Source organism: Carettochelys insculpta, chromosome 23 (genome assembly GCF_033958435.1).
Source record: "Carettochelys insculpta isolate YL-2023 chromosome 23, ASM3395843v1, whole genome shotgun sequence".
In the NCBI taxonomy this organism is placed as follows: domain Eukaryota; kingdom Metazoa; phylum Chordata; order Testudines; family Carettochelyidae; genus Carettochelys; species Carettochelys insculpta.
The window spans coordinates 14,843,430-14,987,608 of NC_134159.1; the positions used below are offsets into that span (position 1 = coordinate 14,843,430).

The 144,179-nt window shown below is 44.6% G+C and overlaps 3 protein-coding genes and 1 long non-coding RNA gene across 5 annotated transcripts; 2 read left to right on the forward strand and 2 right to left on the reverse strand.

Annotated features, from left to right (window-relative positions):
* Positions 1 to 678: 678 nt before the first annotated feature.
* On the reverse strand, positions 679 to 14,012 carry TNFRSF4 (TNF receptor superfamily member 4). The gene is made up of 7 exons (XM_075018142.1): positions 13,865 to 14,012; positions 6,887 to 7,009; positions 5,755 to 5,871; positions 5,295 to 5,361; positions 4,106 to 4,332; positions 2,672 to 2,797; positions 679 to 749 (listed from the first exon to the last, which is right to left on the reverse strand). Exons 1-7 carry the CDS (start codon positions 14,010 to 14,012, stop codon positions 679 to 681), a joined length of 879 nt encoding a protein of 292 aa, XP_074874243.1.
* A 5,569-nt stretch (positions 14,013 to 19,581) lies between these two features.
* On the reverse strand, positions 19,582 to 68,203 carry SDF4 (stromal cell derived factor 4). Its single transcript, XM_075018141.1, has 7 exons — positions 68,097 to 68,203; positions 59,118 to 59,483; positions 45,179 to 45,315; positions 44,017 to 44,130; positions 30,565 to 30,723; positions 27,324 to 27,499; positions 19,582 to 22,909 (listed from the first exon to the last, which is right to left on the reverse strand). The coding sequence occupies exons 2-7, from the start codon at positions 59,426 to 59,428 to the stop codon at positions 22,733 to 22,735; spliced, it is 1,074 nt and encodes a 357-aa protein (XP_074874242.1). The 5' UTR covers positions 59,429 to 59,483; positions 68,097 to 68,203; the 3' UTR covers positions 19,582 to 22,732.
* On the forward strand, positions 25,048 to 61,125 carry LOC142025615 (uncharacterized). 2 transcript variants are annotated; one of them, XR_012648688.1, is made up of 3 exons: positions 25,048 to 25,139; positions 34,461 to 34,841; positions 60,893 to 61,125. It is a non-coding gene; the product is annotated as an uncharacterized LOC142025615 (long non-coding RNA). The 2 variants fall into 2 exon arrangements; XR_012648687.1 differs by lacking the exon at positions 60,893 to 61,125 and adding an exon at positions 35,649 to 36,595.
* A 2,626-nt stretch (positions 68,204 to 70,829) lies between the features above and the next one.
* B3GALT6 (beta-1,3-galactosyltransferase 6) lies at positions 70,830 to 76,833 on the forward strand. The gene has a single exon (XM_075018202.1). It carries the CDS (start codon positions 71,237 to 71,239, stop codon positions 72,275 to 72,277), a length of 1,041 nt encoding a protein of 346 aa, XP_074874303.1. The 5' UTR covers positions 70,830 to 71,236; the 3' UTR covers positions 72,278 to 76,833.
* Positions 76,834 to 144,179: the final 67,346 nt, after the last annotated feature.

Here is a 144,179-nt window from a genome sequence, read left to right on the forward strand (position 1 = left end):
CAGGTGAGGCGGGAGCTCAGCCCCGCCCCTCCTCCCCATGTAGCCAGGAGCTTGCTCAAAGCCAGGCCACATATGGATTAACAAAAGACCAGCTAATGCTACCCACCACCACCTCAACGGTAAAGCTCTGCATCTTAATTTATTTATTAATGAAGCTGTTGTTGGTAGGACTATTAGTGACTTTAAAAAAGTATCCCCGGCACTCGGACCATACGTAGAAGTCAAAAGGTCAAAATTTGGCATTCTGCATTGGAAAGGTTGCTGACCCTGGGCTGGGCTGTTTTGAAATCCTCCTGCTAATGCATTCTACTAATGCTAAGTACAGTACTTGGGGTTCAGAAAGGTCTGATCCCCAGAAATCACTTGTCACAAATTCCCAAAGGGAAAAACTAAGCATCCAAACTCAGCAAGGACCTGCTTGGTAAGCACAGTTAAGACCCATGGTTCCATAGCCCATGTTTCAAACAGTGGGAGGATCATAAGGTTTCACCCCAAAGAGAAATAGGTCTGAAGCTGAAGACCAGACAGGGAACCTTCAGAGACACCAGAGAGGAGATGGATACGCAGACAGCGAATACCAAAAGATATGTAATATTCCTTTATGTGGGGAGTGTCTGATGCATTGTTAGGCTACTCCTGTTTGGCTCAGGTGTCAGTAGAGTGTAATATACCGGGGAATCAGTTTTTGATGAGGCTGGAATGAGAGTCGATTTGCTCTTCCTGGATAGGAATTCGAAAACTCCTTGCATCTGAAAAATACAGGGTAAAATAGAAAAAAAAATCTTTCTTTCTGCACAGAGCAGAAGGGGAAAGAGAAGCAAATGGCACTTCTTGTGTCACACCTATGGCCCCAGAGAGTGAGAGATTACTACTGTCTGCTCTAGCCAATACTGGGTATACAATAGCCAATGGGTTTAGGGAACACCGGGCGCATATTTTATTGGTGCTGAGTAACAAGAGCAGGCAGCAGTGGGCTGACCCAGACCAATCCCTCTAATTGGCTTAGAGTTGAGAGCCCGCCCCCTGTCATTCAAACCAAATTCATTCATTCACAGGAGGTGAATAAAAGCCCCTGAAGCAGCTCATTAGTACTGGGATGGAAAAGGATCACCATTTCAGCCGGCATTGTCAAGGCTGCCTGACAAAGCAGCCTTCTCTTTTTAGTAATTTGTATATTGTTGATTCCCCTCCACCCCGCCCCCGGCCCCTACCTCCCAACATCAGGGGAAAAACAGAAGAGAAAGAAAAAGGAAATCACAAAATTACACAGAGGGGAAGTGCAAATTATGACATATGCAGATACAGTATATTTCAGCCAGGCTGGTCTCGAGTCACAGATTCACTCACGGGTATAGGATGAGATTTTTTTTTTCTTCTTGGCATGCTATATAAATTCACTCCTTTTGCTCAATGAGTCAATCTCAGTGGTGTGTGTATGTGTCAAATATTTTGGTATCTAGACAGTCACTCAGAAAAGAGAGAGTAATGATGTACAAAGAAAAAGAAATGAGGGGGAGGTAGAACAGCAAGCAGCAGGAAGAAGAAGTTAGGAAGAGAAGGAAAGGAGGAGGGAGGAGAAATGATATCTCTGTTCCCTTCCATGAGGGATTATTAATTAAAGCCTTCTAAAAAGTTAAGCCAAATCTATTCAGATTTGTCTGAGGCCCCTCTTCTTGGAAATGTTGCCTGCTGCTTGTCTAAAACCATGTCGACATTACTGGGAAGATCAACCAGGAGGAGTAAGGGAGGTTGATGGGAAAAACTCTCCTGTTGACCTTCTTTAGCGAGGATGGCCAGGTACGTCAACTGCAGATAAGTCGATTCTAGCTACACAATTGCTGTAGCTAGAATTGTGCAGCTGCCGTTAACTTACCTGCCTCATGTAGACCAAGCCTTAGTGATCTGGATGACCTGGTAGCCAAACTTCTACCCTTGGAGGGGGCAATTTGCATGTAAACAAGCAATCTGGCTATAGGCACTGTTCTGAAGAGCCACATTTCCAGGGCGATTCATCCCCCACACAGTTCTTGGGTCTGGCTGATTCGCACCTCCCCCAAAAGCATGCACTGGCCAGACCTATGCACTAAATAACTTAGTCAGGGCCAATATAAATGAAAATTTTTTTTCTGGATTTCTTCTTCTCCTTTGTAACCCCCAGGTAGAAACTGTTGAACGTTGGGTCCCAGCCTGAGGCTCCAATTTCCACTTGTCCTTATGTGGGCCCAAGTCCAACAAACCACACCCTAGACTTCCTCATGTCCTTCCAAAATATGGTCAGTTTCTCCCTTTGTTCATCATGCAAAGTGGGAAAACTTGCCTGTACACCAAACTTGACCGCCCAGACGGCAAAAAACTTGGCCAGATGGACTGTGGAATATTCTTGGAGGAGCCCAAAAGCACAATTCCAGGGGGGGGGGTTACGTCTACCCTGAAATGCAATAGAGGCGGAACTCCTGGTCCTGGCGTGAGTCAGACCTGGTCCATCCACACCACAGTGTCCTAGGACCTTGGATCTGAGCCCTGGGTTAGCACAACGTGTATTTAATTGGAAGGGAGATTAGGACTGAGCCTGAGGTTGAATCCTGGGCCTATACTGCACACCCAGAGAGACTGAGCTCCTCATTCTCTACTATTACTAGTGTAGAGCAACAAGCTTTAAAGAGAGACTCACCATGTTGTCCATTCAGAGGAGGCCTCTTTGTCGTCTCCTTTTTGGTTGTCTGGATAGTCAAGAGGAGGATGGACATTCCAGACACCATGAGCAACGTTAAGCAAACCAGGATGAGCGATAAGAACCCTAGAAGAAAAATGAAGGAAGAACATTACACACCTGCATGCACACATGCAACAGGGAGACTGCACTGCTAGCAACTGCGCCAACAGCAGCTGAAGGCCACAAACCTTCGGCAAGGCAGGAGCGGGGCCTGGCTCTGTGTCCCTGAAGAGGCAGGAGCAATAGCAGAAGGGGCGGAGCCCAGAACCGTCATCTCTCTGCATCACCCAGACCACAGCGTGGGGTTCCACCCCGCCCCCCCCCCCCCCACACGCTCCCTCACAGTCACATGCAGCAGGGGCAGAGCAGGTGAGGCACTTCAAAGGGGCTCGAAGCTCTCTGTGCCGCCATTGCCAAAATAACAGTGGCGGTCAGAGCCCCAGGTCCCTTTGAAATGCCGCCGCCCACCTTCCCATCCCACATTGGCAGGCCCTGACTAAATTATCACCCTCCTGAGACACATAAACAGGCACTCAGATGTTAGCTCAAATAAGATGCTGATGAGCATGAACGATGGTAGTCAGAAGTATGATAACAATTGCAGCCGCCTCAGAACCACGAAGCAAACATGTCACCTTCTAATTGAGGCAACACTTATGTCACAGGGCTCACTGAGTCCACCCTTGCCACCGTTTCTAAAAGCTAACCCTTGACTGCAAGCGGGTCGGTGGCTACAATGGCAAAAGCTCAAATCACTTCATCGAAAACCACGAGAGCTGCCAAATTCTGATCTGGAATACGCATGGGGCAAAGGAAGAACAGGAACCCAAACAAACCAGGGAAGAGGAAACCAGTTCCTTCCTCCTTTTTAAGGACACACAACAGGTTCTGGGATGTCTGGGTAGTATAATCGCCTTGTGAATGCCTTGCTTTATTTTTGTAAAGCTATCATTCCTTTTTTGGCAGTATATACAGAAGGGGAGGAATACTCACGGAGAGCCAGTGGGAAGACAGGTGCGTAGAAGAGAGGTAGGCCACCTCTCCTGTACATTTAGAAGAAGCCATCCAAAATTGTGGGGAAAGGTGCAGAGGTGCTTGTGGGAGAAGGGAATAAGGGAGAAGTTTAGGGATGCAGAACTAGCAGAGCAAAAGAGAATGGCAGGAAACATGTTACGAGATGTTGGCCACAACAGAGATATGCAGAGAGTTTGAAACCTGTAAGGAAGAGGATGTGGCGTCTGAGATGACTGGTTATAAAGGGGGCTGATGCCGTTGGAAAAAGAAGAGTTTGGCAGTGACATTTTAGACAGACTTAAAGGGACCAAAAGAGCTATTCAGAAGAGCAGGCAAAAGAAGGTAGCCACCAGAAGACAAGACTCAACCTTCCCTTACCCCAGTTAGTCCCTGTGTGGCTGTCCTTTCTCATGCCCGTGGTGGAGAGCTTGTCTGTGGATGTGAACGGGAGTGGTGCTGCAGTAGATCCATTGCCTCTGGTGCTGATGACAGAGACATATAAACTGGATGGTCGGAGTGTGGTAGCCTGTTTGTTCTGGTCATCACAGATGGCATCTTCTGTTTTGGTGCCAGCTCTTAGAGTCTTTTTCCCACTGGCATTGCAGCTGCCAGTGTAAATAAATAAATGGAATTATTTAAATAGTTTCAATGGCAAATATAAAAAAGTGACCTATATGGGAGGAATTATGGGACATGTACACTTGATTTTTCTGGAGGAGGGGGTGGGGGGGAGTGGGAAGGAAAGGATATCACACTTTGTGTTGTGTAGAGAAGGCCTGATTTTATGGTTTTGTTTGGTTTTGGTTTTGGTTTTTTGGGTGGAGGGAGATTAACTAATAAAGTATATTTTAATGCTTGCTTCAGCAATGGAAATTCAGATGACTCTTACAAGGGGGAAAAGGACCCAGACTCTTCTACTCTACAGCAATATTCAGGATCCACTCCAAAGTGTGGGTTTGGTATATTCCCACCCGCTGAGAGTACCATGGGATAAGAACAAGAAGGGTCATAGAATTGCTCCAGGGGAAGAAATCATCATTCCAAGCAGTACGTGATGGGGTAACATGAAAAGACTCTGTCCTTGTAAAACTAAACTGCCTTTTTATGAAAAAAATTATGCACAGTGATGCTGTGACATGTGCTAGTCATGGGTACGCAGGTCAACTTCCTGAAGTCTCCTCCAAACTTGTCCCTCCTCCCAAGCTGACCTAACCCTTCAGGTATCATGTAGTGTGCAACAGTCATGAATGGCTTCCCTGTTTGAGGCACCAGAGCCCTTTCCAGTTACGTGAAATTTCCACTGGGTCATCTTTCTACTGAAATCATCCTGGTGGTATAGAGAAAATGCAGGATGCCAAGGCATACCATGAGCTGGCACCTTGCCACTTGTAGGCACCCTAAGAGTCACTATGAAGACATTCTTACTGCATTCATTACTGGCTTATCTTTGGGAATTCCATACATGGACTTTAAGGAAGGAGACAGAAGGGGTTGTTATAAGCTGCATTTAGGTACTGTACAGGAAACAAAAGTGTACACTCAGTTTGTATGAGTGACAGACACATACTTGCGCCAGGGCCGACATCTCTCGTTGTTTCCACTGGAAAAATGCCCCTCAGGACAAGGGAAGCACTCTGAAAAACAGACATTTTAAACCTGTGGGTGGGGTAAGAGCGAAACATGAGAGTTACAGTGATACCTCACGTTTATAAAACAGCTTCCATTCCAGAGTGGAAAACAAAACCAGAATCCATACAACAGCACCATTGAAACTGCAGCTAACGTTTGGGCCTTTACAAAGGGTAGGTAGCGTATCAAAAAAAGTACAACTCCCTTTTCATTCTGTTTCTTAGTCCTTGCATGTCCTTCACTGTGGTTATGGAGGATAAAGAGGAGAGGTCAGAGGGCAGCAATGTGCATACCACTGTTAGCAACTGTTGTCTTGGAGACAGATGTGATTTACAAAACAGCCAGCAGAGGCTTTCATCCAGGGAACACTGTCATAATCTTGAAATCTATTTATTCACCTTTTCCAGATGGATGTTCCTCTGACGATCTGCTGTCATATGGCGTATAACCCTTCGTGCACACGCAAACTGTATCTGATGTCTTATCACACTTCTTCACCTCTATGCTTCCCTTACCTAGGAGCAGCAGCATGGGGGAGGTGGTAAGAAAGAGAGAAAATCCATTAAAAGCACCAATGAAACTGGCAAATGAGAAACATGGAGGTCAGTTCTACTTGCCTGAACCCATGTTTGCCTGGGATGAGCTCCCTTGTGCCACTCAACAAGGTAATTTAGGAGAAGAATGAATGAGCTCAGGTTAGGCCTGGTCTACATTAGACATTAAAGTCGATTGTAGATACACAATTCTAGCACCAGCAGTTGCATAGCTTGAATCGCCTTATCTGCAATCGACTTACGTGCCCCTCTCACAGAGGGAGGTTGACAGGAGAAACTCTCCATTGACCTCCCTTACTTCTTGCGATACTGAGGAGCACAGTGGTCAACTGTCAACGTCAGATAGTTTGATTTTGTGCATCCCTTATAGGTGTGTGAAATCAAACCCTGGAAGATCGACCCTGACTGGGTCTGTCTTCTGAGTAGTGAGGACATACCCTTAGTATCTTAATCCAGTCCTCCTTTGACTTGAAATACGAAAAAAATATACAAAATTAAACAAAAACCTATTTCCTCCAGCAAAATGTTGTCAAAACGAAAAGAAATTTAACCAGTTCGTATACTGAGTCAAAAATTTGTTTCCCTCCCCCGCTCAGAAAGCTTATCTGTCAGTCCTTTGCAGAGGAGGAAAAAAATATCCCCAAAGTTACTTGAGTAAAAGTGGAGAGACTTTCACTTCTGGATATTTGAGTACAATCAAGATGGGACACGTGTGTGCACATGCACATGTGTGTACTTTTGCTCACGTAGTTTTCCACAGGGACATGGGTGACTTGTACTTAAGTACACCTTCCCTCAACAGTTGTATTTTTACTCAAATAACCTTTGGGGTACTTTTCCTACCTCTTTCCCATTGGCGAGTAGAAGAGAAGAGCAGGGAGTGGGGGTAAGAGGGTGTGAGCAGAAATCCTAAGGGATTTACAGGGGTATTCTGGAGAACCCTTGCAGAGAAATGGCCATTGCATAGCTGACTTACTTGAATCACAGACAGTGCAGATTTGGCATCTAAAGTAGTTATACTTTGAGTTATAGTATCCTTCTTGGCAGGGGACACACTGTGTGTCTGATTCCGGCGAGCAGCGAGTTTTCATTTCCTCACCTACAACAAAGGTCACAGATGGAACAGGAGTGGTTGTCTATCAGAGGGAACGTTGACAGTCTGAGCTCTCAGATAAACTAAATCAAATACCTTCCATACATTTAAGCCCACAGATGGGCAGGGATCCTGCTTAGGATGACAGGACTTTTGCCTGCAAGAGGCCTGTAGAATCTGACCATGTGTCGGTGTTGGTGCGTTTATAACCATTGCCCTCTTCTAGACAGCTATTAGCAGTGTGAAAATGTAGCCACTGCCCAATGTCCATCCCCAGCAGCATTTTTCTAAAATAGAATCTTTTGAATCATTTGAACATCAGGGTTTGCAGCTGAGGCTGCTTACAAAGGTTAATTTGCCACTGCAGGCTTGAGACAAAGGGGAGAAATCTTTACAACACTGTGCCCCCTGCCCCTGGGTAAATTCTGTAGACAGGTGCCCCAAGGGGTGGGGTGTTGCAGCTTGGGCCTGATGATAAAGTCATCTGAACAGCTTAGTAGGTATCAAGGAGCAAACAGATGCACTGGATGGTAAAGCATGCAGATAGGATAAACAGATGATGAAATGTAGCAATTAAATAGTTAATAATAATGTACGTGTCTGTTGCATCTTTCTGCAGGAGGATATCAAAGCACATTAGTCATTAGTTATTTCATCTACCCGTGCTCTTATGTTGGCACTCATCAAGGCAGCAGAGCTTGTGATCCCCATTTCATAAACAGGAAAATAGAGAGCTACAGAGAAAGCAAAAGACAAAGTCACATGGTGAGTGAGTGACACAGCCAGGAATAGAACCCAGGAAAACTGGCCTCTGTTTAACAGGCTGGCAGAAGGCAGATGAAGAAAAAGCTTCTCCAGGTAGGAATATATGAAACAAAGTGCGTTTTCATTAACCTACAAGTGCACAAAGTGCGGAGGAGGGGGTGGGGACCTTTGAGGGCATGAAACTCCCTAAGCGGGGTGCAACACAATTGGCTCCTAGGTCTCAGGCTCATCCAGCTCATTAAAAATGTAGAAATAAGTTACTGTTTTTATATCTGGGCATTCACATTTCTATACCGATAAATAAAGCTTTCACATTCTACAGACTTATTTTCATAAATGCGCCAAAAGTTTTTTTTTTCTTCTTCTTCTTCTTTTTTCCCATATGAACATAACTGAAATTTCCACCAGTTTGGCTTACATTAGACAGCTTGGGGTGGGGGCCCTGCTAACAGCAGGGATGAAAAGTGGGGCCCAGCATAAAAAGTTTGCTCACTCCTGTTTTAACCTCTGGGGTGGAGGGAGATCTTGAATCAATGGAGGGCTCCTATTTGGAAGAAGAAGCTAGCTACCAAATTGTAAAACAATTGCCACTTGATGGATGAGCCTCAGCTGAGCAATGTTGCACAAAAGGAAATGTTTATCCACCCAAACCTGTATGTTCCCCTTCACTTCTGAGCTTGTAGCATTAAGTTATTTAGGTCCTTAACCTCCATTTAATATCAGTAAGCTATATGTGCTTTATCTAGGCATACTGCTCTTAGTCTTCTCTTCAGAACACTGGCCCAAACTGAAAGTACTTAGACCTGGAGGTTGGGGGATGTGGGAAATTAATACTTCACACAAATGTATCCGTTTTAATTCTGTACCCAAATCAGCATTAGCTCTATGTTTCAGTTCTGTGGTCTGACAGCCCTGTTGTCCTCCTTTGTTTCATTCAAATGTGGACCACCACTAAGAGTTAGAAATTGATTCAGCCTCTCTCCTTAGACTAAGATAGCCATGTCTAATATAAACCTCCACCCATTTCGAACAAGCTTAATCAGCATGACACCTGTCTGCTAAGAATGCGAAGAACACCCCAAAATCATTTAATTTGGGCCAAAAGAGATGTCAGAGCAGTCTGGATTCAAACCACTAACTCAGAGGTGATATGAGGTGGCATCATTTACCATCAAAACTGGTATTGTAGGAGCAGAGTGGTACAGCAGGTCAAGCACTGGCCCTGAGTTTTAATTGTCTCTGAAACACTTCTTTTGTGGCATTGATCTTAAATGCTCAGCCTGTTTCCTGATCTGTTATTCAGTCCACTCACAGGTCTGTCATGAACTAATCGAAAAATGTTTGTAAAGTGACTATTAAACACTACAGCTCACTTCTCACCTCCTATTCTAGAGGTTGCTGGTATCTGTTTTACTCACGGATGTTACAAATGCCTAGGTAACACATCCTTTTTGTGCTTCTCAGAATCTGAATCCTCCCTTTGAGGAGAACTTGTTTTAGATGCACACAGCATTATACTAAGGCAATGGCTGAATGGATAATAAACTCCCCTTGTTAAATGTTGGTCTGTTGTGCTATGATCTTAAGCCTTGAAACTCTGTCCAGAGAATGTATGTATCATGGGTAGGTTTTTTTTTTTTTGCAAGAAACGTGGCACATGTATTGCTGTCCCAGCTAATGCAACAATTCTCTGTATTTTCAGGGAGTTCTGAATGCTTCTTAAACATTCATTTTCTTAATACTTTTGAAGTAGGTAATAATTTGATCTAGCATCATAGACAGATAGTGAGGTGCAAGAATTAAATGACTTGCCTAGGGTCAAACAGCAAGTCAGTGGTAGAGCCAGAAAGAGGTTCTGAATTCCCACCTTTTGTGCTAAACATCAAGGCACATTCCGTATATTTCACTAATGCTTTAACATGTAGTGTAGACCAGTGGTATTCAAACTTCTTCTACTGGTAACCCCTTTTACACAGAAAGTCTGCGTGTAACCCCATCCTTGGGGGTAATTTAATCTAATAGGGGCTCAGCTCCACAGAGATGACAGCCTGCGGCTCCCAAATAGCCACCTTGCAACTTCCTGGGGTGTCACAACGCCCAATTTGAGAACCCCTGATGTAGCATACTTGAAAATAAGCAACAACCATTTTAATGCTCAGTACTTGAAAAATCCAGCTGGAATTTATTTTCTCTCTTTTACACATACTTGCTCTTGGAAAATGAGGATCACACTGGACTTTTTTCCCCACCCCACTCATTCATTTTCTCTAAGTTTCACTGGGTGTGAATAACAATCAGTTCTGAGAAAGGATAACTCATTATTCTCATAGTGAGTTAGTGGGGTTTAGTGCTATCTCTTGTACATCCTACACCCTCAGGAAGCAGACAAGTCCTCTGAAGGCAGAATGTTCCAAGAACTAGCAAGCAAAATGCACAGGCATTTGCAAAGTCGCTGGGGGAGAATTCATTTGAATCAAATTAAACCAAACCAAACCACAGATTGTGGTACACGCAATCAAATGACCTTGTACCACAAAAAATACTGTTTAAATCAACTATCTTGACTACCAAAAAACAAAGCAAGCAGCCCTGGAGCAGCTTAAAGATTAACTACGATATTTATTAGGTGATGAGCTCTCGTGGGAAAGACCCACTTCTTCAGCTCTGCAGAATAACGGAGAGAAAAGGAACTGAGAGAAAAAAAAACAGAGGTATCAGCTAACTAGGGAGAAAAGGAAGGGGCAGGGGACAGAAAAAAAAAAAACCACTGCCAAGTAAGTTAAGTGGGATGTCTGCTATCATTGTGGATATCAAAGGTGAAGAAATTGTCCCTATAATGCATAAAATAATTGAGATCTTGCATATTAAAAAGACAATTTCCCTACGTTTGATACTTGCAGTGATGGCAGACATCCCACTTAGACACTTGCAGAGGGTTGGGTTTTTTTTGTCTTCTCCCTCACCCCTTCCTTCCTCCCTAGTTAGCTGATTCCTTGGGTTTTTCCTTTCAATTCCATTTTTCTCTCAATTATTTTCCAGATCTAAAGAAGTGGGTTTTTCCCACAAAAGCTCATCACCTAATAAATATTATTGTTCATCTTTAAGCCGCTACAGGACTGCATTTTTTGTTTTGTGAAGATACAGACTAACACGTCAGCATCGTTTCTGCAGAGGGAAGTCGTGTCTAACTAATCTATTAGAATTCTTTGAAGGGGTTAATATACATGCGAACAAGAGGCACCCAGTGGACATAATATACCTAGATTTCCAGAAAGCCTTTGACACGGTCGCACACCACAGGCTTTTATGTAAATTAGGCGGTCATGGGATAGGAGGAAAGATCCTTTCATGGATCGGGAATTGGTTAAAATAAAACAAAGGGTTGGAATAAATGGTAAATTTTCACAATGGAGGAGGGTAACTAGTGGTGTTCCCCAGGGGTCAGTCCTGGGACCGATCCTGTTCAACTTGTACATCAATGATCTAGAAAATGAGGTAAGCAGTGAGGTGGCAAAGTTTGCAGATGACACCAAGTTGTTCAGGACAGTCAAAACCAAAACAGATTGTGAAGAACTACAAAAAGATCTCAGCAAACTGAGTGACTGGGCAGCAAAATGGCAAATGAAATGTAATGTGGGTAAGTGTAAGGTAATGCATGTTGGAAAAAATAACCCAAATTACACGTACAACATGATGGGGTCAAATTTAGCTACGACAGATCAGGAAAGGGATCTTGGAGTTATAGTGGATAGTTCTCTGAAGACATCCACGCAATGTGCAGTGGCAGTTAGTAAAGCAAATAGGATGTTAGGAATTATTAAAAAAGGGATAGATAATAAGACAAAAAATATCATACTTCCCCTATATAAAACTATGGTACGCCCACATCTTGAGTACTGTGTGCAGATGTGGTCTCCTCACCTCAAAAAAGATATTTTGGCATTAGAAAAGGTTCAGAAAAGGGCGACTAAGATGATTAGGGGCTTGGAACGGGTCCCATATGGGGAGAGGCTAGAGAGACTGGGACTTTTCAGTCTGGAAAAGAGGCGATTGAGGGGCGATATGATAGAGGTATATAAAATCATGAATGGTGTGGAGAAAGTGAATATAGAAAAATTATTTACCTTTTCCCATAATACAAGAACTAGGGGACACCAAATGAAATTGATGGGTAGTAGGTTCAAAACTAATAAAAGGAAATTTTTCTTCACACAGCGCACAGTCAACCTGTGGAACTCTTTGCCGGAGGAGGCTGTGAAGGCCAGGACTCTATTAGGGTTTAAAAAAGAGCTCGATAAATTTTTGCAGGTTAGGTCCATAAATGGGTATTAGCCAGGGGTAAAGTATGGTGCCCTAGCCTTCAGAACAAGGGCAGGAGATGGATGGCAGGAGATAAATCACTTGATCATTGTCTTCTGTTCTCCTTCTCTGAGGCACCTGGCATTGGCCACTGTCAGCAGACGGGATACTGGGCTGGATGGACCTTTGGTCTGACCCAGTATGGCCGTTCTTATGTTCTTATGTACCTCTCTGAGACCATCTTGACTGCCAAAAATCATATCCACTGCAGCATCTCAGTAATTAACTGCAAGACAATAAAATATTCTGTGGAGGAGCAAGAGGGAGACAACTCTCCCTAGTCTAGAACTGACTTGATAACTTCTGACTAAGTGAAAGCCAGTGGAAAAGTCTTGTATGTGGCCCTGGAAGACTGTCCATACCCACTTACGAGGGATGGGAGGTACCCTAGAATGAGCAAGTCAAAAGCCCTCACAATTCAGTAGATCTGGGAATATACCAAAGGGGCTCATGTGGCACTCTACATCTTAAAGATGGAGCTGTATGACAACAAGTACCTTTGCAAAACACGGATTTTTGTTTTTGTAGCAGTAGCTAATAAGTTTTATGTGGATGGGCTGGATGGAACTGCGAATAAAGAGCTCTAATTTGAAGGTGCACAGGCAGCTCTGCAGGAGAGTAAAAAAAAAGAAACCTATTGCAAGAAAGCAATCTGGCAGAGGAGAAATGTACCGTCCCTTCCTGTCAGTGCTGAACAAGCCGCTTTCTGTTAATAGACTGCCCACTGTACGATGCTGGATCACATGCTTGTTGCGGTTACTCTGGATTGTCATGTAATATCTATGATGATATCCAGCATATAGTGCCTGTATTTTTATGCCACCTTCTCAGCTCTGATTACAGAACTGTCATTCCACTCTAGAAGCAGCTGTGAGACAAGTGACAAAAATTCATTCAATTTCTACCAAAGAGAAGAAAGTGGAAGGAAACAAGCCCTTCACTTGCTGCCACCTATGATTTTGTTGAATCAGCATCATGAGTCATATGAAGCAAAAAGAACTAGCTGTCTTCACAGGGAGAAGCCCCACACGGCAAGTGGGTCATGCCAGCAGCACTTTAAAAATCCAAAGACACCTGCCATCTATAAATTTCCATCTTTCCAGTGATGTTTGGCATGCCTTGATCGTTTCAACAGGAGAGCATATTGAACATCAGCCCTTTTAAAAGCAACAAAAAAAGTTTTAGCTACATTAAATGCTGTTTCAATGGACACTGCTTTAATGCCATCTTGAGCAGTCTTACTGTTATCTACCCCAGTGCTATTAAGATTTCCTTCCATGGTAGCCGCACGATTAGCAGCTCAAATGTAAGTATTAGCATCAACAAGGCTTCTGTGTCCACCAGAATTTTACTCAACATGAGATGTATCCATTAACTGAGCCAAGCTAGACAATATGTTAGTTCAGATGTTGGCAGCTGGGACATACTAGTGCTCCCACAAGAGACCTGCCCCAATGGGGGATTTTAGTTAAAAATAAGCCAGTGGAGACAAGCCTTTGGAAATTTCACTCTTTAGAATGTTGCACAGGGTTTCTTAAGGTTACCTACTTAAGATCTAAAAAGAGTTTATTCCAAACTAGACAGAATTCTAGACATCCTATCAAGCCCTTTTACAATTCATACTCTACATTTATTACATCTCAGCAGCATTTTCTGTTCACAAGATTACTCCCCCTTCCTTACTTGCTCGACTGTACATTCTACATCTAACAAATACAGTCATCATTGACAACTTACCAGGTGCACAATACTTGCAGCATTTTTTATGGTAGCGATATCCCAACTCTCCACAACTCAGCCCTGGACAGTACATAGCAGAGAGAAACAGAAAGAACAAAACAGCCATAAAAGAAAAGACACGTTTGGCTAATCCTCTGCCAACCATGCTGACTCTTCACTTCACCTGCAAAAAAAAAAAAAGTAAACTCTAGGAGAGGTTGAACCTAGACTGCTAAAGGACAGGAAGGCAATTCATATGCCTGCAATGGGGAAATTCCCAGCAATAGACGTCTTTTCAGCTCCACCTCTTTTCTGCTTCCTTCAAGAAAGAATGGAAAATAGAGCTTTCTGAATTAATTCTATGAAAGTTTTAATTTAGGCCCTGAAATAGGCCACATGTTATTTCTTACCTTAATTTCTTATTAGGAGTGAACCACGTCCTTTATGAGAAAACCCTGCCTTTGCCTCTCCTGTCATGTGATCTGACACCCTGTCTCATTTTGAAAGTGGAAGGGGCACATCCAGCTGAGTTTTGCAGGAATTCTTGCTGGCAGTTTGCAGGGAGAGGGGTTACAAATATCCACTCCAAGGAGCATCAGTGGGCAGGGCTTTAATGGTGGAAGACAGGAGACAGTGCCCACCCTTCTGAGGGAAAAAATAATGTTAGTATTCAGGAGTTGAATGTGGCACATCGTATATACTTCAGGAATGGTGCAAGCAAAACATGAATGGTGCACATGGTAAATTCCAAGGGGCTAGGTGCAGGTGGAACCTGCCTCTTCAGCCTTAGTGCTAGAGTGAGGCTGTGCTATAACTCAGGGGTGAGCGAACTTTTTTTTTTACAATTGGGCCTCACTTTTTGTCCCTCTAACTAGCAAGGCCCCCCCCACCCGCAACCCGTCTGGAAGCAAGCAGCCATCTCCCAGAAGTGATGCAACCTGACACGTGCCCTCAGTGATGTTGAGGGAGGTGGGTGTGTAGTGGTGGCCATGGAAGGGGGAGGCTGATAGCCTTGCACCCTCTTATGTAATTTCACCTGCTCCTCACTTTGAGCACCCGTGTTTTAGGGTGCCATGGGCCTTCTCACTGGTTTTGCAGACACATATGAGCCTACCCCCCGAGACTAATAAAAATTATCTTTAAAAAATTGTTCTCTGGCTTCCCTGCTTTTAGCATGCACACAATTCATTTTCAAGGTTATTCTCTGCAACTGTGAGGTCTAGAAATGTACTTGGGGAACTAAAGTTGATAATCTGAAATCACTTGACTCCAGGAGCTGGACCCTTAAGAAAAACACAAAATAGGAGACGTGTAGTAAAACTCAGGTAGTAGCATCCTTCAGTCTATGTAGACTATGGATCGCGCCCTTCGTAGTTCCATTTGGAATCATCATTTGCAGCATCTACTGTGACTGTGAAGGCCCACACGAGAGTGACAGTCCTTGCTGCATCTGTTGCATGTGTAATGGGTGTCTGGTAGGTCCTTACTGTGCTTTCTGTGGGCTCGCTTCTCCTCTCCCAGCTGTCTGATCCTCATCTCACCCTTCTGAAGGCCCTTGTGTAGTTCCTGCCTCCATCTGCTGCGATCGTCTGCCAGCTCTTCCCAGCTGTCGGGCTTGATGTCTACATCCCTGACGTCTCTCTTGCAAACATCTTTGTAGCGCAATGGGGGGAGTCTGGGAGGTCTTTTGCCAGAGGCTAGCTCACCATACAGGATGTCTTTTGGGATCCTTCCATCATTCAACCTGTGGATGTGGCCAAGCCAGCCGAGCCGCCGCTGCCTGAGGAGAGCGAGCAATACCAAACTAAAGTTAATGTTTAGTAATCAGGGCCCTAACTTCCTATGTTCCCCTTTACAATTAATCTGTGTTGATGCAGCACTTTGGACATACTGAAATTCTGGGTTTTGATCATTACTTGGTGTGTGGCCTTTTTCACAGGGGACCTTTAGGGCAGTTGCTTGGTGCCAGGATAAAGAGGAAAAACCCAGGATTGGGGGTTGGTGCTGGAACTGGGGGTGTGGCAGCACCCCCTGGCTTTAAGTGGTTTTCATGACCTACTGGGTTTCCAGTCTGATTCAAAAGCTCTCAACATGCCCCTTCGAAAAATTGTTTCAGCCCCCCTGGGATCAGGGCTCTAATGAAGTTCTAATTACATTCTCCAGACTTTTCAAGCAGACTTGGCTCCCAGATTTACCACTTGCACTGTTTCAGACCTGTGAACAGCCCATAGGACATTCCAAGTCAGCGGGTACCATGGGATCTGCCCTGCTGTTCACAAGGCTTAGAATAGGCTCCTGCTCAATAGAAATGAATTGAGTTGGAGAAAAACAAACTAAACCCCCTAAGGCTAACAGAAAAGGAAGCTGGGCTGCATGCTGGCTGTGCTGGGAAGGCATGTGACTGAACCCAGCACACTTCCTCCTGTGCAGTGCAGTCCCTGGCCCCTGGCTCTTTAAGGAGCCCAAGGAATCCACTGTTGCAAGCCCAGCTGTTTGGTTTATGCTAGCAAGCTTTGGGGCTCCCTGCCCATTATCTCTTTCTCTGCCCCCTCATTCCCTCCCCTATCCCAATGGCGGGGGGGGTGGGGGGCGCAGCTTGCTCCTTTGCAAAGGCTTGAGAGAAGAGCAGAAGCAGCCTCAGGGAGAGGTGGGGGGAAAACAGCCTCTTGGCTCTGCATTTATGAACACAGCAGTGGACAGGAGAAAGAAAGAGCAGCACACCCCTCCTGCAGCCATTGAGCATGGGGATATTTGATTTGTTTTAATCTCCCTCCTTGTTTCTTTCCCAAACTTCCCCCCTGCCACCTTTCTCACTTTACAGGAGAGAAGGAGGAGGAGGAAGATACCTAATTTAAGGGGCAGAGGTAGGGTGACCATCTGTCCTGTATTGCGCAGGACGGTCCTGTATTTGGGACACCAAAAAGGCCTCCTGACTTATTTTTAAAAAGGGACTCATTGTCCTGTACTTGGGCCATCCCCACTCTGGCCTTTTCCACCAGAAGCTGTGCAGGCACAGCTGCTGACAGGAGTCACTTCCCCGAGCCTCAGAGAAGCAGGGGGAGCGTGGGCAGCTGCTTCCCTGGGGCTCCCAAGGACCTCTGGGCAGCTGTGGCTTCCCTGGGGCTCCAGGGCAGGGCCAGTAGCTGCTGCTTCCCCGGGGCTCCTGGGGAGTGCCAGGGTCTGCCACCTCCCAGAGAGCACCGGTGGCTGCTGCCTCCTTCCTGGCTCCCTGGGGCTTGGTGGAGCCGTCCTTCCCCCCATATCTCCCTGCCCTATCTTTAGGAAAGGGAGATATGGTCACCCTAGGCAGATGGGCTGGCTTCACATGCAGCTGAACTCCCAGCAGTGATGTGGCCGCATGTGAGGACAGAGGGGGTGGCCACGCTGCACCCCACCTTTAGAAACTGCCCCCCACTTTGTGTGCCCCTGCTGTAACTACTACTGCATGAGAGCCACCATTGCCTCCATGGCGGCTGTATTGCTCCAGCTGTGGAGTTTGTCCTGTACACCAACCGGGCATTCTGATCCTTCTCTCAAAGTCTTCCCATGCACATAGGGAAACGAAGGACCTGTAAGATTGTTTCCCTTGGCATACGGGGAACATGGAGCCCACATGGATGTCCCTTAGTATTGTTTGGTGTGCTCCTGTGCAGCAAAATTAACCAGTTCTGTTCTCTTCTGCACCAGAGGAGAAAGGGAGACCTGAAAGAAAGTCTGCTTGGGATGTGGGAGGGGGAAGCCAGCAATAGTCAGAAGTGGGGGTAGGTCATCATCATCTTGTTCTCTTTCCTGCTCTGGTACTAGTTAGTACGGAACAGAAACGGAGAATGATACTGATGAGCAAAGCGAGGTTTCATCTACATTCAAGTTTTATCAACAGAAGTTTAAGTCCAGGCCCAAATTAAAAGACAAGATAGTCAAGAAAGGGGTTTATTTTGTTTTTATTTAGGATTTGTCAAAGTTTTTGTTTTTGTTGTTTTGAATCAGACTTCTAAGACTCAGCACTTTTGTCAATTTACAGTTCACTTGTACGGAATCACCAGCAGCTCTGTATTAGAGGGAAGTGACTTTGGACCTGAAATAAGTGACAACCCTTATAATTCAGTGTAGTTAAGGACTGCAATATTTCATTTATGCTGTGCCCTCACAAATTTCTGATTTTTTAAAATTTTTTTTCCCCTTTTCCCATAGCCCTCCCCAAGTCATTGGAAAGTTACTTTAAAAGGAAAACCAGAGCTGATTTTTTTTCCACTCCAAATCATCTTCTTCCTCTACCGTCAATGAAAAAAATGAATACAACTCATGCTGGTTTGCACACAGGAAATATTGTGGCATTAATCTTGCTAGGTAACAATACTATAAAAAAATCAGGTAAATATAGTTCTATATCCTAATTTTTCTGTCCTTCAAACTTTTGATCAAATTTGATTGCATTTCTTCCTCTTTCATAGAAAATAGCAGCATCAGTTTATTCATTTGGACAGTAATCAGAACAAGAGACTGATGTAGGTGAAATTTACAAACAACATAAGGTTGGGAATGTACTAAATGCATTTAAAGCAAAAATAATATAAACACTGATCAGTTAATATTGAGATTCTGTTTCATTACAATTGAATTGTGATAAGGTATCATTCTTTTAGCCTGTTCAGTTTGACAATACGGTTAATGTACACACTTTACATTGCAATATCAGCAGTGGGTAACTATATACACCCATCCCAAGTTATATAACAATGAATAGCTCAACGTTAGTCAGCTGAAGTCCAAATAGGTTTCATTTAATTTCCCCCACACCTCCGTAAAATACAAACCCTCCCACCCACCATGTGCCAGTGATAGCTTGGCTACCAAGTACTTTATAGCAGTAGGTAGGCTACTTTTAGGTTATGAATTGTGTAAGCGACCAAAGACAAAGTTAAACAATCAACTGCTGTACAAACTGAATCAGTGATCTCCTTGTAGGTTTCTGGCAGAAGAAAACTGCCCTGTAGATAAGGATCTGAGAGATACAGAAATTGAGAAAGATGAGAGAACATTAAAGAGCCATAGGGTAACAGAACAGCATCTGAACTTAGTTTCCTCCTTTCTAAAATGTTTGAAGAGGAATAATTTGTGTCTCTCCACACAGCACAGTTGTTCCTTCCTGTAAATGCATGTGACTCCTCTCACTCCCCCGCCAAAACACAGTATTAGTTCTCTAAGAGAGGGAGGAGACAGACAGAGGGACAGCAGATGGGAGCTGGCCCACCATGGGAGGCAAGTCAGTTTATTGGTGGGCATGGAGTAGCTTTGTTACTTTTGCCCTTTCTGATTTCAGAAGCATGGGAAACACCTCTGAGCCATTTCACAAACTGTTATAGCAACCCCTCAAAGTATGTTCTTGAAGGTGGGCATGGCCTGTGCAACCAGTAGCTAAAAATTGTGGGGGCGTTTTGCATTCTCCAGGTCCATACCTAAAAAAAGTTTTCCCGGGACAAAACATAATGCAAAAATCCAGTGGTATATTTGTGGGTTCTACTTTGAGGTTCTAGGGGACTGGCAGATCAGGAGTCCAGAGCAGTTAAATAACCATCTCATGTACTCTTAGACTTGTCTTGAATAAGCAGAGGAGGAGACGAGGGAGACCTGGCAGAGCAGAGAGGTTATACAATGAAAGTTACAGCTATTGGGGCATCTCTGCAGAATGGATGACAAGTGAAAAGTCAAGACCCTGGTATTCAGCATAATGGATGGTTTGAATAGGAAAGGCAGGCCCCACAGAGAATGGGTAGATGATATAGCAAACTGATGCTGAGCTAGTCTACAGAAACTAAACCACTCCACACTGGACAGGGAAAGATGGAAGGAAATAGTGAGGGAGGCATTGGACACCAAGGGGCACTGAGCCCATGGTTGATGATGGTGATGCTGGAAAATCAGAAATCAGCCAGATGCTGTGCCAGATGTTTCTGGGCTTATACGGAAATCAAATGGTGAATCCTTTGACAAGTGATCAGGCAGTGCTCTATATGTGGATATTACAGGATTGCACTGGGAGGATTCATTGTGAAGAGTCAAGAAGACATACCATCATTTGTTGTCTCCCCTTACATTGCCAGAATCTACTCTCCACACTACTCTCTGCCTTGTAGAGGTAGAGAAAATAATACCTGTACTAGCATTGGAACAAACTGCCTGTAGACATAAGGTACAGACAAACTGCCTGTAGACATATTTTATAGGTGTGGGTTGTAACGCTAACATATTGCAGAACAGACAAGCCTTTAAATCTTCTCCACTCTGCCAGCAAAAACAACTTCAGCAGTACCTATCACTTGCTTGCAGGGTACTGGATTGAGCAGATATGCAATATCTTATACCAATACTTCACTGACAGACTGATTAGCGCAGAATTTTAACATCTAAAAATAACTACTGTGTACATCTAGTAGTCAGAAGATGTATATTTGGTTGAATCCTGACTTGGCTACAATTCATTTTTACTGTGGACAGAACCTAATTTTTAGTCCAATTCCAAGAAAATGGTAAGATACCAACTGCACAAGTTTGAAATGAGGTAGTGCAGATCAGGGAAAGACCAAGGGTAAGACACACCTCTGACTGCAATATTTATTGTTTAGATCAAGTCTCAGTTTCTAAACTTCATAATGGAAAATGAGAAGATTAATCCAGAATGAAAAATAAGTGATATCAGGTTAACGTCACGTGAGAGGAAAAAAAATGACATCAGTTGCACTGTTTCAGGCTACGTCTACGCTACAATCAAATCATGCTGCAACCAGCTTCTAGTTTTGTTTCAAATCATTGTGTGTTTGGGGTCTAAGTCAGTCTCTGAAGACTCACTGTATCAGGAACCACCAGATACTTTCGGTTATGGGTAGAACTTGACTAGACCACCACAATTTCCCTGCTCCTCCCCTTCTCCTATCTGACTCCTGTTCACTTCATGGGGTTCCATTTCCTTAATCTAAGGTCTTAAATGGTTTGTCTTACTGAAGAATCTCAATGCTGGAGCATTTCCAAAGCACAGAGAAAAATATTTAATGCAAAACAGATAAATGTATATAAAAAAGACCTTGATACAAGCCATTTAACAAAAAAGGGGACATCTGAAATCAAAACAAACAACAATACTTGTATTTACATTATATTAAGAGAATAAATCTGGTCAAATGTAACACACCTTAATTTGAATTTCAAGCATCCTCACCCCCCATAAGATGGATTTTTTACAGCAAGAGTAAGGCTAAAACAAAGTGAAGCTTTTTTTTATTTTAAACATTAGTGGATATGGCCCTTGTGTTGCAAGATTCGCCACATAGTTTAATTCCAGAACAGAATAAACCCTTACTCAAGGAACCTCAAAAAGTTCTGAATTGACCCTCTAGACCACAATACAGCTAGAGAAAGGTGAGACATAAATTAAACCAATGGAGGCTGAGACCAATCCCATTCATAAGGCTCATCTTGAGTGACCTACTCAGGCAGCTCCACAAACTGAACTAGTTTTAACAAATTTAGCCAGACTGAGAACAGAGTGAATTCTAACTAGTTTAACTCCGTTTATGATTCTAAAAGCTGAATCCATTTTTGCGTACTACAACCCTATGAAAGTTCAGAGGCTAAAACACGCCTCTCTGCATTTAGAAACATGAACTGTTTTGAAATGAATGTGATTAAAATGAGCTCCTCTGCCTCCCCCAGCTGCAGAATAATGCAAGAGAAGGATTTTCTAGGACAGTATAGACCAGTTTCCCTTCTGCTTTAGATTGAAAAAAGAATTTCACTTGTAAAATTTCAAACATACTCCTGTTTGAAAAGGAAAGTAATTTTTTAGGTTGCAAAAGCAGTGTTGGAAAACAAAAGATATTTTAACAGTATCCAAAACGGGAAGCCAAATGCCCCAACTGAAAGGTACTGCAAAAAATGCAGGAAGAACCATAAAAGTACAGATCAGATTGGATAGCCTTTTTAAGCAATGCGGTTGCTACTTCCTTCTTCATGCCAGCTATTTGTTCTCTCCAACCAAAGGGTTCCTGTACTCAGAGTGCTAAAAGAAAATACTTAAGTCTGAATCTGTTAAAGCTTTTGAGCAGACGCAGTAGAACTTCTCATTCGTACAATGGAATGCAACAAAAGCCAAGCCAGTCCAGCCACAAAAATGGTGAATATCAATTAACACCACAGTGGTCAGAGATCATCTAACAGAGCTTTTCACTTAGAGTGAAATTTTTAATATTTTTTAAGAGTGTTCAAATCTTTTTCTTCACTCTGGTAGTGGCCACTTTAGGACAAATAGAAGTGAGTGAGATGAAAATACATATTAAAGGCAGCTGAAAACACAACCTCAGCAGCTCACCTGCACTGAGACAATGCACCTCTGATGCAATTTACAGGTGATGTTCATGAGCTGAGAAGTACCTAGCCACACTCCAAAATATAAGTATGCTGTGCTCAGCAAAACCAGGGCAGATTTTAGGCCAGTTAATCCCTTGCTGTCAGAAAAGAAACATCTGAAATGCTTCACCTTACAAAAAACCTAAGATCCTCCAATGTTAATGATGATTTTCATAGATCAGCAGCTTTGTAAGCAACAGAAGTTAGATATTTAATGAGGCCTTCCAAGGCCTATACTGAACTTCCAGCTATAACAACTGCACAAGGCAGTATGAACTGAGTTAGTCCAGATGCAGCCTTGTTACTTTCAGCCCATTCCTTCTTTAAGCTGAAGGCAAAAAGAAAACTGCAGTTTTTGTATAGGGACAGGTTTTAGTCTGGGACAAACACATCATTCACACACAAACACATATAGCAGCAAGGTAAATTTCTTTTTGTTTTTGGAAAGCAAGAAGGTGCTTCAGAGCTCTGAAGAAATGAGTATGATCAGAACTCCTCGTGAACGTTGCGTGCATAGTCCATAAGCTTGCTGCCAGTGAAGTACTCGCTATATTTCAGGATCTCTTCCAGTTCCAAGTGATGGTTCTGATTCTCGTCTGCCACAGCTATCATCTGTTTGGCTTCATTTAGGGCATTGTACTCATTCATAGGATCCATATACTCCTACAATAAATAAGAAAGGTCATCAATTTCTACCGCTGGGTGCAGTATAGCATGTCTACAAGACAAAATTTGGAATCCTGAGGCCCGGTTTGAGAAAATACTGAGACCTCCATTATTTGACCAAAGAATGAAACATAAGTGGTACAAAAAAAACTACAATGGATCAATTTTCCCAGTCAATAACTTTCCTCTCAAAGATCCTTCCACCCACCATTCCCACCTTGGTTCCACCAAAAGTGCAAAGCTTCTCTGGTGTTAGCTGGTGGCTGACAATCAGTACTTCAACTATTTGTTTGGTGTTCAAATTGGCCTTCTAGCAAGCTTAGTCTGTGGCAGAAGATAAAAGAGAACTGCAAGTTTCCAGATATCAGATTAAACCTAGAATCAGACAAGGAAGGATCCAATTCAAAAAGTAGTGGTCACTTCAGTCCCACTAAACTACTGGGTAGGAGCAAAAAAGATTTCCAAAGTTCTTTTTCTGAAGAAAATTACTTCTGTAAGTAGAGAGGCCACACTAGGGTCCTTTTGATATGCTAGCCCTCAATGTTTTTTGGATTAATACTTTCACAAATAAAACTTACATGACTGATGAGAAGTTAGGTTTTATTTACAGAATTTCCTGCCACCTAGTTGTTCATGAACCTTAGGAAACATTAAGAACACAGCTTGATTTTTAGAAAGCATATTAAACCTGCAATGGTGGTAAAACAGTATCTTTGAACCTGAGCAAACATGACCAGAAAGTCTCTGACGGAAGCCCTGGATTCATTTTAAAGTCATGTCACTTATCACACTTTAACAAAATTCTATGATCCTGTGCAATGGACAAGATATTTTGGTGATACTGACAAAGGCATCTAGGCCCTGAAAAACAGCAATAAAACTCAGACATAGGACATCGGTGGCCTCTTCATTTAAACTTTTTATAAAAACAATGTAGATTTTCATGGTAAAGGAAAGTTTTTCCTTTGAAAAGACAAAACCTGATTTTTTTTTAGTTTAAACTATTATTGAATAGAATAGAATTTATCAGTCAGACACCACACACGTGGAAACTAAAAAAATACAAGGTATTTGTATGCTTCTCCGTTATGAACTCAAAATATTCCACTATGGAGGAAAAAAAAAAAAAAAAAAAGGATTCCATTCATGATACAAGTAGAACTCTTCAAGTCAGGTAAAGCAGCAAAAAGTTCTACCATAGCGATTTCAAGGTGCCAATGGTTTCTATGACTTACTGTCTGCTTAGCAGTTTTTTTTTTAAATGGAAACTACAAAGATCCAAATTAAACTCTCTCACAATGACTACACCAGAAATGAAAACACATCAACCAATGTGATCACCTGATTGATAAGATTGTTAAGAATGCCCTATTTTCTGTGATGACTTAGTTTCATACAAGAATCTGCACAACTACAACTTTGCTCTATTGAACACTAAAAAGGAAACAAATTACAGAAGTTTACACAACATCAGGCTTTGAATAAGTGAAAATACATAATATATTGATTAAAGTTGCATGAGGTCTGTTTTCTTGTACAATTTATGGGTGTATGCATTCTTGAGCACTTTTAGGCAAAGACATTGTATTGTACTTAGGGCTTGGGATAGGTTAAGTGAACAAACCAGATCATTTAGAATTTGACAGAGTTACACATATATTAGAAAACCAGGATTTATGAGGGAAACTTTTGATCTAGATAGCCTCCTCCAAACCTGCAGTTAAAAACCTGACTTGCAATATGGTGACACCAGCAATCCAGATATCAACTTACACTAAAGCCCCCATGCCTCACTTGGATACCAAAACACACACAGGTGAGCCAGACCAATTCCACCTATTAGTATTGTTAAAAGAGGAATCCAAGTTATGCAAATGTGCTTAGTGTTTAGACCTTTCTGAATGCTGTAAGGTGCTGCAGGTATTAACCTCACATATAACATCTGTATTCCATATTATATGGTAATATTTAATTTATTGTGAGACTCTGTACCTGTGTAAATCAGACAGAAAAGATGCAAATTAACCTGAAATGTTAGCTTCTAACAGAAGCTGAAGTATAGATCTCTTGACTAATGTGAGATTTGTGCCCTGCTTCTGAATTTTCTGTGCTGTTTGTTCTCCACATCAAAAATCCAGCAAAAGACTTCAAGGCAGAGGGGAAAAGAGAGTGAGAAATGGGTTACCTCTTGAGAGACACATTATGAAGAATCCAGTTACTGTAAAAGGTAAGCAACCTCTCCTTCAAATAGGCTACAGAGGTAGACTGCTTATTCCACCAGGGCTCAATCGCCCTAAAAGGGGGACAAACCTCTGAGTCTTTGCAACAGGTTAAAATGCACCCTACAACTTGTCTGGACAGTCTTTGGTGAAAGTCAGATGTCCTTTCATTGGTTCTGCAAACAAGACGTAAAGGCTCAGCAAAGCATTAATGGGCTCTGGTCTGATCTATGTAAAAGGTCTTTTTGGCCACATCTACATGAGCAGCTTCTCCTGGCAAATCCAGACTTTTGCCAGAAAAAAAAAAAAAAAACATGGAGAGTCTACACAGCAAATGTGCTTTGTCGAGAAAACCCAGCACATCTGCCGGCAGCGTTATACCTCCCTCGACAGCGTTCTGCCAACAAAACAGCCATGTAAATGCTCCAGGACCCTTTTGTTGACCACCCACCCTGTTTGCAGAGCTGCTGGTCAGCTATTCTGTCAAGTGAGGGACAGGCAGTCTGGCTATTCTGTCAACAGAGCTGAGTGCTCTTTCAATCTGCTTTTATGTGTAAATGCCATCTGTTGACAGAAGCTTTGCTGGGAAATCGCTTCCAACAATAACTTCTGTTGACAGAGGCTTCTCATGTAGACATGGCCTTTATGTTCAGTACAAGAAGATTTCTGTTTTCTCTCTCTCTCTCTCTCTCACACACGCACACGAGAGAGAGAGAGAGAGAGAGAGAGAGAGAGGCCTGGAATAACACACCAGTAAGTGAAACACCTGATTATTGTGGAATTACAGGGAAAACACATTTAGGTAGGTCCAAAGGTGATATTTACGAGGAATGAGCTCTTAAGGGACAAATGAAGGAGGGAAGAGTTCCCTATAGGTTCAGTGAAGGTTCCCTCAGCACACTGAGGACTAAGCTGAAGCCCCATGGTGGAGCTGACTCCTTGACATGAGTGAAGACGTTTAACAGGCCTTTGAAAAACCTTGTAGTGCTCAGGCGGAAGACAGAAAACTACTCAAAAAAGGAAACAACAACCTCTGGTAGCAGCTAGAAGAAACCTTAATAGAACTCAGCAATAAGCCTGTGGTTTTCTACTTCAGTAAGTAATAGAGGATGTGTCTCAGAAAAAAACGTGAGAGAAGGCTCAGATGGGTGAAAGCAACAAGTCTGGAAACATTATAATTTCTAGAAGTAATTTTTCTACTTTTTGGGGATTACATTTAACTCTGGGAAGAGGACTTGTAGCCACATCTTGAGGTGAAGCAACAAGAGGCTGGGGTGAGCAAAGGCTCCTCCTCCTAGGCACAGAGACTGCTGTCATGGGATGAAGGAGAAATGGTTGCAAAGAAATGCAAACCAGCTCTGTAAATCACACCTGTCCTATGAGGATGGCTACTGATTTTTCCTGTTTTCATCTGTTTAGGATCTTGAGAAGCAAAGTTTGAGAAGGAACTAGAGCAGTGGCAGACTCTTCTTCTTCAATAAGCCATCTAAAAATAAGCATTTTCTTTCAGGAATTCTGTCCTCTTACAGCTCACTAATTTTATTCCTCTCCTCCTCCCCACCCACCCTGACACACGTCCTCCCTTAGATTGTTTTCTCACTGGTTTGCCACTCATTAAACTCTATGGCCCCTTCACAAAGTTCAAGACTGAGCATTGATTCATCTCTGGTTTTCATGTTTTTAACAATCCAATCTTTGCAGAATCAAAATCTCAATAAAAAACAGGTGCATGTTGTGTAATCGATGGCACACTTACTTGGCAACTCTTACCAATAAATCATTTTGGGGAAAAAGCAGAAGTACATGCCTAAGTCATGGTTATTCTTTTAAATGAATTTGAATACAAAGGTTGCCAGTTACTCACTCAGATCGGAAGTATGATTCATTCATTCTCCCAATAAGCTATGCTTCTAATTCTATTAATGATTTTGTTTTGTACACCACACGTTTCAAAATCCCTATGGAGGACAATATGCAAAAGCTTTAAAAAAAAAAGTATGCAGGGAAAACATTTTCCCCTGAAGTCACTCCACAGTAACATTCTAGATTTGTCCTTGGATATACTAGAGGCCAAAAAGCATACGAGCTACATCTTTTCTATCACTGTTCATCTGAGGCCAGGGTTTGGAAAGTGCTGCCACATTTTGAACAATTACAGGCTTAAATAAAATCACGATTTCAGAGTCACCTACCTCCAGTTCTTTCATGGTGACAATGCCATTGTGGTTGGCATCAATTACTTCCTCAAATTCCTTCTTTCTATCTTTCACCCAATCATCATCAATATCCTGGGCTTGCTGGTTCTCTACTGTACCAACAGGCAAGGAAATGAACTCCGAAAGGGTAAGTTTCTTATCTCCATCTTGATCTGTAATGCAAGCCAAAAACAACTGGAGTGAAGAGTCTATGTACTTACAAATGTCCATTAAGAAGTAGGACATGAACAATTACTAGAGTTCAAAATTCTTGGTGGTACAGACCCTGTGGTTTCAACAAAAGTGTACATGAGAAAATTAGGAAACTGATTTCACTTGTTCCTTGTAACAGTTTTATCTGGGCGAAATGTTTCCAGTTAAAACAGGAAATGATTTAAGAAAACAGCTGGCTATGCAAGAAAAGCCCTGCATTTCAGGTTATAAACACAATCCCAACGTGTAGGTTCAAAGTGTTCCATAGCTCATACTGGTTAAACTGATTATGTCTAGGGCTGATCCACGCCATGTCCAACCAGGAGAACAGCAATAGAGAAAAGTGAAACATACACAGCTTAGACTACATTTCACCTGCAGATACAGTAAGGAACAGCAATCATTTTTAAAAGGACATTCTAAAAGGATATTATACCAAAAAACTAACATGCTTTAAGAGTGATCCAGCTGAGAAATCTTGAATTGCAAGTTATTTCATTTTTCTAACCAAAGAAAATGTTTAAACAGAAAAGGCAATCTGGCAATATACTGTCAGATTCACAGCTCATTATGACATACTCAGTAGGCAGCTCTGTGCACCAGCCGGTCAGTGACTCTGGTTATATGTAGAATATAAAACTGGTTCCCTCCACTCCGTTCCTACTTTGATAAACCATGCATGTCCTTTCAAAGCAAATCAGTTTCTGGTTTATGAATGCTGATTGCATATTTTTAACCCTCATGAGCATGAACACAAACCATAAATATCCATGTAATTAACTGGAAAAATTCTTCCTTACAGAACATATTGGTTACAGCCTTTTAACCTGTTCCTAAAATACACTTCACAATATACAGGCTGTGGCATAGTGTAAAGGTTTAAACTATAAATTCCCACACATATCTTAAGGCTTGACTTGTCCTTATTTGAAAATTATTCCAGTAAATCTCTTAATGAAAAAAGGCATGTTGAATTTCTTCTTGAACATGCAACTTGGAAAAATGTAAAATGTCTCCAGAGCCCTGGCCTTGCGAAGTTTTAACAACATTAACTGAATGCTGTAGGGTAGGAGTGGGGAAACTTTTGTGGGGGGGGGGTCAAGGGCCACACACCAGGTCCCCAAGTGAGGAGAAAAAAAAACAAAACAAACACATCACAGGTGTGGTCCCCCAAACAAACAAACAAAAAAAGATGACATTCACCTCATTTCCATCAACTGGCATCCCACAGTTCAGGGGGTCTAGAGCTAGATTCTGTGGGGCCTCTTTAAGGCTCTGGGTTGGGGCCAAAAATCTGAAGTCTAGGCAGGAGGGAGGGGGCAAGAGCAAACTGGGTCTAGGATCATGGTGAAGGTGTAGGTGGGAGGGGGCAGGAGATTGAGGTGTTTACTGTCGCAGTTCCTGGATGGCACAAGTGGCTCTGTGTTCCCAGCAGGCACAGCCTCCACCCCACTGCTCCCAGTGGCTGCAACTCCCGGCCAATGGTTGTGGTGCAGAAGGGAGGGATAGTGCCCAAACTGTGCATCTGCCTGAAGCATGCAGAGTCACTTCCTCCCCTTGCCAGACAAGGCCCCAGCCTGCCTTGATCGGGTTCACAAGGCTCAGGGATTCCCCACCCTGAACACTGTGCGGAGCCAGCACTGGTGTTCCAACCAGAGTACCCCTTGCCTGGCTGGACTGTCAGTGCCGGCTTGCCCCACTGTGGGATGTGGTGGGAGCCCCAAGCCCCTTAGGCCAGACCAAGGCAAGCCACAGACCATATCTGGTGCACAGACCATGGGTTCCCCCAGCCCTGCTGCCCTGGGGAACCTGATATGTGTGGCAGGTGTTTCCTTATCAATGTTGGAAGCAATCTTTTCTTGATATTGTAATCTTTGAAGTATGTTATGTGCATTAGAAGTAACCTGCAGAAGGCTTCCCAGGAATATTTTGTAAGATGTACTATTGACAAAGCATGGTTATGAATCTGCTTTTAAAATAATCAATTGTTCTATTATAAAAATGCATTAATCATTCGAACTAAAATAGCGACAGAAAAGTTAAATATATGATCCAGACTCCATTAGTAGCCCAATGAGAGAGATCACAATTTTATTTTATGTATTTGATGTTAGTCTGTGAATGGTTTATTGATAACATTTAAAGACAATTTGTTTTGATATAACAGTAACGAAGCTCTGACAGCTATCAATTCTGGGCATTCCTGTCCTAGATAAACAGGAACCTCCATCATGCTTTCAAGATACATTTGGAACTGACACAAACTCTCGCACTTCAGCATTTTTTACATTCCAACAAGTGGAGAAGTTAAAAAGCAGTGATGATTTTGTGGCACTGAGACTAGATGAGGCATTAAGCTCTGGAAATATCAACTATTTCCTGCTAGAAAACACATCAAAGTTACGATTCTGGACAGTCTCTTAGCAGTACCTGGAAGGACAAAGCTATTAGTTACTACAGTGTCCTTGTCATGGGGCAACCAAGACTGGAGCAGCCTCCTGTGGCAGGAAGCAGCAGAACAGGCAGCTGCCCCCCATCAGTTACCTTCCTTCAGATTCTGCAGTGAATCAAAGTGAGCTGTCTTACTAAAAGTCTCTAATACCCTTTTTGGGAATAGTTTAATTCTACAATGTAGTTATAGTATTTTCTTTTCTCAAAGCCTCCCCATACAGTCTTCAGTCTCAGGTAATTTAGTCCAGGGGTTGTTCCAAGGGTGCTGGATGAGAGAGGTTCATCCTGTAATAACACAGGAGTACCCAAATATGTTGTTGTATGGCTGGGTTCTGTTGCAGGCCACATTCACTGTTGATAAGAGCAAACCATATGCACAAGCAGAGTATTTGCCTTTAGAGATGTAAGCTAATGATAGCAGTTTATTCTCTCTCTCTCTCTCTCACACACACACACACACAATCAAACCGTGTATCAGCTTGTTCCAGAATGTTACCATGATTTAACATGGTCCCCGACATTAAATTTGGTATGGCAGACAGGCCCCAAGTAAACATAGTTTAAACTTACATACCTAGATCACGGATGATTTCTTTGACCATAAACTTCAGCATCCCCCTACTATGCTCTGGATGAAGAAAAGACAAGAACTCTTCCTCATTCAGTAACAGGTCAGCAGGTGGATTGTCAGCTTGGTACCAACGGTCTTTCAAGTTATCTAAAACTTCTTGTGCTAAAAATAAATTGTAATCATCAGCCCTGTCAACATAACAGCAGTAAAATATTCTGTATTTGGAGAATATACACTTTATTTACAGTTCTTAAATATAAAGACTGACCTGTTAGTTGGAACCAGGTTCAATACTTCAGGGTACTAATTAAGTAATAATATCTTACAAAGATGGAGGGTTTCCCTCTAAAATGTCCCAAACTATGCAAACAAATCATTTCACATATCACTGAAATATAGCTGCATTTGGGAGAAAAAGAATTTTAGCAAACACTAATACTATAAAATAGTTTAGTTCCAGATGTGGAGCATATTCAAATACCGCCTAGCTGATTAGCCCACAGCCAGTAGCACATGTTTCTATGGGTGGTACACATCCACACATCTCATTGCACATAAAATTTAATCCACACATGGATGGAAAAAATTTAGAGGGAACACTGATTGAGAAGGGAATTTGATTAGTTATAATGAAGTTTTATTCAGCCTTGAACACAGAAGTGATTAACCCCAGTGTATTGGCTATATTTGGAAAAAAGTATCATAGTATCTTTAATGGCAAAAAAAAATTGTTAGACTCAATATTTTTAATTTTATGGCTTATATAAAACATCTTTAGCAGCACAATGAGCTCAATTATTATGCAGGTAACTGGTTCAGAAAAAAGGAAAGACTAAATTATAAATATATTACACTGAAAAAAAGACATCCTACTAAATCATAAATATACTACACACTGCTTAAGTGTTTACTGAATGTCCTGTAACCAAACAGACTTCTCTGTATTTGATTTGCTGTTATAGACATTTCAGAGTATCTACTGAGTTAAGTTATCAATATAGATAACTACTTCACTGGTGCTTTATGTAATCTTCACCTCAACATTTCAGGACTTCAGTAACTCAGCCAGAGATTATAAACCTATTACAAAAAGTGGGTGGGTACAGAGTCTGGCCTGTGATGTGCCACAGGATGGTACTTTTTGCCATGAAAGTCTATGAGTCAAGGAAGAGTCAAAAGCACTTCTATATATAGAGCTGTTCCTTGCAAATTTCTAAATTTTAATCAGTTTAGAATGGCTAGAAATGTACTTAAAGTTTGTCTTCAAAACAGGAAAGATTTCCTCCAGCCCCTGCCCACACACCCATTATTTGTACAAAACATCTGAATCATTTTTGATTCACACTTCAAAAACAAAAAGAAGAACACACACAAAAAAACCAAACAAAAATAATCCTGACACATGACCTTGGTCAAAAATAAAAACACATTTGAGATTTCTTCCCAACAGAGGAAATTTTTGCAAACTTCTAAAAGGACAAAGTAACAGTTTAGACTAGAAATACTGCCAACCTTAACCACAGTTATTGCTCCAATTGCAAAGTAAAAACTAAATTTTCATTTCAGTGAGTTTGAAACCCATTTCCATAACCAAGCCTTCCATATCAGATTTTATTTTTAAAACTTTGTATTATAGACCCAAACCTTGCAAATTCTTCAGTTATGGTTTGAATCTAGTAAGTGGAACATTTCTGCTGCAAGGAGCAGACGCAAATTTAACCACACATGCACAGAGTTGCACTGGAACAAAAAAGACAAAATGTTTGCGCCTGTTTCTTTCGTTTTTTTGCACATGTCATATGCCTGACAAGCAATTTTTTTTAAACATGGATGCTTTCCTGAATTTGACTGACTGAAAAAAATTACTATCCGAATAATAGTTTCCACTGAAAAATTACAGAGTTGTTTTTTAATCTGCACTATAAAGCATCCAGGTTTACAATACATATCTAAACAGTCTGGGACTGAAACAACCTGAAAGGACTGAATACAAAGTTTTTCCCCATTTATTTTGGATATTTTTAATAACAAATGCTGAAAGTCCAACCTCTCTCTGTCTCTGACCACACACACCCCACCCATCAGCATTGTGGATTTAGCAAGAGCCAACAACATTCTCCATAATCCTGTGACACAAGCCCAAAATTAATTTGAGAACTCCTTGTGACAGGGATCATATTTTATCTGTTTGGGGAGGTGTCTAACATGCTTTTGGGTGATGTTAAATACATAAAGGAAGACAACATCAGTTGCCTCTGTATTTGTAGAACCATTTCATAAATAATGATCTTCCCCCAGAATATAAGAAAGGGTTTGTTGTAGAAGAATGGAAGACTCCTTCAAGTGAAGTTAGTATGTGCTCCAACTAAGGGGCAAGACTGGAAACAAACCAAAACTACAGTTTACACTATTTTCAACTAAGGTTCCTTCAGCCCATTTCTTACAATTTCTTCTTCCATATACAGGATGTGCTAATCAGAAAGGAGTTAAAATCCCCAATGTATATTTTTAAAGGGAGAACTAGACAATCCAAATTTCCTTGGCAATGTTCTCTCTCTCACTAAGGGCCTCGTCCAATGCCTACTGAAATTCATGGAAGAGACGGCTCCATAACTCAAACTTTGAATCAGACCCTCTAAAAATAGTCAAAGGTGCATATGGCTGCTCGTAGGCATCACTGAGCACAGCAGTTGTGAGATCTGCTTACATCAGCTTCATTTTGTCAACCCTAAATATGCAAAAATCTTGAATCAAAATTTATCCTCCTACAAGAAGTTTAGTTACGAGTTAAGTAAAATTATAGTTTCAACCTAGTCTGCTGCATCAAACTACCACCCACTGCCTTTCCCCTTTGGATGCCCCAGTATCAGAACTGCAGGGATGTTGCAGATCAGCCCTAAGTTGCAGATGCACAATGACGGGAAGTAAAAAGGACATCCTTACACACAGCCTAGACCTTGGGAGGTACATGACAAATATTTTACCTAGACTATATAATCATGATGAGATACTGTAGTAAACTAATTCTGCCTGTCCTCATCCTCAGGAAGTGGTAGACAATTAGTTTAATTTTCCCAAACAAAACTCAGTTGTCTGTTGCCCAGGTACTATAATTAACTGTATACACAATTTCCTTATTCAGCAAATCTTAAAACATTTTTATCTGATCAGCATTCCTGTAAACTGTAGTTAACCGCAGTGCCACAAGATATGGAAGGGAAAACACCTGTATTGCATAAATTTCAAATGCTTATTTGCATTTTAGTTGCCTTTTGATGAATGGAAACATAACCCACTTTCAAATGACTAATTCCTGCAAGGAAAGACTAACAGTAAATGTAATACTTTTGAGACAGGAAAAGAAATTGCTCCTTAAAGAAACTGGCCCCTTAAAGAAATTGCTTCATGTTTAGAAGAACATCAGGTGTGGTTCAATACAGAACTGCGAAGTGGCACAGGGCAATATTCAATTTCACTAAGAGCATGTCTATGCTTGGGAATAAAGTCAAATTTGTTCAAGTCAAATTTTTAACACTAGATTTTATGAAGTCAAAGTTGAGCGTCCTGACCAGCTTAGAAAGCCAATTTAGTGTGTTCCCACGTGGCTGCCTGAATCAGACTGTGGTAGCAGTGCATTGTGGGCATCTGTCTCATGGTTCCTGCGGCCCCATTGCATTTTGGAATTTTGTGACTGTGTCTTCTGGGAAAAGTGTTACCACAAGTGGTTCTGGGTTCCTCATATCATCCCAGAATGCATTTTTCTCCCCTCCCCTTCCCAGCTGGGGGAAAAAAAAAAAAGGCATTATTGCATGCTTTTTATCTCGACTGTCAGCTGCCATTACAGACTCTAACATGGATCCCAATATGCTTCAAAGTTTGATGCTGTGTTCTGTGCTCAGGTCCCACACTGTGATACATTATCTTCTGGACATAACGCCCATGAGGTATGAGCTCATTGTTTCTGGGGGAAACGATGGACATGAATCTCTGGAGAGAACAAATACTGGAGTTTCTGGCAGCACTGGAGTCACTGTACAGTGTGGAGCGCAGGTTCTGGATCTGCAAAACCAGCACAGACTGATGGGATTGCATTTTTTGCAGTCATGTGACAACCAGCCGTGGCTGCAAAACTTCCACATGCATAAGGCCACTTTCAAGGAATGGCATGAACTGCCATCTCCCGTCCTGAAGTGCAGCAAAACCAAAATGAGACCTGCTTTAACAGCTGAGAGGCACATGGCAATTGCTCTTTGGAAGTTGGCAATGCCAGACAGCTACCGGTGAGTGGGTAATCAATTTGGGGATGGCAAATCTACAGTGGGGGCTGTTGTCATACAGGTAGCCAACGCGACCAACATACTTCGCCTGCAGAAGCCAGTGACTCTGGGGGACGTGCAAGAGATAGTGGACAGATTTGCTGCCCTGGGGTTCCCTAATTGCGGTGGGGCCATAGATGGTACACATCCCCATCCTAGCACTTGACCACCAGGTCTCAGAGTACATTAACTGCAAGGGGCACTTTTTCATGGTGTTGCAGGCATTGGTGGATCACAAAGGTTGTTTCACCGACATCAACGTGAGGTGGTCAGGAAAGGTGCATGATGCACAAATCTTTGGGAACTCTGGTCTGTTTAGAAGGCTCCAGAGTGGTACTTACTTCCCAGACCAGAAAATTAACATTGAGGGCATGGAAATGCCAATAGTGGTTTTGGGTAACCCTGCTTATCCCTCATTCCCTTGGCACATGAAGCCCTACACAGGCACATTGGACTCCAACAAGAAGCTCTTTAACTACAGGCTGAGCAGGTCAGACTGTGCCTTTGGCTGTTTAAAAGCCAGGTTTAGATGCCTTCTGACCCGCTTACACCTTAATGATGTAAACACGACCCTTGTCATTGGGTCTGCTGTATTCTTCATAAACTTTGCAAGGCAAGTGGTGTAGGGGGAGGGAAGCTTCATGCCTGCATGGGGGGGGCTGAGGCAAAGGTCCTAGCAAGACGCACGTAAAATCAGGGATGCCTTGAAAGCCATGTTTGTAAATGAGCATGAAGGGTGTTAACTGGTTTACCCCCAACTCTATTTCCTAGGTCTTCATGAAATGGCCCCCCCCGGCATCAACAATCACCACCCACCCACCTGATCCCAAAGCACGTTAAGACGTTAAGCAATAAACAAAACTCTTAAAAACAAGAAATATTTTTATTCAGGGGACACTAATAAAAGAGTGGGGTATATAATGAAAAAAAAGCATAAGGTCAGCGGTTGTCAAATGTTAGTCTTCTAGCGAGTGTTGATTTTCTGAGGCTATGAAGCTGGCCTCTCTGTGGCCTTCTCCCGCTCGTTCTGGATCCCAGATGAGAGGGGGGCGGTGAATGTGTGGATGGATGAGGTACCGGGGGTGGGGCATTGATTGGATGGGGGATGCAGAGTCAGGAGCTGGGAACTGTGGTGATTGGGTTGAGGGACGTCTCTTGTAATGGTGCATGGAGTGACTGGGGGATGCAGGGCCAGGAGCTGGGGAGTGGACTGACTGGGTTAAGTGAGGTCTACATGATGGTGCCTGGAGTGGCTGAGGGATGCAGTGCCATGTCCAGGGGAAAAGAGTTAATGTTATAAGGATGCCATATACCAGTAGTGCCCGGGGATGCAATGCCTCTAAAAGGGGAAGGTAATACGTAAGGATGGGGGTGGGGAATGTATCGAGGCGTTTGTGCGGGGGGGTGGATGGTGTGGTGCATGGATCACTGATTGTGATTTCTCCAATAGTGAAGCAATTAATTCTGTCTGCCTGCCCAGAATGGCATTCACTAATAGCGATTTGTCTATCATAGAATTACTTCTGTCTGCCTGCTCATAAAGGACACGCATTCATTCTTGAGAGCCCAACATTTTCTTCTTCAAGTCACAAAGTTGACTTTTCTTCTTTGTAACTACTTGTATATAATTCTTCAACAATTCATTCCAGCTCTTCTTCCTCCACATCATAGGCAGCCCTCTTATCTGCTGAACTAGGCTCTCCGTCTTCTCCAGGGTTGTTTACTGATAAAAGAAATTTACAATTTTTTCACGTCATTAGCAATAGCAATATTTTTATCTTTACTTGGAACAATGATCATAGTGACAGAAATAATGGCTGCCTGTGTCTATGGAAGAGCATATTGCAACTGCAAGGTCACTCTTGTTACTCTTAAGACTGATGAATGTATGATTCCAAGCAGAATGATTTAAAGCTCTTCTACGGCAGAGGTCTAGCCTCAAAACTATAGTATGCTATCCAAGGAGCACTTGGGGGTTAGGAAAACAAACAAAAAACCCCAAAACTCTTTCTTAAGGCAATGCTGGGCAGGGGGGTAGGGTTGCTGTGGTGTGTCCTAGGGACACCTGTCCATTGGGGAGTGGGTGGCTGCACTGTAGCATTCTTAAAGCAGGCTATCTCCAGAGGCAACAGGGGTTGTGTTGAGCGTATGCCGCTTAAAACAGCACCTGGATTTTAAATGCCAAGGCATCTACTCCATGAATTCAAAAATCATGAAGTTGCTGGGGGCATGCACATGAGCCATGGGAGAGTCCGATCGCCTGCCAGCCTTGGGGGGCAGGGGAAGAGGCAGGGGATGGGGGGACCTGCCCTGTGTGCAATTGTACACAAGCCTTTGATTTTAGAAGTGGCTGCATCAGGAGATGCAGGAGCAGTGGGTAGATGCCAAGAAAAAAAATCATTAGTGACTCACAAAACTTGCCATGTGTTCTAGGTTTCCAAATGAGACCTCAGCCTCATCAGACCAACAACAAGGGATAAGGAAAGATTGCTTGTTCTGACTACCATGTTGGAAAATTTGTAAGAATGCTTTGTGGGGCCATGATTCCAGATCACTTACTGGTGACTTGGCATGGTAAGGTGTCTTCCCATGGAAGTAGGAATAAATCAGGTATCCCCAAAAATATGATGATGTGCCTGTGCAAGACCTTTAGCTTTTTGTCCAAGCAGGATCTGTGCTCTACCCCAGGCACATTAACAAGCTGTTCTAAGGGAAAGGTGCATAAACCCTCCACCACACAATTGCAACATACTATTGTCAGCAGAAAAAAAGCTCACTTACCAGGAGTGCCTGCTCCAGGATCTGTGTTGGCCTCTGAAGCTGCCTCCTGAATTAAGGGGATGGAATCCACTGGAGCAAACTCGATAAGCAGCACCTGGCTTTTCAGGGTCTAATTCTAGGTTGGAATGGTCCCCACTGTCATCCACCCCTTCCACATCAGGATACGCTTCAGCATTCTTCCTACAATCGATGCAACTTTTGCAGCAGGGAAGAGGTTGCATTTTGTCCCCACAAGAGCATGAAGCTCATCGTGGTATTGGCATTTCTGGGGAGATGCCCCAAACCAACTGTTCTCTGTCTTGAATTTCTGGTAGCTCTGCCTCAGCTCCTTAATCTTCATGCAGGACTGCCGAGTGTCCCTCTTGTAACCTTTCTCCATCATGCCTCGTGAATTTCTGTCCTAAATATCTATATTCCTTTTGCTATCTTTGGGCTCTTGGAAATTAGTTTCTTTGCCCCACACTGAAATAAGATCCACGATCTACTGACGGCTCCATGCTGGGACCATTTTACAATCCTGAGAACTCATGGCTACAAGGTGTGCTGCTGAGATGTGAGCCAGACGTCTGCTCGCCATGCTGGCCAGAGAGGAAAGGAAATTTAATAAAAATTCCCAGCTGATGAACACCGCTTCCTGTCATGTACTTCTGGCTCACCTAGAGAGCAGGTGGGGTGGAATGATGACTGGAGAGGACACCTCAAGGGACAGCATGGGACAGTTTAAAGGCTAATTTTATTTTTTTTTTAAAAAGGACCTTAGTAACACCCTCCTGGATGGGGGAATGGCAGCACAGGGAAGTTTCGTCCCTTCACTCTGCTGAAGGCTCCATTCCCATTGGTTGGAAATCATGCCTTCAAGCACAGGGAAGCACGGAGCCACCAAATGGGATCCCCGACCCTTTGCCCTCTCCTGCACCTTCCCAGATCCCACATTCCTACTCCACTTCTGTGCCCTACCTCCTGCCCAGATCCCACAACCTGACCCTGCAATCTCACCCCCCGCCTGCTCCACAGGAATTCCCTACCCGTACACTGAACTCCGCATTTTGGCCCCACCTAAAGCCCTGGGGATCTCCACAAAACCTATTAGTCTTGGGGCCCCAGAAGAGTTAATCCAACCCTGGGGGGAGGGGAGCCTTGAGCCTTGCCTCCCTCACGGAGCTGGACTGTTAGGGTAACCCCGACACCCTGAGTTATGTGAGCACCTCCTTTTTCCTGCTTCTTACTTGGGAGCCACATCACTGAGGGTTTTCCTCCCTTCTCACTTGCATTACTGACTTTTTTGTCAGTCAGTGGCCCCTCACCAAAAATGGTTGCACACCCCTGCGTTAAATGCTTCACTCCAAACAATTCCCATGAGTTTTTACAGATGACAGACATGAAATCTGCACCCTTGGATGACAAAATTCATTTCAGTAAGGACAAATGAAGTATTCCACTTAGGAAGGAATAATCGCTGCACACATACAAAAAGGGAAATGACTACCTAAGGAGGAGTACTTCATCACAAGCTAAATATGAGTCAACAGTGTAATACCACTGCAAAGAAAGGAAACCTAATTATGGGATTGTTGTAAGCAACACAAAGTAATTCTTCCACTGTGTTCTAAGACTGAAGTGCTGTACTGTGTCCAGTTCTGGGTGCCACACATCAGGGAGGATGTGGACAAACTGGAACGTTGAGAGCAAAGTAACAAAAATGATTAAAATTTCTAGAAAACATGAGGTATGAGGAAAGCTTGGAGAAAACACACCCTGGATTTGTATATTATGGTGAAGAGAAGACTGAACGGCAGGGCAAGAAGCAATGGGCTTAAATTGCAGCAAGGTTGGACATTAGGAAAAAAACAAAAATTCCTCTCAGGGTACTTAAGCACTGGAATATATTACCTAGGGAGGTTGTGCAATCTCTGACATGGGAAGTTCTTAAGAACAGGTTAAACAGACACCCAATAGAAATGGTCCAGTTATTCTGTAATTTTGCCTTGAGTACAGAGGACCAGACTAGATGACCCACTGGTGTCCCTCTCAGTAATATATATCTATGACAATTCCCCTGGGTGAAACTACAGGTTAAAAATGGCAAATAAGACAATGGCTATTATATCAGCTTTGAAATTAGATAATATTGTGGCTTGACGACATCTTCATCATCTGGACCCATGGGAAGGAGACTCTGGAGGAATTCCACTGGGACTTCAACAACTTCCACCCCAACATCAAGCTCAGCCTGGACCAATCTACACAGGAGATCCACTTCCTTGACACTACCGTGCTTATACACAATGGACACATCAGTACCACCCTGTACCGTAAACCCACTGACCGCTACTCCTACCTCCATGCCTCCAGCTTCCATCCCAGACACACCCCACGATCCATCGTTTACAGCCAAGCACTTAGATATAACCGCATTTGTTCCAACCCCTCCGACAGAGACAAACACCTACAGGATCTGCACCAAGCATTCCTGAGACTGCAATACCCACCTGAGGAAGTGAGAAAACAAATCAACAGAGCCAGACGTGTGCCACGAAGCCTCCTACTACAGGACAAGCCCAAGAGAGAAACCAACAGAACACCACTAGCCATCACCTACAGTCCTCAGCTAAAACCTCTACAGCGCATCATCAGGGATCTACAACCCATCCTGGACAATGATCCCCCACTTTCACAGGCCTTGGGAGGCAGACCTATCATTGCTCACAGACAACCTGCCAACCTAAAACAAATCCTAACAAGCAACTATACACCGCACCACAGTCACTCTATCTCAGGGACCCATCCATGCAACAAACCTCGTTGCCAGCTCTGCCCACATATACACACCAGCAACATCATTACAGGACCTAACCGGATCAGCCACACCATTGTGGGCTCATTCAGCTGCACATCTACCAATGTAATTTATGCCATCATGTGCCAGCAATGCCCCTCTGCCATATACATCGGACAAACTGGACAGTCCCTACGTAAAAGAATAAATGCACACAAATCAGACATCAGAAATGGCAATATACAAAAACCCATAGGAGAGCACTTCAATCTCCCAGGACACACAGTAGCAGATTTAAAAGTAGCTATCCTGCAGCAAAGAAATTTCAAGAACAGACTCCAAAGAGAAATTGCTGAGCTACAATTCATCTGCAAATTCAATACCCTCAGCTCAGGATTAAACAAAGACTGTGAATGGCTGGCTAAATACAAAAGCAGCTTCCCCTCTCTTGGAGTTCACACCTCCAGATCTACTGATGACAATGCAACTCAGCCTGCCTGACTGAGCTAACCTCGTTATCCCCAGCCTTGCTCTGGCCTATTTATACCTGGCCTTGCAGATTTCCAGGACCAGCATCTGAAGAAGTGAGTTAACTCACGAAAGCTCATGCTCTAAACTTTTCTGTTAGTCTATAAGGTGCCACAGGACTCTTCGTTGCTCTACAGATCCAGACTAACACGGCTACCCCTCTGATTGTGGCTTCAGCGTACCTACTGGCAGAATCCACCAACATCAAGTATATATTTCTTTCCAGTGCTGGAAAGTTTGGTGAAGGGTGTTACAATATCTACAGACACTCTGGGAGACAAAATAGATGCCGGGACCTACTGGTGCGCTCCATACCAGGCCCAGAACCTCAGGTGGAAGCAGACACCACCCTGCCAGCCTTCCAACTTTGAGCAAATCCATCATGGATGGCGGCTGGGAACACTGGGGCAGCAGCAGAAGCTGGGAGCACCAGGGCTCTGGCAGCCATTTGAAGGTCCAGGCTCTCAGCCTCTGCAGCATTCCCCACTGTCTCTTTCCAGGTCTCCCTGGTTGACTCAATTTCTTTGTTGACAGAGGAATACTCCCTCATTGTGGATTATAATATTAACCTCTTTAGACAATGTGACTATCTATTAAAATATCAGCACATAACAAATGCCTGATGCTACAACCATCTCATCCTTTAAATCGTCCTGCTCAAGGTGGATCTTAACCAGAGGCACAGTCAGAGAACTCAATCAAAGTAGTCTCTTTAAACTCTTTTGGGGAGTTTTATCTTCCTCTCAAATTCTCCTTAACCAAAGTGACTTGGGGATGTTGAGTCCCTGAAACCCTTTCAATCTATGGCATTTATCTGAGCATCCTTAATACATTTTTCATGACTTTCCCAAAGCTCAGTTCCAACATTGTTCACTGACTCTTCCTTCTCCTCTACTGCTGGGCCTTGGGCAACGGTTTTGGCACCAACACCGAGGGTTGTGAGTGTGAACTGTGGGGTGACCTTAAGTTTTGGATAACTTGATTTTACATGTCTGTATGTCTGGTGTGGCAAGGTACCTCCTTCATCTTGCCATGCTCAGTGTTTCACCCCCGTGACGGTGAGGGAACGACCTGGAAGAAATCAGCCTCTCCCTGGACAGTGTTTATTTTACCACTTGGCATTTATTTCTCAATATTTTCCAAATGGGCCTTAGGGCAGGCCCAAGGAGTAATCCTCCACAAAACAAAAGGAACAAATTTGTAGCATAAAACAAGTGGAATAACTTTAACCAAGCTCTCTCTGTGGATGGAGCAGCCATATTTTTTGTCCCAGGGTGTTGGTTCTTCCCCTACATAAGCAATTAGGCAGTTTTTCCTATGGGCAGGAGAGCAGCCTCCTATCCTGAGAAGGATCTCTTCCTATTCCCACTATCCCTGCAGCAAGAGGAGGGGATTTTCAAGGCCTCAAGCAGCCCCTAACTGGACTGGTGTCCCTAGCTGACCGGAGATATTACCTGTAATATGAATAGGAAAAAGGACCTTTTTCATTCTAGGGCTAGTGTACTTACATCCCACCACTCTCTTTGCAGATGTCCAGCATGACTTCATCAAACTGGAGTCTGCAGTCTGGCAGATTATCTTTCCTAGGGTACAGGACTTTAATAAAACACCTCAAAGGAGCCCAGGCTTTAAAGTTGGGTAGAGGTTTATTTCTTAATCTGGGGGGTAGGGGAAATTTCCCTTCACTGTGAAACTGCTCCTGTCAGGGGTGGCAGCTGCTCCTGTCAATGGTGGCAGCTGTTGCACTGGTCAGTTTCCTGGCTCCCTTGTGTGGTGGGCAGCTTGGAGCCAAGCACCACCTCCCTGCCACTCAGAGTCGTGTTAATCTGAGATCTGTGCAACCTGAGTGCACATATCTTGGGGTTCTACTGTATTGAAAAGGTTTAAAATTACTCCTGTGTCCTGTCAATTTCAAGTTCAGAAATCTTAAAATATTTGACAGTATCACTTCTGTTGTATATGTAGATAAAATATGTAACTTTATGGAAAAAATGGATAATAGGGTCAGGGTCGAAGATGACTGTACAATATTGATCTGACTGAGCAGGAACAGTTATGAGTAGATACAGAAAAGGTGAAGGCAGCCACCAGTAGTAACCTTCTATAGTGGTAGAGGCTGCAGAAACTGCTGATGCATATGTCGGGTCAAGGGGTAAAGGGGCAAAATATAGGTCATCTGGTTTGGTTGACATATGAATCTGTCAGTACCCAACTGATACCTAGAGACTCAGGAAGAGCTGGTCTCAGCATCGCAGCACACAATGGCTGAATGAAGGCAGAGTTGCAACTGCCTAACCAATCTGCACTTCAGAAAAAGAATTTGACTGTAAGTATTCAGAAATGAAAAACTATCGAACCAGGCCCGCACACAAGAGTGTAGGGCAGATAACACCCCATGTATCCAACTCTCTGTTACCCAGTCCAGAAACATGCAATCTCTTTGGTGGCTACTAGATGGTGCTGCAGCCTTGCACTTCCCCAGGCTTCAGCTGATCCATCTGGCCCTGGGGTCTCAAATTGGATATGGGACTCTGCTGTACTTCTCCCAACCCCCACCCCCCCGCGCGCACAAGATCATTCCTACTTCTCAAAGTAAATAGTGAGATGGGCTAATCTGAAATTGCTGTAAAATATGTGGGGGCCCAATAACTAATTCATTCTGCTTTTTTGCATTTTGGCTTTCAATTGAGAAGTGAATTTCCCAGGTTATTGATCACAGCTAGAAAGGTTAAAATTCCAAAACTGAAAATCCAGTCATCCTAAACATTTAATGCTCAATCTCCATAAAATTAGTGGGCCCTCAAAGAACTGATCATGCAAGATGAGGTTTAATGTTCAGCACCTTTCTTCTCTTTGTTCTGGGCAGCTCAAACTGTGGGATTCCACCTCTGTCACCTTTGAAAGCCAAAGCAGATGCAGGTAGAACAAAAGGCCTACACTGAGCTTGATTTCTAATCTGCCAGTTCGGTCAATTTACTGCTGGTCAAACGACGGGAGCACTACAATACCTTTCCTAAGGAGAATGTGCTGGTATAAGCAACTGAAAATACTTACTTTCTTCATCAATTTTTAGCTCTTCATTGTTTTTGATCTTCTCTGCAATCTCTTTTTCATTAAAGCCCTTGCTTGCCAAAAACTTGATTTTATACTCATCCCAAGACACATGACCTGAAAGACAGAGTCATATCTCAGACTGACAAGTAGTCTAACACGGTTTTAAAAACAAAACAACACACACACACTCCAAAACCACCACCACAAAGGTCCTGGTTTTCTCTCTTTTGAACTCGTGTTAAAACCTCTTAAGCATTTGCAATCTGTAAGAACCATAGCCATTCAGATTTACGCATACCCACCCAACACCTATTAATTTCATTGTGAGCTAGGATATGGCAAAAACATCTTCCAACCATTCCATCTCATAGTGGACTATGTTGTCTTTCCACAAAAGTAAGGCCTGAAATATTCCTACGGTTGTCCATTCCAAGTGTCAAAATTATGTCTTTGGATGTCAATGGCAGCTGAAATGTATTATAAAGGGCACAATTTGGCCCCCACATTATTTTTGATAAGTATTTTCAATCACAAACTAAGCAGCTTCCCTGGAAGTGATCAAAGAGCAAATAGCTACATTTGTCTGGTTAACTATGGTGCTTTTGCCTTACAATATTATCACTACATCTGCTCTCTTGAAAAAAACTGAAGTCAATAAAACACTGGCCCTGACAGCCCCGGGGAAATTTTTAAAAAATTTCCAACAGTTGCCAACATCAATGCATTTTAGCCAGCATTAGTAATTTTGGAAGCCCCAATACTGATGTGTTTTTACAGACAGTCAGTTAAGCCTGACCTGAGTGGTGTTACCTAATATACATGGAGTTGAAACTTTCTGTGGGAGCAAACGACACCTCTACATTAGAGCTTCCAGCAGGACTAATGTTAAAGCTGAAGCACAGATAGTAATCATAGAAAATACTCAGTAAGTTTCCTGGAAGCATAATCAAGTCTTCAGAGAAGAATCCTCTGCTGTCTACCACCAAAGGATACATATATAAGGATGAAACTGATCTACTGGACTTCAAAGGGACAAGGATTTGGTTTATAAAGGGGACTTCAGAGCAATTAAATGTGCAGCCCATAGTCAGTTTGAACTCTAGCTGTAACGTTTATAGATGCCTACAATGACTACTTCAGAAGATAAATGTTATTCTCCTACCATCACCATCGGGGTCCACAGCTCGGAAGTGCATTTTGTTCTCTTTCACAGCTTCCTGGAAATGCTCTTCTGTCTTTTCCATGATCCAGCGCTGCATCTCTTTAGCACTTATTTTTTTGTCCCTATTAATATCTACCCTGCAGAGGAAGATATGAGAACAGACAAGAGTCCAAAAATACCCCAGCACACTATACATATCACTTCCCTGCCCACTAGCAAGAAGACAATCCAAACAAAAATTCACAAGGTGCAGTCTGATTGGGTTTAAAAGCAACAGAGCTCAAGCTCTGGCAGTCCCTCTCCACGGCTGATATCCTGAGCAGTATGATTATTTTTTGCTAGCTTGACCTACTTGCTGGCTGAGGGATCATCAGACATGGCAGAACCATGCTTTAAACAGAAAAAAGTATATTGATCACTACTCAAGTAGGCTGTGTCTACACTAGCCCAAAATTTCAAAATGGCCGTGCAAATGACCATTTCGAAGTTTACTAATGAAGTGCTGAAATACATAATAAGCGCCTCATTAGAATGCTGGCAGCCGCAGCACTTAGAAATTGACGTGGCTCGCCGCTGCGTGCCTTGTCCAGATGGGGCTCCTTTTCGAAAGGACCCCGGCAACTTCAAAGTCCCCTTATTCCTATCTGCTGTTAAGAATAAGGGGATTTTGAAGTTGCCGGGGTCCTTTTGAAAAGGAGCTCCGTCTGGACAAGCTGCGCAGCAGCAAGCCGCATCAATTTCGAAGTGCCGCAGCTGCCGGCATTCTAATGAGGCGCTGAATATGTATTTCAGAGCTTCATTAGTAAGCTTCAAAATGGTCATTTGCATGGCCATTTCGAAGTTTGGGGCTAGTGTAGACATTGTTTTGTAGTGTAGCCGTAATGTTTTATCTAAAACTGAGCCATTGACCAAAAAGAAAACATTTCAGACACGGCTATCCAGCTACTTGGGTAATTAAAAATGGCTAAAAGTGAGTCTAGATAGATGAGCATGCAGAATGAGAAAAACTCCCTTAAAAGAACCTGTTACATGCTTTTTAAGACTGTTTCTTTTACACTGTTCACACACCACACTGTTTCCCTTAAGTTGTAGTAGTCAGCCTGTCTACCCTTCTCAAGTGAACAATATTAGTGGGACTGCCCACTGACGTAAGATTCTTGATTACAGGTTGTACCTCTCTCATCAATCAAAATCCATGGGCCAGCATGATTTTCATTAGTTGGATGTCCATTTATCATGGGTGTGGCCAAGTTTCCCACAATCCCATCAAATTTGGTAACAGCCAACTGTCCTGGCTCTCAGTGTTCTATACTGTAATTTACCCCTAAATGTCTTTTAAGAGCCCAGTAAGCAGTAGTGTTGGTAATGCTGCTAGACAACCAAGCTCCCATGATTTGGCAAATTCTCTCGTTCAGCACCAGTCAGGTCCCAAGGGTACCAGACTAAAGAGGTTCAACCTATACCATTCATTACCCTGTAAGATGGGTTACTTCCAACATCTACCCATGTGTTAAAAACCACCACCACCTTTATTAAAATAAAGAAATCGCAGACAGTAGTATGGTCCATGGCCAGTCCTACATGAACTCCACCTTTCCTGATATAAGGCTTAATTATTGTTTCTGATTTTTCAATCTGCTTGCTATTCCAGAGTCTAATTAGTGGAGAGGTCTCAGCATTTCTTCCTTCCACGCCCTGTCTTCTTCCGAGTCCACGTCAAGACCTCAATTCAGCGTACTCCCAGGCTGTCCTCCTTTTGGCTTTCAGGATCTAGCATTCTTCTCCCTACCCTTCCTTTTTAAAATTAACCTCATAGATTCTCATCTTCCCAGTAAATGAGGGAGATGCCTTGTATGTCTACCTGTTTAGTAGAAAAATTATAGATATTAAGATAATGAAAATACAGTGAACAACCTTGGTGCACAGACCTCTAAAAAGGTTTCTCAGTTCCTTAAATTTAATAGTTTTAACCTTAAAACATTCAGCAGATCTTCTAATGTTTATTTTTATCCTTGATCTGCAAAGAACCAGTGTTTCTACATATTTTATAGGATGGTTGACTGAAAAGTGATCTTAAAAAGTTAAAGCTGAGGTTAGGTAATGAATATCTGCTCCCTGTGAGTCCTACCAGTCATATCTGCTTTCCTTTTCTAGGACAAAAGCAAGATATTTTTAAGTTCAGTACTGTTAAGGTGCAGAACCATAACCTATATTATATTCATTTTCATTGCTCAAATTGCAGATGTATGCTAATTGTAAAATCTATTGGCAATGATGGATTAAAAAAAGAGCAAGACGTTTGCTGAACTTTTAGAGAACAGATGAGACTACAGCATTGGAAGTTAAAATAAATCATATTTCAGCTGAGCAAATTTAATATGAATATAATGAAATGAGTAAGTATGATCACCCAAATGTCATGTTTAAAGTCCCTTTTCTGAACATAACATCAACAGTTTAAATGTAAGTGAGCAAAAATAGAAGAGACATTTTGTTGACATTTAAGAACCTATTTAAAGTATACCAAAACCACCTATGTTAAAATTTTTAACAAGAGCATTCACATATGGTCTTCACTTTACCTTTTTTATCTGTTTGCATCACCGACTTAAGACTTCTGAAATTTTACAATTGAAACTTTGGTTATTTAATATGTTCCTCTACCTTTAAATGTCAACTCAAATGTTAGAACATCTCAAACACCTGATCATTTAAAAATGTTCACTGTATTAAGTGCAATGTTAAAGAGTTTAAGTACTGTATTGACTTTTCACAAAGTGCATGCACACACTGAATATCAGGCACAATATGGCAAGCAGTAATTTAAAAACAGACCATAGTAAAATGTTTGTCACACTTGTACCTGTGCCTTCATTATAGTTAAGATTTATGAGTAATGAGCACATGGTGATATGTTTGGGAATGAATAAATAAAAGCAACAAGAAGTGTTATCCTTAATGTTGACATCAGTCAACTGCATTAGACCAGATCAGATGAGAAGCCTACAGTCACCGTGTATGACCTATATTTGCTGTAGAAATTTAATGTTTCCTAAATAGGATTATCCATTGAGTGACTGTAGAAAGGCAGCCTTCTTTTTGCATTTGCCTCTATCTAATAGTCCATTTACTCATTCCTCAGTTCTCTATATGGTACAGTAAACTCTACTTTATCCAGTATTCAAACAACCAGAATTCACAATTAACCAACATACCATCCCACCCCAGCCACTCCCTTCTTATTCTGGCACCCTCCGAGTCTGTGTGTGGCTGGCGGTTCCTCTGGTCTCCTGCCCTGTGCCCACCGCTCAGATTGGCCATGTGGCAGCCACCCCCAGAGTGGCTCCCAGCTCTCCCTACCAACAAGGTGATATGGCAGTGGTTGAGCAGGAGCTGGTGCTGCGGGACTTTGAAGGATCTGAACTTTGCCAAATATTTAAATAAGCCGGATAACAACCTCCCACTCCTGGGGCTGCCAGATACGGAAGAGTTTACTGCATTGCTTTTCCTCACCACTTGTTTCCAAGAATCAATACATTGGTTGTATTAATTCATTGAATGAATGCCAGTGTTAAGGCTGGCCATACTACTTTTGACATCCATAAAGCAACATATTTTTTTAAAGAAAACAGTGCACTGTCCAGAACAAGATACGGTTTTTGCTCTGAGCTTACAATCTAAGAGGCAGAAAGGATCTCTATATTTTGGTTGTAATAAATGTATTATCTAATAAGTATCAGAAGGGTAGCTGTATTAGTCTGTATCCGGAAAAAACAAGGAGATGTCCTGTGCCACCTTCCAAACTAAAAGATTTTTTGGAGCATAAGCTTGCATGGGCGAAGACCCACTTTGTCAGATGTCTTTGCCCATGAAAGCTTATGCTCCAAAAAACATGTTACTCTTCAAGGTGCCACAGGACTTCTTGCTATTTCTGTTATCTAATTAGATAGCCACACACACTTATTTATAGTGTGTATAAATATCTTATGTAGATATCTGACATATTACTTAAATCTATACAAACAATGCTGAGAAATTAAGCTAGTATAGCCTACGATTCATGAACATTTAAATAATTTGGAAAGTTTTGCTAAGAACTCTGAGGACAATAAAGTATTCATCTAAATAGGGGGAAAAAATGTTAGTTTAGAAATCCTGTATATTCCACAGCAGGGTAGCCTGCATGACCTTAGAAAATTTAAGCTTCTATATAAAATGAAAAAAAAAATATACGGAAGAAATACAACTCTGTGTAGATATTCTTCAGTCATCCCCAGGTGGAAAATGCCTGAGGCAGGATAACCTTTCACCACTTTGCCACGCATCAGCTCTGATAAATATAATGGTTCATTCCTGTTGCTCGTGAAGAGCTATCATTAGTATTACAGCAAAAATTAATGTAGCGTTTCATAAATTCTGTACAAATCCCTCCTCAAGGGTTTCCAGATAAGTCAGAATGAAACAGCTTTATTCTGACAACAAACCTCACTGAGCTCTCAACAGCATAAAAGACAAGATAAATCATATTGCTTTATTGTTCATTAATGCATTTTTTCCATAAGAAAATTATATTGCCAAAAATAAATGGCAGTTGCTGCAATATGTGATAACTGCCATGGTTGGAACAAATTTTAGTGACATCCAATGTCTTTCACAAAAACTGTTACAAATACCATTTTATGTAATAAACAAATAAACATAGTCAAAGTTCGAATTCTTAACTTGTTGCAATGAGTTTAGTTATACTAGAATTATTTAGTAGGTACATGTGTATATTAATTACCTATGCATAGCAAAAATAGTTAAAAATATGAGCATTATGGTTTATATCAGGCCTTTAAAGATAAAACAGTATTTCTGTTAAAAGGAACAAATGTGGCCTTATTACAGGTGTCCCATAGGAGCAGGCTGACTTACAGAAAGCCAGTTTATTGGCAGTGACTCAAGTATAGTATTAACTAAAATAACAAAAATCAACAACCAAATGACAGTTGTCCAATGGCCAACATGAAATGAGCTAAGTGATCTCAGCCTATCTTCCATTTGGCAAAAGTCCACACTACAAACTATTGCAACAGGACCTTCATAGCAGACAGTCAATGACTGAAAGGAGATTGGACAAAGAAGGGAGTTCATTCTCCACATCAGGTTTCCAGGGACACAGACATGGCCATTTTGAAACAAAAGCAGTCAAGTAGCACTTTAAAGACTAGCAAAATAGTTTATTAGATGAGCTTTTGTGGGACAGACCCACTTCTTCAGACCATAGCCAGACCAGAACAGACTCAATATTTAAGGCACAGAGAACCAAAAACAGTAAGCAAGGAGGACAACTCAGAAAAAGATAATCAAGGTGAGCAAATCAGAGAGTGGAGGGGTGGGGGGGGAAGTCAAGATTTAGATTAAGCCAAGTATGCAGACGAGCCCCTAGAGTGACTCAGAAAGTTCCCGTCCTGGTTTAAGCCACATGATAACGTGCCAAATTTGAATATAAAAGCCAGCTTGGCTGTTTCTCTTTGAAGAACGGTGCGAAAGTTCTTTTTCAGTAACACACATACCTTTAGGTCATTAATAGAATGCCCCATTCAATTAAAATGTTGACCCTGCAGCCCTAGACCAGATCCCTCAGAAACCATGCTAGACAGTCTTGACTTGCCCCCTACAATGGATGAGGTCAAAGAGGCAAATCAGCCAGAGCAGCTCTGGCAAAGCCCTTGTGATGGATGGTATCCCTGCTGAAATTTTCAAGACAGCAGGACTAGTGTCGGTTGAAGCCTTTCACAGCATTTTGACCAGCATGTGGGAAGACGACGACATACCCAAAGACTTTAGGGATGCCACAATCATCTCGCTCTTAAAGAACAAGGGCAACAAAGATGACTGTGGAAATTATCAGGGCATCTCCCTTTTCTCTACTGCTGGGAAGATCTTGGTTCGAGTCATCCTCAACTTTCTGATCACCAGCATCTCAGAGGAGAAGCTACCAGAGGCAGAGTGTGGTTTCCGCCCAGGCCGCAGCACCACTGACATGGTCTTTGCTGTTCATCACGTCCAGCAAAAATGCATAGAGCAGAACTTGGATCTATATGCCTTCTTTGTAGGCCTGACCAATGTGTTTGACACCATCAACAGAGGAACCCTGTGGATTATCCTGTCAAAATTCAGCTGCCTGAGAAGATTCATTAACCTCATACGCCTGTTTCCACAATGACATGGCTGGCTTTGTTCTTTCAAATAGTGAGTCCTCAGATCAACTTGAGATATCCAATAGTGTGAAGCAAGGGTGCACGCTGGCCCCAGTGTTATTCAACTTCTTTTTCACGTGCATCCTCAGCCACGCAGTTAGGGACCTGGACCGTGGATTCTACATAAAGTACAGGCTTGATGGATCACTTTTCGACATTCGTTGTTTGAATGCTAAAACCAAGACACTTGAGAGGCTCATCCTTGAGGCCCTTTTTGCTGACGACTGTGCGCTTATGGCACATAAGGAATCTGACCTCCAGCTTATCATCAAGTTTGCTGAAGCCACTCAACTCTTTGGTTTGAGTATCAGCCTAGGAAAGACCGAGGTACTGTTTCAGCCTGCTCCAGGATGTGCTGCTGTCCCCACTTCAATCTTTATTGAAGGAACAGAGTTAAAACCAGTAGACGAGTTCAAGTACCTCAGTAGCATGATAGCCAATGATGGCTCTCTTGACAAAGAAATTAGTGCCAGGATCTGCCAGGCCAGCCAGGCACTAGGACGTCTGAGAGCACGAGCGTTGAATCAGCACAATAACCGGCAGTCCAACAAACTGAAAATGGACAAGGCTGTAGTCCTGACCAGTCTCCTGTATGGATGTGAAACCTGGACCTTGTACAGAAAACATGCGAAACTGCTGGAGTGCTTCCACACATGCAGTCTGAGGTCAGTACTGCACATTGGATGGCAGGACAGAGTCATGAACCTGGAAGATCTTGACAGAGCAGGAAACACAAGCACTGAAGCCATGCTTTTGAAAACCCAGTTTTGCTGGACAGGGCATATCATATGAATGGAGGAGCTCCTCTATGGTGAGCTCTCCCAAGGCAAAAGGAATCAAGGTAGGTCTCGCAAGAGGTATAAAGACTGTGTGAAGGCCAATATTGCTCATGCTTGATTAAAGGCAAAGCAGCTAGAGCAGCATGCAGAATACTTAACTGGCTCACATGCTCTCGTATGACATGCATATGACAAATCTGAAGAGCAGCGATGCATACGCCTGATTGATGCTTGTGAGAGGGAAGCAACAGAGGAGGAAAGCTTTTGCACCAACTGAGCTAGGACAATTCCCTTGCCTCTACTGTGAACGCCCATGCTGTTCAAAGCTTGCACACCGCAGCCACAACCGATGAGACTGTGCAAGCTCAAGACATCATCGTCAGACATGACAGACTACCAAGCTCTCGCCTCAAGAAGGCCTGAGCACAGAGTATTTCAGGAGAAAAAAGGACAAACTTTATCCTCTAAACTAGAAACAAACAGGATGTAAGTTTACTGGCTAGTTGCTCCATGAATGACTATTCAAGGACTGGCATTCTAATGCCAAATGTGCACACTTATAAAGAGTGAGGAGATATTAACATCATAAGAGCAATTAGAAGCTAAATACTTTCCAGACATGCATGAAATAGTAGGTCCATTACCACAAAGACATCCTGACAGGAAACCACATGTACTTTATTACTGAAATGGAATTACTAAATTCAAACTACAAAACAGTTTTAATTTAATTAACCAAGAAATCCCACCCCTTACAACTGAGATTTGTGGTTTGAATTGTGGCATCCTGTCTAGTCTACAGCAGTGGATATCAAACAGTAGTCATGAACCCGAAGTGGGTGGCAATCCCATTTTAATGGCCTGGCTTCAGACATGCTGGGGTCCAGCATTAGAGCCAAACCCGAAGTACAAGCCCCACCACCTGGTATTGAAACTTGAAGGTAAGGTTCAAAGTACAGGCCCCTTGCCTGGTTGCTGAAGCCTTTGACTTTGGGCTTCTGCAGCCAGTATGGTGGGGCTTGAGCCTGGGCCATCCCCTTCTCGGACAGTGAGATTTTGGCAGGCTTATGCTTCAGTCCCCATTCCTGGGGTCATGCTGTAATTTTTTTATTGTCAAAAGTCTGAAAACCCTGGGCTTTCATAGTATGGCCATACATTGAACAGTACATATCTTTGGCCCATCATATACTTGCATACTCACCACCTTCTTAAGGAAAGATTAAAAAAATAAAGCAGCTATGCATCAAGAATATCTGCATACACTGGCAGGTTTTGGCAGAGACTTCAATGACAGATATCTTCTCAAAATCAACCCTTATCCCAGTGTAGTTCCCCCAGGAAACAATTCACAGGACTGTTTTTGTTTTAGAGACAGACCCAGACGTTTAATTTGTTGTGGGAAAAATACACTAGGATTACAAAACTTTGAAATCTTTTTTACTTTAAACAAACCACTTTTTTATTTAACAACCAGCCTCCAGGCAAGCGACTGTTTAAATTGATGAGTCCATTGGTGTGTCTGAACCTTGAAGGTCATACCTTGTGAGTTAATTTCTGTAGAGAACCTGATAACTCCTTAACTTCATTTTTAATCATAATTAAAAATATCTTTGCACTTATCACAGGGAGAAGCTAAAGCTTGATTCATCTCCCTGCTTTCTTTCTCAATAAGTGGACAGAAAAAAGAATGAAAAATCTTTAATAACCTATTGAATATGATACTAATGTATGTCCTCAAATACCCCAAAAAAACCAAAAACCCCTTTTTTCTCTCACCCCAGTGACTTCACCAAGGGTATTGCAATGATCTATTTTTAATATATATTTAGTCAGTTTCATTTAGAATGATTTTGTGCTAGGTAAACATCTTGAATCCAGTTAGTTGCCTCAGAAACAGACGCCAAGACTTATGACAAGTATCCTTATTCTCGACAGCAACAATCTGCAACCTTTTAAGGTGGAGTGCAGAAATTTGACCTTTTGACCTTTAAGAACAATTTGAGTGCCGGTGATGCTTTCTAAAGTCATTAATAGTCCTACTTACAGCAGTTTCATTACTGCATAAATTAAGATGTAAGGCTTTACCCTTTAGGTGTTGATTGGCAGCATTAGCTGGTCTTTTGTTAATTAACAGGTGCCATGGCTTTGAGCAAGCTCCCAGTTGCATGGGGAAGCAGTATCACCGTCCTGGTCAGGTGGTCAATAATATATCCCTACTGCTATATTCTTATTAGAGAATGGAAATACTATCCATAGTGATTCCATGGAACATTAATTTAAGATTTTTACTTCATTTGATTCTACATTATCTTTCACATACAATGCCACTCCACCAACCACACAACCTATTCTGTCCTTCCAATATACTTTATATCCCGGTAAGATTGTGTCTCACTGATTGCCCTGATTCCACCAGCTTTCTGTGATGCCTATTATGTCAATTTCCTCCTTTAGTACAAGGTACTCTAGTTCACCCATCTTGTTAGTTAGACTTCTAGCACTTGTGTAGAAGCACTTAAATTGCCAAGGTTTATTTGTCTGCCCTACCCTGATGTATTAGACTCTTTTATATGCAAGTGTTTCCTGTCTGATCCGGCGCATATTATATCATTGCCCCTCCTCTCTTTCTGACTAAGACCTAGAGAATCTCTTCCAATGGACTCTCCTCTAAGAGAAGTCTCTGTTTGTCCACAATTCCAAGTGGCATAAAAACAAACCCAGGAGCCTCAGCTGCTCATTAAAAAGGAAATGTGATCTTTTTAAAAAAAGTCTTTAACAGAGGCATTTTCCCTCTTCCCAATGGTCAAAGGAAGGTCATTTTTTATTTCCTAACTCCATCTGTAGGAGTACATCCAGAAAGCAATGTTCTAATGCCCCAAAAAATTTGGCAAACCTTCTGATCTGATCTTATGAGAGAAGAGAATGTGGGAAAGCACTTGAGTTAGGTTGATAATCATTTCTAAGGTCAGGATAAAGGTGGGCAAACTACTTTTGACCTGCCAAGGGACACTCCATTGCAACAAATAGATACAATCCAAGTGAGATTGCAATTTGTGATTTACATAAATCACTAATCAACAACTGAATGTGCTAATCAGCTTTCAGTCTCATCATTGCCAGATGTTTATCTGATACACAGATTCATCAATAAATCCTTAATTTGTAAACAAACCGTCAGTAGAGTGCTAGTTCAACAGCAGATTAGCAACAAATGATTTAAGTGTAGAAGGGTAAACTAAGATAACTAAGCATAAATTGGTTAGCGTTTGAAAGATAAACAACGTTATTACCCTTTTAGACATCTGCTGTTGAGAATACAGCACAGATACAACATTTTTCCATCAGTAAATTACATTATTAGTGCTGAGTTTGTTGCAGTGGCTAAAGAGACCACTTTTGCAGACCATTTTTGAGACTGATGTGCATACAAATTCTGTATCCATGCAGGGCTGTAATCATAGGGACAGTGCCATTACAACACACCACAGAATGATCCTGCTCCCAGGAATTACAATTCAGACATTTCACAAAGTAGATGCTTTGCTTGGCAAGGAGAAATGAATGCTAAATGAGTACCTGGGGGGGCAGGGTGTTGAGGGAGAGAGAAGAAACACACTCATTGGAGCTTCCTTGACAGTACCTACTTGAAGAAGCAACACGTTATTTTTCAAATGAAAGCATAGAATTGTTGCATGGTGATAAACAGAAATATCCATGGCAATTATCAGTCCAGAACTGCAGAGTCACAATCACCTCCTCCCTTGCCAGATATTCAATTAAAAACTATTCCAATAAACATGGATTTCAAAGACTCCCTGCCAATCCAGCACAATTAAAATGCGGGAGGGAGGGAAAAAAAGAAATCACATAATCAAAATCTGTTTTTACTACCACCAGTACAACTCACAAATATTAGACACACCAACTCAGTCTACACTATTGTAATAAATCCAGGGTTGCAAAACACAAACAGCAGCAATTCTACCATCTAGTGGTAGTGATAATTCACTGTGGGCTTTTATTCGTCATATACTCTAGTTTAAAAATTTTAAATGTGCTTTAATTCACCCATTTCCAGGTCTGTTAAAATAAGAATGTATCCAGTTATTGATTTAATCCTCTCCTAACAGAATGAAAGGTGCTTTATAAACAAAATACAAAAAAGTGGGCATATTTTTATGCTTAAAATTGGATTTTTTGTTACATTAGAACAGAAGCTCAATATTCTGAGGACCTTCAAGTAATGATGTTTAGCACTGTTTAGTAATGATGTTTAGCGCAAATTAAATGTTATACCTTATCTTTCCTTACACTCCCCGTTCTAAGTCTGGGGAGTTGTATATATTCAGTAGACCCCTGACTTACATGATTTCGATTTGCACAATTCTTGGAGTGACACAAGTCAAAATCAACCAGTGCTGCTGTGACAGTCTGTTTCCGGGCCCCGGCAAGCGGCAGGGAGATGGTAAACAGGCAGCATCCAGGCCCTTGTGCTCTTGGTTCCCAGCAGCTGCGCCTGGCTCCCTCTGATTACAGAAGTCAAGAAACTGACCGGCACTGCTGCACCTGGCTCTCAGCTGTGCCTAGTTCCCTGTTCCCACCAGTGGCGGGAGCCTGGAGCCAGGCAGAGGAGCACTGGTCAGTTTCCCAGCTCCCCCAAGCAGAGGGGACCTGGGAAACTGACCAGCTCTGCTGCACCTGGCTCCCAGCTCCCACAAGCAGAGGGCAGACAGGAGCCAGGCGCAGCTGCTGGGAGCGCAAAGATCAGCTGCTCCCTGGCTCCTCACCACTCGTGGGAGCCAGGAAACCAACCAGCACAGCAGTGTTGGTCACTTTCTTGGTTCCTGCAATTGGAGAGGAACTGGGAGCCACGCAGCAGGGTGAGTGCTACAAGCAGGTATGGAGCTGCTATAATCTTCACTGGGGCTGCCAAGCCCCTCCGCCACTTGCAGCCCTGGCCCAGGGAGACCAGAAGGTTGTAGGGCCACTCCCCCATCCTGACTTACGAATGGTTGCCCAGGAATGCAACCTACATGTGAGTAAAGGATCTACTGTATGTTTAACTGCAGAGCAACAAAATCTTATAAACTCTTCCAGAACACAGGAAGAAATAGAAATTATTTGTTTTTTAAATGCTTGGGAATGGATCAAGACACTAAAAGGTAACAGGAATTATTTCAGCATTTAAACACTTAGACTATGTCAACACTGGCCCCTTCCTTTCAAAAGGGGCATGCAAACATGGCAGATTGAAAATGCAAGTGAGGTGCTAATTTACATGTTCAGCATCTCGTTTGCATAATATCCACTTGCCAGTCCAGAAGAGCTGCTTTTGAAATGCAAAACAGCCGTGTAGAAGAGGTTCCTTCAAAAAGAAGCCCGGCATTCGAAAGCACCTTTCTTCCTAATTTTTTTCAGAAAGAAGGTTGCTTTTAAAAGTGGAGCTTCTTTTCGAAGGAACTCTGTCTACACGGCAATGTTTAGCATTTTGAAAGCAGCTCTTTTGGAACGGTGAGTGGTTATCATTATGCAAATAAAGCACTGAATATTCAAATTAGTGCCTCACTTACATTTTCAATCTGCCACGCTTGCATGCCCCTTTCAAAAGAGAGAGGCCAATGTAGACATAGCCATAGACTACAAGAGAAAGAATCAGGCATCCTATCAGCTCAAAGGGCTTCTGAACAAATGTATATGTCCTATGGGAAAGTGAGCTTTTTGCTGGGTTTATCTGTTTAGCCAGATTCACTTTGTAATATTTTTTTTTCCTTTTAACACTTCTGTCAATCACATCAGAAGGGAAGTATGTCCAGGCCCAGAAGAAGCACTAAAACTATACATACATGTTGATTAAAACTGAGAAACAGAGAAATGAACTGACCTGCCCATAGTCACAATGCAGCTCCAGTGGCACTCTGAAATAGAACCCAACTTTTCTAATTTGCAGTGCAGTGCTCCATCCTTTCATAAATTCTACTGCACTAATGCAGGAGACAAAGGCTACGTCTACACTAGCCAAAAACTTCGAAATGGCCATGCAAATGGCCATTTCGAAGTTTACTAATGAAGCGCTGAAATACATATTCAGTGCCTCATTAGCATATGGGCAGCAGCGGCACTTCAAAAATTGATGCGGCTCGCTGCCGTGCGGCTCGTCCAGACAGGGCTCCTTTTCGAAAGGACCCCGGCTACTTCCAAGTTCCCTTATTCCTATGAGCAGATAGGAATAAGGGGACTTCGAAGTAGCCGGGGTCCTTTCGAAAAGGAGCCCCGTCTGGATGAGCCGCGTCAATTTTGAAGTGCCGCGGCCACCCACATGCTAATGCGGTGCTGAATATGTGTTTCAGCACTTCATTAGTAAGCTTTGAAATGGCCATTTGCATGGCCATTTCGAAGTTTTTGGCTAGTGTAGACACGGCCAAAGTGGGCCAAATTATACCCAAAACCCTCAAAATCCAAGAAGTAAACAAGCTTGGAGGTGGGAGGGGGGAAATGGACCTCTCCTAAATCTTTCAATGTTAGTGATCCAAGAAGTTAACAGTGTTTTCACTGAGGAATTTTGTTTTCTGTAGGGGATTTTAATCAACAATCTAAGGCCCCTATCCTGAAAGCTGATTCATGGGGTTCTGCACAGGCACCGCAGGTGGGGAGAACCTCACACATTAAGCCCCACTGATGAGTTTAAAGGGTTGAGGCCTAAGTTGAATAGCTTAGTAACATAATTCAATGCTTTAGCCAACAAAGCTCATTCCCCTTATTATAATCACCCCTGGAAAAAAGCCTTTCAAGTGAGTCTTTTTAAACACTTTCGAAGAAGTGTAATGAATGAAGTTGAGAAAGGAAGATAAAGTCAAAGAAATACCAGCACAGCAGAACTGATGAACATTTTTCTTGACAGACTTTCGCATAACTTACTTGGAAAATATGGCCATAAGTTTCCTTCTGTTCTTTCTTGGTTCAGAATCTTCATCAAACTCTTCCATCTCTTTCCCTAGAAAAACCTCCTGATGAAACTCCTTGTTCAGATGTCCATCCATCTCCATTTTGACGCCATTTAGGTGATCTGGAGGCAGGATCTCATTTTCATCTTTGTTGTCAACTGCGTTCTCCTTTAAGGTGGAATTGTTTGCAGGCCTGGCATAGACATCCATCAGCAGGAACACAAACAGGAGGGACAAATAGAGAGAGCCCAAACTGCAGAGGAAGGCCTGTTTTGACATCATCATTCTTCTTCTTTTCCAAAATATCAACAGATTAAATTATGATGAAAAATTAAATGACCTGGAGGTGTGGAAAGAGTGGGGGAGAGGAGAGGGAGAAGAAGCTGAAATAAGGAACCCAAATGAGTAAAACTACAATTTTATTTTACAGTCTGGTTTAAAAGTAAAAACCCAGCATATTCTGTTGGTAAACACTAAAAAGCTTATCTTAAATGACAGAAACCTGTTTTGCAATTAGAATAAGTTGTATAAATAACTACAATAAGAAGCAGGTTTTGTGAAGAAGTTTAGTGCAGCTGCAGCTATTAAAAGGAAAAAAGAACAAAGGAATTAAAATCTGATTGTAAAGAATGTTATGGAGTTCCATATACATGCATCTGTTTCACAAGTGCAGAGGTACAGATCAGAAGACAAAGGCTGAGACAAAATGTTAAATTACCACCATAATTGTAGCACAGCTCAGCCAAATGGGAAGGATAGCTTTGTGATTTGAGTATTGCCTTGCTAAACCTAAGGTTGTGAGCTCAATCCTTGAGGGGGCCATTTAGGTATAGATATTTTAGGGGTGGAAAAAAAAAGATGGTGCTTGGTCCCACCAAGGGGGCAGGGGACTGGACTCAATGATCTCCTGAGCTCCCTTCCAGCTCTATGTGTATTTCCATAACTGTTTTAAGTTCAGTGGATATGGTCTCCACAACAAGGCAAAAAGTTCAGGGGATGTGGTTTCTGGTCTCTACAACCAGAAAGAACAGTTCTTTCTAACACGTGACTTTGTTCTCAAAACTATCTTATTTAACTGCTCATCACTTTATAAAGTCAGAGTCACATCAGCTTGCTGCTAAGCTCCGCACCCAGCATTGATCATCAGGTAGGTAGACACTTGTGCCTGCACAGAGCATCACTTCTGGTCGATGAGGCACTGTGTGGGCATCAACATTACTGAAGAACTAGGGCTTAAGGCACCAATCCTGCAAACACACATATACATGCATAAGTCAAAAAGCAGTCAAGTAGCACTTTAAAGACTAGCAAAATAGTTTATTAGGTGAGCTTTCGTGGGACAGACCCACTTCTTCAGACCATAGCCAGACCAGACCAGACTCAATATTTAAGGCACAGAGAACCAAACAGTAAGCAAGGAGGACAAATCAGAAAAAGATGATCAAGGTGAGCAAATCAGACAGTGGAGGAAGGTCAAGAATTAGATAAAGCCAAGTATGCAGACGAGCCCCTATAGTGACTCAGAAAGTTCCCATCCCGGTTTAAACCACGTGTTAATGTGCCGAATTTGAATATAAAAGCCAGCTCAGCTGTTTCTCTTTGAAGAATGGTGCGAAATTTTTTTTCAGTAACACACATACCTTTAGGTCATTAATAGAATGCCCCATTCCATACATAAGAAGGGTCATACTGGGTCAGACCAATGGCCCAATGTCTGCTCTTTTAAGTACATGTCTTGTACTTTTACAGCATAGTTTCCCAAACTGGGGAGCATGAAGAAACTCCTGGCGCTGGGAGCATGAGGCAGCGGTGCCCTCCTCTTCATTTCCCCCACTCCAAGAAAGGGCCAGCCTTTGATTCCAGCTCTCAGACCCTGCTATTATGTGGGAGACCCGGCACAGCTGCCATAAAAAGCAGGCTGCCGGCAAAGACCCATGTGGAGCTGCTGTCTCCTGAAAAGCAGTGTGGGTTGTGGAGGATGGGGTTAGATCGGGGGGCTAGAGGAGCCTGGCTTGGGGGAGAGGAAGGAGACGAGGTAAGAGCAGGGGGCTGGTGGTGCCTGGCTTTGGGGGATGGTAGGGACTTGGGTGGGCGGCTTGTGGGGCTCAGGCAGCTGGCCCCGGCTTGGGCTGGTGGGTGGGGAGGTGACTGGCCCCAATGGCTGGCAGGCGAGCAGGCAGCTGGCTCCAGTGGCTGGTGGGCAGCTCTGAAATCACAGGGATCAAGCGTGTGGGCAGCTAGTGTGGGCAGCTTTGGCAGCTGGCCCAGGGTTCAGGCAGCTGGCCAGCTGGGGCTGCACAAGGCGGCCGCAAGGTGGGGACTGTACCATTACCATGGCCGGTCCATAGTCAGTCTCCAGGCTGGGATGGGGCCAGCAGGGGTCAAAGTCCAGCAGGGAGTAAGGGGGCCCCAGGGTTGGAGGGGAGGGCACTAAGGCTCCGGCAGCTGGCATGCAGCTCAGGGCGGGGCAGCACAGCTCCATTGAGTCTGCTATCTGCTATTTTCCAGACAACTTTTCTGGCGACCCCATTAATAAATTAGTACACAAGCCATTCAGTGTTGATGTCAATACATTGCTAGAAGTGTTGCAAGAACAACCACTCGATATAAAATATGATTCAAGTGCAAAAGAATTTCAAAAACTCAACCTTGGAGGAATTTTGAATAAAATATTTCCCAATGTACTTGAAAGTTGGGAAAGAAGTGTTACATATCTTTCTTCCATTTTTGTCAATATACCCCTGTGAAAAAAGCTTTTCAAGTTTACTCACATTAAAAATGAAACAAAGAAATCGACTGGTTGTCAAAAATGATTGCGTTACGCACTTTTATCTTTCAAACCTGGGATTTCTCAACTTGTCAAAACATGCAGCGTCATCCTTCACATTAAATGGATTTTGTTTTCTGCTGTTAAATTACATTTGCATTAAATTTTTGGGCCAAGAAAAATGATTCTTGTTTATTTTTAATTTTAAATAAAATTTTTATATCAAGTTTGTGTGTTTATTTTAAATTATGAATTGAATTTTTTGTTAAGAGCAGGGGTTGGATGATGGTAAAGAAGATGTGGCGGGGGGGTGTAAAGGTGTCTCAAATCAAATGGGGGGCATGACACCGAAAAGTTAGGGAACCACTGTTTTGGAGGGAACCAACAGAATAAGCATCCATCAAGTGATCCATTCCCTATCACCAGCTCACAGGTTCTGACAATCAGAAGTGATTCATTGGACATGTATCTGCAAAATCAGGACCTGAAGTAACTTTTTACTCCTTTCTATTTCAGTCAGCACTCCAAATGCAATACTACTCTGAAAGAGAGCTAATTCTAATCCAGAATGTGTGCTAATAGACTGTTTCAAGACTGTGTTTGTGGGCAAGCCATGACCAAGATCCCAAAAAATGCTGCTAGGGCTGGCAAGTAGAAAAAAAAAATCTTTGCTTAGAACTGAACAAACCTAATGTGCAATCAGTGAGGGGGGGAGGGGGGGACATGGAACACCACAATGCTTCTTTTTTAAGACTAAAGTCATATTTTCAATGTGCATTCACTAAAACAGGCACATAAAAGGAGACTTAGCCCATTATAGAAATAAATTTTCAACGGAATCCTAGTAGTAGTAGGAGGCATCCTTCAGTCTGCATAGACTATGGATCGCGCCCTTTATAGTTTCAATTGAGGACTTCATTTACAGCATCTACTGTGACTATGAAGGCCCACACGAGAGTGACAGTCCTTGCTGCATCTCTTGCAGATGTGGTGGGTGTCTGGCAAGTCCTTAGTGTGCTTTCTGTGCCCTCACTTCTCCTCTGCTAGCTGTCTGATCTTCATCTCGCCCTTCTGAAGGCCCTTGTGTAACCCCTGCCTCCATCTGCTGCGGTCGTCTGCTAGTTCTTCCCAGTTGTCCAGCTCAATGTCTACCTCTCTGAGGTCTCTCTTGCAGACATCTTTGTAGAGCAACTGGGGGCGTCTGGGAGGTCTTTTGCCAGAGGCTAGCTCACCATACAGGATGTCTTTTGGAATCCTTCCATCATTCATCCTGTGGACGTGGCCAAGCCAGCGGAGCCGACGCTGCCTGAGGAGGGTGTGCATGGTTGGGATTCCAGCTTGCTGAAGGATGGCGGTGTTGGTCACTCTGTCCTTCCATGATATTCCAAGGATGCGCCTGAGGCAGCGCAAGTGGAAGATGTTCAGCCTCTTTTCCTGGCGGGCATACAGGGTCCAAGTCTCGCTGCCATAAAGGAGGGTGCTGAGGATGCAGGCTCTGTAGACTTGCATTTTAGTGTGAGTGTACAGCTTGTTATTTTTCCACACTCTCTTGCTGAGTCTGGACAGAGTTGTGGCCGCTTCTCCGATCCTCCTATTTAGCTCAGTGTCCAACGACAGGGTGTCAGTGATGGTGGACTCGAGGTAAATGAACTCGTGGACGACCTCTAACGTATAGTTGTCAATGCTGATTGATGGGGATTCAGCAACATCCTGACTGAGTACGTTTGTCTTCTTTAGGCTGATGGTAAGCCCAAAGTCCTTGCATGCTTTGGAGAACTGATCCAGCAGTTTTTGAAGCTGGTCTTCTGTGTGAGACACTACAGCAGCATCGTCAGTGAACAGCATGTCTCTGATGAGGACTGCCTGCACCTTAGACTTAGCTTTCAGTCTTGCAAGATTAAACAGTTTCCCATCAGATCTTGTGCGCAGCAAGATGCCCTCTGTTGAAGATCCAAAGGCAAGCTTCAGGAGGAGTGCGAAGAAGATCCCGAATAAGGTCAGAGCAAGCACGCATCCTTGTTTGACGCCGCTCTTGATTCCGAAAGCATCCAATAATGCGCCGTCACATTGGATGGTTCCTCTCATGTCTTCGTGGAACGACTGGATCATCTTGAGTAACCGTGGAGGACAGCCTATCTTGTGGAGCAGTTTGAACAGACCATCCCTGCTGACCAAGTCAAAGGCCTTGGTCAGGTCGATGAAGGCTATGTAGAGTGGCTTCCTCTGCTCCCTGCACTTCTCCTGCAGCTGCCTTAGAGAGAAGACCATGTCAACGGTAGACCTCTCTGCGCAGAATCCACACTGCGATTCGGGGTACACCCTCTCAGCAATCTTCTGGAGTCTGCCAAGGATGACACGAGCGAACAGTTTATCAGTGACACTTAGGGAGGGAGATACCACGGTAGTTGTTGCAGTCGCTTCTGTCTCCTTTGTTCTTATACAACGTTACGTTAGCGTCGCGCATATCCTGTGGAACCTCACCCTCTTTCCAGCACAGGCACAGTAGCTCATGTAGGGGTTCCAGGAGTGTGTCCGCGGCACACTTGATTACCTCTGGTGGTATACCATCCTGGCCAGGGGCCTTTCCGGCTGCAATGCTGTCGATGGCTCTCTTCAGTTCATCCACAGTCGGTTCTTGATCCAGTTCATCCATTACTGGTAGGAGCTCGACGGCATCGAGGGCTGCGTCAACGACAACGTTCTCGTGTGAGAACAGCTCAGAGTAGTGCTCAACCCAGCGCTCCATCTGTTTGGCTTTGTCAGCGATGACTTCACCAGATTTGGATTTCAGAGGTGCCATCTTGTTCTTGGTGGGTCCTAATGCCTTCTTCATACCCTCGTACATTCCTCTGAGATTACCAAAGTCAGCACAGGTCTGGATGCTGCTGCATAGCTGGAGCCAGTGGTTGTTGGCACAGCGCCTGGCTGTCTGCTGTACTGTTCTTCTGGCCGCTCTAAGTGCTTGCTGGGTACTCTGGCTCGGTGAGCATTTGTACTCCAGGAGTGCAGTGCGCTTCTTTTCAATGACTGGAATCATCTCATCGGAGTTAGCTTCAAGTCATAACAGTATTACAAGCTTTACCAAACATGATGTAACAGATTTTAAAAATAAGTTAAGGGCTAAATGATGAAGAACACTATACAGCATTCACGAAACCTGCAGTACTCAAACCTCAGGAAAAATTTAAGAATATAGCTATCTATGTGGATAATTATGAAAGATGAACTTAGGACATTTAGTCAGAGTTTGAAGAATATCAGCCATCATGTTTCAAAACTTATTACACTTACATTTAAGATAGGAAGGACATTTTCCTTTCAAGGCTGAATAAGTACACAATTAAAGTCAAACTTGAAAGTCTCTGTCTGCACATTTATCTGGACAGAATAATTATTTTGGCATGTGAGAAAATCCCTACCACCACCATTGTACAAGGATAATAGTATCAATTTCAGGCATCATTTTTCCCGAGGGATGTTAAATAGTTAACTGGTAAGCATGAGTCTTACTGGTGTGCTTACCAGTTAACTGACCATTGGCAGTGAATTGCAGTGGCAGCCAGCCACACCGGGCTGGGACAGCCCTGGCCACAGAGGGGCTGGCAGGCCAAACAGCAGAATTCACAGCTGCGGTGGAACCCCATGGTTGCAGCAGTGGTGCAGCCAGTCAGCAGGAGCTGAATCAAAATGGTTAATCAGTTAAGCGCTCTCATTCAACAAAATAACAATTTTAACATCTCTGCCTTTTCCATCTGAAAATGTTGTACCCTACTATTGTTGTTAATGATCAGAGCCCTGCAAATCTGTGGATATCTGCTGGTATCTTCATTTGCAGATATCAGTGCCAATATGGATGCAGATACAGATAAAAATGTACCTAGAACCTCTGCAACTTTTCGGATACCCATTTTGCATCTGTGAATGTCAGTGAAGATATCCGCAGCTCATTTTTGTGGGTATAGATGTAGGGTATTACTAATAATCTGTAAAACTGCTGTAACTGAAAGAGGTTGAAAAAGGAAAATTCCCTCTCTAGTTTGGTTAGTGCATTTTACATAATTTTGTATTTAGTGAGTTTCACTATTTGTTGACAGCGATACCATTTTCCAGCTACTGCAAGAGTATTTACAAGTAATCACCACAATGAAGCTGAAACTGAAAGCTGTGCAGCGAGAAGGAGAGGAAGAAGGAGCAAGCAAAATATTATTCTTCTTTTCAGGCCCAGTCAAACATCTTTCCAATCATGGGGTAGGAAGAAAGAGAGAACATTTAATGGTTTTGTTTTTCATTAAAGGAAAGCTGGAGGACACTGTTAGAGGACTATTTCATTAGAGGACACTATTTTTCTAAATCAATTTAAAAAAACCCAAAAATAAACAACAGCAAAACCAACAAGCTACCAGATCCCCATCACCATGGTAAATTTAAGGAGATTTTCAGTCAAGCCTTGTAAAAAATGTGTCAAAGTTAATTTCAAGTTTCCCTTTTTTGCAAGTTAACCCCACATCTTCAACTAAACCCTGCTACTAAATGTTCACCCAACCCACCTCATCTCACAATAGCTCGATTATACAGCAGCAACTTGAGGAAAAGTTGTAAGCCCAGAATCACAGAATACTAGAACTGGAAGGAACCTTGAGAGGTCATCAAGTCCCATTCCCTGCACTCATGGCAGAATCAAGCATCTGTTCTTAAAAGTCTCCAATAATAGAGATTCTACAACCTCCACAGACACTTTACTCTAGTGCTTAATCACCCTGACAGTTAGGCAGTTTTTTCAGTATGCACAAACTGTACATACTGTAAACAGCCAGTTACTCCTGGGGAAATTCTGCACCACTGTGCAGTGCAGAATTTCTACAAAATCAATGCTCTGAACAGAACTTGCTTTCTTCCCTTTCAGAACTAACATTGCACAGTTGCTGCCCACTGGACTCTGTGGATCTCAGCTCCCTATCTCACAAGCAGTGTAGCAGTAAACACTGCAGAGAGAAGGGGAGGATTCCAGGCACTCCCTGAAGGAAGTCAGTAGAGGAAACAAGCTCCAGACCCAGCATCAAGCTGTTTCTCTAGAGGTACATGTGCCTGAGCTGGTGATGGGGGGAAGGAAAGGAAGGGCAGGGGATGAAGCTAGGCTCTGGAGGGAGGATGGTGTGGGTGACCAGGCTATGAGGCACTCTGCAATTGGGGTCTGGGGAGCAAGGATAAGAATGTCTGCACCAGTGTGGCCTACCCAGCTCAGCTGTATTCAGTTTGTGCCAGCACTGAACCATGATGCCTCTAGGCTTGGCAGTTCATAGTCCCACACACTGTTGGCCAGTCGCATCTGTTATTAAAGTAAAAAAGAAAACCTGCTTGGGTCCTGAAACCTTATCTATTACAAATTAAGCACCAGGGTGTCTGGTTGGTGACTCTAACGGGGTGGGAGTATAGAATCAGGAACTGGGTTGTTATAGGAGTTGCTGTAACTATTCTCTTAGGGAAATCTTTTCTGACATCTACATTGTTAGAAGTATTTTGAAGAAGTTACCAAAACAATTGAAACTGGTGTGAATAGTGTTATTGTTTTGACGACCCAAGTAAGCGGGATTTAAAACTGTACAGAATTGTTTTCTGTTTGGTACAGAATTTCCCCAGGAGTTACAACCACGTACACTAACACACAAGTTTTGATAGTGTCTAGACTAGCACGGCTTCCTCTCTGTTACTAGTGATATGAGGAGGACCTGGGGCCAGGGAGCTGAAAGGAATGGAGCAGTCTCCTCCCGTAACAAGGGGAGAATGTAATTCCTGGGCACCACCTGGTCCCAGTGGTGCCTCTGATCCCCAGAGCCAGCTCCAGACCCTTAAGTGTCCGTGCGCCCACCAGGATGTCAAGCTCCCAGTGCAGCACCCCGGTTCCCCCCGATCCTTGCAGGGGGTAGAGCAGCTCGGCAGCACACTCCCCACCCTGTGCTCCCCAATCCCGCGAAACTGTACCCTCTCCCCCATGTCCCCTCCACACCCAGGCGATGATGGAGAGCTTCGGTTGCACCGTTTCCCCCCCCCGCCCCCTCACTCCCCGCAGGAAGGGGTAGACAGGCTCGTCTCCCCCCGCTCTCCCCGAACCCAGGAGGAGTACAGAGGCTCGGCTGCCCCCTCGCCGTCTCCCAACCCCCGCTCCGCGAAGGCAGCCCACCCCGGTACCTATGCAGGATGCCGTGTCCGGCTCCTCATGCCAGCCCGGAGCGGGCCCCTCCTAGCCCTTCGCACAAAGTCCCTCAGGCAGCAATCGCTGGCGGGTGACAGGGAACCGGAAGAGCTACTCACAAAACCTGCCAGGACCCCTGGGCTACCCTACCGCCTGAGTGAGGGGAAGGAGCCACAGCGCAGAGGCAGGGTCCGGGGACTAAACTCCCGGAGACTTCTCTCTGCTGAGAGGAACGAACACCTAAAGAGCGCAAAGAAAACGCGAAGTCAAAGCAGGCATCACCTAGTCTACCTATAAATAGGGGACCTTGAAGTAAGCGGCCATCTTCTGTCCGGGAAGAGAAGGCGCTGCAGAATTACTTGGCTGCAGTGGCAGCCATTTTTGTTGCGGGCGCAGTCCCTCTGAAAACCATGCAGGCGTTTCGATGGTCATCTTTGTTTTGACCAAACAAAAAAGCAGCCCTGTAGCGCTTTGAAGACTAACACAATGATTGATTAGGTGATGAGTTTTCATGAGTTACACTTTTATCAGCATTTCCGGATCTGAAGAAGTGGGTCTGTCTCCTGAAGACTCATGACCGAACGAATTATATTTTAGTCTTTAAAATTCTACAGGAAGGCTTTTTGCTTTGTGAACATACAGACTAACACAGCTACTGCTCTGTGACTATTCATCTTTGGTTTTTTTTGTCAGGGATCCATGTGGTAGCCATTCTTTTTGGTGGCCACCTTTATCTGGAGTAGGCTGTCCTATTTATTTTCAGTGGGTTTTCACCTTCAGTCCTTTTGCTGTGATGTCCATCTGTTTGCATTTGGAGAGGAAGATAATGTCTGTTTGTATCTGTGTAAGTTTTTTTCATGAGGTTGATTAATTTCCACTCAATACGACTAAACGTAGTGCCTTGCATAGTGACAACTATCAGAGGGGTAGCTGTGTTAGTCTGTATGTTCGAAAACAACAAGAAGTCCTGTGGCATCTTGTAGATTAACAGATATTTTGGAGCATAAGCTTTTGTGGGCAAAGATCCACTTCATCAGACTCGTGCATCTGACGAAGCAGGTCTTTGCCTACAAAAGCTTATATTCCAAAATATCTGTTAGTCTATAAGGTGCTACAGGACTTCTCGCTATTTCTTTTCATTGCACTAGGTGGCCATCTTTGATTAGGGCAGAGAAGCAAATGATACCTGGATATTATTGGCAATCACCTTTGATTGGGTCCAGAAGATTCTCTGTGGATGCTGCTATCAGGTGACACATTGGTCAATCTGAGATGTTAGCAACATAAAATAGAAATATTAAGAAACAGAATTTACCTGTTCCCTTACTCTTCCTAACTTCCCCATTCCTACCAGTTATCATCTTTCCTTTACCCCAAATGAACATCAAAACAGCAAAGTGTAACTAAATTTACAAACATCTTTCATCATATGCGTTTACTTTGTTGCTCTATTCCTACCTCTTGTCTCTTCTGTTTATTTCAGACGTAAGCACTGATTGTCTCTTATTTATGTATAGTGCAATCAGGCCTCGAACCCAGATAGGGACTTGATGGGGGTGGGGGTAACAGTAATATAATTATTAGGAGGGGAATCTCAATAGACCAGACAAATATAATCAAATCTTTGTTTTGCAAGAGGCTGACAAATTTTCTATTAAACTGGTACCTTTACAGCATTCTCCAGGCTTTGCTCAACACTCAGATTTATTGTACTAGGTTGTCTGCTGAGTCAGGCTGTCATGCTTAGCTCACAATGTGCAGGCTATCTTTCCCAGTATACAGACACTGTGTGCTACTCCCACCATAAGTGCCGGCTCTGCAGCTCCCATTGGCCAATAGTAGTTGTGGAGAACGCACCTACAGGCCACACTGCCACCAAGAACCCAGAAGGAGATGTCACTGCTCCTAGGAAGCTGACCAAGGTAAGTGCTGCCTAGAGCCTGCTCTCCCTCCAATGCCTGAACCCCTTCAAAGCCTAAGCCCCTCCTGAACCCAAACTCCCTCCCAGAGCCAGCATCTCAAGCTTCCTCCCCATAATCGAATCCCCTGGCCTTGCCCTAAGCTCCATCCCTGCAGCAGGGACTGGAGGGAGGCCATGTGCACCCACCCATGGTTGGGACAGCTCAGGCTGTCTGGTTGAGGGATGGGGTTGCTCAAGCCTGTTCCTCTGGGTGAGGGCTTGGTATTCCAGCTGTGTAGGTGGGAGGGGGCAGGCTCAGACTCCGCAAAGGGGGAGAGGGGAGAATACTTCCCATCATCCCCCCAAACATGTGGTCCAATCATTATTCTGTAATCTGGTCACCCCACTTGTGCAATGGGCTTGCCCTTTTCGCTTTCAGATGTGCTGCAATGCAATCAAACAGTAGGTGCTTTCATAGCTCTGTGTGCAGGGCCCATCAGATATGGAAACTGTAGGGATATCGCTGGCCAGACCCACTGGGTCTGGGAGGGCTCAGCTTCCACGTCATCTGAGCCCAGGGTCAACCTTGTTCCTCTTGCCCTGATCCAAAATGGCGACTGATTCGCCCTCGTTTGCCTTGACCCAACATGGCGCTCTTTCGGCGAACGCACCGTCCCTTTGCCCTCATCCAAGATGGCGGTCTTTTCGGCCTCGCTTGCCCTGGCGCGATATGGAGGCTGAGCGCGGGCGGTCGAACTGTGTGGTCACATGGTGCGAGTCTCAGTCTCGCCCCGTTTCGTGTCTCTCCCTCTCGCACACGGCCGGCGGCAGCTGGAGCTGTTTTACGAGCGCGCCTTCGTTAGCGACGAGAAAGTGGCGGAAGGAGCGGGGCATGAAGCCACCACTAAGGGGACTCGTAGCGCTCTCCTCCCTGGGACTGCAGAGGAAGAGTGTCCTAGCTCGCCACCCGTCCCGTCTCCATCCGGGACATTCTCCTGCAAGGGGGCGGGAAATCTACCATTCCCGCCTAATCCTCAGGGCTGTGCGAGGAGCTGAGGGTGGGGCCTGGGCCTGAAGGGCAGCAGCCGTGGTGGGGCCCAAGCCTGCACTGCTTGCCCAGGAGGAGGAAGGTGTGAGAAGTGGGCCCAGCCTGGCCTGGTGCTGACCCAGGAAGGGCCAGCCCTCAGCCGCCTGGGCCTGCTGCCCACCAGAGTGTCGACGTCTCTCCCTGCTGCCATGAAGCTGCTGCGGCTCCTATGCCGCCACAAGACGGCGCTGGGCCTGGGTGGCCTGGTGCTCTTTGCTGGGGTTCTGCTGTACCTGGCTAAGTGCACCTCCGAGAGCCTCAGGCCCTTGCCAGGTCGGGGCCTGCCCCACCACCAGCCCCCACGGCAACCCCATGATGGAGTGGGAGTTGGAATGCCCCCGCCAGCAGCCCCACCACCCCCAGAGGAGACAGCTTTCCTGGCCATCCTCATCGCCAGCGGCCCAAAGTACACAGAACGCCGCAGCATCATCCGCAGCACTTGGCTTTCAGGGGTGGGCCGGCCCCCTCAGGATGACGTCTGGTGTCGGTTTGTGATAGGCACGGGCAGCCTGGCTGGCGAGGAGCTTCACAGCTTAGAATTGGAGCAGAGCCGTCACCGGGACTTGCTGTTGCTGCCTGAGCTTCGTGATTCTTATGAGAACCTGACTGCCAAGGTCCTGGCAATGTATGTCTGGCTTGATCTGCACTTGGACTTCCGCTTTGTTCTCAAGGCAGATGATGACACGTTTGTACGCCTGGATGTGCTCATGGAAGAGCTGAGGGCCAAGGAGCCACGTCGTCTCTATTGGGGCTTTTTCTCTGGCCGTGGTCGAGTGAAGTCAGGTGGCAAGTGGAAAGAAAGCACCTGGCTTTTGTGTGACTACTACCTGCCTTACGCTCTCGGTGGTGGCTATGTGCTCTCTGCAGACCTGGTGCATTACCTGCGACTCAGCCAAGACTATTTCAACATGTGGCAGAGTGAGGATGTGTCTCTGGGTGCTTGGCTGGCTCCTGTGGATGTGAAGAGGGTGCATGACCCACGTTTTGACACTGAATACAAGTCACGGGGCTGCAACAATAAGTATATTGTCACTCACAAGCAGAGCATTGAGGACATGCTAGAGAAACATCAGACTTTGGCCAAAGAAGGGAAGCTCTGCAAGGAGGAGGTTAAGCTCAGGCTGTCCTACATGTATGACTGGGGAGTGCCTCCTTCTCAGTGCTGCCAAAGGAAAGATGGCATCCCCTGAAAGTTTAGGGAGAAGGAAGGGGAAACGTCAACAGGAAACTTTGTGGGCTGGATTAATATTATCTGGGGAACACCCCCTGTAAGTAGGGCTTAAAAATTATTTCGAGGTTTTGCACGATTCATGTATCAAGACTGTGTGCAGGGCCAACAAAGCACTACAAATCATAGGAGGTACTGAAGTACTGTCATTTGTCTACAGATACAAAAATACAAGAATAAAGGGGAAAAGTGAGAGGTTCCATGATGAAGCTTTATGCCAAGAAATAAAAACAAACTGTTTTTATATAGCTTGGAAGCAGAGAAGGATGGAAGATGCATCACAGATTCCAAAGTTTGTTTAAGAACATGTCATATCTTCACACCATCCCCAAGATTGTGAAAATAATGTCTGCTGTTTAATTTTTGAAGGGAAGAAGTGTCATTTTGGCCAACTATATTGGCAAGTTTAAAGACTGTAATAAAGAAATAGCAAATCAATTGCTAGTGCCTGTGGGAACAGGTGGCTGATTAGAATTACTGGCATCTACATGAAGAGAAGTGTTCGTCAGATTTTTTGCACTGGTTACTTTATACACCCATTGAGGGGGAGGAGGATGTGTCCAATCTCTGCAAAGTGTTCTGATTTAACTGTAATATGCCTTTGGTAATATCTCTGAATTTAAATCTTCAACTATTTAAATGGTTTGTAATCTACTAAATAGGTCTGTGTTTGGAATGGAGCATATGTTATGCCCTATTGCAGTATAAGGACAAGGTCTCAACTATCTTGATTTGGGAGCAAACATTTATGCTGCACACCTAGAACTCAGTTACTGGGATTAGATACTGCTCTTGTGTTCTACAATTGTGCATAAAGGAACGTTAAAGTCCTAATTTTTACAGAAAATCATCCTAGTCAGAAGTAATAATCTGATAATGCAAATAGTGGGATGACTTACATCAGTAAGGACAATGTATGTGAGTTAAGAGTCAGCAGGATTGGACCTATAGTGGCTCAGATTGGAAGTACAAAACTTTATTAAGTTACCTGGACTAGATTTTTAAAATAAAGTAGTAATTCTGTAAAAAATAAAATCTGAATAGGCTACTTTAGTTGTTAATATGGTATGTAAATTAGTGGGGTTTATTTTTTCACTTCTCTGTAATCCTGTCTACACTATGAATGAATTCATTGCTGACAGGGTTTGTCCACAGTGTTCCGTGTTTAATTGAGAATATAAATGGGCCAATTTTAGCACAGTGGCAGAATGCATTGCATTCTCAAATAAGTCTTGCGCATTTTCTGTGCTAACTTTTATCTGCGTGACTGAATAATCCTGTAATGGTGTTGAAAATGATGCTATTTGTGCACACAATTACAACTTTTTCCATGCTGGTTCCAGGGGACTCCCTTCTGAAAACCCTTGTCAGCAACAGATTTCTTTCCTAGTAAAGACAGAGCTTTAAATTTGATGCCTAAAGGTCATGTTCATACTGTCTTCAATCTTACTGCTTGTTGCACAGTGCACTTTCATGTTATTTCTTTATCTCACTGGGGACGGTACACCTCTCTTTGTCTTACTTGTGGCAGGAGACATTAAACTTCAAATAACAGGAGCTGGTGCTGACATCGTAACATTAAGCTTTATCTACACAACACAGCTTTTAGTGACATGTCACCATGTTGCTAAAAGTCTGGCAGTGTAAACACTGTTTACTGGCATCTCCCCGATCAGGGTTCACCTTGTGGACAAGAGAGTGCACTGCCATTTGTCTGGGCAAAACTTTTGTTTTTCAGGGCAGAGCGGAGCATTTTTAAGCACCTATTCAGGTGGCAGTGTAGACAAAGTCTTATGCTTTTCAGACCAAATTTAGTTATACTTGATTCCTTTGGAATGAATTGTCCCTTAATTAAAATCCTGTTTTTTATCTAGTTTTAAATAACATTTTAAGAATATTAAGTGGTAAAAGAAGACTCCTTTGGAAAGGAAAGTAACTCTTTTTATTTACAGTAAGTATTTCAGCAGTACATACTGCAGCCTCTAGAAACAAATTAATGAAGACATCCAAAAACTAACATTTAATCTGATGCTTCCAGCCTTTTTCACCTTGACAGTGACGCTTACTGCAGATATGCCCTTTAGTGGAATATATTCTGGCTGAGCAAAGCATTTGACTTCACCCAGTTGCAAGAAATTAAATTGTTTTCAGTAATACTTTTCAAGCGTGTATGTCTCTTTGGTCTTAGGGCAAATTAATATTGTACATATACAGTTCAGTGTTTGTAACTGTGATTATTTATAAATATTGTAAATGTACTGTGTATTGTTCAAACTTAAAGCTCGCTAAGTATGATCTTATTTTAAAATTATTTAAGAAAGTGTTAAGTTTCACAAGTATTATTTATCAAATGCTTGAATTTATTGATGTATAATTCATAATTGAAACAATCAGGGTCTGAGTTGTAGATCCAAAAATCTGCTGCATGACTCTTAACCTAATAAGAATGTACTAATCACCCATTTGTCGAAAAATATCAATGTTTATGTAAGTCATGGGCATTGTCGCTTCTTTGTTGCTGTTTTTTCATTTTTTGTTTTTCAAGAGGTTCTCCTTTCCATGCTTTCATGTGAGGATAAGATGAGAATTTGACCTTCAGGAGAATGGAAGATTTGTCATATTCCATATATCTGTGTTGTCTACAGGCCACATGTGCACACTCTCGTGGTTAACATTTTTGTAGAATACTGAGCTCCTGCTATGTCCCAGTGTTTCAAGAATGTGGAGCTTCATACTGCAAACACTAACTTAAACATATGATCAGTCATCTTGATTTCATTGGGACTATTGACATACTTCATTTGAAATCCAGACCAGTGTGCTTGGCAACATAAATTATTGTGGCAAATATAATTCTGTTTGAAATATTGTTTTAGCCTAGCACCAAATTTAAGTAACAAAGTCTCTTTTTGGTCTGGATTTAGCTGTTTTGCCTCAGCTCAAAAATGAATTGTTTTATAAGTATGATCTATTTTTATGTTGTTGAATATAAAAAACAATGTTTTCCCATATGTTCTGATCAGAATATTTATGCATGATAAACTCAAAAGTGCCCAAGGTTAAAATAATTTCCAACCTGTCTGATTTTATAGATCTGATCATCAGTTTAAAAATTCAACTTTGGAACTTTTAATGACTGCATGTTGGATGCTCAGAAGAATTGGCAAAGTTTGCAACATCTACCAGCCAAGTAAATTACAGTTCAGGGAGTTTAAAAAGTCTCTCAAGGTTGATGCTGCTAGTCATTGAGGCAGCAAGTCTGCTGAGCTAATCAGCAAAGAGAATTGGTGATTTAGGGCAGGTCTACAGAGCTCAACTAAATTACACAACTCCAGCTACTTGAATAGTGAAGCTGGAGTCAACATAACTGAATTTGACTTATTGTAGGTACTCTCCCATTGATTTCTCTTACTCCTCATGACCCCCTCGAGTACTGGTGTCAGTGGGAGTACAAACAGCAGTTGATTTAGTGCGTCCCTAGTAGACCTGCTAAACTGACCCCTGGGAGCTTGATCTCTAAGCATCAATTTCTGGGTAATTGTAGAGAAGACCCCAAAGTCATTCATACAAATTCTAAATTGTTAATCACCTTCACAAGTTAAACTCAAGAGTTGTATTTCTTTAATTAGAAAGTCACATGTAAAATTTTTTACTATTAATGCATGTTAAGGTTAAATATCAAGTAACTTCTCACAAGCAGTGTTTTATATGTATTGACTTTCAAGTCCTTGACATTTTAGCTTTAATTATTGCACTAAAATGTTCACATTTAATTGTGAGCTTACTTTTTAATAATATAATTTAAGATCCCAGATCCTGAACAGCACACATGCACACACATAAAAATAAGGCTAAGCAATGAATACATTTTAAAACAAAATAGCTGAAAAGCGTATTTCTGACCTTGGTTGAAATTTTTGTCTTTCACAAAATATGGTGACATCACAGAAATTTAGTGACAAGGATTTCACTATTTAGGTGATTAGACATCCTGTACTACTATTGGAAAAACAAGGTGAAATTCTTTCCCCTTTGAAGCTAGTAGGGAAAGTCAACAACTTTATCAATGCCAGGATTTCACCCAGGGTACCTAAACTCTGATCCTGACAAGTAAAAAGTATTTTGGCCAATCTAAACATCCTTGCATAAAAGTTTTGCCACTGATTTCAAAAGAAGCATGATCAGGCCCAAAATAGATTCATATGTAACTTTTTATGTCTACACATGTTACAATAATGATATATATAATCAAACTTTTGGTAAATAGCATTTTAGTTGGCCTCTAAGGGAGTTACTCATAAAGAAATGTGTGTCTCCCATTTGTTTGTTGCTATTATGGTATTATGGAAAACATCCACAGGACTCTTCCCTGGAAGACAAGAGGAAGATGGCTCATGTTCTAAACGGTTTTCTATCAATCACTTGATGTGGCTGCAAGTCACTGTTTATTTGAACGATTATATTAATATTGTGCTTGTGTTCTTTACAGCTACAGTAAAACTATTTTGTTTGACAATATTGAAAGCATTTTACCTTTTTTGATACATAGTGAATGATTTCTTAATAGTTTTCCAATTGTCTGTCCTCAGTGTTAGACTTAAATTAGGTCTTTCATAAAATTGTATTACCATGGTAGCATTTCAGGTAGAGTTAAAAAAAGATTTTAATGCACCCATTGAATTCCTCTTAAAATGGTCACCGGGAGGTATATTCAAAGAGAAAAACAGTCAAATTTTGCTTACTTTTGAATTATTCTTCAAATGCCACATAATGATTTGTGATCTTGTTTAATGTATAAAAGTAAGCTAGATGAATTGTCTTATATTTAAGACAAAAAATTAGCAATTTAATATTTTTTGCCATTTTCTTTTAAATATCGCTCTTTCAGTAAGACCTGCATCAGTTTTAAGTAAATATATAACTAACTTTTAAGTACTCTTCGAGGACCTGCAAGAAACAGCTATTAGGAAAAACAAATACCTGTGCTTTGCATTTCTGCAAATTTTCCATCCATTCCAGAATCATAGTTGAAGTTGCTTGGTAATTGACATAAGCTGTCAATAAAACATGTTTAGAAATGGACATTTAGGACATGTTATCCATACTACTCCTGCAGATGTTGAAACCCTCTCTGAAATATCTTAAAAAGTATTTCCAGGGCTATCCTTAGGATTTATGGTTCCCTATGCAATACTGTTGAAGTGGTGCCCCTATGTCTACCTGATTTGTTTTTAGCAACACACAGAATCTTACAGAATTGAACAACTTGCCACATGTACTTAATTACAACCAGTTTAAACAAATGAAACATGCTATAGTTCTGATGGACTACAGTTGCACTAAAGAAGTAGCACTGCAGAAAAATTCTAATTTTTGATAGAATGATGCAAATATAATTTTAAATTTGTCACTAACATTTTATTGGATATTAGTATGAAGAAGTATTGAAACAAAAGTTTGGTTTTAATTAAAAGCAATCTTTCTGGCTTCTTTGCCTGCAAAATCTGTAATAAAATCATCACATGACAGTGGTCTCATTCAATTGCAAGAACAGTAAGGCCAGTTCCTGACTCAGTGTAGAGTGGACGTAGATTTTAATGAGCTTTAGTTTTAAGAAGTTCCGTTCTGATGCTACTATTACAGGAATTGTCAGTAGAATACAAGTGCAACGCACATGTTAGGATATATGTCCAAGTTTGCTGGTCTGAATAAACTAAAATGTCTATCACTGACTTTGTATGTTGCAACACAGATGACAGTAGATTCAATTCTTCATACAGTTTGATTCCATTTAAATCAAAATTATCACCATGCTTCAGGTGGTTCTCTTAAGTTCGTACACTTTCATTAGCTGTGCTTTTTTTTTTTCCTTTGTTGAGTTTAGTTATGTCATACAGCAATCCAAACTCTTCATGGTGTATTTGTAATGTATTAAACCTTTTCTCAATAGCGGATATTGCTTTATAGAATCATAGAAGAGTAGAACTGGAAGGGACCTCGAGAGGCCATTGAGTCCAGCCCCCTGCCCTCATGGCAGGACCAAGCACTTTCTAGACCATCCCTGAAAGCCATCTATCTAATCTCTTCTTAAATATCTCCAGTGATGGAGATTCTACCACCTCCTTTGGCAATTCGTTCCAGTGTTTGATCACCCTGACAGTTAGGAACTTTTTCCTAATGTCCAACCTGAACCTCCCCTGCTGCAATTTAAGTCCATTGCCTCTTGTTCTATCCTCAGAGGCAAGGAAGAACAAGTTCCCTCCCTCTGCCTTATGACGCCCTTTTAGATACCTGAAGACTGCTATCATGTCCCCCCTCAATCTTCTCTTTTCCAAACTAAACAAGCCCAATTCTTTCAGCCTTTCTTCATAGGTCATGTTGTCTAGATCTTTGATCATTCTCGTTGCTCTCCTCTGGACCCTCTCCAATTTTCCCACATCCTTCCTGAACTGCGGTGCCCAGAACTGGACACAATACTCCAGCTGAGGCCCAACCAGCGCAGAGTAGAGCGGGAGAATGACTTCTCGTGTCTTGTTCACAACACACCTGTTAATGCATCCTGGAATCACGTTTGCATTTTTTGCTACAGCATCACACTGTTGACTCAAAAATCAACCTCAAATTTATTTTCTCAAACTTCTATTGGCTTATCTGCTCCTTCATATCCACCTGTCATTTTTCACTCAAAAGTCTTGTTACATTCAGACTTGGAAATATTTCTAAGCCAAGTGCTCCCGCAAGCTCTCTTGCTGTAACTTGAACCCATTTTCTCTATATTTCACTAAAAAGCCTTCTGTGTTATTTAGTAAAATCAGTGTTGAATCAAGTTGCATCGCTGGACTCTGCAATATTTTGCTGAAACTTGAGATTTTAGTAAGAATGTCATACCAGATTGCAACACATGTTAGAAACTTGAAATTGGATATTTCAGAAGCTAATGACTGCTTCACTTCTAGTTTTTGGATCTCTGGCTTCAAAAATAGTAACAGTTGCTTTTTAAACTTCCCCAGCTTGGTATTTCCATGTTTTTACACTTTCTACTGTACTTGCCTAGTGTGTCTCAAATAGAAGCTTCTTAGTAATATCACTGATGTTCTTTGAATATCTGCCTTCATTGAGTGGGAACTGAGAAAAGCACATAAATGTGTTGTAGCAAATCAAAAAAAGAAATAGCTTTTTTGGAAGACTTGGCCATATCACACAAAATCAAAGTAAGGCTCTGGCATGCACATAGAACCAAAAAGGCTCATGGATTTTCTTTCAGGAACCTAACTTGTCCTCTCATATTGGCTCCATTATCATAGGCTTGTCCTCAATCATTACGGACAATTCAATTTGTTTTAGTTCATCAAGGGGAGCTTGAAGGAGTCCCAAGCCTGTCACGTCCTCTATTTCTAAAAATGTAATCATTCCTTACCTGTAATCTGTGCTGAATCACTAATGTTGACACATTTCACTACTAAAGACGTTTTTCTTGATGACTTGTATGTGGGGTGCAGTCTAGAATCATGGCAAAATATTTTTCCAAAAAAACCAATAAAACAAAATTCTCTTCAGTTCATTTTGAAATCTTGGCCCTAAATAGTGGTCATGTATTTCATTTTCATTTAGTCTTCGGACATATTCATTCATCACTGTGTCAAATTTTCCCAGTTGTATGAGACGAAAAAAATTGCCATTTTTGGGCTGGTGTAATTTGTCAATGCTTCCTCTAAAAGCAAGATTGTTTGTCAATAGGTATTGAGCAATAGATAGTAGAGGTTCAAGAACAACGTGATGCCAATTCTGCTTTTCTGACTCCAGCAGTCTTTGATTTTGGGCATCAAGAGTTGTCTGATTTTTTTTAAAAACCATACACTCAGTTTATGCATAATTTCAATCTGGTATTGTGCCTTTTCAAGTTGTGGTAATTTGTGACCAACATTTTGCCAATCATTAATACCCGCAGTTGCTATTTTAAAATTGCAGCTGTTGAAAATCTTGCCTGGAAAACAAAATACAACAATTCCACCATTAGAAAGTCTTTGGTAGTAATTGTTTTCTGTGAATTTCCTACCTCCTAATGGCTTTAGGATATTCAAGACCTTATATTCTCACAGGGCCTTTCTCAAATATAATGGTGTGCAGTTTCTTGTTTAAAGACTGTGACCGTGTGCCCATGTCATCTATGTCCCAGGCTAGCACAGTTTCAACTGGTGTAATTTCTTGTTTTATGTCTGCATCTGTTTCCAATGATTCCTCGGTGTTTTGTCGTATTCCTTGAACTTCATCTGCAAAATTTTCTTGGGCAGTTACTTGATGACCTTGATCAACCTCACTGTTTTTATCTGGATGATCTTGATCAACTTTGTTGTTTACATGTTTACATGACATACACATTTCTGTACTTTTATAGCTACTTCTATTCCATCTTTCTGTTTGGTTGGTTGGTTTTTTTCCCTGATCTGGAAAGTTGTTTTTGATACATTATAACTGATAAAGGTGTTTTATTAAAGAAACAACAGTTTAAATTTTCAGCTTATCAAAAATATTACTTAACTAGTACAGGATATCTGTGAGCCTGGAACCTTGAACTAATCTAGGGACACCTTACAAAGTACTCCACCCAGAGACACAATAGAATTGGAAGCCCAAGTCATTTTTACCAAGTCACTTTTTAATGACTACAGGTAATACGGTCAAGTGCAGCATCTCAGGGACAAGGGACCGTGGGCCATGGTATGGCAGCTTCCCCTGCCCTGTCAGTGGGGAACAGAGACAGTGTGAAGCAGTGAAGTGATGATGAGTGGATGGCAGAAGAGACAGTGAGTGGGGAACGGGGAACAAAGAGGGGGAATTGTGGGAGTTAGGGAGGGGAGAGGGTGTGTAGTATAAGAGAACAGCTCTGACCCAGCTATGAATAGCTCTGACCTGATTAGAAAAGATGACTCAGATGCTCTGTACAGTGTGACATCTGTATTAAGTATTTATATTACTGCATTTTCTGATGTACAACCCTAGGGAAGCAATGATTTGACACAGTGGTTTTCAAATGTGCACATTAATAATTTATAACTCCTTTTGTGTTTGGGATCTGACAAACCTATGTTATCACTTTAATGACAGCCAAAGCTAAAGTTAAGATTACAATTTGATACTAATCTACCCTGTGTGAGCTGGGGCTGGGGAAGGTGGAATTCAACACAAGTCTGGGGAACATCCTGCTCTAGCTTCAGTCATAACAGCTCATTTACCCCATTTTTTTAGTGTGATTCCAGAATCTCTGGTTAATTCTGGGATCCTCCTCCCCATTCAAAGGCTGATGTGCAGCCTGTTCCAGAATGCTGCATCCAGAAAACATCAGTGTTTTCTACTGGCCGCCATTTGCTGTATGGCTAGCTGCCTGTTCTTTAACCGGGGAGGGCACTGCCTCGAGATTAGAGCAGAGGACTGAGAATCAGGACTCTTGGAGGGCTACTCCTGGCACTGACACTGACCACCATGTGACCTTGAGTGGTGCAAAGGTGCTAAGCACCCACAATCTCCAGCTGAAGCCAGTGAGAGCACTTCTCCAAAGTAAGGTGTAGCCCTCCTGTGCCTTGGTTTCCGCATCAGCAGGAGGAGGATGGCTGTACCCTTTACAAAGCTGTGGCAAGGCTTCATTCACAAAAGGCCCTTGGATGCCTGCTACAGCAGTGCAAAGCAGTATTACATTATTGTTATAAAACCACAATCTGGCTCCTGAAACACTGCTCCGGAGATGGATCCTGAGCCTGGAAGGTTTATGAGGACAAGCAAAGGGGTAAGAAAACAACAACCAAGATCTAATTTCTTAGAAGTAACAGATAGTCCAGGGAGGATATAATTGAAGTCTATAATAGCCGCAGATAAGATCAGCCTGGGTTATTATTTTCAGCCAGTCACAGACACTAGGACTGGAGGCACTGAAATAAATTCTAAAACCTGAGACGCATTAAGTGCAGTGGTCAGGGAGCTGAAGTTCCCAGAGAGAAAGCACAAGAACAGGAAGTAAATAAATATTGCAACAGGGTGGAACCAGCTACCAGGCAGGATCCCATCCCAACTGCTGAGGTCAGGGGAGAAGACAGAGAGATGCTTATCTACCGGGGAATCTCACACATAAGCAAGGCGCAGAGTGACCTCACTTTTAATCCCATCTTGTCTCTTCCCTAAGAAAAGGGACTTTATCCACATAAGGCCACTAGAGCCAGACCTCTCCTGCAACTGGGGGTCTCTGTTTGGTGGTAGGAACAGAACTGGCACAGTAGCAAAAGAGGCTGTTCCTGAGCCCATATACAGCCCAATTAGATGAGACCTCAGCTAGTGCAAAGGGGTACTGGTGGCAGTGAGTTTGGTTTCCACCAGCTGAGCAACTGGCCCAGGAAACACATTCCCTGGGACATTGCTGTGAGCATAGCATCCCTTGCTGAGTATAGTGGGTTAGTGGCCACAGTGTATTGCTGTGGTCTCTTCCCCAGATAGACTCCTAGAATTATAGGACTGGAAGCGACCTTGAATGTCATCTAGTCCAGACCCCTGTGTTCATGACAGGACCAAGCACCGTCTAGACCACTCCCATAGATGTTTGTCTAACCTTGTAAAAAAACTCCAATCACGGAGATTCCACAATCTCCCTGGGCAATTTATTTCAGTGTTTAACTACCCCAAGAGGAATTTTTTCCTAATGTTCAACCTAAACCTCCCTCAGTACAATTCAAGCCCATTGCTTCTTGTCCTAGCCTCAGAAATTAAGAACAATTTCCCCCTCTTCCTTGTAATAGCCATTTAAGTACTAGAAAATGGTTATCATGCCCACTGTCAGTCTTCTCTTTTACACGCTAAACAAACCCATTTATTTCATTTCCCTCTGTGGTCATGTTTTCTAGACCTTTCATTATGTGTGTTGCTCTTCTCTGGACCTTCTCCACTTTCTCCACATCTTACCTGAAATGTAGCATCCAGAACTGGACACAATACTCCAGCTGAGGCCTGATCAGTGCAGAGAAGAATGAAAGAATTACTTCTTCTGGCTTGCTTAAGACATGCCTGCTCATATATTCCAGAACAGTGGTTTTTTTTGACTTAGATTTAGCTTGTGGTTGCCTGTGATCTCTGCCTCCCTTTCTGCAGTACTTCCTAGAAGGTCACTTTCCATTTTGTATGTGTACTCCTGGCCAAACACCCAAGGAAGCATTGTAGAGGAAAAGGATGTACCATCCAAGCAGCGTGACCAGGCTGAGAGCAAGCACCCACGGTTTCAGAGGATTTGGCTTGAAGGGAGAAGGCCATTGGTTGTTTCGTTGTGTGGTTAAACAGGCACCATTAATTGGCAAATGCAGGTTTGATGAATGCAGGCAACCAACATATTTGCAATGCCAAAGGCTGGAGAAGAGTCTCACGGGCCCAATGTGGCCATGGTAGAAAATACATGCACTAACTATGTGCAGTTGTGCCTATGGCTCCAAGCTTCTGACTCTTTGCACATAGAATCCTTAATGGCAGACAATTTGTATGTATCTGCATTAAACATTGTATAGACCTGTATAATGTACTGCATCTACTATATATTTTAGGGAGTTTGTTTGTTCGAGAATGCCTCCTAAATGGAAAGAGCTGGGCCTTCCAAATTTTGTATGCAGCTGCCCCAGCCCTCAGACTCCAACCCACAAAGTGCCCATTAGGGAGGATATGGAGGTACAGGCTACCCCCTGCCCCACCACAATTCATACAAGAACATTGCTGGCTGTTCCCTTTCATCAATATCAGGGAGTGAGGGGCAAGTGCATCCCCTGGCTGGGGAGCGCAGGGGGCAGACAAACCTGGACCTTCCCCAATGGAGGGACCTGCACCCCCCACCCCAGCTGTGTGTGCTGGAGCTGCAGCAGCTATGAAGAGGTGCTTCTCACCTGGCTGTGGTGAGAGAGCTCTGGGTCAGTCCTGTCTCCCCAGAGCAGCTTGCATACTGTATCCCCATCCCCACCCCAGAGTAATGATTTAAATGAAGCATGTACATTTTCATTTCATTTTCCAAAACCCCAAAATTAATAGAATTAAGGACTTGATTAACACTGGGTATATCTTTTAGTGCTCTCTCTATCTCTCTATGTACATCAGTATGGCATAGTCACTGTGGACTTACACTGAAAATCAGAAAATCCCAAAGCCTGTTCATTAGAGAGATCTGAAATTTGCAGCCCCAGGAGATTCAGATAGGTCAAGTCAGCATCGTAAAATGGTGCCACAGAAATCAGCCTTGACAATTTCAGCAGTAGAAATACCCTCTGGGTAAACAGCCCCTTTCACCTGCCCGGTGAGTCTGTCTCTTTTCTGCATGGTGTTATGAGAAGCACTCCCATTCCAGCACCATCCTATTTTCCTGGCATAACCAAACCCTGGCCTTGCTTTAAGATATCACAAGAGGAAGTTTAATGAGCTCCTCATGCAGTAGTAATTGTTATAGTCAGGAAGGACAACCACTAGAGGGTGACATGATCCCAGACACTCACCCACCGTATTACACAAGCCTGTAGTTTTCTGGATGCTTTATTGGAACCAAACTAACCCTTCAACCTTTTTGAGACTCATCCAAACAGCTGTTCTGGCTTCAAACCTCATTCTTTACATCCTTACACTCCATTTCGATTTGTCTTGTGTTGGCCATTGTTCTCTAAATGAATCCAGAGCCCCTGAAGGGCTCCCAAGCTGTCTGCAGAAGACAAAGACCAAAAAAAAAAAAATCGAACACTCAGGAAGTGCGATGGGCACTCATCCACCTGCCTTTTTCCAAATCAAAGCACTGGCAAAGCATGAATAACGAGGCTTCCCCCGCACGCCAGTCTTGTGCAAAAAGATCAGAAGCGAGCAAAGCTGATGACAAATGAGAGGTGGCATAATCAGGGGTGGCAGAACAGCTGGGAGGCGTCCTGTCACTTGTTTCACCTCTGGTTCCATTCTGCCCTGCATGGAGTGTGTCCCACCCGATGCATGTGGATCCCTTCATGCCTGACCTCTGACAGCATGTTTATTATGGTGCATTTAGCTTTCAAATGGCTTGCAGATGAGGTACAAGATCAAAGGCGCTAGCTTTATGTTCCTTTCCACTCAATGATTTTCCCTTCCTTCAGTCAACCTTGATGTTGCATAAGGCAGCACTATGCTGCCATTCCCCCAGAGGAAGGGACGGAGGAGTGGTAGCAGCGCCACCTCTCACCCCCCCATGTGTCCTCTCAGATCCTGTGCACTGGATCTGGCCTCAACTAGCCCTATCCAACCCATAAGGCTCAGGGCTCCCCACCGCCTCTCTGCCATGGGCCAGATACTGGGGAGAGGAGTCCCAAGCCTTGGGTTCCAGATGAAAGCTGCGGTCTAGATCCAGATCACAAGCCGGGGGTTCACCACCCCTGCTTTAGGTTATGATAAGAGGAAGCTGTATACCAGATTTGGTGGTCCTAGCTCTTCCTGTTTATGAGGAGCTCTTGAACAAACAGCCAGACACACTCAGGGACAGACAAACTGTCTCAAATATGTAGCAGGTTATCATCACTGTTATTATTTTTGGTATTATTTTCTCTAGAGTCTAGATCTTGACTATATCTTGACCAATAAATGTGGATCTTGCAAAAAATAATTGATTATCCTTGGTGATTTATTCATATATTTTCTTTGCTACCCGCTTCCCCCATGGAAAGCAGCCTGCTGTGATTCACTGGTCTCTTTCTAAGCAAACACACAACTACTCCTTCCATGTAATCAGAGTTTGTTTATTTCACTGCCTTCCCTTTCATGTCAGGCCTATGGCTTTTCCTTTCTTTGCAGTCAGAAAATGCTGATTTTGCTTGGCTTTTGTCAGCTCAGTGGGCTGTAACAGAGACTCATAAACAACTAGAGCAGTAACGTCCGTGTTTGTTTGAAGAGCAGTTATGATTTGCGGAAAGCGGCATCTTTTTCAGATTTGCTGGTTACTCTCTGCTTCTTCCGAAAGAAAATGAAAGAGGGAAAGAGAGAAGGAAAAAACTAAAAGAAAAAGAAAAGTGTCACTCAGAAACCAAGCAGATATAGATCCTGCCAACTCTAAGGCATGTGCCATTGACTTCACTGGGGTTACTTGTGCTTAAAATTAAGCATGTGCTTAAGTATTTGTGAGATCTGTGTTTTATCTCCTAGAGAAGCTAAATTCACAGTGATGAACAAGGATAAAAGAAAATCTTTCGGGATTATTTCTCCCTTTTTAAAGCAAGATTTGCTAGTGAATTTACAGGGCCCATAAACGTGAGAGTGTTATACTGCCAGATGATGTGCTTGTGCAGAGAGATGGATGCCTTAGGCAAATAAATGCACCATTCAGGAACAGCAGAAAGACAAAACAGTGTCATAGCAACATCTAGGGAAGTACAGAGGTCATTTTCATCCACCAAGGTGGTGCAGGAGGAGGGAACGTGGCTTCAGAGCTGCACATCAAGGGCAAGTATCAGAGACGTAGCCGTGTCAGTGTGCATCTTCAAAAACAAGAAGTCCTGTGGCACCTTATAGACACATGCATCTGATGAAGTGGGTCTTTGCCCATGAAAGCTTATGCTCCAAAATATCTATTAGTCTATAAGGTGCCACAGGACATCAAGGGTAGAGCTGCTCAGGGAAAATGTATTTCTTGTGAAAATTTTCAAAGAAACTTTTTATTTTTTGCTTTTTTAGAGGAGGAACGGGGGATGTCTACATTTTTCCACAGAATTTAGCAGTTTTTGAAAAACTGAAAAATGGTGGGGCCTGGGAGCTATTATTTTTGGGGCCCACCTTCCAAACATTGAGAGACATTGATATTTTCTAGGGGACATTTCTATTTTGGCCAATTTTTTTTGGAGCAGCTCAACTCAATGGATTTTCAGGATGTGGGAAGCGCAGAATATGGTGTATGGTTCTAGGCTCTGCTTTCCAAGATGAGCTTGCATCTGTCTCTGACAACAGAGAGAGCTGCTGGCATGTAGAAATGTCCTGGGAATTTTGATAGGCACAAAGGAAAGGCCTGTGTTGAAAGCTGGGGAATATGCAGGAGGAGCAGACCAATGTCTAAGATAAATACAGGGCAAATGCAGCCAGGGAAGCATATTTAGTTCATTCTCCATGGCCCATTCAGTCATGGGCTCCAGCTGAATCTGCCAGCCCTTGAGTGCTAGTGGTTCTCTGACATGACCATCATGCTCACTAGGAACAGGAACCGTGTTCCCTCTCATCTTTTCCATTCATGTGTGGCATAAATGTTTATGTGCACCAGGCATGTGGTGAGCACACCACCAGTAAAAACAAAACCTGGCTGTGGGTGCTTCGCTCATCTGCTGGGAGGCATTGGAATCTCTTCTGAATGGCTGCACAAGCTCTCAGCTTTCAGAAAACACTGACTACGACCCTCCAATACATGTCATCCTGGCCACTTAATGAGTTCCAGGCATTAGCACTGACCAGCTCAACTCTCACACACAGACCGACAGGTCAAAAAGCTCAGTGTTATCTTGGCACTTGGCCTCCCTGCACCTTCAGCTCCAGGTGTCTCCTACAGACCATTTTCTTGTCCCTGGAGAATGCTGGAAAGGACCCAGTGTTGCTGAAAGCTGTGAAGGGGGTGTGCTAACTGAGCTATTTAATACTTGGTTGTGAGTGCACCAGTGCCTAAACCATTGTAACTTGGCTTATAAAAGACTCTAGTGTCAGAAATACAGTAGCATTTTTCATGCCAGCGACTGTTCTGGGTTATGGCTCCAGTCTGGCTGCATTGTTCAGCGGAATACATTATTAGAAAATTAAACCAACAAATACTATGCTCAAGGTCGGAGTCCAGCCCTCAGAAGGCCAGGGTGTACGTTGCCAAGGCTGGAATCGCAGGCTTCCACTTCTCTCTTCTGCCTAGATGGTTCAGTTCATACTGGGTCTAATTCTGTGAGCTCAGCACTCCAACTTCCCATTGAACTCAGTGGATGTTGAGGGCACTTAGTGACTCTGAGGTGATGCTCAGTATGTGGCAGAGTCAGGCCTCTACAAGAGAAGCCCCACATGTTAGGCCCAGTGGGCTGTGTTGGTATGGTCCACAGAACACAGAGAAATGCATTGGCTCATCTTTGCTCGCAAAAGTGCTTTGACTGGCTAAAGGACACAGAACGCTTCTGATGTCTCCAGAGGCTCCTGGACAGCTCCACTCACAAGTTTCTTATTGTCCTCGCTATCCAGGTGTGGGGACAGCAGAAGGAGGACATAATTACCCTCGCCCTGGGATCCAAGAAGTATGACAACATAATGCTGAGGCTGTGCCATGGAACAAGAATAGCTTGGATACAAGGATTCTGGCCTCCCTCATTTTCTGCCCTGCCCTGCCCTGCCAAAAGGCCCTTAGACAAGAAGTCAGTCCACCCTGCAATGCCCATTCGTTATTGGGTCCCTGCTCTGGCTGCCAGTACTCAGGGAGTGATGCTCCCTTGTGCTGATGGTTTGTGTCAATGTGAACATTTGCCAGCTGACAGATTGCTGGCTCCTTTCATGCTGGTGCCCAAAGGCCATCAGATGCTCAAAACACTGGGTCACAGTACCAACTGACAAGTATCAGCTCTGGCCCTCCCTCTTACTGGGACCCCACTCTTTAAATACCCCTCTGAAACCACACCCCCCCACTCATGCATCTGATGAAGCGGGTCTTTGCTCATGAAAGCTTACGCTCCAAAATATCTGTTAATCTATAAGGTTCCACAAAACTTCTTGTTGTTCTTGAGTACCAGCTGACTTAGCATTTGAACTGGTGACCTAGAGACAGAAGGATCTATAACTGATGGGCATCCTAGGGCTTTTGACTGAGCTTTTGGCTTTTCTCCCGTTTCCCATTCTGAACTTCACAGCCTATATTGCATTTGGCCACAATCCCCTTGGGAATTATGACCACAACAAGGGTAGTTCTTATTATCACACATACTGCACAGAACTGACATGCTTAAAAAAAAACAGAAAAACCTAAGGGTGGGAGTGGAGGGATCCTTGATGGGGAAGTAAGTTGATAATAAAGCAGAATCCAGGGCTGTGGGAATCCACTATGTATTTTAGAGAGTTTGTGTGGCTGTCTGTCTGTCCATCCCTTAGTGAGCCTGTTTGTCCAAGAACTCATCCTAAAGGGTAAGTGCTACAATCACCAAATATGGTAGGCAGCTTTCTGTTATGATATTTTAATGCAAGGTCAGGGTTTGTTTGTTCCAGGACAATGTGAAGTGCCTGGAATCTGATTGTTCATTTCTCATCAAATGGAAAGGGAGGGCTGTAATAGCAGGGGTAGTTGGCCGCAAGTACACCAGCCCTGGGGAGCAGCTACTGGCTAGTCAGCATGGCCCCTGCCACCCTGGCTGGGTCCGGGGTAGGGTGACAATATTTCTCTCTGACAAATATGGGATGGGGTGGGGGCAGCTCTGCAGCTGTGGCTGCCAAGCAATTGCAGCTCCCTGGCTGCCTCATGCCATGGGGTGTCGGAACAGTGCTGTCGCCCTGCAGGAGACCTCCCTGGCTGTGGGGACTCCCTAGCTGTGGAGGTGGCTGCCTTGTGGGAAGTGGGGAGAGGCTACCCAGGAGGATGTCCTGCGGTGGGGATTGGGCTACCTCCTGGCAGTGGTCTCCTCAGCTGCAGTGACAGCTGCCCCGTAGAGGGGCTGTCCAGCACCGCTGGGGCACCAGGTCCTCTGTAAAACCTTAGAGGGGACCCTGGCTCCCTCTCCTGTTGCTGCCTGTACTGGCTGGTCAGTATGTGCTGCACGTGTTGTCCGACCAGCTCTTGACTGATTTTTACTTGCAGCTGCAGCTGGTCTGACTTGGGGAAAGGGCAGCTCATTAGACGGAGTGAACATATGGGACAATTCACTTTTTTGTTAATGAAAAGCTGCCTGCCTAAAATTCAGGACTGTCCCTTGGAAATGGGATGGATGGTCACCTTAGTCCAGGGAGCCGCCCTCCCAGCCCAAAACCTCCTGCCCTGACTCCTGCACCTACCCACTTCCCTGAGCCTCCAACATCTCCCAACACGCTGCCTGACTCCTGCATCCCCCATCCTCATCCTCTCACCTCCTACCCTGAGCGCCTCATCACCCTCTGCCCTGACTCCTGTGCCCCCACCTCTCTGCCCTGCAGGATCTGAGCAACACCAGGTAAATCTTCAAGCAAATCAATATTTTATTCAGTTTTTCATCTGCCGAGCAGCAGATGCAGTCAATCCACGGTAGAAGCTGACTAACTGTCCGACAAATGTCAAAGCAATCCATGAAGCCAACAGAATTGTGTTTTTCTCTGTAGTTACAGGAACTTCAACACACACAGCCCAGTTCCTCACAATTTCCAAACCACTACGTTTCCTTCCTTCTGAATCCTAGAACTTCACCCTGGGTCACCCCCATCCCAGCAATGGGGGGGTGAGAAAACAGGAAAAGGGCCTGGATTCCTATAGCTGTAGCCTAACCCTCTAAAAGGAGAGGGTGGGGGTTATGGGAGAGATGAAAGTTGGTTTTTCTTTTGTATGACAGTGCTAGTGGGCGCCACAGTAATACTCTGATTGATACATTAATTTCCCACTTCCCTAGCTGGTTCCAAGTCCCAGGCTCTGTGGCAATGTGCTGTGTGCACACACACCAAGGCTCCCAGTGAACAAAAGAAATAACCTGACACATGGGATTAGTTTGATAAGATCCCACCAAACAAATTAAACAGAGCCTCTTAATTTTTTTTGCAAGGGCTTTGCTCAAAGGGGGATGGGATTAGACTTCTCCAAGGGAAGCAAAATGCCGGGAGTGTGTAGGGAGGGGAGGGATCCAGGAATTGTCCTTGGGGGCCATGGGATGAGGGGATGTTGCAGGCGGAGCACTGGGATAACCTCAATAGCCAGCAACTCAAAGGCCTGCTTAGCCCTCTTGTGTGGGCTCATGTGGGATTCTGAGAGTTTCCACCCGTGCCTGGAGAGGGTGCTGCACTGACTTTTAAAGCATCTTTACCGGTCTATAAGATCTGAAGACATCACTGGCTACCTGCAACCAGGGCTCCCCTCTGCACAGCACCCAAGAATGCTCAGCAGAAGTCATTGTTCAGTAGGCTCAAGTGCCTGACAACCTGGGTTAGCCCTGTCTCTTTAGGCATCACCAAAGCTTTGCTAATCGACCTTCATTTTGACACCTTGCTATGCCAGCCCTGGGCTCTCCACACAGTTAAGGGGAAGAGCTCCACATCTCTGGCATCTCTGTGCTGCTCCAACCCTGGGCAGTGTTCCCTGTAAGCTGAGCAGAGATTCAGGTGCTGCCCAGCTGATTAGCAAAGCACCCACAGCCAGCAGCGTGTGTTTCTATGGTGGTGCACATCTGCATATGCCTCGGTGGGCATAACAAATTTTTTTCCTCCTACGGATGGAACAAATTTGAGGGAACATTGCCTAGGGGACAGTACAGCATCTGCATTCTACCCTGTACTAGTTTTGGGCCTCTTTTTGGTACAGAGTTGCCAAAGGCCTGCACGGAGGCAGTGTGGTCTAGTGGAGGTGCACCAGGTTGTGGGACAGGACATGTGGATTTTAATCCTGACTTTGTTCAAAATTGATTCACCTCTCTGCCCTTATGTCTTTCCTCCCCAGCCTTCCATCTTTCCCATTTACACGATAAGCTGTTTGGGACAGACTCCATCTATCAGGGTGTGCAAGCAGCTGCTCTCAGATAAGACAAACAGGTGCTATTTTTGCTGATTTTGCTCCTGCTGCTCCAGAGCTTCCTCCTACCTGCACCTATTCAGAGCTCTGATAGCTGTCCCTCCAGTCCTGATCTGCAACCCACGCTTGATTATCCCAGGGTATGTTTACACGGCAAAGTTATTTCAAAATAACAGCCCGTTATTTCTAAATAACTATCCTAGCATTGACACAACGCAACCGCTGTTTCAAAATCATTTCGAAATACTGGTCAGCTTATTTCGAAATTGGTAAACCTCACTGCACAAGGAATAGCACCTCTTTTCAAATAGGTGTTTTTAAGATGGGGTGTGTCTTAACGTAGTCATTGGATGCACTACGTCTTGTTTTGAAATAGGCGCTATTCCTCATAGAATGAGGTTTACCAATTTCAAAATAAGCCAACTTCTATTTCAAACTTATTTCAAAATAGCAGTTGCATTGGGTAGATGCTAGGGTAGTTATTCTGAAATAACTTTGCAGTGTGGACATGCCCAGAGGGAATAGCGCCTGTTTCGAAATAAGCCATAGTGCGTCCCATGGTTCTATTTTGAAAGAGACACTATGTGTATAGACACTGTATTTCTAAATAGCTAAGTGCTATGTTGAAGTGCTTTTTATGTGTAGCGGAGTTATTTTGAAATAAGCTCTTCTGGAATAGCTTATTTTGAAATAAGGCTGCTGTGTAGACAAACCCAGCCAATCCTAAACTCTGAGCTTCTGCTCTGGCATCTCAGTCCTGGCCTGCAACACCCTGGCTTCTGGTGCAGCATGGGGGCTCTTTGATGAACAGAGAGGCAGCCTAGTCTTGACTCCTGTGTGCTTTGAAGCTGGATTTGTCCCATGTCTCCAAGAAATAAAAGACGAGTGCATTATGCCCCTGGCTGTTCTCAATGGTCATGGCTAGCCTGCTGTGGAGCAGACTTTAAGAGTGAGTTGGGAGCTTTCGGTGGGAATCAGCTGGACATCAGCCCCCATCACACCAGCGCTTAGTCATGCTTCACCAGATGAATCCAAAGCAAAGGCTGAGCCTCACCAGCTGCACCCAATCACAGGAGGATTTCATCTCCAAGGTGACCCAAGAGACTGCTCTTTGGTACCTTCCATTGCTGATGAATGAGGTGCCATCAAAATAAAGACAGCTGATGAGAGGAAGGACATACTCTGTACGCGTCTTGTGCAAAGCTGCCACAGGTGCACCCAGATCCGTTTATTGGTGTGAGCCCGTCCGCAGGAGCAGAAGCCAGATCTTTCAGTCTGTCCAAATAAAGAGCCAAGATGAAATCAGGAGAACTGAGTGTTTTCTGGGCTCTGATCGTGTGATCCAATTACCAGGGAGGGTGAGATGGTGAATAACTGGATTGCCCTGTGTTTGCATAAGAAAAAAGTCAGGGGCCGTGTTCCTCTTAAGTGATGATGAGGCACATATTGTACAAAAGAGGGCGCTAGAGTGTTTTAAATTGGTAACATATGTTTCTCAGCCGGAGGCTGCTCCAGTCAATTCCAGCTCATAACTGAGAGCAAAGGAATTAAAAAGAAATTGAGGCTTAAATTTGATGGCAATACAATAAATTATGTTTGCAAAGCCATCCCCTATTACACAAGAGAGGGATTTTTTCTCAGCAGATGACGCAGGGGCCGGGGGTGTGGGATGTTTCACCTATAAGGTAAAACTGGAGGGTCAAATTCTCATTCCAGTTCCATCAGTTTGTACCTGGAATTACTCCACAAAAACCAGTGGAGTTGCTTCAGATTTACAGCAACGTTGCTAAGAGCTGCTACTGGGTCAATATGTCAACCTGAGCTAACCCAATAGAATATGTTGCTCCCAACTGGGATCTAGATTGTGTTGAGTATGGTCTGGGTTCGTGTTCAAATCTTGTTTTGGGTTCCAGCTGATCAACACTAAAATCAAACAGGCTTCTGTATAGGAAGATTTCAGTCCCACGAGGGCAGATGTTTCACAAAGTTATTTCCACAGTCAAGATTTCTGCCCTCTTGAGCAGTGCAAATTGAGAGAGGTGAGCAGCTCTCGTGAGATTTCCAACATTTTAGAGCTGAAAACTTCAACTGAGATTTTGTCCCTACTAGAACCAGCTCCCTTCTGGCTTTGGATTCTCCCCAGAATGAAAAATCATCCCTGGTTCCCAGGCTGTGTTAGAAGCTGCTTGGAAAACTATGAGACTTTAAATTGAAGTTCTGGGTTGGGCAGACTTTTAACTGAGTGCCTCTTTGAGGGGATTTTCTCATATTTGTTGCAAGTAAAATCCTCTCAGTTGAAGAAATTGCAAGCCTCAGGGTTTGACAAAATAGGTTGTGCTGCAACATGCAGCAAAATACAGCAAAGCAGTGACACATGCGTGCACAGCAAGGTTTCACAGTGCAGTGACACACGACAATTTCCTTCTCCAACAGCTAGCTGGGCAGGGACATTTTAAAAAGATGCTGACATTTTGGGACCATGCACAATGGTCCAAATCAACTCACCATCAGCAAATCCAAGCCAGCTCTGAGCACCCTACACTGGCAGGGCAGAAATTTGGCAGCTAGTAGAGCTCTCAGCTGCCCCGGCTGGTCAGAAAATCATGAATACTTTCCCTGAAAATTTTCAAAAGAAACCTAAAATTGGGGACAGACCAGGGAGGCAGTGGGGTTTGTAGAAAACATTCACAAACACTTTATTTTTTCTGCCAAAAATCAAAACTTCCCCCTTCTTCCAAGAAAAGCCATCAATATTTAGAAACAGACATTTTTCTTTCCAAAATGGGCCATTTTTCATCCGCGTTTTTGCTGTGATCCGCTCTAGAGCGAAGTCGGCAGGTGGGAGAGATTGGAAATCAGTCCTGATCTCAGGGTGGCAGTGATGGGAGGGAATGCATTAGCCTTTTCCATCTGTGATGTAATCTGATTCCACCGTTTTCTCTGGGTCTGGGTCTTGTTCCTCTTCACACTCCTGTAGTTACTGGCAGTTCATCAGAACCCGGCATCCAAAGGCACCTATTAGCCTGAGCCTTGCTATGCTCCAAATTTGCTTCAAGCTGGCGTCTCTGCTATTCTGTGCTCAGGCACCAGAGGGTGATACAGTCCTGGTTGAAGGCAAGTGTAGCACAGAAACAAATGAGATGGGTCTTGGGAAGGATTCTAACCCAAGTCAATGGGCTCACGCTGAAAAGATGGGGAGGCTCTTACCACAGCCAGCTGCCCAGGACATCCCCAGTGCCAGGTGGGGTCTGAGTGCAACCAGTGTTGGCAACAGTGAATGCTGAGTGGTGAGATTGCACAATGGAATTGAGGAAAATCAGATTGTCCGTCCCATGGCTCGCTATATCGAGGGCCCTGCGATATTCATGGCCATGGAAAATGTGTCCCAGACTGTGAAATCTGGTCTTTTCTGCACTTCTACCCTATACAATACAGAATTCACAGGGAAGACCGGCGTTTCTCCTGGTCCAAAAGAGAGTTGGGGGAAGGGGTGTTTAAGGTTATTTTAGGGGGGGTGCAATATTGCCACTCTTACAGCCAGGCCTGCTTCAGATCTGGGTGGCTGGAGAGTGGCTGTTAGCTGGGCACCCAGTTCTGAAGGCAGCACCCCTCCAGCAGCAGCACAAAAATATGGATGACAATATCATACCATGCCTTGGGCGCAGCTGGTTGGCTGGGTAGTAGCGTCGGCTAATTGAGCGCCCCAATGTGTAGGGAGCCATACAGAAATAAGGTTGACAATAACATACCATGCCATCCTTACCTCTGCCCTGATGCTGGCAGTGGATCTGCCTTCAGAGCTGGGCTTCTGGGCAGCAGCCACCATCCTCCAGCTGCCCAGCTCTGTAGGAGCACCACCACCTAGAGCACTGCAGACATCAGGATGGTAGTAATGCAACCCCCTGCCCCTCCTCCATGGATCAGGACCCTTAAAATTACCACACTTGGAAATTTTAGATCTGAAGAGCTGAAATCATGAACTGATTTTATTATTTTTAACATCCTATGACAGTGAAATTGACCAAAATGGACCGTGTGTTTGCCAGGACTTTTCCTATACCAGTTCACTTTCCAGGCAAATACTGGAGGCTACTAGCAGCAGCAGCAATAAGAACTTCATTTGTTTAATTCACATTTTCTTTTTTCTCTGTAAGTCAAATTCACCCCATGTGGAGAAGCCAGCATGAGGCTTAGACACTAATTAATTGCAGACAACTTTTTATTCCAAAAGGTTGAAAAAGCTACCGGGGGGAAGCTGTTCTAGATTTAATTTTAACAAATAGGGAGGAAATTATTGAGAATTTGAAAGTGGAAGGATGCTTGGGTGAAAGTGATCATGAAATCATAGAGTTCACAATTCTAAGGAAGGGTAGAAGGGAAAACAGTACAATAGAGATAATGGATTTCAGGAAGGCAGATTTTGGTAAACTCAGACAGCTGGTAGGTAAGGTCCCATGGGAAGCTAAACTGAGGGGAAAAACGGCTGAGGAGAGTTGGCAGTTTTTCAAAGGGACATTATTAAGGGCCCAAAAGCAAGCTATCCCGCTGTGTAGGAAAGATAGAAAACATGGCAAAAGACTGCCTTGGCTTAACCAGGAGATCTTGCATGATCTCAAAATAAAAAAGGAATCATATAAGAAATGGAAACTAGGACAAATTACAAAGGACGAATATAGGCAAACAACACGAGCATGCAGGAGCAAGATTAGAAAGGCTAAGGCGCAAAATGAGCTCAAACTAACTACAAGCATAAAGGGAAACAAGAAGGCTTTTTACAAATACATTGGTAACAAGACAAAGACCAAGGAGAGGGTAGGGCCATTGGTCAGTGAGGAGGGAGAAACAGTAACAGTGAATTTGGAAACGGCAGAGATGTTTAATGATTTCTTTGTTTCGGTCTTCACTGAGAAATCTGAAGGAATGCCTGACATAGAGAATGCTAGTGAAAAAGGGGTAGGTTTAGAAGATGAAATAAGAAAAGAACAAACTAAAATTTACTTAGAAAAATTAGATGTCTGCAAATCACCAGGGCCTGATGAAATGCATCCTAGAATCCTCAAGGAGCTGATAGAAGAGGTATCTGAGCCTTTAGCAATCATTTTTGGAAAATCATGGGAGATGGGAGAGATTCCAGAAGACTGGAAAAGGGCAAATATAGTACCCATTTATAAAAAGGGGAACAAGAATAACCCAGGAAACTACAGGCCAGTCAGCTTAACTTCTGTGCCAGGAAAGATAATGGTGCAGGTAATTAAAGAAATCATCTGCAAGCATTTGGAAGGTGGTAAGGTGATAGGGAACAGCCAGCATGGTTTTGTTAAAAACAGATCATGTCAAACCAATCTAATAGCTTTCTTTGATAGAATAACGAGCCTTGTGGATAAGGCAGAAGCGGTGGATGTGATATACCTGGACTTCAGTAAAGCATTTGACACGGTCTCACATAATATACTTATCAATAAACTACGCAAATACAACTTAGATGGGGCTACTATAAGGTGGGTGAACAACTGGCTGGATAACCGTACCCAGAGAGTAGTTGTTAATGGTTTTCAATCCTGCTGGAAAAGTATAACTAGTGGGGTTCCACAGGGGTCTGTTTTAGGACCGGTTCTGTTCAATATCTTCATGAACGATTTAGATATTGACATAGAAAGTACACTTATTAAGTTTGCAGATGATACCAAGCTGGGAGGGGTTGCAACTTCTTTGGAGGATAGGGTCATAATTCAAAAGGATCTGGATAAACTGGAGAAATGGGCTGAGGTAAACAGGATGAAGTTTAATAAGGACAAATGCAAAGTGCTCCACTTAGGAAGGAACAATCAGTGTCACACATACAGAATGGGAAAGGACTGCCTAGGAATGAGTACAGCAGAAAGGGATCTAGGGGTTATAGTGGACCACAAGCTAAATATGAATCAACAGTGTGATGCTGTTGCAAAAAAAGCAAACATGATTCTAGGATGCATTAACAGGTGTGTTGTGAACAAGACACGAGAAGTCATCCTCCCGCTCTACTCTGCGCTGGTTAGGCCTCAGCTGGAATATTGTGTCCAGTTCTGGGCACCGCTGTTCAGGAAGGATGTGGAGAAATTGGAGAGGGTCCAGAGGAGAGCAACGAGAATGATCAAAGGTCTAGAGAACATGACCTATGAAGAAAGGCTGAAAGAATTGGGCTTGTTTAGTTTGGAAAAGAGAAGATTGAGGGGCGACATGATAGCAATTTTCAGGTATCTAAAAGGGTGTCATAAGGCAGAGGGAGGGAACTTGTTCTTCCTTGCCTCTGAGGATAGAACAAGAGGCAATGGACTTAAATTGCAGCAGGGGAGGTTCAGGTTGGACATTAGGAAAAAGTTCCTAACCGTCAGGGTGATGAAACACTGGAACGAATTGCCAAGGGAGGTGGTAGAATCTCCATCACTGGAGATATTTAAGAAGAGATTAGATAGATGGCTTTCAGGGATGGTCTAGAAAGTTCTTGGTCCTGCCATGAGGGCAGGGGGCTGGACTCGATGGCCTCTCGAGGTCCCTTCCAGTCCTACTCTTCTATGATTCTATGATTCTAAGGACCTCTTCAGCCCTCTTCTGAGTGCTTAATTGGTCTCTCATTTTGTGCTGTCTTTCTGAAGTGGAGAGGGGAAGTGTGAGTCATGAGCCCCTGGCAATTTTCATAAGAGCAGGAGGTTGTTCTGCTGTTCCTGGCTCTCCTCTCGTTGTGATGCAGATCATCTGTCTGCAGCGCTCCACCCCAGAGGTGGCGGCACATCAAGGGTATGTATAAATTTGCAAGTTCATATGCTGAGAAAAAGTTCTTATACCCCTTAATGGGAGGTCATCCTGTAAGGAATGTAGGATTCAGACTGTAATGTGCAAAGTGCTTTGGGGTGGTTTGGGCTGAAAGGCACCCTATAAACGCATGATGTTAAATCAATTAAAATTCCTATTACTTTGCACTTCTAGAGCACATTACTACTCATACAGGGAACATGAGCTTTGCTGTAGAAAGGGGTTATGTTCTGATTTTGCAGTTCAGATTCCAGGGGAAAGTGGACACTCTTCCAATCTAGACAGCTCTAGGATTGTGTAGCTGTAGGTTTGTGTAGACCATAGTATCATCACATAATCCAATCACCTCTCCTGAAGCTGACCTGTAAACTCATAGACTCCTCTGTTCTAAAGTCTAGAGGACCATGAGGATTATCTAGTCTGAGCTGCTACAGAAAAGTGCTGGGGCTGAGCTGAGCCTGGGGACGTTACCATAAGCTAACAGTGCAGAAGAGCGAGGTATTATGGTTATTATCAGATAAGAGAGCCCTGCAAATGCCCTCCTCAGATCAGTACTTGCCCTTCCATGCCCTGCCAGTTGATAGTCTCTCCCCACTTCTTTTGGAGTTGCACTGAAGTAGATGTCAGCTTGTCCCACCAGGAGTCATGAAGAAGTTAATTAAATTCAGTAAAAAAGCCAATAAACATATTTCTCCCCATTCCCTGTGGAAGCAATCGGGGTCGTTGGACACAGGTAAATAAAGCATAGCAAGAGTGGGTGGCCAGATCACATACAATCCATTATAAAGCATGAATCTTCTGGGCCTGGATAAACTCCACTCCTCTGATCTGAGGGCTCTTAACACTGGAGCTAATGCATAAATCACCAATCTTCAACATTAGCAATGGTTTGTGTAGACCATAGTTTCAGCACATCACCTCCGTAAATCACTATTACGTATTTTGTAGGCATCACAGCAAAGAAGATTGTTAAAAAAGAAGCAAGACAAAGCCATTTTTACTTCTTTTGAGTCACCATCACACATCCCCAACTGAAAAAACTTCAAACCGGTGAGCTAATCTTCACAGCCCCTTAAAAAAGCAACACGCCAGAGATTTATAACATGTCACGTCAACCTGAAAACAGAGCTACGCCAAGAATGAGGCATCTGCTCAATGTGAGTAGCAAATAAACAGGAAGGGCTGGGCTTGTTTTTCAGATGCTCTGGAAAGGTACCAGACTGACAATGCTGGTAGCCAAAGGTCTGTTTATTCATAGCATGTGTGCAGCCAAGAATGGGGAAGGTGATAGATGCCCCTTGCAAATGTACTTCAGGCCTGACCTCTTTGTGGATGGACAGCGTAGATCAGTAGTAGTAGTAGTAGTAGTAGTAGGCATCCTTCAGTCTGCATAGACTATGGATCGCGCCCTTTATAGTTTCAATTGAGGACTTCATTTACAGCATCTACTGTGACTATGAAGAGCCACACGAGAGTGACAGTCCTTGCTGCATCTCTTGCAGATGTGGTCGGTGTCTGGCAAGTCCTGATGTGCTTTCTGTACACTCGCTTCTCCTCTGCCAGCTCTAACAGCGTAGATCAGTCTCCATCTATTCCTTGACTCTCAGCTCTAGGTGTTGGTCTGAAGGACCCTGAAACTCTGTGGTGATGCAAGTGTCTGGCAGTGTAGGAGTCTTAGAGAATCACAGAAGATTAGGGTTGGAAAAGACCTTGAGGGGAATCTAGCCCAACCCCTTGCTCAAAGCAGGACCAATCCCAACTATCCCACTCAGGGCTTTGTCAAACCTGGCTTTAAAAACTTCTAATGATGGAGATTCTACCACCTCCTTACGTAACCAATTACAGAGCTTCACCACCCTAGTAGTGAAATATTTTTTCCTAATATCCAACCTAGACCTCCCCCACTGCAACTTGAGACCTTTGCTTCTTGTTTTGTCCTCTGTCACCACTGAGGACATCCTGGCTCCACCCTCTTTGGAACCCCGCATCAGGCAGTTGAAGGCTACTATCAAATCCTCACCACCACCATTGCCATTTTTCTCTTCTGAAGACTAAATAAGCTCTGTTCCCTCAGCCTCTCCTCAAAAGTCTTGTGCCCGAGCTCTCTCATAATTTTCATTGCCCTCCACTGGCCTCATCCTTTCTGTAGCGGGGAATCCACAACTGGACCTAATACTCCAGATATGGCCTCACAAGTGCTACGTAAAGGAGAATAATCATTTCCCTAGATCTGCTGGCAGAGCTCTTACTAATGCACCTTAATAGGCCATTAGCCTTCTTGGCTGCAAAGACACATGTGTTGACTCATATCCAGCTTCTCATCCACTGTAATCCCCAGGTCCTTTTCTGCAGAATTTCTGCTTAGCCAATCAGTCCCCATCCTGTAGCAGTGCTTGAGAGGCTTCTGTCCTAATGAAGGACTCCGCACTTGGCCATCTTGAACCTCAGCAGATTTCTTTTGGCTCAATCCTCCAATTTGTCTAGGTCACTCTGGACGCTACCCATCCAGCATATCTACCTCTCCCTTCATCTTACCGTCATCAGCACACTTGCTGAAGATGTAATTCATCACATCATCCAGATCATTAATAAAGACGCTGAACAAAACCAGCCCCAGGACAGACCCCCGGGACACTGGCTGCCAACTATACCTTGAGCCACTGATCATTACCTGTTGAACCGGATGATCTAGCCAGGCTTCTATCCATGTTATAGTTCATTCATCCAAACCATACTTCTTTAACTTGCTGGCAAGAATACTGTGGGAGCTTTGATAAAGTCAAAGTATATCATGTCCCCTGCTTTCCCCATATCCACAGAGTCAGTTATCACATCAAATTCTACTGTATCTTCTGTCTAAGATGCATTGCCTTTGTATATGGACACAGGACATAACAGAAGAGAAATATATGAATTTCTTGCCCTAGCTCTCTCTCTCAATTGCTCTTTGAAATTCACAAATCCCTCTGTCTTGGAACAGTATGTAGCCCAGGGATCCTTTCCTCCTCCAGTGGCTGGGCCACATTAGGCATTCTGGGTTAGATCCTCCACTGGGGTAAAATTAGCATAATTCCCCTGTCTTTAGTGGAGTTACACCAATTTACACCAACTGAGGTCTTTCTTGGCCCTAAAAATTATTACAGCCGCCAATTATAGAATCATTTTTTTAGGGTTGTGCTTTTACCAGTGTTGGTCAAGGGTTCAAATCACACAGTCAGTCCAAGCAGATATACCTATCTTCGTCTAATGATAAGAATAGAATAAATTATAAATACTCTCAAATCATCCAGTTAAACTTTGTATTCAAAGGCAATCATTGGAACTAGCTGTAATTGCCCTGAAGTCTTTGACACTTCAGTGTTCTTGAAACTGTGATGTTTTATCCTTTCAAATAAGATCATCCACAAATTGAATCTACAACCAGCAATATAGAGTTTGCATGGCTGGCTGAATAGATCAATACCACGAAGCAGGGCAAAAAAACCTTTGTCTGAAACTGATGGTTGCTTTGCATTTCACACTCACTGGCCTTGTGGATTAGCCCTTTGTTCACATTCAGCATGGGCTTTCCTACAGTCTGTGGGAAGTGATAAATCATCCCAGCCAGTACTTTAAAATACCATCCCGGAATACCTGGTATACCAATAATGGGCCAAATCCTCAGAAATGAGAGCCAACACAGTTCCTTGAGATTGATGGCCTGTCACATTGTAGCACTTTGTGTATTGTTGCTCTTCTGCAGAGCAGTAGCAGATTTCAGGGTCTTGTAGGTCAGTTTCATTCTTTGGAGGATAAATCAACCACACGCATCTTCCGTGTTTTCTTAGTGCAATTTGTTTACTTATTCTATATACATATGTAAACAACTGTCCTGGAACAGAGGTGGTCACAAAGAACAAGCACGCAATCCCCTCTTTCAGAAATATCAGCCCACACACTAGAGCTTGCCAGGGAGCAACTGCACCAAGAATTGACTGTCATGAGAGAGATCAAGGCAGAGGGCAAGCTCTTCTGCTATTGGCAAGCAGATCTCCCAGTAAATAATAAAGTAAAATAAAATCCAGCATCAGAAGCTAACAATACAGCATTTTTGAGGACTGAACACTGACCATATACTAAGAACAGGAACTTGGAAGACTGTGTGCAATAGCACCATCCAGAGACACCTGCTGTAACTGTATATCCAAAAGGTCAAAAGGATCACTTCACCCACTATTAACATGAAGCCAGATGGCTAGAACAGGAGGAATCCAGTTGGGATAGCAGAAAGATTTAGACAGGCGGAGTGGAAAACAACCCAAATCAGGATTTAACAAGGCCATCAGTTACCACCATGACTCATAAAAACTCCATGGGATCTCTAGTGACACCAGAGCTCACCATCTTCCATGCCCTATGCACATTTGCCCAGAATGGTATTCTGACCATTTGCCAGCTCCAAGAATGTACAGGACAATGTTGATTTGTACAGTGTCAGAAGTGTCGGGGGGTGCCCGTTGCTATCAGTACAATTCAGGTAATCCATTGAGCCAGTGAAAGAGCCAGAAACAGATCCCAGAAGGCCTGACACCCATGGCCACTATGTGATTTTCCTGTAGATTAAAATTCTATGGAGGGAATAAGATAGGTAGTGTTGTTTCCAGTCCACTTTCCTATTCCCTGGCACCTCCATGCTATAATGGGTATTTCACACATTGGTCAGTTAACCAGCCATGGAATATCTGTCTTTCAACAAAGACACAAAGACAAATAGATGACCAGCAGTCTTGCAGGAGCAATGCTGGGTAACTTGCTAGAGGATAAATCAGTTGCAAACATACCACAACCTATTGTTGTTTTCTTGTTGTTTTCTTCAGTGGTGTGAAGTTTCCAAGTGTGGCTAGCAAGTGTGTGCTTGCTGGCAAAGCCAGGCACTGTGGTCATGGGAAATAGCTTGTTTGCAAAAAAAAGAACACACACATCATTTAGATCTACTTAATACATCCCTTTGTAGCTCAGATGGTCCACAAATTGTTTCAACCACCGCAGTTTACTTTACAAGCAACAGAAACAGAATGTGGGTGTCAGTAACATGTATTCTGGGACTTTTTTGGAAGGATGATTAGAGCTCCTTCCAGGACTAATTAAATTTGCCAGAGATTGGAAACCTTTTCTGGAATGCAAATCAGCTTGTTTCATATTGTGCAAAGCACAGCTCTTGTGCATCAACTACTCCAACTTTCTGCAGGTGTTTGGCAGTATTACTTTAAGGTTGATGGATTTCCACTCAGTGCGGCTAAATGCAGTGCCTTGCAGGGTGACAAGTATCAGAGAGGTATCCATGTTAGTCTGTATCTTCAAAAACAACAAGAAGCCCTGTGACATCTTATAGACTAACAGATATTTTGGAGCATCAGCTTTTGTGAGAAAAGACCTACCTTGTGCATCTGACGAAGCGGGTCTTTGCCCATGAAAGCTGATGCTCCAAAATATCTGTTAGTCTATAAGGTGCCACAGGACTTCTTGTTGTATTACTTAAGTGTCTTCTTGTCATCACCATTCAGTCTTGTAAGAGAGCTAGTCTAAAATACTTACATGGTGTCTCTGGGCACCACTGGATGGAGTCAGATGTCTCCACATGTGTGCATATGTACCCTCTTGTGGTTAGTTCACAAAGTGGATGAAAACTTTACTAATATAAATCTCGTGTTCCTTTAAGTGAGCTGGCAGAGACCTCTCACAGAGAGGTAGCCGTGTTAGTCTATATCTTCACAAAACCGCCCTGTAGCACTTTAAAGATTAACAAAATGATTCATTAGGTGATGAGGACTGCTTTTTTGTTTTGTGAAGATGTGGGACACATGTTGGTCAGCAGCAAAACTGCACACATGCAACACAGGGAACAGAACTCAGTTACCAGGTCTCAGAATTTCCATTAGGATATCATGTCCTCATGATTTGACTTTTTTTTCCCTGTACTATCTGCTTCTACTGTTTCCTTCTACAAGAAAAAACCATCACATTCTTCTGTCTTTTTTTATTTCTGACAAGGTGCTTATCTTGATAATGTGTGGCAAGCAGAGTAAGGTTTGCTAGCTATCAAGAAGGTTATACCAGAGACATTCACAGTGAAAACTGCTAGGTATAGGCCTGCTTATGCCTCCATTGAAGTCGGTGGCAATTCCTCAATTCCTGTTGTCAAAGGATGCAGGCGGAGGCCCTAGTTGTGTATATGCCACACTGGATGGAAGGCAGAGCTGAGAGAAGACTAATAAATACATTTTTTGGTGAATGTCAGCCAACTCCACTACTTATCAGCTGACCAATTACTATTAGTTGAATACACAATTCAGTGAACAAATTAAAACTCCACACTGCTCCTTATGCACAGAACAAATTCCCAAGCCCAGTTCACTAAGGGTATGTATGTCTTCACTATCCCGAAGATTCATCTGGTCAGAGTTGATTTTGCAAGGTTCAATTTTGCGCGCCTAGTGGGGACATGCAAAATCAAACTATCAGAGGTCAAAAGTCGACCCCTGAGCTCCTCAATCTCTTGAGGAGTAAGGGATGTCAGTGGAAGAGTTTCTCCCATTGACCTCCTTCAGTGACGATGGCCAGGTAAGTCGATCATAGATATGTCGATTGAAGTGCACATTTGCCATAGCTGGAATTGCATATATACAATCAACTTTAAGGTCTAGTGTAGACCTGGCCTCAGACACTGCTTTCCCTCATTCAAATCCCCATGTTTTTCAGGCAGCTCATAAGAAAGGTGCATAGGGCAATGAAAAAGAAAGGGGGAAAAACCTAGAAGGACCCCCTTCTGTCTCCCTTAGTCATCTGCATAGATCGGTGAATAGAATTTGTGTGTCCCTCTTCTGGATAAGGTCTGATCTGGCATGACTAAGTCCTCATGGACATGTGAGAACAATGCCAGTTTACCTGCTTTTTAGCCGATTTAGTTTTATTCCCTTTGTGCATGTGCTCATTTCTATTGAATGATGACTTATTTCAGGTCAGCTGAAATGGGTTTGAAAACCAACTGAATTTAAACTGGTGCAATCTTTTCCATGGGGCAGACAACTCCTAAGTGCAGAAGACTTTGATCTCCCTCCCTCACAACCTTTCGCAGTGATCCCCAGCCCTGGGTTTCCATTGTATCCTTGCAGCTGGGTGATTGTGTCTTGTACTATATGTTCTTTGGGGCAGAACACATCTTTGCTGTGTATTCCACAGCCAGCTGGGCCAAGCGCATAATAAATCATGCTCAGGGTGGGAATGTCAGCAGATATCTTTGGAGAGAGTCCATTTCAAAGCCAGAGTCTTTCCCACTCTGACTTGGGCTTTCCTGTTTATTCCTCTCCAAACCCCAGCAGACAGCATAAGGCTCTTCATCATTTTTCGATATGTAAAGCATTCCTCTGCAATTGGCTTCCCATTCCTTTGCCCAGCAGTAAATGCTGTCATGTTCGTTCACCCACTGCAACGCTTCACCCTCAGATGAGCTTTCAGCTGGGCATTCTCTTGGCTGTTATGTCCCTGCCCCACCAAAAGGTGGGGAGGAAATTTGGCCCATTCACTTGAAAAGAAACCAGAAGCTACCAGAAACCAGAAGCATGCAAATGGCCATTTTGAAGATTACTAATGAGGTGCTGAAATACATATTCAGCACCTCATTAGCATGCCACCCTCCACAGCACTTCGAAATTGCTGCAGCTCGCTGCCGCATGGCTCGTCCAGACAGGCTCCTTTTTGAAAGGACCCCGCCAACTTCAAGATCGCCTTATTCCTAATAGCAGGAAGGTCCTTATGTAGCAAGCATGGTCAGCAGAATCACAAGTCAGTGATCATGTGAGGATCAGCTTAGTTGCTGTAGACACTGCTGGTTTTCTTTAGTGTCTCACTCCCACTGGGAAAAGTTAATGAAACTTTTCCCTGTCCTGCAGAGGGGAGAGAATAATCCTGTCCTGAAAGGTCTAATATTTTCTTCAGCTGCAAGAGTGGACATAGCAGTGAACACACCTGAAATATATCCCTGGAAAGGAAAACAGAATTGGGGATCGCTGACTGCCAGTGTTGTGGGGGTAAACGAAGTGCTTGAGTGGCCACCCAGGAAAGATTCAGGTGCCATGCTGCCCACACCTGATGGTGCACATTTATTTGCACATGCCTTAGTGCACATAATAAAATTTATTCTGCACATGCATAGAAAAAGTTAAAGGAACCATTGCTGACTGCTTTTGTTTTCTTAACCAAACAGCTCATCTACAGTTGTGAATACCCCCAGCCCAGTGCTGTCTGAATGGGTCTGTAGTTTCTCATCCTGCAGGAAGCATCTTAGAAACAGTGTTATTTCCCCAGATGGGCAAAAGGAAGGGTATCTCACCAGGACCCCTATCCATGCAGTTTCTCTATAAGACAAACAGGATAATCCCTAAGAATTTTCCAAGTCATTCACAATGAGGGAGTCAGGAAGAGTCACACATTTTTCACCTTCAGTAGAGAAGATCAGGAAAGAATTGTATTTATGGTGCAGTGAAGGCTTGATCAAATCCCATGAAAGCCAGGGGAACTTTAATGGGCTTTGCATCCAGCCTTAAACCCCTGTTCTGTCCAGCTATTAGGAACAAAAGTCTGTTTCCCCTAGAAAAATCAGCTCAGAATCTGGCTTTTGTTGACAGTCCTTCTTCTGAATAGCAAAGGAGCGATGCTTGAAAGATTCAGCAGCCCAGTTCAGCTAAGCACACAGACATCAGGGCGTGAACCAGACTCCTGCATGTTCAGACAAGTAATCAACCTCTTAGTGGCTATGTCTACACTAGCCCAAAACTTCGAAATGGCCATATTCAGCGCTTCATTAGCATGAGGGCAGCTGCGGCACTTCAAAGTCCCCTTATTCGAAGTAGGTGGGGTCAATTTTGAAGTTTGGGGCTAGTGTAGACCCGGCCAGTATGAGTTAAAACCTCTGGGATCCAACCCAGATACCAAGGTTAAACCAAAACAACTCCTTAACTCTGGTGGTGGTGGTGGTGGAGAAATTTGTACATTCAGACAAGAAGAACGTTACCTGCTGTTTTGCTACTGTATGTACCACTTGTGTCCAACAAAAACCAACCCAACAGCTGCAGAACACTTCAGGTACGTCCAGAGATAATGGTGTCTGAATAATGATAAATACTGTATAACGCCTAAGCTAAACTCCCTCACTGAGTGACTACTGAATGCGCCAGGTAGGAGCTGATAAAACACAACAGAGCTGAATGTGTTGGGTACATCCTGTTGCTGAGCACACACCATTTGTCCTGGTAGAACACACATGAATTAGAATGCACCTTCTGTGTTACTGACTGTATCATGAGTAGCTTCCTGTTCTGCTCACATCAGTGAAATGCACAGAGTAACACAGAAAGGCTGGGGGTGAAGAGCAGCAAAGCAAGCATAGATGTTTCTCTATTTCCCTTCTAATGTTTCCTTCTTTCTTTCCTATTTCCAGCTTTGGGGCAGAGCATCTACTGGTGTAAAGTGGTGCGGCTCCAGTGAAATCAGTGCACACTCACTGAGAATCTGCCCAGTGCTATTCGTTATGGCCAGCAGAAATGGATCTGTAGAACTATCTTTTCTTCCTTAACCAGCATGTGCAAGGATGGGTGTATTCCACTTGTGCTTCCCTCTTTTGTTTGACACCAGGTGCTTTGTGGCTTGAATTCAAACCAGCACTATTCCACGTCTCTCTCCCTTGGCTCCTCCAAGAAGTCTGTTTTAACAGATGATGGCTAATGATCAAATCACCAGACCTCTCTAGGCATTCATCTTCTCTATGCAAACATAACAGAGTCTACTCTTGTCAAAATGTGTGAGTTGCTCACTGCTGATAAGATGGCCCCAGGTTATGATGTGACACATTTGCTGTTGTAAAATTGGTGTTATCACTCCATGGGGTGTTGCATTCAAAGCCAACAGACCCCCTTTCCTCAGACCCCAGCCCTAGGGATATTTTAATAACTCATTTCACTGAATGCATCTTAGCTGAGGGCTGGAATATTTTCCTTGAATGTAACTGTTAATGAAGCATCATTCTCATGGCCATGGACAGGGGTGAAAGTCACTTAGACTTTTTAAGGGTACTGTTCTATTATAAATGTCTATAGCTTAGCCTGAAGTACATCCTTTGCATCAAATGGCAAGACTTGGTCACAAATAGAGGAGCTTTGGAACTGAGCAGGACAAGAACCACTTGACATTCAAATCAAGAGAAGAAAGTGGGAATGGGTAGGCCACACTCTTAAGAGAACCATCATCCCAAATAGTCCATCAAGCTCTCCAATGGAACTTGCAAGGAAAATGCAAAAGAGGAAGACCTTGGACAATGTGGAGAAGACCTCCTGAAGTTAAAGGGCAACCGCGGTTCTCCTGGGGTCAGCTTCTAGTTTTGTCCTGAGACAGAATGAAGTGGAGGAGACTTGTAGATGACCTATGCTCCACTTGGAGTACAAGGGTTTAAGTCAAGTAAGTCATCGTCCTATTGCAACCCTGGTCCCCACCAGCTCTTCAAATAGATTCCTGCTGGCTTTTGCCGCAGCTCAGCCAGCTCTTGCCAGAGCTGTGTACCAGGGTGTACCCACTGACTTTCACTTCTAGTCAGGGGGCACTTTCCGTATGGAGCCACTCTATGCACATTGCACATACAGATAGAGCCCTCCACCACCCACACAAGATGGGACAATAGGTCACATGATGCCTCTCTCTTCTATGTTTGATGAAGGGTCCAAAGAAAACAGAAGCAAAAGCAGTGTTAAGGGAGAAGACACCAGTCAGTTAATGAAGCAACTGAAAGATAAAACCCTCAGCCAATTAACATCACTGCTGCCCATGATGTTGGCACATTAGCAGGTCTGTTGTGTTGTCTGGTCTAGTTCACCTCTGTTGAATGTGGCCTTCACACAAATCCATAGTGAAGTGGCAAGAGCTCCCACCAGCACTATGGAATTTTAGCTGTTGAATCAACAGCCAGAAAGAGATTAGGTGGGCAGGTTGGTTTCTGCAGTTGGCTGGCTTTCATTCTCACCATAGCAGTGAGTCCTCAGGTGGGAGCTGAATGCAGAGGAGATGGTGGCTTTGCAGACCAATGTTCCATTCCTAGTGGGGAGAAAGCAGGAGCTTGATTGAGGGAGAAATGGGGCTGGGCTAGATTTTGTTTTGCAAAACCAAAATATGCATTCTTTGGCCAGCTAGGAAACAGGCCTCTCCTTTCTATTATTAAATGATCAGTGAATTTTTCCTCTCCCTACAACTTCCCTGCAGGAGGCCAGAACCCCCCATGCATTCAAAAACCCTGACTCAGGCCTCCTAAAATCATGAGATGGCCTTTAAAAACCATCAGATGATTACACATAATCAATGAAGTGTTCTTTTTCTTGGCCTTCAGAATCGGAAGCTTTGGGGGTCACGCTTCCAAGCTTTTCTCAGCAACCACAAAAACCATATTTCTCCTTTTTAAAGGAAAGCTGAGATTCTCAGATTACCACAGGAATCCGGAAGCTGGAGTTTTAAGAACACCCCATATTATCAGCCTCATGATAAAAATATGAGCATCGACCAGGCTGCAGGTCCCTCTTAAATTGCATTTTAAAGACTTAGATGCCTAGGTCTTTTGCTAACTCTCTAATTTCAAGTCAATGTGAACAATTTTAAAGGCCCTGTGCAGAAGGAAGGTCAAGATTTAGGGTTAAACTCCTTCATGTAGAATATTCTTGGAAACATGTCATTTTCAAAACCAGTCTCTGGTCATTCCCAACCCCCTTGCCATGCACACACACCTCCTAACACTGTGTGAGACGAGTAGAGTTTTTACCCAGGGTCAGACCAGCACAGTATAGAAACACTGTGTGAAAGTCAGAACAGACATGATCTCATTTTGAGACAACCAGAGCTACCCAGTTATGCCTTGTTTGTTTATATGAGCAGGTATGTGATAAACTGCAAGTTGACTGTGCCAATTAACTTCATTCTGCCCTGAATATCAGTGATCCTGACAGTAAAATACTGATTTCATACATTGGCTGGTTAGGCCAAGAAGTTAGCTTGTACTTCTCCTCAGACACAAGATGGGGGGACTCCCAAGGACTCAGGGTCTGTCAATGCACCACGATTATTCCTCCAGAGTTCGAGTTTGCTGCGTCCGTGAAGACACAGCAAAATCAATCTCTCTAGGCTTGGCCGTTGACACTAGTACTCCACATTACTGTGTGGAGTAAGGGATGTTGGCACGAGCCAGAAGAGGCGTGATCTACACAAGAGCAGGAAGTCAATCCTGATATGTCGATTCTAGCTACACTAATGGAGTAGCTAGCATTGCGTATCTGGGATCAACTTTACTTCCTTGTGTAGACCAGGCCTAGGAACCAGAACATTCCTATGCCAGGTCTGTTTCTGGCTCTTGATGGATGTGGTGGATATGTCACTCAGTTCCTCCCTGCCACAGTTTCCCCATATGTAAAATAGGCATAATGATTCCGACCAGCCTCATAGAATAGTTATGAGAATTAATTGGGTAATACATAGATTTTAAGGCCTGATAGGAATCACTGTGACCACCTAATTTGTCTTTCGGCACAACATGGGCCATTGTGCTTCACTGCATTCTGTTCTTGCGTTCCAGATGAAAAGTGCTACGGATATGCACTTGGTGTTTGGCTTCAGAACTCCACTGCCTGCTCTTGTGGCTTTAGCTTGTAACATTTTTGGTGTGTTCTTCAGCAGGCAGCTGTATGTTGACCACTGAACACCCACAATATGAGAACTCTGTGCACTTACGGCTTTATACATAACGTTTACCTGGCTAGTTTGGGGTTGGATGCGCTGCCTATGCAGGGGAGTTAGAGTCTCCATTATGGCACCACGTGGGTTACTCACACCGTGGAGCTGAGCAAACAGGAGGAAGCAGGTGCACACAGCAAGTGGGAGCAGAGGTGATGAGTGGGGGGGTGCACAAGGGGTCGTATGCACCCCCAGTGCCTGCCCTTCTCCCAGCACTCACCATTCTGGACCATGCTACTTTTCTATCCAGTGCAGATGGGAGCAGGAAGGGACCACCCCCACACTCACTGGAATCAGAGCTTCAGGAAGAAGAGGCAGGCAGAGACGGAGCAGGGGTAGAGCAGGTGCCCCCCTGGAGTTCTTTCTCCTGTTGCCACTGTGTGGGAAAGGAAGAATGAACTGCGTGGAGCCTTGGTTTTTCCCCCTCCAGCGTAACTGCTGTTAGTTATTCATTTCTCTTGGGCTTTCCACACAGGTCCTTTGTGTGTATGGGTAAAAAAAAAAGCATTGTAAAACAAACTGATGAAAGATCAGGAGATCTCACCATCCTCAACACATCCATAAGGTAGATGAGGATTAAGATGAGGAAACTGAGGCATGGAACAGTGCTGTGACTTACCCAAGGCCCACATGTTGACTCAGCAGCAGTAGGGCTGCTGTGGAAAAACAAGGCTAATGATGATGTGAGTTAAGGTTGAAATTCTCCCCTGTGCAGCTGCTAGGAAAAGACCTTGTGTGTCATTTAGATCCTTATGGGCCCTCAAGTGGCATCTCAGTGGTGATTAGGTAGTGCTAGCCTCCTGGACAGGGGCGACTCTCACCCTTGGAGCCAATACATGGCTTTTTGGATCACGCAGGCACTGCCTTTTTGTGGGTTTATGTTTATACACTTTCTCTTCTTGGCGCCTCATATAACTCATCTGTGAGACAAGCTACGTGAGGTAATACCTTTTATGGGACCAACTGCTACAGTGAAAGAAACAAGCTTTTGAGCTACACAGAGCTCTCCTTCAGGTTGAAAGCTGAAACAGAAGCTGATCTAATGAATGTTATTACCTCACCCACCTTGTCTCACAATCATACTGGAACCAACATGTCTACAACAACACTGCAAATAACTCATTATTGATCACTTTCTTTTTCAAACTTAAGTCCAGATAAGCCCTACAGGAGGTGGAGGACCTATTAAATATTGCAAGCTAATATACATTTTAATTTGCCTTAGTTCTTCAGCAAGGAAGAATGGCTCCACATTGATTAAATAACCAGCAACTGCAGTGGTTTAATCAAGCACCAAAGAACCTAATCTGCACACCTGAATTAACCAATGCCTCCTCTCCATTGTGGTTTCAGTCCTATCAACTTCTAACTGGGTGACATCTTAAACCTCAGTTGCCATGAGGTGGCATAACTCCATCCACCTGATTGGAGCCACACAGAGGTACACCATCTCACAGTGGCTACGTTTACACTAGAGCAATCTGTCGACAGAAGTTACCATTGGAAAAGATCTTCCGGCAAAATTTCTGTCAACAGAACATGTCCGCACACAAACAGATCAAAAGAACGATCTGCGCTGTCGACTGAGACTGCCCGGCTGCTCTTTTGAAAGAACAGCCAACCAGAAACTCAGCAAATAGGGCTGTCCGGTGACCTGGAAGCTATGTCTGTCAACAGAGGGCTCTCTAGAGCATCTACATGGCTTTTTGGTCGACAAAAACTGTTGACAAAGGCATTATTCCTCATCGGGGAGAGGCAGAATGCTGTTGGTGGAAGTGCTGAGTTTTGTCGACAAACTATCGACCAAACACATTTTGACGGTAGACGCTCCGCAGATTTTGTCAACCAAACCTCTGTTTTGTCAACAAAACTCTCTAGTGAAGATGTAGCCAGCCTGTCCTGTTTGAGTGAAGCATCTTCGAATGCATTCTGAAATGAGAGAGGGCTCCTCTCCCATGCTTTCCGTGAGTTACAGCTTCCTTCTTCTTTGTACCTTCCCCTACCAGCTTCACAAACAAAATGGCAGAGCATGTGCTTTTAGGTCTCTTAGGCTACGTCTACACGTGAAGCCTACATCGAAGTAGCCTATTTCGATGTGGCAACATCGAAATAGGCTATTTCGATGAATAATGTCTACACGTCCTCCAGGGCTGGCAACGTCGATGTTGAACATCGACGTTGCGCAGCACCACATCGAAATAGGCGCAGCGAGGGAACGTCTACACGCCGCAGTAGCACACATCGAAATAAGGGTGCCAGGCACAGCTGCAGACAGGGTCACACGGCGGACTCAACAGCCAGCTGCTCCCTTAAAGGGCCCCTCCCAGACACACTTGCACTAAACACCACAAGATCCACAGAGCCGACAACAAGTTGCAGACCCTGTGCATGCAGCATGAATCCCCCGCTGCAGCAGCAGCAGCCAGAAGCCCTGGGCTAAGGGCTGCTGCACACGGTGACCATAGAGCCCCGCACGGGCTGGAGAGACAGCGTCTCTCAACCCCCCAGCTGATGGCTGCCATGGAGGACCCCACAATTTCGATGTTGCGGGACGCGGATCGTCTACACGGTCCCTACTTCGACGTTGAACGTCGAAGTAGGGCGCTATTCCGATCCCCTCATGAGGTTAGCGACTTCGACGTCTCGCCGCCTAACGTCGAAGTTAACTTCGAAATAGCGCCCGACGCGTGTAGCCACGACGGGCGCTATTTCGAAGTTAGTGCCGCTACTTCGAAGTAGCATGCACGTGTAGACACAGCTGTAGAGAGCTAATTATGAGATGTCTAGGCACCGCCAAGAATAAGCCAATAACAGGACAGCATACATCTGTCTGGGTAGGGTACACCACACAAGTCGTGAAGGATGGAGCCAGGGGAGGTAGGAGGATGAATGAAGGCAAAGGACAGGGAAGACTCAAAGCTGTGTTGTGCTGAAAGGTTGACATCTGAGTCTCCCAAGCAGCAGCAACCCAGGGCTATGCTGCTTATCTCCACAACTCAATCCAGTCCCCTGGGACTGTGAGCCTGCTTTATCACAGTGCTGCATGGCATGGTCACAGCCCTGCTGGCTGCTCCCCCACTCTCTGAATTAGCCATTCCCTCCTGCTATGCTTGCCATGCAAGGACATATTGTCACACAGTGGCTGCTCAAATTCCCAGCACGCCTTATGGCAAGTTATCTGTGTGAGTGTTCACACGGATGGGCCCGTGGGGTTAACCCAGACGCCCTTTGGAGAAATGAATAAACAAACTACCAGTGCAGAACCCAAACACACTCTTGGTGTGAGGCCTTTGACAGAGCACCAAAGGGCCTGGCCAACCACAAGCCCACCCGTGGGACGACACCATCCCCAGCACAGCTCATCGTGTGTGTGCTTCATCTCTATGCCTCCCACTACGGAGGTCTAGAAGGGATGGAAATTTTCATCCACTAAAGTCAGTCCTGGTCAGCGACTGCTGTTCAATAAATGATGTGGTCTCTGTTTAAAAATAACGTGATGTAAGAGGGAAGAAGACAGCAGCACTACTGCGTGGAAGTTGTGACACCACAGTGGGGCCTTGGAGCTCTACAGAGAATACTGTGCAGGTAGACAGAATGGGCCTAACTCCAAGTTAGCCATGGCAATTAGAGCATGATCCCCAAGCCAGAACTATGGTCCTGAGGAGAGGGGATGGGATGGATTCAAGGGCAAGAGCCTGTGAAGAAAATGTTCAGGGGAGGAAAAGAGGAGTCCTTAGACTTAAAGGATGGTTAGGTGAACGACACCTGACCTTCTTGGAAGGGCAGATCGATGAAGAGACTCCCCCTCCCGCCCGTCAGTTGGTGCATTTAAGATGCTGCATGCTATGGGATGCCTAACGCCACCAGTGCGGAGGGGGAAAGGCCTTACATTTTGTGCTCTTTTTTAACTGTTCACAAGGCCTCCTATTAATGTCACAGACCTGCATTCCTGTTGGCCTGAGGACATCTTAAAGTAGCAGGGATTAAATAAATGAGTGTAAACATGACTCATCCTGAGCAGACAGAAAGATGAAGAACCTTGCAGATTGGCAGTCTAGACTGTGGCTGGGAGGAGAGAAATGGCAACTAACAAACAAAGTGGAGGGGGGGAAGGTGGGGAAGGAGGGCTTTCAAGGGGGCATCTTCAGGAAGCGAGGGGATGAATTACAGCTACTGGAGCTACAATGTCATCACCTCCCTTTCTGCACCCCTCCAAAGCAGCAGGAGCCAGTCCTCACAGGGAGTAGAGCTGTTTGGAAGAATCCAAAGGAGCCTGAAGGTTTCCACTTAGAGAGCCTCCTGAAGCTCTGATCCAGTTAGTGAAAATCTGACTAGCCCTGGGTGCAGAGCTGCTCTGGCAGGTAATGATTTAGGCACAGGCAGCACCAGGACTCTATCAGGAACACAGGGCAGTGAGTGTGCCCTCAGCAATACCTTGCCCATAGCCCAGAAAGGTGGACAAATGTCATGTTGGGAAAAAGGACAGTGCCTAGGATAAGGTTGTTGTCACCTTTAACAGCCACCTGGAACCATGCTAGGAGCAGGCGGAAGGCACTTTTGCTTTGACGCTGCACTGGACAGAGGGCAACTGCAGTCATCTCTGCAAATTTCTCAAGTTCCAGTCAATCCTTACATGCAGCTAGGCAGGGAAAGTCCTGATGTAGAAGCTGACTCTAAGGCGGGGTGGGCAATAATTTTCACAGATGGGCCACTCCACAAATTTTGGTACTTGTCATGGGCCAGTTCTGTGCACCCCCCCCTGGAAGGGGCAGAGTCTTGGGGTAGAAGAGTTGGAACTGGGGGCTACAGAGAGAAACAGAGAGTTTGTATGAATGAGAAACACTGTGTGTGTGAGAGACAGACTTAGGCTACGTCTACACGTGAAGCCAACATCGAAATAGCTTATTTCGATGTAGCAACATCGAAATAGGCTATTTCGATGAATAACGTCTACACGTCCTCCAGGGCTGGCAACGTCGACGTTCAACTTCGACGTTGCGCGGCACCACATCGAAATAGGCGCTGCGAGGGTACATCTACACGCCAAAGTAGCACACATCGAAATAAGGGTGCCAGGCACAGCTGCAGACAGGGTCACAGGGCGGACTCAACAGCAAGCTGCTCCCTTAAAGGGCCCCTCCCACACACAATTGCACTAAACAACACAAGATACACAGAGCCGACAACTGGTTGCAGACCCTGTGCCTGAAGCATGGATCCCCAGCTGCCGCAGCAGCAGCCAGAAGCCCTGGGCTAAGGGCTGCTGCCCACGGTGACCATAGAGCCCCGCAGGGGCTGGAGAGAGAGCATCTCTCAACCCCCCAGCTGATGGCCGCCATGGAGGACCCAGCAATTTCGACGTTGCGGGACGCAGATCGTCTACACGGTCCCTACTTCGACGTTGAACGTCGAAGTAGGGCGCTATTCCGATCCCCTCATGAGGTTAGCGACTTCGACGTCTCGCTGCCTAACGTCGAAGTTAACTTCGAAATAGCGCCCGACTCGTGTAGCCGCGACGGGCGCTATTTCGAAGTTAGTGCCACTACTTCGAAGTAGCGTGCACGTGTAGACACAGCTTTAGTGATGCAGACTGAATGTGTGCTGCCATGTATATGGGGCAGTGACTGTATGTGTGTATGTGTGTGTGGCACAGATGGGGTGTGTATGACAGTGACACAGTGTGTGTGCACTGGCTGCTGCTGGGTAAGTTTCTGAGAGAAGCCACCTCTGTGTCTTTAAGGGAAATCTGTCCTGTTCTGTTATCTCCCAGCTCCCCTGCTCTGCACCCGAGTCACCATCCATGCTTCAGACTGGAGCAGCTCCCCTGTGTTCTCCGTCCCCCAATCCCTGCTCTGCAGAGTTGTGGTACACCACCTCTGGGGCAGCCTGGTTCAAGCTACTGTCCCTATGTACCTGAGCAGTCCTACTGGCCAGCAGATTGGGCAAACTGATATTTGCTTCCCTCAGAGTCAGCCCTCAGTGCCACCTGGACCAAACCGTGTCACATTATTCCCCTCAGTGCCACCTGGACCAAACCGTGTCACGTTATTCCCCTCAGCGCCACCTGGACCACCCTGTGTCATGTTATTTCCCTCAGAGACAGCCCTCAGTGCCACCTGGACCAAACCGTGTCACATTATTCCTCTCAGTGCCACCTGGACCAAACCGCGTCATGTTATTCCCCTCAGCACCACCTGGACCAAACCGTGTCACGTTATTCCTCTCAGTGCCACCTGGACCATCCTGTGTCACGTTATTCCCCTCGGCGCCACCTGGACCACCCTGTGTCATGTTATTCCCCTCAGAGACAGCCCTCAGTGCCACCTGAACCAAACCGTGTCATGTTATTCCCCTCATCCAGCCCTCAGCGCCACCTGGGCCAGCCCATGTCATGTTATTCCCCTCAGCCAGCCCTCAGCGCCACCTGGGCCAGCCCATGTCATGTTACTCCCTTAAGAGCCAGCCCCCAGCACCACCTGGACCACCCTGTGTCACATTATTCCCCTCAGCCAGCACTCAGCGCCACCTGGACCAAACCATACCACATTACTTCCCCAAATTACCACCTCAGCCAGCCCTCAGAGCTGCCTATAGTGAGACACATAGGGCTTTGGCAGTGAGTCAAAGGGCCCAAGATGCCAGACATCCGTGTTGTTGCAGTCGTGTCAGCGGTGGCTGGGAGCCCCAGGCCCTTTTAAATCGCTGAGCTGCAGGGCAGTTGCCTCCTTTGTGTATTCCCCAAACCCCCGTATCCCAGCCGGCCTGGTGGAACTAGAGTCCAAACGCCCACGTACCCTGGAGGCATTATCATTGATGGGGCATTCAGGAATGAAGGAAGGCAGGGAGTCAGGCTGGAAGCAGCTGAGGCCTATGGACACAGCAGCCAACAGGTGCCAATCAAGTGCCACTTGTTCCACTTAAACTGCATCAAGCTTCACTCTTTGCAATGGAAACAGGAAAGACAGCAAGACAAAGCAATGCACAAGGCCAAATGGGAAATCAAGCTTACCAAGCTACCCTGAAGTGGAGGAAATCTATCTGAACCTCTTCAAAGGGTGGGGAGAGAAGGGCATGGGATTCAAGCCATACCTATCCCACAGTGAGATGACACTACCTGATGGGGAATACCTTTCCTGCCCACAGCCTCAGAAACAAACTCAATCATCTAGCAGGGTGGGTGTGGGAGGCAGCCTCTAGCATGGTCTGTCCCTTCTTCAGGTCCCCTTTGTAATGATTGTTACCTGAGAGGCAGGGGAAGTGGGGTGCAAGGAAGGGAGAGAGTTGTTCCAGCTTTTTATGAAGGCACAGGAAGCCTTTTCCTGATCCAGCATGGCTCTCCTCTGGCCAGCATTGGCAGGCTGCATGCAGACAGAGCCGCAGCAGTGATGGAAACTGTCAGAAATACAACTTAAGCAATTTTCCGAAATGCAATGTACAAATAAACGCATTAGCTGTCTTTTCCTCTGCGACCACAGGGCCTGCTCCCAAAAGCAACACAGCCAGGCACTTATCACAGGCTTAATGAGCTGTTGAAAAAAAACCCCTATTCATCCTCAGCTACTTATTTTCTCCCTTTTCTCCCTGCTTCTGATGTCATAACTCACACCACCGCAGAACCACACAGGCAGCCTACAGGCGCGTGGGCAGAGGCACAAGCAGACTTCAGTGCGCACGCTGCTGAATAGTCATGTGCTGCCTAGTGGGCCTGAATCTGACCTGATTTGACTCTGACCCTGTGACCTTGTCATGTCTTAGCCTTAGTTTGGGTTTGGGCTCTCAAGTCACAAATGTTACAAACAGGTTGGCAAGGGTCATTATCGTTTCCTAGTTTATCAGGTACATTCTCCCCTTTCTAAAAATCAGCCTATAACAGCCCCTTTTCATGCAAAGAGCATCTCATAGGTTGGTAAGCATTGTTATTCCTATTTTATAGGTGGGGAAACTGGGGCATGGAGTGATGATGTGACTCGCTCACAGTTGTAAAACAAGGCAGTAGCAGAGTTGGAACACAACCCCAGACTGCCATGTTCCCAGACCAGCCTGCTCAGGGCACAATGCTTCCACCTAGTTAGCTTTATTGCCAAGATAAACTGGTGCCTTGTTTCCTAGCCTCTGCTTCTTACCATTACCAACTAGCCAGTGCCCTCCTTGGACCAGAATACTCTGCCCCTGCACTGGCAAGTCACAGTTTCACTACTGAAACAAAAAATCAGTCCAGTAGTACTTTAAAGACTAACAAAATAATTTATTAGGTGGTGAGCTTTTGTGGGACAGACCCACTCCTTCAGATCATAGCCATACCAGAATGATTGGTGTGTGTATGCACCCATGCACATGGGTGTGCCTGCACATGCTTGCAACTTGTGTTTTCTGTTCCTTTTCCTTTATCAGCAACTCCTGGACTGCCAATTTCCTAGTTCCAGATTCACTTTCCAAAATAAAATAAGCTGTCATAATAAAGCATTGTCTCCCCTGTATCTCTCTGTCCCTGTCTTGTGAGCTGAACTGCCAAGAGGCAGATCCTGAAGTGCCTTTCCTTCCTCCAGCCTGGCGCCGTCTGCTGTAGGACTTGAATTTTTTCCAGTCACAGAATGATCTTTAGATTGCAGCTGAATGGCAAGTATTAGCAACATCATCTACAAATGGGATATGGAATTTGGCCTGCCCTCTTCTCAAGAAGTTAACAGACTAACTAGCTCCCCCAGTCCAGTTGCAGGGAATCTTTACCTTTGTCTCACCAAATACACTTCACTAACCATTTCTTATTATGATTTATTTATCTTACACTAGCATCCAGTGCTCAGCTGTTCTAAACCCCTTACATACATATCTCTGCCCTAAGGAGCTACCTAAAGAAGCCAAGTAGGGGTATTAACTGTAAATCTCTCTCTCCCTCTCTTTAATTTCATTTTAAAAAGAACTACAAAATGGATTTTATTTATTCTGAGGGTTTTCTGTTACTTCAGGAGGCTGAATGTTTGCACTGAAGGGTTTTGAAATAAAAAAAATGCCTTGACAGAACATTCACAATGAAATAATTGGGGGGGAAAATCACCCATTGAAACTTTACCCAGATTTTCATAGATTCATAAGCTTTGAATAAAATCTTTCTGAAAGCTGAGGAAACTTCATTTACTCTCTACACTCCCAATGTGAATCTGTTTCTTGCACTGCGTGTATTACCAGTTTCCACACAGGACTAGAAGCTGACAATCAAAAATACTACAGGAAAAGCTAATTGCCTCATTTCATTTTCCAAACAATCTTTGAAGTCTGGAAAAGTTCTGAGATACTTCAAATCAAAATTCTTCCTCCTCCCCTAAGCTGATCCCAAAAGTAGCCCTTTTCCCTGAAGTTCAGCCCTCTCGCCCCTCATTACAGCAGTCATGAGACAGTGATCTATTCTGAGCTGCAAATTTGGTGTAAGTTTAAATATACTAAATTTCTTTATTTTGAGTTTTGGAGGTTTAGTGTGAGCCTATCACTAATCTACAGACCTGTCAAGATGAGGGGACAGTCTGAAACTAGAATCAACTGCTTGTGTATCCCCAAAAGTCTATTAAAAGGAAAGTTCTCTAAAAACCACAAACTACACAAAATTTGGTCCCACTCCATTTTATCCATCCACTAAGCTCAGGGCATCTTCAGACACAGTTTCTAATAGTGGGATCCAATTTATAAAGAACTTCTAAGGAGACAACCCCCATTTCCTTGTGATTATCCCCACCCAGCCCTTTGTAAATTAGATCCAGAGATCCTTAGCAAATACATGCTGGCTTCCTGCCTAGATTAACTGGGGTTTGCAGACTGAAACGGTGAGCTAGGCGCAAGTTTCATTGCTTGCTTTCCCTTTTGTAATAAGCTGAGCATCTTGAAAACGTGTATTCAGCAGCATGTTGTACGGATCTGAGACATGGGTGATAACGAAAGATTCGAAAAGAAGAATATTAGCATTTGAAAGAAGTTGTTATAGACAGATTCTGAGAATAGGATGGATGCAGAAGGTCACCAATGAGGAATTATATAGAAAGATACGGCTGAAAGAGAAGCTGCTGCAGAAGGTTAGAAAATGGAAGCTACAACTTTTTGGGCATATTTGCAGAATGAACGACGAATGAATAATCAAGACCCTGGTATTTGGTATAATGGACGGTTCGAATAGGAGAGGCAAACCCCACAGAGAATGGATAGATGATATAGTAAATTGTTGCAGAGCTAGTCTACAGAAACTAAGTCACTTTGCACTGGACAGGGAAAGATGGAAGGAAATAGTGAGAGAGGCATCAGACACCAACGGGTGCTGAGCCCACAGTTGATGATGATGATGAAAGAGAGTTGGTTTATTATTAAGAAATATTTGCAGTTATAGGCTATATATGCCAAGGTCTCAGTACTTCACAGACATTGGCTTATGCTCACAAGATCCTTGCGACGTAAATCCATACTGACCATCATTTCACAGATAGCAGAAGGCCAAAAATTTCACAGTTGTGTCTGGTTCAGCTCCTAATGATGTCAGGGGAGAACTGGGTCCATTGTGAGATTAATAGCAGACTATAATACAATCGTCTAGTACTGCCTCTGAGCCCCTTTCTGTAAGCACTAGACCACAACCCCTTCTCTGTATTGCCTTTTCCCTTGAGGACAATATAATGAACTCACTATTCTATGGAAAAAGACACGAATACCAGGACTACACTATCCTAGCTGTCAGGATTAACAGGAGACATGAAGACGTCACAGACTTGTCCATCACAAGCCTCAGACTGTTTTGATTTTTAAAATAAAATAGTCTAGGCTAACTTTTGCCACAGACACTGCCAGCTGAGAAGTTACCCCTTAGCCAACACAAGCTAGAATATAACCAAAATGCTTGGGCAGAATCTGCAGCAAGTAAATTTCAGCCTGTGGGTCCAAATTCCCCTATGGATTAAATACAGCAAACTTCACACTCAGGATGGAGAAATCAGCTGGGATTAAATAAGAACTAACTGGCACCTTGGCCTGCCATCCCCATGGAGAATTGGGGAAATACAGACAAAGCTTATCCATGAAAATTCTTCTCTTTGCTGCTGTTTGAAACTGCTTTGTAGCCAGTAGAAAGGGATTTTGATTGGAGGCTCTGGGTGCTATTGTAATACAAGTGGTAACTCACAATAATTTGGTAAGGTGGGGGAGGAAGTCGCTTTTATTGGACCTATTTTTGCTGCTGAGAGAGACAAGCTTTGGGCTTACACAGCCCTGAAGAAGAGCTCTGATGCGTCTCAAAAGCTTGTCTCTCTCACTAGCAGAAGCTGGTCCAATAAAAGTTATTCCCTCACTCATCTTGTCTTGCTCGTGTATCCTGGGACTGACATGGCCACAGCATTACAACAAATGTTCCCTCCAATTTTTTTCCATCCATATGTGGAATAAATTGTGTTATGTGCACTGAAGCATGTGCTGATGTCCATCACAAGGAGAAATGCATGCGGCCAGCTGTGTGCAGCTGCTGATCAGGTCGGTGGCACTTGAATCTCTCCTGGATGGCTGCCCAAGCACTCAGCTTATAGGGAACGCTGATACATGATCTGCAATAATTAATTCTTAATAGCACTTCAGAGCTGCCTTTTCCAGCCTACATGGTGTCTCCAGTGTCCCTTTGTTTGCATTAATGAGAGTTTGTCTTATTCACAGCCCATCAAGGAAATGACTCCTCATCTCTTCAATGAGGGCTCCATCCTGCAACGTGCTGAGCACTCTGGCCCTGATCCAGTCAAATAATTAAGTTCAGGTTGACTCTAGGTATGGGAGAAAGTCCCTTGTAGTCACTCCTAGGCCTTCATATCCTGACTCTAGATGACTATCTTATCATGAGGCCCGGGGCTATATATGTCACCTAGGCCGTGTCTACACTAGCCCCAAACTTCGAAATGGCCACGTAAATGGCCATTTCGAAATTTACTAATGAAGCACTGAAATACATATTCAGCACCTCATTAGCATGTGGGCAACCGTGACACTTCGAAATTGATGCGGCTCACCACTGCGCGGCTTGTCCCGATGGGGCTCCTTTTCGAAAGGACCCCGCCTACTTCGAAGTCCCCTATAGGAATAAGGGGACTTTGAAGTAGGCGGCGTCCTTTCAAAAAGGAGCCCCATCGGGACGAGCTGTGCGGCGGCAAGCCGCGTCAATTTTGATGTGCCACGGCCGCCCGCATGCTAATGAGGCGATGAATATGTATTTCAGTACTTCATTAGTAAACTTCGAAATGGCCATTTACATGGCCATTTCAAAGTTTGGGGCTAGTGTAGACACAGCCCTAGTGACAAAGGTAGCTACATCAACGTAAGGCATTTTTGTGATATTTTGGATCTTTGACTGTAACCCAAACCAAAAGATCTCCCCCAGCTTCCAGCATAACTACCCACTGAGTTCTCTAAACCAACGTATTTCTGGAATCTTGGTTCTCATAAGTAAGCACGACTGAGCTGCATGAATACCACAGACTTCACAGCACGGATTACAGGGAGCTTTATTCTGCACTTTCGAAAGGGGCCAGGCGCTGGCTAAGAGTGACAACTCATACTTAGCAGCCAAAAAGCTGGCGGTATGGGATCTCAGCATTTCATTATGCCACCACTCCAGAAAGTAACTTGCAAAGTACTAGCCTGAACTTTGGGATGGGGAGCTGAAGGGAGCTCCAAGGGTATTTGATCTTTTAGTTTTGTGGGTTTTTTTAAAATCCAGTGTCCTGGCGCCTGCCTCCCTGCCCTCTAGGTCACCCCACCACCTTGTGCTGCTGAGCCAGAACTTCTGGTCTCCCCCAGTGATGGCACAAAGATGGGGTCACAGCCCACAGCAGGGCAAAACAGACAGTAAAATCCACTGGGTGCTGGGAAAGCTCAGTCAAAGGGACTTGACACAACACCCAGGCACACAGCCCCAATGGGACCGTACCCCCAGACAAATCCATATCACTATGCACAATATTTATGCAGCATGAGCTCATAAATTTTTTGCCCCTTTTCAGCTGGAGCCCTCAACCTGTTTTATTTCAAAGGACTGTAAAACCAACCTGTTTGAAATCCAAGAAGGGTGGGCGGAGTCCACTAGAGAAAGTCCAGAGCTTAATTTGTGCCAGGGCTGAGCCTCGGCATCTCTGGTCTTGGCAGTTCATAGTCTCAGCACATCTGTGCTTGCTACATCAGTTGTGAATGTAAAAAAAAAAATTGTGTGAGCCCCAGGAATCTCTTTCATTACAAACTAAAAGCTGAAAATGGCCCACCTCCTCAAACACAGGAGAGGACACAAAGCCAGGAATGGACTAAACCCAGGGGGTAATAAATGCTAAAACGTGAACTTGGTGCCACCTTGACATCTTGAGAGACTGGAGTCCTTTTCTTATCCATGGAATACGAACACTATGCACAGGGCCAGGGAGCTTCTCTGACCTCTGATCCCAGTGTAACTCAACCTCCACCTGTAGAGACAACTGCTATCTGCATGTCAATGATCCATTTGCTCTTGGGCTTCTCTGCAACACAGGGCTCAATAAGTGCAAGTGTGCTGACTGTGGTACAGTGCAGCTATTTGTGAGGAGCCTGCTCCCAGTTCATTTCACCTAGGTCAGTTCTCATGTCTTGTGCCCGAGGTATCTGTCCATCTCCAATGACCAAATCACTGCGCAGCATTAAGGATCACCAAAATTCCTGCCTGGGATTGGGTAACTAGTAATATTGCAATACACCAACCTACTCCTTAGCATTTCGACAATAGTTGCCACTCAGGAGCAACGTTCCCCCTAATTTTTTCCATCCATATGTGGAATACATTTTATTATATGCACTGAGGCATAGGCAGATGTGCACCACCTGTAGAAAGATACATTGCCAGTTGTAGGTGCTCTGCTAATCACCTGGGCAGCATTTGGACCTCTCCTGGGTGGCTGCTTAAGTGCTCAACTTGCGGGGAACACTGCTCAGGAGACATCTTGAGGTTTCCAAGCAGGGGGTGGTGAAGGCCAGGAGCAAGGTGCATGGACAGAGCTCTGAGGGGACCCAGACGTGGACCAGTAAAGGGTTGCTGATCAGGACTAACATGCATGAGCAGAGATGCCCTACAGTCTGCCTGCTTGCTGACACTGCTATTAGTCCTTCAGTTTTGTAAGCCCCCGTGTGAACCAAGAAAACAAAATCTTTGGTATCATTTCTAAAACACTCCCTTCTGTTAAACCCAGGAGGAGCTTTTGGCGATGCTACAAGAAACACACGGAGTAGTTTGGTTCATCCAGCCACCGTCTTCCTCTCCCACCCCAGGCCCTTGTCATTTCAGCCCAACCATTCTACTCCTTTTGTGGTTCCAACTTCGAACGTAGCTGCTTGGACAGAGAGAGCCTGGCACAGAGAACTCGCCACCCACTCTCCAGACATGTGGGATATTTGTGGATTTCGTACCCATATTATTTAGAGAAGGATTCTGATAATTCTCCCTTTCCAGCAATGAAATATTTCCTGAAAGATGAGAGCAGCAAAGCACTCTCCACAAGCCAGAGGACAAAGCCAAGAGGCTTTCCTCCAAAGGCATCAGAGGGCTGGTAACTGCCTGTCTCTGCAGAGGTCTAAAAGCATTGTACTCTCAACTCACCCTTTCCTTAAAAGAAACACCAACCCACGGCCTTAACGTTGAGTGTTCATTTAATTTAATCCCCAGTATGACCGGTTATCTAGGAAGAAAGAATTGTATGGATTGGAACAAGTTAATAGTGGTGTTATGTATCTACTGCTGCCCTCTACTGCAGAGATTTAGAACTGCTCATCTGTGTGTCATAGTGCTGACAGCTAATGGAGATTTTCCTACATCTCAAGCGGCAAACACCTATGTTTTTGTGGGGGGAGGAGTCCAGTGCTCCCTTTCTTTTTTTCCATTCATGTGCATAAAAAAATTTGTTATGTGCACCAAAGCATGTGTGGATGTGCACTACCAAGACAAACACATGCTGATGGCAGTGGGCACATTGCTAATCAGCCGGGCAGCACCTGACTCCTGGGCAGACACCCAAGCACTCAGCTTACAGAGAACACCGGAGGAGTCTGAATTTTATCCCTGACATTGCCAGGAAGTTCCAGGTATGACTGTGGTGTACAGCAGAATCATATTCACAAAGTCCTAGATGGGCCGGAAATATTCTTCAACATCATAACTAGCCAAGAAGGAGCACAGCTGAAAATAACTCACTCATAAGCTACGTCTACACTGGGATGCTACATCAACATAGCTTATTTCGACATAGCGAAATCGAAATAAGCTATTTCGACGAATAGCGTCCGCACATCCTCCAGGGCTGGTGCCGTCGACATTCAGCGTCGACGTTGGACAGCACTACATCGAAATAGGCGCTGCAGGGGAGCGTCTACACACAAAAGCAGCCCAAATCGAAATCAGGGTACCAGGAACAGCTGCAGACAGGGTCACAGGGCGAACTAGCACTTCCAGGGCAACAGCAAGCTGCTCCCTTAAAGGGCCCCTCCCAGACACACTCAGCCTGCACAGCACGCGGTCTGCAGAGCCATAGGCATGCATACCCCATGAAGCACCATGGACCCCCAGCAGCAGCAGCAGCAGCAGCCAGAGGCCCACACACCCGCCCCTGGAGGACCAGTGGCTGCCCTGCTCAGTGCCATGCAGGAGGCAGCTGACCATCTTTTATTTGAGGAAGATGAGCTGCCCCAGGGGAGCAGGAAGCAGCCCCAGACCTTGCTGCCCTCCCAGCACCCCCCGCCACACATGCCACCGGCTGTGGAGATACCCCATGAGCACAGACTGGTGGGAGCAGGTGGTGCTCAGCGAGCGGGACAACGAGCGATGGCTCCGGAACTTCCAAATGAGCTAGCAGACATTCCTGGAGCTCTGCCAGTGGCTCACCCATGCCTTATGGCACCAGGACACCGCCATGTGACGTGCCCTCACTGTAGAGAAACGGGTTGGCATCGCTGTCTGGAAGCTGGCCACTCCAGACAGCTACCGATCCGTGGGGCAGCAGTTCGGCGTGGGCAAGGCCACTGTTGGGGCTGTCCTCATGGAGGTACGAGGACCCAGAGGGAGGGGGGGAGCCCAGTGGGGAGGGCTAGACACACCCTGCACACTCCTCACTGGTGCTCTCTCATGTCCTTCCCCTGCAGGTCGTCCACGCAATCAATGCCCTGCTCCTCCACAGGCTCATGCAGCTTGGGGACTGGGATGCCGCCATCGCGGGGTTTGCCAGCCTGGGCTTCCCAAATTGCTTTGGGGCTCTGGATGGGACCCATATCTCCATCCATGCCCCGGAGCACAGCGGAGGACGCTTCCTCAACAGGAAGGGATACCATTCTGTGGTCCTCCAGGCCTTGGTGAACAGCTGGGGCCGCCTCTTGGACATTTACGTTGGCTGGCCTGGCAGCACCCACGACACCCGGGTGTTCAGAAATTCAGGCCTGTGCTGCCGGCTGGAGGAGGGGACCTACATCCCCCAGCGGGAGATCCCTGTGGGGGACACCACCATGCCCCTCTGCTTCATTGCAGACGTGACGTACCCCCTCCGGCCCTGGCTCATGCACCCTTACACGGGCCACGTCACAGCCAGCCAGCCAGAAGCGGTTCAACACACACTTGAACCATGCGCGCCAGGTGGTCGAGCGCACTTTTGGCTGCCTCAAAGGGCGCTGGAGGTGTCTCCTCACCCGCCTGGATGCAGGGCTCGCCAACATCCCCCAGGTTGTGGGCGTGTGCTGCGCACTCCACAACCTGGTGGAGGGCAAGAGAGAGGCCTTCTTCCAGGGCTGGGCTGTGGAGGCTGGCAGGGCTGACGTGCAGCCACCCGCTGCCCCCAGTCGCCAGGTCAACCCTGAGGGGATCCAGGTCTGGGAGGCCCTGCGGGCCCATTTTGACCAGGCTGCGGGGTGAATGCTGGCAGGGCCAGCTGCTGGTGAGCCACCCACTGCACCCCCCTACCCTCCACAACACTCCCTGCCCCCACGCCCACACCACAGAGCACCCAAGAGCACATCCCCCCCCCCCACACTTCTGTGCAATAAATGGAATTTTTTTTTCAACAAAACCGTGCAACCTGTATTAATTATTAACAGAAGAAGGGGGGAACTATGTACATGGGGGGGCAGGTACAAAACAGGGGTAGAACAAAAACTATTTACAAAGGTGGGGGGAATATGTCCAAAGGAGGGGGCCGGAGGGGGCCTTGGGGGGCAACGTCCTCGGCCACGCACCCCCTATTGTCCTGCACCTGGTGTAGGGGGGGCGCGACCCACGTCTCGGCCGGAGGCCCTGTCGAGGCTGGGTGGGGGCCAGGAGAACCGGCAGATAGGGCCGGGTGGAGTCCGGAGGCCCATGGTCCCCCTTGATGGCAGGCCCCAGGATGGCTGATGGTGGAGGGATGGCAGGCGGAGCAGCGGGCGGAGCGGCGGGCGGAGCGGCAGGGGGGGCCAAGTGCCGCGCGATGTCCTGGAAAGTGCACATGAAGGCCCCCCAAGCCTCCTGGTGCCAGGCCAGCGCTCGCTCCTGGAGGTTGAGCCGCCACTCCTCCACCTGCAGGCGCCGCTCAGACACCTCCAGCTGACGCCGGACGATGGCGAGCGGCTGGGGGTCCGTGGACGCCCGCGGATGGCTCCGCCACTGTTGGACTCATCCTGGGGCTGGTCTGTGCTCCGCCAAGGGGCTGGCCTTGTGGGATGGCCCCAGTGGGCTGCCCGGGACCACTGATGCCGCACCGGTGCTCTCCGGGCCCTCCAATGGTGCAGCTGCGGAGCAGAGGAGGGAAGAAGAGTGGAGACAGCCGTTAGTCTGGGCCCTGACCCATGGCCCTTGTCCCCCACCCCTCTGCTGCTGGTTCCCCATCCCCGTCCCCCAGAGATGCTGATGATGATGATGGTTGTCCAACCGCCCCCCACAGGGGACCCTAGGTTCTGCTCCCCCCATCCCCAGGGATGGGGCATGGCACTGTCCTGCTGGGGGGCAAGGGCTGATGGACTCTTCTGAGGGACATGCCACTGCTGTCCTCGGGGCCATGGTCATCTGGGTGTGTGGAGGGACCTGGTCATGTCTCTTGTCCCCGCCCCTTAACCCCGTGGGTGTGCACCACAGGGGTACATACCTGACGGTCCGCTCCCACGGTCAGGGGACACCCATCGGGCGGATACCCTGCTGGAGCTGTGGGAGAGGAGGGCGATTTGTAGCCCCCCCATCGCTGGAGGACTCCTCCTCCTCCTCCGGTGTCCCAGGGGTTGGCTCCTGGGGGGGCCCCTGGGGTGGAGGGCTGGCCTCCGGGGCAGACTCCATCTCCAGGGCCTGCTGGGGCTCGTTGCCCAAGGTGTCAAGGGTGGCTGGGGGGGAGGAGGTGTACCGGGGCTCAGGATGGCTCTGAGCTCCCTGTAAAAGGGGCAAGCGGTGGGGGCAGCCCCAGATCGGCTGGCCGTGTCCCAGGCCCAGGCGTAACCCTGCCGCAGCTCCTTTACCTTACTCCTGACGTGGTCAGGAGTGCGGAAGGGTGACCCCGGGCAGCCAGGCCCTCGGCCAGCTGAGCGAACACATCCGCGTTCTGCCTCTTGCTCCCCATTACCTGGAGCACCTCCTCCTCACCCCAGAGCCCCAGCAGGTCCTGGACCTCGGCCTCCCTCCAGGAGGGGCCCCGCTGCCTCTTCCCCTGCTGGCTGGCAGGCTGGGAGCTCTGGGTCCCCTTGGGAGGTGTGCCCTATGGGCACTTGGGGGGCTGGCTGGATGCCATGGGTGCAGGATGGTGGGTTGGGGCTGGTGAGGACGTGCAGGCTGGGCACGTGGCTGTGCTGCTGCCTGCACGCACTCTCAGCTTCCTGCGCAGGAACTCAGGAGGCGGGGAGCTTTAAGGGGCTGCTGCAGGCAGCGACCATAGAGCTCAGGGGCTGGAGAGAGCATCTCTCAACCCCTCAGCTGATGACCGCCATGGAGGACCCCGCTATTTCGATGTTGCGGGACACGGATTGTCTACACGTGCCCTACTTTGACGTTCAGCGCTATTCCCATCTCCTGATGAGGATAGCGACTTCGACGTCTCGCCGCCTTACGTCGATTTCAACTTCGAAATAGCGCTCGTCACGTGTAGACGCAGCGGGCGCTATTTCGAAGTTGGCACAGCTATTTCAAAATAGCTGGCTAGTGTAGACGCGGCTATATACTGAGTGGATTATAGAAGCCGTGAGAATTGACTTAAACTAAGTTAGTGACCATACATAAGTTAACTCATCCTCTCAAGGAACAAAAATATGTTGCAGAGAGTTTATACTACCAATCGGAAAGATTTACAGTACTGATTAATGGTGATTCTGTGTCATTGGAGGCAATTAGAACACTGCAATATATTTCAATAAGGGATACCATAAACTGCTTTCAGAGTAAAAGATGTAAAGGAAACTCCCTTTAATATTTATAATGTATAAAACAGCATAAGTGTGCACAGTGCTGTATAGAAGGGGAGCAGACCCAAAGTCAGCTGACTTCAGTGGGAGCCTTTCCTTCAGCTGGCCCTACGGAGCTGAGCTGTACAAATATAACAAAAGCCCTGATCCTACAATGAGACCTGACATCAAGGTACGCTGCTACTCAGTGCTTACTGCAGAATCATGGAGAGTGTCCTTGCCTTACGGGAAGTACACTCCAAGAGCTAGAGTGGGGCACAACTTTTTTTTTTTTGGTTCAACCAACACACAGAAAGCAAAAAAAACCACAGAAACAAATTCATTTTGTGCCAACCAGAAATGAACATTTTTCAAATTTTTCAGCAAAAGCAACAGCAACTAATTGTTTGAGGTTGAATGGAACATTTCAGTTGACCTCAGATGAATTGTTTCCTTTTGAATTTTTTTTTTCAAATATAATGGAGGGAAATTCCAACTCAAAATATCAAAGTCAAAGCACTGAAGTATTTAAAAAAAATCTCCCAATCCAAACAATTTGCTAAAATTGACCCAACTTTGCAAATTGTTTCAGTTAACTGGAATCTACATTTTTCAGTGAAAAATATTTTTTTCATGTGAAACTTCTGCTTTGCTTCACTGAGGCCGAACAACCAGAACAAGCCCAGAGAGTAAGGTGTGCTGAGCATCATGGACTAGGTGGGTGGTGTTCGAATGTCATAAATCATTCCCTTTCTGCTTGTGCAAAGCCAGTATTTTGTGCTATAATTTGCTTGTTCAATGCTGTAAGTAGCACCCTCTGTCCTTGCCAAGTTACAGCAGGATTTCCATTAGTGGAGAAATACTAATGTTGTGCATATAAGCCTGAGTGAAGGATGGGCAAAGGGGCAGTTGCCCCAGAATCCAGCAATACAAAAGCACCTAGAGCTCCCGGACCTTTAAATCGTGGCTAGCGTGCTGCATGGTGTGCTCCAGGCAGCACTGAGAGCTCGGAGGGGACACCATGATCTGAGCAGTGTTGTGACCTGGCTGCCCAGCCTCGACCCTTCCACCTCAGGCCACACTTCCTTCCAGTGGCATGAAGCAGCTCCTTATCTCTCGTCTTGCCCAGGGGCCTGGTGAGGCTGTTGGACCTGCTGTATGCGTGAGACAGCACTCCTTGCAAATCACCTCTCAGGCCAACGGAACTGAGCAGAGGTGATAACCTACACGGGAGAACGCCCAGAGGGTGCTAGAGTCAGGCAGAGAAAGGCAAGATGGGAGGCCCTATGGCTTTTATGGTTGCCTGAATAAAGTCTCCAGTTTAATCTCTCTCAGTGCTGCTGGCTGATTTCTGTCTGAATCTGAGTGCATCAGAGCTCTGGATTCTTGTACATTATGGCCTCTTGCTGGCACCAGGTGGAAAGGAAAGCAAACCAGTGCTCGTGTCTCAGTCACCCCCACAGACCAACACACTCCTACCGTTCTGCTTGCTAGGTCGTGCAGCTGACGTGCTAGGATCTCAGCAGCCACTGTGCAGGCCTGGCTTTGGAAGGGCTGGATGAAATTGTTCTGTAGCAGGAAACAGATCTCAGACCAAACCAGGGGTTGGATGTTGGGTGTGTCAACCTCGTGAGCAACCCTCAGATGAAAAAAACACCTGAGAGGAAATATTTTAAAGCACATTCCTGGCGATCTCATTTCTGCCAGCTTAACTGCAGCACTCTAGGAATCAAGAGTTTTGGGTCTAGGCCAAATATGACACTATCTCTGTGCGCTCTTAATCCTGCTTTGCATGGAGTTGTGGCTGGCCATGGGCATTCTACAGAGCTCGAGTCTCCTTGTACCTTTGACTCGTGGCAGCTCAGCACCATCTGCTATTCAAGAGGGACTTTTCAGTGCTGGAAATAGGCGCGCTGGACGACGGACGTTACAGCCTTCTGGAACCCAGGGTGGGAATGGAATCTAACGGGTAGAGCAAGACACTGGGGATCAAGACTCCCAGCTTCTGTCCCCCGTGTTGACATTTTATGACAACATCAGATCTCCTGCTCTGGATGGACAGGAGTATGAGAGCTGATCATCCCTAGACAGAGCAAGAGGCTAAAGCGAAAGCACTTGCTCGCTCCATCACCTCGGGCAAGTCACCGAACTTCAGTTCACAGAAGTCAGCAAAATGGGACTGTGCAAGGCAGTGCATTTGCCGTCCATAGCACCTCCTTGTGTCAAGGGCCAATGGTGCAGGAGGTTCTCACCATCAGCGCCTCCTGCTGGACATCTGCCTCTCACCAGGTCTTCAGTCCTCCAGCCAAGTTGCATCTCCTCCCAGGAAAACAACAGGATCTAACTGAAAATCCAAGCCAAACATCCCTATGACGAAGTGCAGTCACAGAAGTCCCCTTGGGATTGCTCCCCAGTGTGCTTATCATGCCACTGACACCCACCCTTTTGCTCTCTAGGGCTCCCACCCGCCCTGTCCTTCTGGGCCAGATCCTCTGGTCTCTTCCAGACAAGACACAGAGTTGGGGTTACCGTGCCGCTGCGGAACAACGGCAACAGTGAACCAATTCAGCTCTGGGAGGACGCGGTTGTAGGGCCCAGCACCCAGGAAACCAACCCCCCGAAGGCATCAAACTCCCAAACCTGAGAGCAGCGGGGGAAGCAGGTGGAGGCTGAGCCCTGAGCCTTGTGGGCTGGATCCAGATAAGCCATGGGCCAGATCCAGCCATTGGCCTGTAAGTTGCCCTCCCCTCTAGGAGACAGAGCTTTTTCTGGTCTGAGACTGTGGAACAAACTCCCATATGAACTAATCACCATCTCACACCTCACCACCTTCAAACGCAAGGTGCACTTTTCTGACTCACCTTCTCTGATATAAACACATTGGTAATGTGCCCCTATAAAGCAAATTGCCTCAAACAAAACCTTATCTAAACAAAACACCAGTGCACAGAATTCTTCCCCTGGGCAGAAGATCAGAGGTCAAATATAAGATGCAAGTGACAGATGTTAGCAATGCTGCTGCTGGGAGGTGATCAGGTCCTACCGTGACAGAGAGATAGCCATGTTAGTCTGTATGCTATCAAAACAAAAAAAAAGTCATGCAGCACTTTAAAGACTAACAAAATAATTTATTACGTGATGAGCTTTCGTGAAGAAGTAGGTCTGTCCCACAAAAGCTCATCACCTAATAAATTATTTTGTTAGTCTTTAAAGTGCTACTTGACTGCTTTTTTGCTTTCATAGGTCCTACTCTAATGAAGCAATATAAGAACCTCTGTTGAACTGACAGGAAATGTACAGACTCCCAGGAATTACCAAATTCAGTAATACTTAAGTTGCAGAAACATTAGGGGAGTGTTTGTTTATTTTTGTTATTTAAAATGCCTTCATGTTCCATATTTTTTAATGTTCCACAACACAGATTAATTCATTCTTAGACAAATTGGTGGGGGCTGGAGGGGATGTCAAATGTTACTCAACAGTGTCCCTTTATATTATAGTGATGTAAAAAGAAGTAGGCAAACAGTGTCACCATATGAACTATGAAGGAAAAAAAATTTTACCAATGTTTTCCGTACCTTGCCCGCATTTGCCTACTGCATACAAGGTCATAAAGCAATTTACTGAGCTGATATGCTGCCCACATCCTGTTAGGAGACAGAAAAATTAAGCAGAGCAACTATTTGGGATACGATGAAACTCCAGAACTTTGTGTGTACTGCCTGGAGCCAGTGGAAGAAACAAACAATAGAAAAGAGAAGACTGCCTCCCCCATGAAATCGTTGTTTCTCCTTGGCACTGGTGCAATATTTAATTATTTAAATATATAACAATGTCTCGCTGCAAGTGAAAATAGCACCTCTCATTTAGTAGTACAGCCCACAGGTCAAATGTGGCTTACAGAGCTCTAACATGGCACTCACTGGGAGGAAAAGCTTATCCTGTGGTTACAGCACCAGAGTAGGACTCAAACTCTAGATTCTGTTCCTGACTTTGCCACTGATTTGCTGTGTGACCTTGGGCAAACCACTTGATCGCTCTGTGCTCCAGTTGGCCATCTGTAAAATGGGAATAATGGCATTTCCGTGACACATCAGGATCTTTCCCCCTCTTGGGCAAATATCAGATGCCAAGGTGATAGGGGCCATCTAGGTACTGAGCTAGATGGACAGCATCATTTCTACGGAGACTGCAGGTCCCAGTGTGCCATGCATCATCTGGATCTGGGAAGCCATGCACCACACAGTGCTTTTTCATAATTGCAAGCTACAACTTGTGACTGAGTTTCAATGTAAGTGTGCTGCTTCTGAGTGGGTGTAACTGATGCAAAACGAAGACAATATGTTAGAATGGGGACCTGAGATCTGCAGAAGATACGAGCAACTGACAAATATTTAATGCTGTCAACAATCTTCCTTCCATCTTCTCATTAAACCAATCCACTTCTTATTAACTAGGGGCTTGTGCCCATCCCAAACCCCTCTCTGACCAAGCTTTGAATGAGTGGGCGAGTGACTGTTCTGTGTAATAAAATTGCAGGCTTATCAGTCTGTCTGTGTGTCACTCTACAATCAGCGTTCACTCTGACTTTTTCCATCCATGTGCAGAATAAATTTTTCTGTGTGCACTGGGGCGTGTGTAAATGTGCTGGCTGTAGGTACTCTGGGTGCTCTGCTAATCAGCTGAGTGGCACCTGAATGTCTCCTGCGAAGCCAGCCAAACATTCAGCTTACAGGGAACACTGCTAGAATGCCTGCTGAGGCGGTGTGAAGTGATGGGAACAGCAACAAACATGGTTCTGAGCTCTTTTTGTTTAGTCTATCATTACTGGGAGTCACAGTTTGCTACCATGCACTATGAAAGTTCTCAGCTGTTCTGACTGTACAAATTACACCAATGCAGTATACTGCTAGAGTAAAGGATGTACAGTAAGAGATAACAAGAGTCGTAGACCACTGTGATGTCAGAGGTAGCTCAACCAATCAATACACTTGCTCTGTGGCCAATTTGCATGTAACAGTTTCCTTGGTTGTATGAGGGGGGCATTATTGGACCTCACCCTGCAATAGCACAAGCTTTCAATCAGTAGTTTACAATAATAACACCTAGCTCTTTCCCAGCACTGTTCATCAGTAGATCTCACAGGCATGGCAGTATTATGAGGTGAGGCACAGATGAGTCCTGTGATTTGCACAGGGTAACACTTTAGAGTAATGCCAAAACCAGGAATAGAATCCAGGTGTCCTGAGTCCCAGTCCTGCATTGTATCCACCAGGTCATATTGCATTCTAAGACTTTTATAAGGTTGCTATGTTTTGTCATGTAGCAGCTAAGGATATTTTTTAATGGGGGAAAAAAAGGGTGGCAGTTTCAAAATCAGCTCCAGGCCAAATCCCAGGGGAGCTTGAGCTGTTATCTCCACGGAAAATGATCTAAGCTTTGAATTTTTTTTTCACCTTCTTTTAATATTAAACCTACCATCAATGAAACCAGCAGAAAATTAAACTGCAGCAGAGAAGTGTTAAACCGGCAAAGCTGGTAAATCCCCCAGCTATCAAACTGTGAAATTCACAGGGCGTTTGAAGTGTTTCTAATATATTGCAGGATGTGTTCAGTCCTACGGGGTACAGGAGAGATCTGACGCTGCTGTAATCTTTCCCATAGAACTCTCATACAAGGGCAGAGGAAAGAAGGAGATACAATAAAAGATCATAGCTCCAGCCTGAGTTTATCAGATACTCAACATAGCTTCAACCTTCTTCCAGCTTAATACACACCACTGGGAAAAGACTTATGCCGGGGAGTCAGAGTTTGCACAGGGTGGTTTTTTGGAGCATGCCTTTATCTAATTTGCAGACACATGCAGACCGGTCATTTGGAGCACACATCTCAGCCATGCACAAACAGACAGACATACTTTTGCCTGCTAAGGACATGATTTTCCTCTTGCATGCACCCTTTTTATGATCATGGAAGCCAGTGAATTCAAAGGAGCTTCTCTCTCAATTTAGTCAGATGTCAGAGGAACATAAGAACAGCCACACTGGTTCAGACCAAAGGTCCATCTAACCCGGTATTCTGTCTTCCAACAGTGGCCAATGCCATATGCCCCAGACGGAGTGAATAGAACAGGCTATCATCAGGTAATCCCTCTCCTGTCATCCATTTTCAGTCTCTGACAACCAGAGGCTAGGGTCACCCATCCTCCCCATACTGGCTAATAGCCATTAATGGACCGAACCTCCATTAATTTATCTAGCTTGTTTTTGCACTCTGATGAAGTCCTGGTCTTCACCACATCCTCTGGCAAGGAGTTCCACAGGCCTACCATGTGGTTCTTAAAGAAAAAACTTCCTTTTGTTAGTTTTAAACCTGCTACTCATTAATTTCATCCATTGACCCCTAGTTCTTATGTTGTGGGACCAAAAAATAACTTTTCCTTATTCACTTTTCCCATATCAGTCATAATTTTATAGAGCTCTATCATATCTCCCCTTAGTCTCCTTTTTTCTAACCTGAAAACTCCCAGTCTTTTCAGTCTTTCTTCGTTAAGAGGAGCATCATCGAGTACAAGCGTCTTAAAATGTAGCCCTACTAGCCACATGACAGTCTCCAGCAGGAAGCTGAAAATGGGCCTTAAAAGACTGTAAGTCCCCTGCTGCTTTTTCTATCCCATCTTCCCTAATATTTTTACTCATTTTTAGAAACAATCCCTTTTGGAAACTCTGACACTTTCAGCTACTCTTTGTCGTATTGTACTGAAGGCCTTTGCATGCCAGTGTACTGGAAATGAAAAGGTTCTGCTTGCGGTGTTATCTATTATCTGTAATGCCAAGGAGCCCGAGGCACAAGAACCCATTTTGCTAGCTTGCCACACACTGACGGGAAAAAAAAAAGACAATCCCTGCCTGCTATTTCCGTCTGGAGCAAAAAGGAGAAATACTGGAAATGCTGCAGGCAATTTTGGCCAACGTTCCCTCTAATCTTTTCCGTCCATGTGCAGAATAATTTTATTTTCACTGAGGCATGTGAAAATGTGCACCACCAGTAGGAACACAAAACCTAGGTGTGGGTGCTCTGCTAATCAGCTGGGCAGCATTGGACTCTCTCCTGAGTGGCCACACAAGTGCTCAGCTTGCAGGGCACGCTGATTGTGGCCCAGCTTTACAAACTCGCCTAGTGCTAGTGCAGAGAAGCAGCTATGTTTTGCGGTACTACTCTAAACCCAAACATTTTGCAGTTCTCCTATCTCTAGCTCCAAAGCTCAGCACCTTTGGCTGCAATTGGCCTGGGAGAATAACTCCACGCTTTTTTCTATGGTGGACAGCCATCTGCCAGGGAGTGAGACCCAAACATCTTCAAAGTGATAAAAGCAGATAGACCTGGATCTCAAAGGGATTAAGTTTGCTTTGTAGCTGTGCCAGTGCTGGTTTCCAGAGCTCATTTCATGAGCAGTGAGTTGGCTGCCTGGCACCTCCTTGGCCCACGTTCATTAACTTGTGCGGCGAAAGCCAAATTCATTCTGCCCAGGTGCTTGTTAGCTCAGCAGCCCTAATTAAAGCCACCTGTATGAAGTGTGGGCAAGGCCAGCATGCCACATTGATGAATGTCCTCCAGGACCCACAGATTTGGGTAAGACCAGGTTCTGAGCCCCATCCAGGGAAAGGCACTTCAGTATTCTCTCTGCTCTGAGGACATGCTGCCTGGGAAGACAGAGTCAACTCCCTTTGGATGCTGATTGTTAGCTTGGCGCCCTCTTCCTTAGGGTGATTCCCTCACGCTAGGTTACAGGGATGCCCCACGCTGGCCTGAAGCAGCAGTAAAAAATAAACACACACAACAACAAACCACAGGTTGTTTCAAGAAATGCTCATAGTGCTGCCAGCATCCAACCTCACTGGTTCGCTGGCTAGGGCTCAAAATTGTGGGACTTTCCACTAGGAAGACAGGAACATAACAAGGGGCTGGCCAAGGAGTAAGGGCAGACATAGACCTGTAGTGGGTGTCTTCTAAGCAGATTTCATGCTGGGATTTGGAGGTAGGAAAGGGGCGCTGGAGCTTGTGATGAGGGCGTGGATGAGACTCAGCAGATACAGGGGTCTCTTCCCAGCTTTTCTTCTGACCTATGCTGGCTGAGTCAATTTGCCTCCATGTCTCCAGCCTCCAGTTCTTAGTTTCTGCTCAAGAAAATGACTGTCTCTTATTATGAGGTACAAGGTCCTGATGCAGGTTGCAATCTCCAGTTGTTCCAGCAAGATCAATAACAATGAAATTAAACTGGCTTGGAAGCATAGGTGCCACGTTCGTATAATTTTTGGTGATGCCCAGAATGGGTTCAGAGCCACCCTACACAGAGATCAAATTTCAGCACTCCGCCTCAGAAAGTTTGCTGACCCCTGGTGTCAGATATTCAAAAGTTTAACCAACAGAGTGTAAGCAGGAGGTGCTGAAGACACTCCTTGTGTGGAGCCTCTTGGTCTAGGGCTGGCCCCAGCTGGAAGCATCATTTCAGGCAGACTGAGTAAGGCAATGTCCACACTTAAACTTCTCCAGCGGCCTGACAGGAGCCACGTACTGCCCTGACAGGAGGAGTTCTCCTGAGGCTGTAGTGAACCCTGCTCCATCACAGAATTCTTCCATCGACTGAGCGCTGTCTACACCCCGGGCTAGGCCATTTTAGCTATGTCTCTTAGGGGGTTGGATTTTTCACACCCCTGAGCAATGTAGCTGGGTCAGCTAAGATTTGTAGTGCAGACCTGGCCTAAATATGCACTGGCCTGGATCCCAGTCAGAAATTCTCCTTTGCTCCTTAGGGGAGGAGCCATCTTTTTGTTCTGTGTTTACACAGTACATGGCGTAATGGAGTCATGCTCCATGACTAGGTCGCCTACTAGCCATGATAATACAACCAATAACCAGTAATGAACACAAGGGCTAGAAATTTCCTGTTTTTTAAATAAAATGTTGAGTTCTGCAGAAATGGAAGGAAGATGTGTCCAGGCCATTTATCACCCGGTCTTGGCTCCATTTGAACCTCGACTGGCACTGTTGCCAGCTGGGAGACGTTTCTCCTTTGGAAGGCTTACAACGGGCATTTCTGTGAAAGGTTCGGCTCAGACAGAAACATGAGCAGAGCGATAAAACCGAAAAAGGGTTATGTTTGTTTCTCCAATAAGTTACACAGAGCCTGGAGAGACCACACAGTTCTGTTAGTCAGGTATTTTTTAAAAAGGGAGACCACCTCATTTTTGTTTCTTTAGCGCATAAATAGAGCACGTGTGTGGTCTCCAAGGGAAAACTCTCGCCTGTTCTCTAACATCTCCTGCTTTCTTCAGAACCACTCTCAAGCAATGCTAGTACCTAATAGTAATGTACTTTGTGTGCTTATGCTGGCAACCCCCCACCCAAAAATAACACCCCACATGGAATGATATTACGGGTCTCGGTTTTCAAGGAATACCAACCCCTCCTTGTTGTTTTTGCAGCCACATTAATTTGTGCCAGAGGTTCTGTGCCTTCAGTTTGCAGATATCAGTGGTAGCTTAGAAACCTCCAGATAGGTGAGCAGGGAAGACAGATGCTTTAATGCTAGTGTTGGCCCCAATTAAATTGTTGGGGGCAATTACAAATCAGACTTTTTGGGTTCTGTACTGGAAAGCAGCAATAGTAAAGGAATGCAAGGCTGTGAACCATGATCTCGGACACTGAGTCTGTGTAACCACCATCATCACGCAATCATCAGCAGTGATTGAACTGAGACATCTGAGAGATAAGAACATGACCCTGTATTGCTTGAAATAAAATACTGAGGGCCTGAAATTAATAGAAAGACTCCTGCTGATCTTATCTGGCACTGGAGGGGATCCTCAAACCTCTAACCGACTCATACCCTCTGTGGATCTGATACAGATAGAAACATGTAACATACACTGAAGAGAAGGTTACACCTAGGGCAATGGGTACCCATCCAAGAGCACTAGGATGGTGAAGGATGGCTTAGTGGTTAGGCCGCTAGGCTATGACTTGGGATAACTTGATTCAAGTTACTGCTCTGCCACGGAGTCCCTCTCTGACCTTGGGTGAGTTACTTACCCCATCTGGGCCTCAGTCCCCTGTCTGTTACCAGAGACAATAGCACTACCCTACTTTGCAAAAGCATTGTGAGGCTCTCAGAGACCATGGGGAGGGGGACCATATAATCAACTGATGCTGTGTCTATACTCACAGTGAGGTCTAGCATACAGGTGTGATGTGCTGCAGTGAAAAGCTCCATCAGCAGGGAAGGGGCCTGCTAAGGGGGAGAGCAGCAGTGTAGACAGGGGCAGCTTTGAGGAAGTGGGGATTCTGGGTATTATATTCCCCTTGTTAGATTACATGTGTTTCCTACTGTTCATAACTCCATGTGAGTGCCTCAGTTTCCCTAGGCATGGAATCAATGCATAGCTGGAGATGTAGGTTTGGGTGTGATGACATCTCACACATAGGCAATGACCCTCCATGACCTTTGTAACCTAGGCAAGTAGGTGACACTTTTTCTCCACAATAGATCCACTGCTTAATATGTGGCGAGCCCAGGTGGGATCTATACCTGGAGATTCAGGCATTGGGTATTGTATTCACCTAAGCTGTTCCTTTCTACCTGCATGGCTACTTATACCCATGACAGCTAGGCACATAGTGCCTGTACTCTGTGTTGCTGTATATATCTGTACCTTTAAACAGATAGATTTTAGCACTCCAAATATTCCTTAGTTAGGCAGCAAAATTTGAAAACTGAGCATAACAAGAGGGAAAAAGCCATAGTACACTCTGTCTTAGCACATATATGCTTACAGAAAGATTGACGCTCCAGAGGTCGATTTTCCGGGGTTCAATTTAGCATATTTAGTAAGGAATCAAGGGAAGTCAACAGGTGAGCTTTTCCCATCGACTTCCCGCGGTGGTGACGGTGGGGAAAGTGGATCTAAAGTATACTGACTCCAACAACACTATTCTCATAGCTGGACTTTCTTAGGTCGACTTTCTGAGGTCTGAGGTCGACTTTCTCTCTTAACGTAGACCTGCCCTCTTTATGTTCCCCTAGCCACAACCATCGGGTTTTTCCCAATGCTTGTTGGAGTTAATAGCAAGTCACAAGAAAAACTCCACTGATTTAACCATGTTGGAATCAGACCCTTTGTCTGAAGAAATCCACGGAAACACCTGATGGGGAACATCTGTGGAAATAAGCATCTGAACAAGAGAAGAGAATTCACCTGGCTCAGCAGGATATCAACAAGGAGCAGAGAGAAGGAAGACTCTAGAGAAGGACTTACCCAAAATCTCTCCCTGTGCAAGAACAGACACAAATGCTAATCTAAACTGGGCCTCTGTACCAAATTAATAGATGTTGGTTAAGCAGACATTTTCCCTCAGCTCTGATGTTAGTGTGTGTGTCTCACCCTTATTCACATGACTTTCCTTCTAACCCTACTGGTGGCTATTTTACCCTAATTTTCATACTTAATGCAAAGCAGACTGGTCTCATGGTCCCTCCCATCTCTTAAATACAAAAAACATGCAGCATAATCTTCCCTTCAGTCATGAAAAACACAATACAATCTTAAGTAAATATTAGCATTCCACTTACATAAATACAAACTGCAGTTGAGGGCTGGAGTGCTGAGCCTTTCAAAACCCCCAGCTGAAAATGTTTCTTTGGAAAGGACAGTAAAGGTCATTCATGAGCGGTATTTTGATGTTTGTGATTAAATCTGGAGAAGGGCCGTGCTTGAGAACGCAAGAAATGAGCGAGAACTGCAGAGCGAGATGCTTGGAAAACGTGGAAATGAGCTGAAGAAGTGGGTCTGTCCCATGAAAGCTCATCACCTAATAAATTATTTTGTTAGTCTTTGAAGCGCTACAGGAGTGCCCTTTTGTTTTGTGGAAATGAGAAAAGGCTTTGAATGATTGGAGAGAGATAGCTCCATGGTTTGAGCATTGGCCTACTTAACCCAGCGTTGTGAGCTCAGTCCTTGAGGAGGCCATTTAGGGGTCTTGGGCAAATAGATTTAAAAAAAAAAATTAAATCTCTCACGGTTGCTGCTTGGTTCGGCTAAGAGAGCAGGGGACTGGGCTTGATGACCTCCTGAGGTCCCTTCCAGTTCTGTGAGGTGTGTATGTGTAAATAGGACTCCTTGTTTTGCTCCTCAATAAATTTCCCAGTGACTAGTGATCCCCCCATTTGTGGTTGGCTACTGGGCATGAATATGTAACAAATCACGATGACCTTCCACCAGCATCAATGTTATCAGCAGCTTTCCCTGTAACCTGAGCATTTGGGCGGACACCCAGGGGCATTCAGGTGCCACACAGCTGATTAACACAGTGCCAACAACCATCCACAGGGGGAAGCATGTGTTTCTATTGGTGGGGCACATCCACAAAGGCCTTGGCGCACAAAACAAAATGTATTCTGTCCATGTTAAAAATTAGAGGGAACACTGGCTATTAGTGCTGTAGGGATCGAACACATGACCTTCAGTAGTTCTACCAGCTAGATTAAGGGAGAACTGCACTAGCTATGAGAAAATAGTAGGCTGTTATCCTTACGTGGGCCAGCCAGCAGAGGGAGACATAACACACACATTCCTAATGTATATACTAAATATGCACATTACAACAGTGTTTCCCCAATTTAAAACATTCATGCACCCCTTTCTGGAGTAGGAACTTATCAGCATACCCCCTTTCCCAGTGCCGTCCCAGTCCTTATCTCCTGATTTTTAGTAATTTATTTTCTGCCACCTACCCTTTGAAATTCTGGTGGTATGCATACCACACTTTGGAAAACACTGCATTACAATATAATGTATATACACTATATTACACTGGGGTAGCCATTTGGGAGAGAAGCCTTTCTCAACAGAAGAATCACATGCAGCTAAAGTCGCAAAAGACAATGAGTTGTGTGGCATGGATCAGTTGTCTGAACAGTTGTGAGGCTACTACATTTGTGTACCTCTGCAGATCCTTCAGTTCAGACCAGATCAATTCCTAATCGAACACGGTTTGCTCTTCCCAATTGGAAAGGTAATGTGCCATTCAGAGCAGATAAAAAAGGTAGGGCAAAGATGGGGCTGCCATAACAAGGAAGAAAACTGGGCCTGCTTTAGGACCGGGGGTGCAGGTGGTATTA

What these genes read in the sequence shown, in the direction of transcription:
- SDF4 (XM_075018141.1), bottom strand. Translation starts at nt 59,428, where the DNA reads ATGATGATGTCAAAACAGGCCTTCCTCTGCAGTTTGGGCTCTCTCTAT. An exon ending in TGTGGACCCCGATGGTGATG is followed by an intron (nt 44,131 to 45,178) that starts GTAGGAGAATAA and finishes TCTGTCTTTCAG; the next exon opens with GTCATGTGTCTTGGGATGAG. An exon ending in TCACCATGAAAGAACTGGAG is followed by an intron (nt 22,910 to 27,323) that starts GTAGGTGACTCT and finishes TATTTATTGTAG; the next exon opens with GAGTATATGGATCCTATGAA.
- B3GALT6 (XM_075018202.1), top strand. Translation starts at nt 71,237, where the DNA reads ATGAAGCTGCTGCGGCTCCTATGCCGCCACAAGACGGCGCTGGGCCTG.
- TNFRSF4 (XM_075018142.1), bottom strand. Translation starts at nt 14,012, where the DNA reads ATGGTTGGCAGAGGATTAGCCAAACGTGTCTTTTCTTTTATGGCTGTT. An exon ending in CTGCAAGTATTGTGCACCTG is followed by an intron (nt 7,010 to 13,864) that starts GTAAGTTGTCAA and finishes CCTTTGTTGTAG; the next exon opens with GTGAGGAAATGAAAACTCGC. An exon ending in CCACACAGGGACTAACTGGG is followed by an intron (nt 2,798 to 4,105) that starts GTAAGGGAAGGT and finishes TTTTTCTTCTAG; the next exon opens with GGTTCTTATCGCTCATCCTG.